A 139,664-nucleotide genomic window follows, 5' to 3' on the forward strand; every position below is an offset into this window, starting at 1 on the left:
TGTGGTCGTATGAGTAACTGTGAGTGACCTGTGTGTGTGTGTGTGTGTGTGTGTGTGTGTGTGTGTGTGTGTAATGGGAAATGCAGGTGGTGTGATGTGAGAGGCAGTTGCAATCCCCCTGCAGACCATTTAAAATCTAATGAAGTGAACACAGGACGCAGACTGTGACGCTCCACCCTGCTGCACAGCCTCCCTGCTGCCACCCAAAACGAATAAACACAAAAACTTCTGGCCCGACTGCGCCGAGCGGAAACACACGGACACACCAAGCAAAAAAAGAAACAGACAAATTTCACGCAAGGCCGCCAGTTAATGTACGTGAGTGTGTGACGGAGAAGAAGTGAGAGGCTGCTCTCTGAAGATTGAGGTTAATTATACAGCGAAAAACTGCCAAATGACCCCCCCCCCCGCGAGGAGTGTGTGTGAGCATGTGTGTTTGTATTTAACACCCCCACGGCTCAGAGCGTTAGCAGAGGGCAAAGGCAGCTCCAGGGCAGCTTTTACTCATTATTTTCCACTTAAGAAAAAGGCACAGAAATGGTGATTATCAGTTGTTAAGAAAAAAAAAAAAGTTTAACCTGCATATTTCTGTTTTGCAGCTGGTAACTCACAAGTAACAGTGATATGCAATTTGAGAAATGTGCTCCAGCGAAGTCTGCAGCTTGATATCTCCCACTACGGTAATACTGAAACCAGTCTGTCTGTGTCCTTTGTCTGTACTCCCAGCACAGCGTCTGTAACAGCAGGCAGCTCGTGTGTGACAAAGAAACAGTGTAAAGTGTAAAATGGTGGATGCAAGTCGGCCCCATGTTTCTGTCCCCTCTGTGATTCGATGCAGGAAGGAGTCTTTTCATATGAATTTCTGAAAAAAATAAACAACTTTTAAAGCAAAAAACATGTGTTGAGAGCTTAAGTTACAGTTTTATATCAACGTCCAGAGTCATTACTATTAAACAAGAGAGGTTTTGTGTTTTAAAACCCTGAGGGGAAAGGTTTGGGTCGTTGTTACTCCGATTTACACACCAACACTTGGAGAAGAGTCAATGGAGAAAAGAAGATTTGAATAGAAAAAATATAAATCTGTGTTGTGAATGGGGGTTTTTGCAAGGAACATTATCCTAAATTCTCTTTTCCCTTGGAACACTCGCCTACTTGGCTCTAATTACACACAATCACAGACAGCGCCGCTACCTGCAGAGGACAAAAACAAATACCTGTCACATCATCCCACACAGCGAGCCGAGGAACAATAAACCACAACAATGGACGGTTTAAAACTTCGACCATGTGGAGGTGAGGTTTTGGCAGCCTGATCCAAGTCCTCAGCTACAGTAATGTGGAAAGCAAGCGGGGGGGGGGGGGGGGGGGGGGGGGGGGGGGGGGGGGCGTCAGGGAGCCACTGGGGAGGAGTTGAAAAAGCAGAAATGGTTCCCTGGCTCCTGCTCGGCTGCGGCCCGATGGATTCTCCATACTGCTGCAGCTGTAGCCGGTTTGGGCTGGGCCTCATCCAGGAAGGTGGGTGGGAAAAAGGATCTCCAGCGCTGGACTCCGGTGTCCAGGGGCCGGGGCTCGATCAGTCCACCGATGGTCCATCTCTATTCAGTCTCCTGAGCCTCGAGAAGGAGTGAGGGAGAGGTTTGATTCTGTCGGTATATGAAATCATGTACTCGTCAATTACAAGTCAAAGCTTTCTGTCAGAGCAGACCCGCTGTAGCCACAGGTTGACTCAGAAAACCACTTGAATGCACCAGGAGACAGATTTCAGCCATGGATTGATTAGATTTAATGATTAGGACTCCAGTGGACAATTCCCCCCCCCCCCTCCCACTCCCACTCCAGTGTTGCATTCCTGAAACAGTGTCCTCAACACAGAGACCGCAGACAACGGACTCTACATTCAGACAAATCCCAGAGCCAGAAAAACACATGATCCAGGCGAGAGTCTCAATCACATCCTTTCTGTTTGAACGCCTATTAGAACTAGTTCAAGTAAAATACTCCCTTCTAAAACATGTCTCGACACATGAATACAAAAGAACAGGCATTAATGAAAACAGGAAAAATATATAAACACATACACATTAATGTTTGCTTTAATAATAATAATAAAAAAGGTAAAAGGAACAGTCCGGTAAATGGAATCCAACAGAACCGCGGAATAGGGAAGCGCTAATGCCAGGGCCTGCTCAGCTGTGGATGCTAGTCGGGCGGCCTCGAGGAATCACAGGAGCGGTCGGAATCGAACACAGGAACGATGAGATGGGTTTTATTTATTTTGCGTTACTGGCCGGGGCGAGGGGACGTGCAGCAGTTGGAAGATAGACATGGAAGCTGCAGAGCGACGGAGCGATGGGAGAGATACGAGGAGAGAAATGAATGGAGCGATAAGTAGGGGGAGCAGGAGGGGCTCAGGTCCAGTTCGGGGTTGGGGGGGGGGGGGGGTTGCGTTCTGCCTCAGCGGCGTCTCTGTGGTGTTTGGCAGTGAGGCTCGAGGCTGCGATGGGACGAGGTGGGTGCTGTGGCTGCGGGTGCAGGACTCCGGCAGTCCTCGGCCTGAGCCTCCCTCCCTCCCACTGCAAGGTATTCATTTGCGCTTGCATGTGTGTGTCTGTGTGTGTTTATTTTGATGTCCCCTCCCGTGTCGGCATGTGGTAACAGACGGGCCAAACCCACCTCATGTGAGCGAGGCTGACACACAAAACGCACACATACACACTGGCCGAAACACACATGCACAAGAAACACAGGTGTGTCAATGCGTTCAAAAAAAACATGCACAGGCAGATACAAACGCACTACATTGCGCACACACAAACACACACATAAACACACAGTGGCATGATCCAAACCCAGTCTGAGGGGTATACTGGTATGAGTAGCAGTCTGAGTTTGAGTCTTCATGTCTGTGCCTCGATATGATTGCTCATGCCTGTGCAGCTCGTGAAAGTTTATTCTGTATACTCGGCCTGGTCCCCTCTCTCAAGTTAGTCCTCTATGGGTCAGCTCCAAGCCGGACCGGGACCCCTGCCCCCCCCCGGCGAGGGGGATCGGGTCGTAGTTCCAGTAAGGCAACAGCAGGGGGTCGATCGCCCAGTGTGAGGGCGTCACGTAGACGTCTATCTCCGCTGTCGCCTTGATAACCGTGGCTACGGCCAGCCAAAGTCTTGGCCAGGGGCGGGGCTAGAGGCTGGGGCGCTGGAGGGTGGTGTCATAGGAGCGCACCACCTGGGATTGGGACACCACACCGTGCTCCTCCTGAGAGAAGGCGTAGCCGTCTGCAGGGAGGAAGAAGAAGAAGAAACGTGTCAAACTATGAGAATCTGAACTTTCTGCAATTTACTTCAAAAAGAATCAATGGTAAATTTGTTTAATACTGTTTGATATATTTCTGACGTGATAATTGTTTCAGCAGGAGAATGTACATAGGTTTTTATTTCTCGGCTCAGGTGCTAGGTGTTTGTGTTCTTGGCCCAACATTCGGCATATTTCAATACCCAATGCCAATTATTCTAATTTAGTTTTCTGGCTACTGGAGAAACTGGGAATAAATTAGTTTTCTCTCATGCTAAAATATGGTAAAAAGTCTGTATTCATATTGCTAATAGCCAGATACAGCTGTAGGCAAATACAAAATGGGGAGGACTGGGATTGGGCCGCCGACCTCCTGGTTAGAGGATGACCCGCTCTACCACCTGAGCCACAGCTACCCACTTGTCACTCCATGTTTGGCACAGATATTAAACATCAGTATAAATTAGTTTTTTTAAATGTTTCCTTAGAACACAAACATCAAACACAATCAGATTTTGCAAATATCCACGAAATAAAGGGAAACACTTCCTTTTCTTTGTAATGAGATTGAATAAAGAAAGAAAGATTTCTAACAATAATTGACCTGGAAAATGCGTACATGTGCCTTAAAGCCTGTGTTGAAGCAGGACATTGATGGTGTTATCGTAAATGTGTCGGGGAAGAAGAAACTCACGTGACACAGTCTGCTGCACCGAGTTTGAACTTCCTACAGTTGAAGGTGTTTTCCTAAAGACTCTTTTCAGCAGATGGGCTCGTTCGTTTAGACTGAGGAGGAAAGAGGAAGAGCAGTTACATCACAGTGTCGACACGTAGCCACTGTCTTACAGGGAATGTCAGAGAGAATCTCCTCTACTCAACGCTACAGCACAAAACCATCACAGGCTACTGGAAAATAGGTTTTAAAAATCAGGTTCCTGGACTTTGAATTTCTGAAGCTAATGAGTAGGGAGATGATCCTTCAAGGGTCTTGGAGGAAAACGCTGCAGTACACAGGGAAGAAGTAAAGAACCTCCGTCAAGGATCCACACACAGGAGAAACACACAGATCAGTAAGTCAGCAACATAAGTGGACTTAAGACCAGGGAGTTGGTAGGAGGTGGATTTGACTCTGACTGCTTCTGACATTCAATTTGAGCCAACAGTAATTCATAAACTGCCTGCAGGGCAACAGGACTTCCACAGTAAACTGCTCCTCACTCCCCACTCCTCTCCTCTTAATTCGCCCCATTCCGAGAAGAAGACTGGATCCTCTGTTCTGAGACCACACGCCGTCACGGCTCCTCTCCTCCCGTGACCAAAAATAACTAAGCCTTCTCCAGGTTTTGCACACAAATGCACGTATGCACCTATTAAGTTCTTATATACTTCTCTCCAGTCTCCTCCATTATAGTTGTTAGATAAAGGCCTTGGATGGGAATCTAACGCTTGTGTCTTTTATTGCCACGTCAGGGAGTCGTTATCTTTTGGCAATTTCATTTGTAAAAACACATTTTCTATCTTATCTGGCATTAACCAGCGGTGAATTCACACAAGAGGGGGTTTCCTGGCACTAACGCCGCAGTGATGATGATCAATGGAGTAGTTATGGGGAGGGGGAAAAAAAGTCGGCCCTCCTGAGTTTCAAATTTGAAGCGAGCAGTTAGGAAATTCTCAACACTGTACGTGACTGTTGGGAACCTTCAGTGGAGTGTGAAAAAAACAGGCGGCTCTGAAGTTTGTTCAAGCGCTCTTTGGCCAAAAAAAATGATGTCTGTTAGAAAGATGACAGCGCCGAGAAAATGATAAAAGACTTGAACGGTGGTTGGACAAACAAATGAAAGGCTCACGCATGAGTACGACTCAAGTTCTCCACCAGTGATGTTTCATTCGGACGACCTCCCGATTTAAAATGGTCCAAGGATGTGCACCGTTTGAACTCTTCCCCCGAGACGCTGCTGTACGCTACCTTTCCTCCTCCTTTCCCGAGAAGACTCCATCCAGGACCTCCCCAGGAACTACAAACACAGATGTGCTTCTTTTCCATTTTGCTCAATTTCCTCCCTGCCCACCCTTACTTTACCTCTCCTGATTCTAAATGGAGAAGGGCCCAGCGACCCCGGATTTAGACGCAGGGTCAGTCGGGACATCGGGCCTGAGTGAGGAGGAGGAGGAGGAGCACTGTGGTCGCCCACTCATCCCTCGTGAACCTGACAACATACCTCAGACCTCTCCAGCGACTTCCATGGACCAAAACTGCTCAGAGAAAAAACCTTGTCCTGGTCGACTCACGTCTGACTCATGGTTACAGTGAGAAACACTATCAACTCTTTAAAAGACTCAATAGAAAACCACTGTGAAAAATAATGTATCTACATATAAGCTGCATTTTTAGTTATTATTTATAAGCTGTTAAGATGGTACTAATTTAAACTTTAACTTTATATGCTCTTGGGTCATTTGAATCCATATGCTACAGAGCACTGGTCGCCAAGTTTATTAATATTGATCATATCTTATGTCCAGATTGCACCACGTTAGACACTGTGCTTCCCTGAGCCCTCAACAATACACATGCCAAGTGTGGTGCCAATAAAATGAACATTTCTCGAGATGTGTCTTCCACATACAGACTCACAGAAATTTCTGGAAATAGAAGTTGAAGAACCTTCAAAGTAAAATGTCACCAAATCGGACCAAAAAAAGGAGCACGGAATGGAAATACTCAAGTACCTCATCCCTGCCCTTCAAAACTTGAAAAAAAAGTAGTAATTTACCTTCGTTGCAGGGAAACCTACAAACACACTGTATCTACAACCTGCATAGACAAAACTAAACAATCCAATTGTTTCTAACACATCCCTAGTGACACCACACAGACATACACACCGAGCTACAGTAAACACACCAGCTCTGTACAGCAGTTCAAATTGATCCACCTATGAAGCCATCCAGACAGAGAGGAAACAGGAGAAACAGAATGGACATGAGAGCAGAAACAGAGAGTCACTCCACAGCAGCTTGTAGTGAAGCACACAGGTCGTCTGAGGTGACAGACGCAGGAGCTACCTCTGTGAGCTTGTGACAGCTCGGGCTCTACGGGACCTCAGCCTTGGCTTTGGCCCTACGGACGGTGCCACACAGGAACCAGGGAAACCGTTTATTTCATATACACACACAAACATATTACCTATGTACAGTGTTTGGATAAAAATGTATGGGAACTTCTTAAAAACTGTATGTAGCCATTCTACTTTAAAGGAAGGGTTGGTAGACTGCTTTTGAAACCAATTATATTGTATTGGGTAAAATCCTCTTCACGCCCCGATGACCATGAATATATAAAGTCTGATTATGGGGGGGGGGGTCTCTTTCTCCCCTTCTACCAACCCTATAGCTTTAATAACACAAAATCTGCTTTAAAAGAAGTTCTGATGACAACAAAACTGGATGTGAATGCAAGTGTGCTCCCATGATGCTTTGCAAAGTGTGACATATACCTGCGGCCGCTGGCGTCCCTCAGTACAGCTGCCCCCGGGTCGACGGCCCGAGCCTCCAACTCCTGCACCTCCTCCAGGAGAGACTTCCTCACGGTGCGACGTGTGCTGTGAAGCAGAAACCAGCTCGTCGGACTCACGAAGGAAAGTCTGAGTGTTTCAGTTTTGCAGACGCGGGTGATTCATAATGTTAAGTGTGCGTAAGTGTTGACACAGACTCGGTATGAGTTATGTAAATGTTCGGTTGACTTAAAAAGCCTCTGTATGGATTTCCCACGTATTTATGTTCGACGCGTTCTACTTACGCAGTCCAGGCGAAGTCTTTGAGTAAACAGGCAGCCGGCACCAGGATCAGGCCGAGCCAGAAGTGCCAGCACTGCATCACCCTGCCAGCCTGCAATGACAACACACAGCCTCCATTTACTTCTCTCCGGTATTAATTCAATTTAGTATTAAGTCATTTTTCTCCGCCGCGAGCACAGAGGAACACGCGGTGAGACATTTGAGAGCACACAGAGCATAAAGAATCAGAGTTAGCCAAACCTGAATACCTCTGATGTTCGCCAAACACATTTAACAGCCGTCTCACACCCTGCGTCTGAGCCACAAACTGGATTTAACACAATATTCCCACAGCTGAAACACAACGATTCCCCGATGCCGAAAGATAAAAACTCCAGCAAGTATCCCCACATCACCCCTACCTGTCTCTGCAGCTGCTCTCCCCGACCTTTGACCCTCAGCCTCCAGGGATTAATCACCCATCTAACCACCGTCTCAATTTGTCCGCCTGTCTCCCCCCCCCGCCTCAGTCCCACACGTCTCTTTCTCCTGTGGTTCCCTTCCAATCTCGCTCTTTCACAACTTCTCTGCATTATTACCGGCTCCATCTTCACTTGCTTGTCCTCGCCTGATCCTGTAAATCCCTCAGTTTTTTCCCTTTATGACCCAATATCTCCCATTTGGTTATCTGCACCGAGCTCTGCGGTGTTTCACAAGCTCTGATGTCTTCGTCTCTGGGTGTGAGCCTTTAAGTCAATAGTCGCAAAGTACTATATGCGCCATGACGTCCTTCACTGCAGGTTTATCGGCCGTAACCTTTGCTTCCTGTGTCTTGCGATCGGATCCAGAGATACAGAGATAATTTGGCTCCCAGCGGGAAGAGGCGACAAGGAAAATGAGTCGGAAAAGCGTCAGGAAGATATCACCCAAAGCAGCTGGAGTCACCAGATGATCCGAGCGAGCGCACTCACGCAAGCACTCGCTGTGTTAGTGACAACAGAGGAGGCAAAAGTACACACATTCTTTACTCAAGTAGAAGTACAGAGGCTTCTACTACTTAGTAAAAGTACTGATTCAAGCGGTTTACTCAAGTACAAGTATAAAAGTACAGCCTGTTTAAAGTCAAAAGCTCATGTCGCGTTGATATAATTTGAACTATTTAACTTAAATCACCAAATCAACTAATTTCCTTGCAAGTGAAAGGGTTGATTTTTGTTAAAATGTAGGGAGTGAAAGTAAAAGTCGTAAAAAAAAGGAAATAATGAATATATCACATGCTCTTCATACTTAGGGAAGATGGAGTCAAGCTAAATAAATTTCTCTGTTCTGCTTTTACATCCACAGAAACAGATTGTCGGTCTCCGCCAAGTTACAGTCGACACAAATCACACATAGCTGGACACACACAGGGCATTAATTCCGACGTGTACAAATTTACACACAGTTTTTTCTAAGAACTCCGCAGCTATTTTCCATTATCCGGTCCCCCGTGGACAGATGGAAATAAAGATAGCAGGAGTGGGGAGAAAGGAGAGAGGTAATGGGGTAGTTAAGGGGGACGATGGAGGGCTGTGGGGGATGGTGGCCGAGTGTCTCTGACCATTCCCCAGTTAGACCGAGCAGCTGCAGAGATATTTGACCGCATTCCTGATTTCTGACACAAATTGAATTAATGGGCTGGGGTGAGTTGAGACGGTCCGGTTCCCATTCCCCTGCCCACTCAGGGGGGCACCTCACCTCACCCCTGCCTTTATCCCCCCGAACTCTAAAATGAGTCTTGATTGAAAATCTCTCAATCAAGGGGTCTCCACGAGCGTTCCTCACCCCCCCCACTGGACCCTCATCATCATCATCAGCAGCAGCAGCAGCCCACCCTCTTGAGTCAACACCTCCGCAGAGGGCAGTAAAAGACCGGGGGGCTCGGGTGACATGCAGCAGGTGCGGGACGCCTGGTGAGAGGGGCAGGAGGCGCATAAATCTCCCTCCGGGGTTCCATCAGTGCCGACGTGGAACACCCAAGAGGTGAGTCTCACAGGCGCCATGTAGTGGACACCAAGAACGAGGGAGGGGCAGGTGATGGAGGCTGCGGAAAAGAGACGTGGAGCGGTAGGGCTATTTTAACCCCTGTCACCCCCCCCCCCCCCATTGCTGAAATGAGTGACACATGTCTGCTAGAGGGAGGACTTGCCTGGCCCAGCATGTCGGGGGCGATGGGGATGGAGGGCCAGATGGCTGAGTAGACGCCGAAGAAGACCATCCAGAGCGCCATGCTTCCCCACACTGCCAGGTGGGAGAACTGCAGCGGAGAGAGAGAGAGAGAGAGAGAGAGAGAGAGGGATGCAAGAGAAGAGGGGGAGAGATTAAGACACAGAAGAGAGAGACAGCGTGAGGTCAAATAGTTCACATACAGCTCGTCCGAATATAGACAACCTTTCCCTCCCTCCTTCCCCTGTCTTCATCCCGCTGTCTGCGATGTGCTGTAAGTGGACACTGTGTGAATTCCAGTGGGTCCCTGCTTCATTACTGCCAGGCTGTCGTGTGGACAGCTGAACGGACAAAGGTGTCGGAGCCCTTCTGTCCATCCTGACAATCTATCTCTCTCTCTCTCGCCCCCCCCCCCCCCCCCCGACAGCAGCGGTGAGCAAAACCCTGTCAAAGGCCGAGCTACTGTCGCTTTCAGCTCGACACACATCTGACTTGATTTTGATACACAAAGTGTGAACCGAATGTTTTGGTCAGATTCTTCCACCATGATCTCTATAAACAGATTCTGGGCCGAGGGACAAGATTTAGGGGGGGGTTTTGTTTAACTTTGGTGTCCCACATGTAAACAGAGGGGAGAGAGGCTGAAGACATTGAGCTAAATTTATCCTCTGTATTCGTGTGCAGATAGCTGTTAATAAGGATTAGACAAAATGTTGTTGGGACAGAAAACATCCAAAAAAGTAAAGATTGTGTTTGTTGTGGAGATTATTTATAAATTATTCGTACTGTTAACAGGGGGTACGGTGTCTTTTAATCATAATATTATATTATTTGACATCTTTAATTCAAACTTTTGAGAATAACCACATCTAAATAATCTTGAATATAATATTGTTCGATAGGAAACAGTGCTTGTGTGCTCTTAATCAAATCTGTTTCAATCATAAATCTTTGATATTTATCTTCAGCGTTTTCTGATGAGCTTTTCTCCTTTGCTGCGCTTTTGCTGAGCAGGAACAATATCAAATAACTCTTTACAAAGTTAATCTATTTTATACGTAAAAACCTTCACTTTACAACCTTTGTTATTTCATAAATATTTGGAAATGTTTAAAGTTTGATAATCAGTGGATACAGTTGCATATTGCACAGCAGGGCAATGGAAAAATAGCTGTGTGGAAGAAGAGCTGCATGTAACTACAGGATGAGAAACCTCAGACCTCTGCCGCAACATCAAGGTGAACCACATCTCTCGTGACGATAAAGCATTTAGACCACGCTACATGAATCCTCACCATGAGGCTCCTCCTCTTTATTTATCAACAGCTGAGTGAAATGCACCACGTGTTGTGTGGCTTATTAGAGTGTGTTAATGTTCCTTACCTTGGTCCAAGCTGTGGTCTCCATTCCAGCTTTCAGACACACTGTAACAACCACATACTACACACAAACAGACAAACACACACACAAGGGAGGGAGGGAAGAAAAAAAAAACAGAGAAACAAGATTAGTACACTGGCGACTGTGGTGATAATAAACATTTATGTCTGGTGAAATAATCAGGACCCCCACAGCCACTGTTAGCCTACACACACACACACACACACACAACAAATAAACCCCACTGACATTCACATGACACTGCAGGGAGTAAACTGATAGCGAGACAGCGAGATGGAGAAGTGAACGGAGAGGGGAGATAGATGAGGAGGAGAGGAGACAGACTGGCTAGACAGGACTGGACTTAGTGGAGACTGCGAACGGCTCGGAGGAAGCTGCACAACGCTGGTGTGTACACAAACACTGTGCGCATTCAAAAATATAAACACAACTGTGGGCCAAAAGACACAGGAGTTAAAATATAACACACAAGTAAGCTGCTTACCGTATAGACCATGTTCCCGACAAACAGGTAGTCGTTTCCCTGCCCGTTGGGGAAGGGCGAGTCTGTGTGGGGAAAACGCACAAGCAAACAAAATAAGCGTCTCACAATCCACAATTATAATACGTTATTACTGCGATGAGTTACTCACCGTGCTCTAACATTTTGAGCGGAAACCAAAAGAGGATAATTGAATGAATCAGTGCGTTGATGCAGTGTCCCCAGAACACCTGAAGGACAAGAGAGAAAAACAAGTCAGAACACATTTATACCCCAAACACACACACAAACACACACACACACAAAAACCTGCAAAACACACAACCTCAACTTTTTGCTACTAAAAGTTCCCTCCTGTACTGCACACACACACACACACACACACACACTTGCACACACACACACACCAAAATGAAAGACTTCCTTATTCTGGCCCTATGAATCTCATTAGTGGTCGCCATGGAAACACCCCAGTCTCCACGCCACTTGTTTACTCGCCGGCGTCAACAAACAAACAGCCGGCATCACTCGTCAGCCCGGCACACGAGCCGCGACGTGTGACGGGTCGGACGCAGAGTGCGAAGATGACAGATTTAAATTTAACTGTCAGACGCAGCACTCGGCTTGTTTGTTTGTGTGCGTCGGTGAACGCAGACAGTAAAACGTGTGTGTGACTGTACCTTGGTGTTGAAGCCCTCGGCATTCTGGGTGATGCGGTAGAGCTGCGGGAATCGGAGCATGTTCTGCTGGCTGCACGGCCGGTCAAATATCCCCAACGTGAACGGAGGCAATGCAGTAAATAACTGGATCACACACACAAACACACACATTAGTGACACATAATACACAGACACGTCTACTTCTACTAACTGGACAACGCTCATATCGCACTACATCTAAATCTACGACTACTACTACTTCAATCATGGTTTACAAATGGACGAACTTTGAGAAAATTGGGTCTGGACAGTTTGTCTTTGACGTGTGAGGAACACAGCAGGACCTTGTTCGGGTCAGACACGTTCACAGCAATAGTAAAATGTCTGGAACATTCATGTTAGGGCTGCACATCACATGTTTTTGTTTACAGCACATCAACACATCGGCAAATTCTTGGAATCTTTGTAAGCATCTTCTACGTGTATGGCTCGTCTTTTGAGATATTTGTATTCCTACAGTTGTGGGTACGCCTTGTTCAAAACGCTTTAATCAACATGTCAACTCGCTCGCTGTGAATTTTCCAGACAGACATTCTCCTGTGTTATTCTCACATTGGCTCACTTTGATATTTTCCGGACACTTTACTAGAAAAAGATCCTGAAAATATCCAGAGCAACTGACTCTGGTATTTGCGTTGTCACATTCAGGCCCTCTGGAAACATTTCAGTGCATGTCTGAAAGCAGCCATAGAGACACACTCTCTCAGACACACACGTGTATAAATGTCTGCGTAGAGAGCAGTGATAAGAAAGTAGAGTGAGATTGATCAGGAGATAGGTGGAGAGCAAGAGAGAGGGGAGATGAATGTCAAGCAGGCGGGGGGGGGATATAGTGGAGAAATGGAGAAGAGTGAAAGAGAGAGGTAGTTCGAGAGGGAGTAGAGATGTAAAACTCACCACATTGTAGAGGCCTATACACCAGCGCTCAAACAGGATCTGCCCCGAGAAGCCGTTCACAAAGGCGAACCAGAGCTGGGACACAAAGAGAGGGATGAGAGGGGGATGAGGGGAACAATAACGGAGGGTAAATCTGCCTTTAGGGATACAATGATAGTGGAAACAGTCCCGAGAGATGGACAAATGTATGCCGCTGGTATATATACACATGTAGTAGCGCACTTCAAGCATTGCAGTGCATGAAGAATCCATAAATCCTGCACACTGCTCATCGCCTGATCTCATTTGATTTAGTAGATTCAGGCTACATCCATTTTCCGTAGCAGAGCTGATGCGTTTTCAAATGATGAAGCATCAGCTCTGCTACGGAAAATGGATGTAGCGTCCAGTTTGAAAACTCTGCTGGCCTCGCTTTAGATTGAAACAGAGATGTTTTAAAACGATGACACTCACAACCCCTGACCGTGTTGGTCATGACAGAACCTTTGCTGATTCGTCACGCTCCTATCACATGACCCCCTTCTAGATTAAAAGTGCCAAAACGCTTGTCCGCACAAAAATCGTTTTGTTTTGAATGAGACCACAGAAGGATGGATGTTGCCTCAATCAGTAGATGATTCTGAGAGATGAGATTCTGGTGCCTGCTGGGAAGTTTTAACAATTTCTGACTTAAACATGTGTGATTCTAGGACAAACTGAGATCAGATTTCCTGTTGAATGATGTTGCTCAAACTCATAACAGGAATATCATGTCATCCTCGTGAGGAAACCTCTGGAATAAAAGCAGCAAACATCCCCACAGCCTCAGGGAGCAGCGGCGTTGACAGGAATCGTTTGAGGCAGAGAGAGAGACGATGGTCCGATATGTTTGAAAAAAGTCCTTCCAGCGAATCATGATTTGGCAACGACTTATCGATTTTACAATATAAAAATATGCTGGTTGCACTTCCTGTGGCTCCATTAAAACCACGGAGCGTGACGTTTTAAAAGCATTCCTCACGCAGCTTGCGGCTGCCTCTGAGACCACAGTCTGACTCTACAGAGCTGAATTTACCCAAAACACAATGCCTAAATGTGACTGTGGCCCAGGGGAAACCTTCATTAACACCTTGTTTACACACACACACACACACACATACAGACACACACACACATATACAGAGCTGTGGAGCAGACACAGGCTGATCTGAGGGACGATAGAGAAAATGTTTGGGGCCACTGGTGGGAGTTGTGGCATTCCTGGGGCATACAGTGGAGCCTACAGCCTGGGGTGAGGTCAGATACACAAAATAACACTCTCTCACACACAGAGACACACACACACACCCATCCCCCTTATTCTGTCTCCTCTAAGTGGACAGAGACAGTCTCTAACCTTTGGCCTAGAGTGCTCTGCAGGGAGCCAATCATGTGAGATAATCACGGAAAGACACACACATACACACACTGGGGTGATGTGAGTGGGACAGTGGGCAACAGGCTGCAGCTCCCATGAGGACCTGCACCTGCTGGCATCCTTAATGTCAGACAGAGGGTGAGGGGAGGGTGGAGCACAGCTGACAAATACCCCCCATTACAGACAGACAGGCAGGCAAAACACACACACACACACTCACATGTCGACCCTTGGTGCCAAGGTCTCATCGTTGCTGATCTACAACACACGTTTTTTTTCTGTGCAGTGTATGTGTGTGTGTGTGTGTGTGTGTGTGTGTGTGTGTGTGTGTGTGTGTGAGAGAGTAAGAGACAGAAAGCAGACACCAGAAGGGCACCTCGTCCATCACTGTCCGCCACGTCGACAAACAGCTGCAAAACATCTCAGTTAATGTAACTGTGTGTGTAAGCCTGTGTGTGTGTTTGTGTGTGTGTGCAAGTGTGTGTGAAACAAAGAGCATGTGGTGGCAGAACTCTCACCTCTATAATGTAGAGGACCACGTTCTTATAGAAACAGTAGAGGATGCACTTGGTGACACGGTTGTAGCTCCACGCCCCGTGGACCAATAGCAGCTTCTCAAGGTAGCAGAACTGCCAATCAGAGAGGGAGAGAGAAACACTTAAATATCGGCAGAGACACAAAGGGGATTAAAGCAATGATAAGAGACAGAAAATGGCAGGAAGAATGTGACAGGGAGAGAAGGAGAGAGCTGAGGGGAGAGGACGCTCACTGATAGAGATAAGCTGTGCAAGATGCCCGGAGGTGAAGAGATAAAGCAAAACAGTGAAAGTGACAGAAATCATCTGCGTGAGAGACAGACCGAGAGAAGACAAGACTCCTGAACCCTCAGGTTGTTTCAGCCTAATCACATCTCCATTGAGTCGCCATAATGAGCTATGTAGATAAGAGACAGACAACAATCATCTATCTATTACAGATTGGTCAAAGACTCCCATCACAGTTTTAAAGTGCCGTCTTCAAATTGCTTGTTTTTCGTCTGAGCAAAGACATTCAATTAACAATTATATAAAAGAGAGAAAAGGAGTAAATCCATTAGAGGTAATGTTTTCCTCTGTTCACTGATAAGTGACCTGAACCATGGACTGTAAATAAAGATGGACGAGGCGTCTCCACTTGCTCACAGTTTGTATCGACAACATGATATGTGAGTGGCCCCTGTAAACAAACTCTCCTTTCAGTTGTCCCCCTGAAGGAAGGTCAAAGGTCGGGATTAACTGAGCAGTGAGCAGGTGATGATTCATGATTCTCTCCGCTCATGGCTCCCGCGATTCGTCTGCAAGCCCACCTGTGCTATGGAGTAGTCGGAGGAGTTGGTGGCCTGCATGCCCTCGTTGCCGCTGATGCCCACTCCAACGTGAGCCGTCTGGATCATGCCCACGTCGTTGGCGCCGTCCCCTATCGCCAGCGTGATGGCCTTCACGTGTTTCTTCACCATGTCCACGATCTCTGACTTCTGCAGCGGAGACACTCTGAGGAGAGAGCAAAGAGAAATGCGATTGGAGATGGTTGGTTCAGGTTTAATTCATGGAGCTGTCGGGTCTAGGGGGTAGAGGGGGAAGATGGCAAGCAAATAACAGTCATAAAGGAAAGAAAGAATTAAGTCGAGGAAGTTAAGAATGAGAAGGAGTTGACAGAGAGAGACAGATAAAGGGCCGGCCCAGCTCTGTTTACTGCTCTTCACCTGGTATTAGGAAACAATGATTCACTGTTCTGCTCAAGAGACTGAGAAGCTCACGTTTGATGTGTTTATGGATGTGTGTGTGCTTGCCTGTATATGTGTGCGCGTGTGTGTGTGCGTGTGTGTGTCGGGGGAGCTTCCAGTGGTACTCCACCCTCTTGACCCGTGTCACTGATCCTCTGTCTATAACCGGTTCTGTCTCTGCGCCAACAATGGAGGAGCGAGGGAGGCTCGATTACAGATGCTTCCCCTCAGGGCCGCTGAGAGTTGATGGCGAGGCGCTTTCTGAAGCACTATGGGTATTTTTTCTTTACACTTAATGGAGTCATGTGTTGAAGCTCTGAAATGACACCCTCCAGCCCATGCTGCCCCCTCCCCTTCTCCCCGTGGTGGTTCTCTGCTTGGATTAACTCCCTGTTCCTTGGCTCCGTTTGCCACAGATGGAAGTTGTGATGTGTTTTTGATTTGTGTGCTGGAGATATGAATTTTAAAAATCTGAAAAAGAAAATGTTTGAAAGTGTCAACCATCATGTTTCTTGTTTTTAGTTCTGATGCTATAAAAGCCGAGTGGACTGGCTCAGAACGCCTTGATCACCGTGTTCAATAATTGGCTTCATTTCTGGATAGTGGGAGGAAGTGAAGACCCATTGTTTTTTATGAAGTCTGTGGTTCAAACCCCTATTAGGTCAACGCCTCTCTGTGGTGTTCTCATGTCCAACCAGTGCCAGTGTGTAAGTGTTCTCCAGGATCTTCGTCCAAACACATGCGGGTTAATTTAATTGTCACCTCTAAATTGCCCGTGGGTGTGAATCTGAGCCCGTATGGCAGCTTTATGACAGACTGGGGACCTGTCCACTGAGTACTCCGCCTCTCGCCTGATGTCAGTTGAGATTAGGAACAATCACCCTTTACTGGTCGAGATCTTCGGAGGAGGTTGTGAGAGGAAGACTCCGACCGCACTCCGTGTTTACATTCTTAAATGCTGCATTCTTGACCCGGGGACTACGACTGAATTTGCCTCCATCTCTGTTTTCACAACACGCTCTGCATGAGGAGGCGTTCTCCTCCGCCAGGTCACTGTCATTCACATGCACAGAGCTCAAGTGAGCATTGCCCTCACAACCTGTGGTGAAAACCAATACTGCGCGTCGACAAAGGGAGAAAACCGACACTGGAACAGGGATTTAACCTGTACAACAAAGCAAAGTTAGATTTCAGAACATGAAACTGTGAAGTCTAATGAACAGTGTGAGAGACAAATGTTCCTTTTTGACTTTAATATAAGTTTGAGTTTTACATGATGTCTGGTTTTTCTCCTCAAACTCGGCTACTGTTTTAACCGTCACCTGCCTGGTAAGTACGTGAGTAGATATACTCAACATTGTGTCAGACAGATTTATAGATCAAATCCAGATATCAAACATTTATACTTTATTTCACTAAATATAGTTTTGAAGAGACGTGCAGTAAGAACATGATGGTAACTTGAGCATCTATGCTTGAGGATCCACTTAAAGTCGTGCCAATACTTCAAAGAGTTCAAGAGGGACTTTCACAATGACTGTTTCTGTGTTTCTGTGTGTGTGTGTGTGTGTGTGTGTGTGTTTCTGTGTGTGTGTGTGTGTGTGTGTGTGTGTGTGTGTGTGTGTGTGTGTGTCAGGTGCAGCTCCACTATGTTCGTCAGTGCTCTGATAATGATGTTACAATATTAAATTATGTGCGGCCACAAGAGGCATCACATGCAAACAGAACACAATATGCTGCTTTGATAAAGATATGACAAAATCAAATCATGAGCAGCTGCAAAGCCCCTCACATGCACGCACTCTGCTGGAGGCTACAGGTCACAGCGATGGCTGTTCTTCTATGAATATGGATGTAGGATCATGTACCGGTCAAGCTTAAATCACAGAGCTGGGTGGTCCGCTTCATTCATACACTGGCGTGGTGCAAAAACACACATTTACACGCACACACACACGCACAATCCGCCCCCTCCTCCGCACACACACCACAGGATATTTCCAGGGGTAAAACCTCAGAACCTTGGCCTCTGAAGTCATCGCTGAAGGATGGGATCAACCTCTGCTCTTTGTATTTTCCTGTTTCTGCGTCTGAAGTGTGCGCGAGTGCGTCTGCCTGCGCGTCTCCCGGCCTCCCACCACAAATCTCCCTTTATCTTCCCGCTCTACTTTTCCTCTAAACACGGCTAACGGAGTCTGCGACTGTGTAAAGTGCCATCGGGGAGATGAAAGCCCCGCGGTGCTCTCCACGGTGGAACTGAGCAGAAAATAAGCAGCCGCTAAGTCCTCCTGTAAACAAACGCGGACTGAAGTCAGGAACCCATGCGTACGAGTGCACTCAGCGCCTCCGCCCCTGAATCACACACACATCCATCATACGCATAGAGCAGATACAGAGAGATTATCACAGAGACACCTCTACTTAAAAGTCAAACCTCCAGCTCATTATGTAGTAACGCAGTACAGCGCCCTACACACACACACACACACATTATCCAGGAGTCCCCTGGCTCGGGTTCTCTCAGCGGTCGCAGGATGAATCTAAAGCATTCTGTTGATAACTAGGGAACAAACCAACACAAGAGTAGCTGCACGAAAAGAAAAAAAAAAGTTTGTTTTCCCCAAACTTCGCTGTAAATTCATCTCCGAGTCATTAAGCAATGTTCCTGATAAATCCAGAAATCTCTGTCTGCATATCTCGGAGTCAGTTCTTTGATTTTCTCTGGTGACCTCCAAACATGGTGGGATTGTTGCTGCAATGTTGACAGTGACAGTTGTAATGACCCAACCCTCCATTTGTTTTTAGGCTGCACTGGTTACAATAAAACTGTGACATCATCGTTGACGTCACGGTACACAGCTTTTTATCAAAACTCCACATCGTCTCACAGCTTCACGCTTCGGTACCAGAAGTTTGCGCTTTTGCACGTGGTCTAAAATTTGTATTTTCTTCACATGCTCTATGCTCATTTTGGTCTGCATGAAACATAAAAAGGAAGGGATGTTTGGTACCAAGCTCTCGCTGGGCTAGGGAGAGATAGAGTAGCGGAGGTAAAGGGGAGCACGGGGATGCAGTGAAGGAGCGAGGAACAGAGGAGAGGAAGCTGGAGGCTGTTTGTGAGGCCTGTGAGACCCGAGTCCGGATATGGGCTGGATACGCAAGAGAGTCAATTACTTCCCTCCTGGCTGCGCACACACACACACACACACACACACACACACACACACACACACACACACACACACACACACACACACACACACACACACACACACACACACACACACACACACACACACACACACACACACACACACACACACACACACACACACACACACACACACACACACACACACACTTCCATTGATACAAAGTGCACTCTGTTCATACCATGTTTACTGCATGTTCCCTTTTTTGGTCTTGTTCCACTCAGCACCAGCTGTGATGTTTAATAAAAGACTTTCCACGCGTCTTTTGTCTGTGCGCGTGCGTGTGTGTGTGTGTTTTTGTGCCCATTCCTGGGGTACCAGCAGTAAGTGAGTCATGACTTTGACATTTCCATGCAGTTGAGCATGTTGCATTTCTCCTGCTGTGCAGCGGGACGGACTTTTATCATCCTCATTCATTTGCAGATGGTGGGCAACCGACAACATATACAAACACAGGCAGGTATGCAGGCCTGTGCACGGACACACACACACACACACACACACACTTTCTCTCCATCTGTGCCGAGGTCCAGTTGAGCTTTGTGTATTTGTTCTTATAACAGCTGCTTCCAGTTGCTGATTTGCTTCCTTTCATTAAAATGAGCAGTTTAAGGATTTAAATCCAGTGACTCACACTCTCACCAGCACCGCGTCCTGTCAACACTTACTCTGGACTTGCACATAGGTGTTTTGGCATTTAATGGCATTCATTACACGTTGTCCAATGTGTCGTTGCAACACAAACCTGTATCTTTAGCTCATGGAGGCCATTTGTGGTTAAACCACAGTCACGTATGTGTTGTAATAGAAGAACAGGCAATGAGATAATGTGCAGGAATGTGTCATCTTTTTGAACACAGGTGTTACAAAAATCTAAAGATCTATAAGTCTCTATCTACCTATATCACCCACCTCTATATGTATCTCCATACATCCATCCATCTATCTACAACTCTATTCATCTATCTCCAGCTATCCATCCATATGTATCTATCCCTCCATCTCTATCTCTCCATCTATAAAAAAGTGGGGAATGTACATATCCAAGCCTGGTAAAACAAGCCACTAAAATCAAGGATTTACCTCACAGAGATTATCAACATGTCTTAAAAAATATTATTGGGAGTTTTTAAATTTCATTGGGTGGATCTCTCTAGTTATTTACATGTCGGGGTTTCCCACAGCAGCACAATGACGCTGTGCATCTGTACGGATGTCTCCATACACAGAGCTTTTCCTCTGACTGATTAAATCTCCAGACTTTGTCTAGACGTCTTTCAGACTGATTTGTTTTAGTTCTTTGGATGACAGGACGACAGGACGTCAATGAATTTTCATCACGGACAATTAGGACAAATTGTCCTTACCTTTTAGATTAATGTTGATATACAATTGTCCTTACCGGCAGCAGATGACGGCCTTGCAGGACAAAGCCAAGTCGAGGAAAGCCTGGCGGAGCTCGAAGGACAGCGCGTACTTCAGCGTCTGACCGTCGATGATCAGCGCCAGCTCGTTCTCCTTCCTCAGAGAATCGCCCAGCGACGAACAGTGGGCCGTCAGCGTGGCACGAGTGGCCTGGGACAAAGACACGGGGAGAAAAGTTTTACTCATAAGAAAGATTGATCAGATATGTCCCCCCTTTCAGTTCCAAGACAAGTGGACCTTTTATCAACATACTTTTACTGCCTCCATCTCCTCCATCTCTCACACATTTGGATGTACAGCAGGATGAAACACTATCGGCCTCCAAAGAAAACCAAACCTCTGAACCTGCCAACCACGTTCCTGTAAATCCTAATCTGCCCTCTGACCAATCATAACTCCACATCTCACCCTGAAAGCGATTCTTTGTCTTATGCAATAAGACAGCTGCCCTGGTTTCATGTTTTTTGGGGGGGGGAAATCGTGGTGTTGAAAATATGACACACAGACCAATTTGTTTAAAAGTCAAAACCGCCGGCGATAAATGGAAGACATATGGTCCCGGCTGCACAGGCTCTGTTCATGTGAGGAAAGAATTTGCTTCCGTGTACATTAAAACGATTAGACACGCCAATAGAAAGCTCACAGTTGTTTCTAGACGTCATGACAACACGACGCTGCAGGGTTGGGCCGGCACGTTGAGAAGGACAAATACAGATCGGGGAGAAAAGAAAAATGAGTTGGATGAATGTATTGTTCATTTATAACCGCAAATTGTAATTGTGTGTGTGTGTGTGTGTGTGTGTGTGAGTGTAGTGGATGTCGGCTTCCCTGCAAGGCAGAAGTTTGTGGCAGTTTTGATGGAGCTCTCGATAATAGAGGAACAGAGATTAATAGAGAAAATAAACGTCCCATGGAGATGTAATGAATTCCATGTGGAGGAGCAGGCACAGCACAAGCTACCAGTCACACACACACACACACACTGATTTAAAGACTGATTTCCACAAGATCCCAATGTTACAGAGCATGTATATAATAGAATAAGAATATATGTTTCGAGTTGTGTAGACAAAGAGTTACAGTTGTTCAGCCATTCTGATTGTTAACCAACAGCAATTCAAAAACTTTTAAAAAGAAACAATAGTTAAATTTCAATTAAGAACCATCTTCACAATAAGACGCATTAGAGCCACTCAGAGGAGAATATCAGAAGATCCGACCTGCGTTAAAATGAGGAACGTGGTGAATCTTGTAAAGTTATACATCAGTATAGATTTCACAAATACTTAAGAATAATGTGGTTCTGAGGGGTCAAAATATTATGTGTAAGGACTCTCTGGAAGAAACCGTCTATTCTGAGGAAATAACCACAAAATACTTGGAGGACATTCGTGTGGTAGTGGTCGACTGTGAGGTTACGGTTGCTAGCATCTATGCAATATTCAAAAGGGGATTCATAGTTTCTCCAGAAATAATGAGATTGGGGTTCCTATAATATTATGACTTTACTCTAGAAATGTCAGATTTAATTTCCTCTTCATAGTCCGTCATGTTACAACATGTCATAACAAAGAAAACTAACTAAAGAGATATTAAAACCTAGTTCTGCCCTACAGCTCCAGACCTGACACAGTGTTTACTAACAGCTCTTTACATTAGGAGCATCACCAGGCGCGTTCAGGGTAAAGTCTGTTAAAATCACTCCAACACTAAACAGATGGAGCGAGACATCTTTATCCATTAGGGAAAATCCAGTACAGTCGCTGACAGCTCACTTAGACTCTTATCTCGGGACGCTTTTGTTAGTTTAACATGTGGAATTCAGCTTATACACATAATAAACAAGGAATGATGCAAAGTGAAATAACCCATAGAAGGAATTGTTTATGGAAACATGGACAATAATAACAGAGCAATCAGCCACAGAAGACTAAACTCCAGACCGAAAAGTGCACAAACATTTGGACGTTTGGTGCCGTTAAGAATCTACATAATCTCTCTCAGTGGGTTATTGTCGGCCATGAGGCCTGAGAGAGTCCAGTGACCCACAGGGAGATGAACCCTGTGTCAAACCATCAGCGCCTGTGTGTAAGAGACATCACAGCGATCGGACACAAACACACTCACATGTAGAGGCCATGTATGTGAGAGAACCCCATCATCAACAGAGTCGCTCTACTTCTTGCCAAATAGCGACGCACACATGCCTCCTCTTACCCCCCCCAAAAAATCCCTGCTCTTGTTTTCTCAGCCTGAGGCTGTGTGTTTTTCTTTGTGCGCCGGAATTCCTGTTTGCATTCACCTTTTTCCCCCAAACAGGGGAAAGGAAAACAAAAACATAATGAAGGGATTAGAGCAGATTACAGGTTGTCAGAGTTCTGAAACACAAAGGGGCTGTGTGCGTGTGTGAGAGTGAAGTGCATGTGTTTTTATAGTGGAGTAAAACACGGGTGACAGACGCATGCATGGGTTGTTAGTGAGTTTGTGCGTGTGCGTGTGTACATGGCGTGCGAGTGTGAGAGATGAGAACCTTTTTATTTTTTCTCTGCTTGTTTTCGCCCCATCACAGAGGAATGGACACAAACGCCTCAGCAGCATAAAGCAAAGTAAACAACTCATAAGTGAAAAATTACAGTATAAAAACACTGGAGACTACAATGGCACTTAGAGCACAAACCTCTGCAAGAGTCCCCTTACATTGCAAAAGTTTTTCCATCAAGATTAATGAATTGTTTCAAAGGAAATTGGGGGAAATATTTAAAAGAATTGCACTTTCACATCATTAAAGACCGACTCAGCTGCTTGTTGCCTCTAAAGCTCGTCTTTGTTCCTCATAATAACATATTCAACAGATTTGTTGTGAAAGAAATCCCCCTCACGGCCTAAAAATGGATTAAATGTAACTCTACACCTTCATGATTGATTTCTAACCCTGCTCCTCATCTCCCCACCCTCACAGCTCACTATTGGTTGAGGAGCCTTTTCCAGCTGCTGAGCCCCGCCCACGAGGTGACAGGATTGGCCTCTGAGTTTTGTGACATCACCATCTCTGACTGCCTGAATCTGGGGGGTTTTCAGACCGCCATTTGTTTACTGATACACAAACGTGAGAGTCGGAGTTCACCACAACTCCATGTGACTGGGATTCGCTGCTCGAAGTTTTCCTTCACCTTCTTTCTCCCACAGACTGGAAGTGAACAGGAAGGTTTGTCACTAATACATCTGTGTCTTTGTGACCGGGCCCTTAAAGTGGAAACACTCAGCCAGGATGGCGACTGCTTATTGATCAAGTATGACCTCTATCATATAAAAAGGTATGAAGGGGATTCTGGATCCACTCTTTTGTCCGGATCCCAAATATACATCCATCCTTTGACCAAGTTTTGTGGATATCTATTCAGTAGTTTTTGCTTAATCCTGCTGACAAGCTAACAAGCCATTTTATATTTACATCACAGTGACTTGTCACAGCAGGTCTAGTCAAAGCTTCAGTGGCTGAGATAACCAGGGATAATGACCAGGCTGAGTCGGCAGGGAAGCTACAGGAGATTTAAAAAGGTAACTACGGTACAAACACTGGTTAGCTCTTAAAGCTAAACAGTCGGCCGCACACACAACACGGCAAGACCAGACCCAACCGAGTCCCTCTGACAAAAGAACATTGCTTAACATGAAAAGAAACAGCTGGGTCCACTATGATCTGTTAACACTTTCTGAAAGAGAACAAACACGAGGGCAAAGAAAAACGCTTCCCCGTGTGGTTTCCCTCGTTCTCACGCCTAAAATTACCTGCTATTTCTGGAGACCTCGGAGGAAAAGAAGGAAAGAAAAGCCTAATTCTTTGATTGCAGCGTTTCATTATGACAGATCACATTAGCAAGCGTTTTTTAAGCTCCAAAATAAATGTTTATTTTTCATGTGCATCTGAGCTCGGAGAGGGCGGATACACACCCACACACACACACTCTCACACACACACACTAAACCATGTCCACAGACCCTGCTGCACGGAATTTTATCAGGTTTATATTTGGATCACAGAATGGGCAGGGCATGCAGGCGGTTTGAGATATCACAGGTCACCTTCTCCGATTGCACACTTCACCATAAAATGCATGAGAACAAACACACTTATCTCTCTCCTGTATATATAAATATATATATATATGAACACAGAAAGGATGGGAAACTGTTGAGCCGCTCCAGGCCACCCTGTCCCTTCAGAGAGACCAGGATCACTGGAGCGATTATAACAAGAATAAAAAAAATAAACCAAAAAAAGGACTGAGTAAGATGAATGAGAGAATGTAGAAAGAGAGAAAGAGAACGACGGACAGGGAGTGGGACGAGACTGAAAGAACGAGGGAGTCCTGCTGAGGGAAGAGAAGGTGGAGAGAGACGGGCTCGTATCTGAGGTGCAGATTCTGTCACCAGTGAGATTTAATACACCGTTTAATTATCAGACTGTGCATCTGTGCAAACACCCACATCCTCTGCTGCCTGAGCCAGACACACACACACGCACATGCACACGCACACACGCACACACACACACAGCTGACAAAAACATACAGACACACACATGTGGTGTTAAACAGTGGGTGGGGGCCCGTGTACCAAAAAAACTGTTAGGAAATGAAAAATGCCAGAATAATGGAGCATGCATGCTGAGGCACAACATATGTGTGTGTGTGTGTGTGTGTTTGTGCAGATGATTAATGAGCAGAAGAGAGATGTTGTTGGTTTAAGAGTTGTACTGCGGGCAGCATGACAGACAGAGAGGGATTGTGGGAAAGTTAAGCGCAATGTATATACAGAGCTATCAAGCCGATCCCGTGCCAGTGCATCTTGGGTAAACGGCGAGCGTCGGATCGTATGCCTCAGGTTGTCAGTCTGTGTGTGGCTTCGTGTGCTCTGGAGGCGACAGATGGCACTTGTCACAGCTTCAGCGCTCACAAACCGTTTACCCAGGAGGCATTGCTCATAGGGTTTGTTTAGATGCAGGGGAGCAGCAAAGGGAGATCGTGTTACCGCTCACTCATCGCCCCCACATGGCTCAGCTAAAATCATCCCCCCCCTTCCCTTTCTCCATCCAGATTGTTCATCTCTAGCATGAAGTACAATAAACATCCCTCCTCTGCTTTATTCACAAACACACTCCTTAACGACCACAAAGATAAACACCATATTTGTGTTGTTCCTGCTCTCCCTTCAACAGACACACACATTTTTCCTGTCACACACCACAGCCGCTGTGTAGTCGCTTCCTGTGTGCGGACGGGGTGCTGACAGATGTGGAGGCCGCGGTGTGAAGGAGACACGGAGCGCGGTCTCTGCGTCTTCCTCCAGGACGGCGAGATCAACCCCACGGATCAGCACTCGCGCCGCTAACAGCGCAGGGACGGTGAGATGTAAGTGGGACACTTTACTTTTGAGGTGAGATTCAGTTTTCTCTCACGCCGCAGGTTGAACTTGCACACGGGTCACAGAGGATAAAGGAGTTGAGCCGGTGAGAGTTATTTTAAGTGCGAGATAAGTGAAGCGGAGAAGAAAGTGTCGCTTTCATCCACAGTGGCAAGCAGAACTGACCAGAGGTCTGTGAAGCCGACCTGATCGACACCATGACTGGGACACACATGAGCAGGATGCATGCATCTCAAAGAGAGAGCACGTGTTTTCTCCTAAATTCACATATATCACAAAGTAAATCTAGATTCGTGAATATGATGAACCTTATTTCAATAGATGAGAATATCAGTTATCTGATCGGACAAATGCCTGAGAACGTGCAGGAAGCCATCACTGTGTTTTGTGTTTCTCCTCTTTTCTAGCTGAATCTAGTTGCAGCTGTTATGTGATCTTGTTTATCTGTCTCGTGTTTGTTGTTTAATATTCACACCCACTTGAAAGTGGGTGGCACTAAAGCAGACAGCACATCATGAACTTGTCACATGAAAAAACGACCACTCGTGATCCATATTTGAATGTCAACCCGAGACTGTCAGATAAAAAATTCTTCTTCACCAACAGAGCTTTCAGGGTGGGGGGGGGGGCTGCATGTTTCAAGTTAAATCCAAGTCTTTTTAGGAGAATAATGAATCAAAATTCGAGACCTGTGTCAAGTTTGACAAGAATTAATTACACTTCCCTATAATTAGAGCAAAGTGGTCTCGCAGCGAGTAATGTTACGCCGTGTCATCTCTCAAACTACAGACAGAGACAGTGTTCATGCTCCTTCCCACAGCTGAGACGAGGGAACTGGGATAAAACTGACTGGGATGATTGTGAACTCAGTTATCAGTCCTGGTACTAGTCTTGTTTGAACTTTCATTACAGCGAATATCTCTATTGTTTAGGGGAAATTACAACACACAGAGACATTACAAACTACACAAAACAATTCTTAAAGCATGACGGATGAAGTAATTACGACCTTACTAAACATATTTAAGACTTCAAAAATGAAGACTAAGAAACCCAAAAAGTTATTCATTCCAAAAAGGGGGGGGGGGGTTTCCTTTGTGTTTGTGGTTCTCAACAGAAAAGTCAGAGTCAGCTAAAGGACAGAATCACAACATCCCCCCCCCCCCCCCCCGTCGAACATTATATTTATGACTGTGTGCAATTTTGGTGCAGATCCAAATAAAAATATGGTTATAGTTAATTTAAATGTAGTTTTATGAAGGGGATAGTTGGGCCTAGCCAAATGCATGTGCTACCCGAGAGCCACTCTACTTGCCCTTCGCTTGTATTTAATTTTAGATTACACATAAAGATAAGACCCGTAGATATGAGCTGTAGAATTAGTCTTGTATATGTGGCTTCAGAAAAAGATTTAGACCTCATGATAAAAGCTATTTATGTGCGTGTGTGCACATGTGCTATTGGACTCACTTGTAAGAACTAAACAAACGCAGGAGGGGCTGACAGAAAAGTTTTTAATGTAATCTACTTTTACGGTTTCCTCTGAGCCAGACTGTATCGACCAGACAGCAATTACACTTTGAACTATTTACTTCTTCAGTCCGACATGTGATCAGAACCTTCCAAACCGTGTTATCAATGATCCACTTACGGTGCTAACTGTATTGGTTCTCAGCCACATGGGCTCATTACATAGGCTATTCTCAGAACCTTATTACCCTCCCCCCTGTCCGACTCAATCCACTCCGCATCTAAATGGCTTCGCATGCCGTCTGGCTTCTGACCAGCGGGTCTGGGAGCTTTCAGACACCACGGTGAAACACATAAAAGAAACGGTAAAACTTTAACTATAAGTTGGCGTAGTGCGAGACGGCGTGATGATCATCAGTTGTGCAGTTAAATTTAAAATCATGACCGACATTAAAATCCGTTTACACATGATGCAGGGTTAACTACACAGAGGTCTCTGATGTCATGTTGACGACGTTTCATAAAAAACACTCAAACTCTCCGATCACCCCAACATCTGCAGAACGACTCGCATGAAGCAGGAGCATGATGGATGTAAACATGGACGTCTCCACAGCAGGGAGTAACGCACACCTCGGGCCAACAAACATGCACACACACGCACCAATAAACAAAACACACAAGCACACACACAGTTCCTACGCTTAAAGTTTATGAGCCATAATCTCGCCCCGTCTCACGTATAAACAAACTCTGTAAAAGTGAAGAGTGTGTGTATGTGTGTGTGTGTGTGTGTGTGTGTGTGTGTGTGTGTTTACACGTGTATGTGAACACACATGTGGGAGTCTGGGACTGCGTGTGAGACACAGAGACACATGACAGCAATCAAGGCGTTTAGGTAAAGTCACACATGAAACCTGAACGTAGAGAACACATAACTGGGGCATAAATCGAATCTGGAGATAAAGAATGTCTCAGATCTCCGTCTAACAGGAACATAAATACACTTAACGCGCTCAGTCTGTACATTATGTGAGCGTTTAGCTCGGCCGAGGTTAGGCCGGGAGCCACAGGGAGTGTGAGAACACTGAGAGCCGGGTACTGTATGTGGATGTATGTGAAAGACAGAGAGAGAGAGGGGAGGGGGGCAGGAGAAGTGACAGTTCACTGCTTGTCTCTTTTCATCCCTTTCTCCAACGGGACACCAGAGACTTTAATTACCTGCAGATGTACGCACACAATGAGCCCCACCCACCAATCTGCCGGGGGGACCACACCTTAGTTCCCACGGTAACCCTCCTAAGACCCCCCCCACACCCCACCACCCAACACACACAAACAAACTCTCCCTCCCTCCCCGCACCTTTACTGTAAACACTCAAACACACACCGAAGAGAGATATGGTACAGAGTGTACAGAGACGTGATGGAGGCAGGGGAGCGGGAGGAAGAGGAGGGGTCTACTCACATCCAGAGAGTCCTCATTGACGATGACGAGGGACATGCCGTGTGTCACCAGGCGACAGGAGTAACCTGAGGAACAGACGCAGTTAGTGGAAGGAGGAGAACGGGGGGGGTCGGGGGGCGGGGGTGGGATTAGATTGGTTCAAACCCCAAAACACAGGTGAAAAACGACCTCACGATAAACTAAAAAACACAAATCAGGATGTTTTTTCACTTAAAAAATGAAGACAGCTAAATTTCCTGCCAACCGCTTATTTTTCTTCTTCTGTTGTTTGATTCACCTCAGTTATAAATCACCCTAGTGAAGTTGTGTATGGATGTTGGACATACAACCGGCTCCTCTGAGTAAATTGTGGCTCCTGATTTAGATCGGCCACTGATACACAGGAGCCCGACACGTGTCTTCACATAAGATTTTGTTTTTCAATCATCTGACACCAGAATCCTCGAGGTCTGCCAGCGGAAAATCTAAAGTCTCCGCCGCCACAGGGACACTGGGACACTGGGACACTGGGGCACATTTCACTCAGAGATCGAGGACATGTCTGGCATTTGACGGCGCACACAATGGCCCCTATTCTTCTGGTTCTAACTGAATTAACTCCACGTAGCTTCCTCTGCTGCTGGACGTCAGGCTGCGGCTCCCTCACCATCTCTGGATTCCCCTCAATCACTGTCCTCGTGATGTAAACCTCATACATTTGCCTGCAGTGTTGCTTTCAGACGGGTTTTCCCCTCACCTATGTTGATGGCCGTCTCCTGCTTGTCTCCCGTGAGGACCCAGATCTTGATGTCGGCCTTCATGAGAGTGGCGATGGTCTCTGGCACGCCAGCCTGGAGACGGTCCTCGATGGCCGTGGCGCCCAGCAGCATTAAGTTCTGTTGGTTGGCGTGACAGAGAGAATTTGGGATTCAAACTCACAACAACAACTAAATGTGGCACAAACGGTACAAACGCCTTTAGATGAATAAGTAAAATTAACTTGAAATAACGTTAAATCAAATCATATTCCGGCTTCAGATCACCAGACTCTTTCTCTGCACAACACATCATCCATATCTAATTTAAAGATGAGAGAGATGGGAGTGGGCGAGCGAGGGAGTTCAGCTCAGCCGGTGAGGGAGCTCATTTTGGTGCCGCTGTACCAACTCTGTGTCTTCGTGCCAAGAAGTAACCCATTACCTTTCCCCCCTCGCTTTAATTTGTTCAGCATTTAAATGCACATGTACCCTCATTAGACACACTCAGGCGCGCACACACACACAGTCGCGCAGACACACAACTTAACACTACTGTGTTGTTGACTCCAGTTTTATGGGGCTTTTGGCAGGCTGGCACAGGTAATTACCCTTGTGGTCTCCCAGTCGGAGCTCCCCCCCTCCTCCTCCTGCTGCTTCCTCTTTTTCTTTTACCCTTCATTTACTTTTCTCACCTCCCCTCTTTCCTCCAGATCTTCAGTTTTCCCAGCAATAAGTTTCATTCTCTACCGAATAACTCAGAAATCTGTGTTATCACTACATCAGTGTTGTCTTTGACCAACCAACATACAATTTCCAAAGTGGTTGAATTTGATGTTTTTATTTTGATGAATGAAAATAGATAATTTAAAAGCATGAATAAGCTTCTGAGTATGTATTGGAAGTTAAGCACTTAAGGAATAATGAAGTGACACCATAGTTGTAGAAGTGAAGGACAAGATGGACACACTCTGCCCCCTGCTGGCAAATATGTGTGTATACAGAAGAGTTTTATGTTCTTTCATCTCTCTACTCCAATTTCATATTAATCCATCAATTCTCCAATTCACTTTTAAATCTGCTGCAGAAGGAAATCGAATAAAAATGAAACGGCACAACAGAGAAAACCTCTCAGCCAATCAGAGGCATAAAAAAAGGGGGACATATTGAAGGAAAAGAATCCTGACGTTAGCAGAAGAAAGAAAAGATTTGTTTTCACGAAATAATCAACAAGGGGAACTTGTTCTCTCCTTCTCCAATATCACTGTCTCTACGACATCCCTTTGAATATCATGTTGATAGAGATAATCTCAGATTGTTTTACTCCCCCTCACAATCCACCATACAAGGTTAAACGACTTTTTTGGGACTGGATAGATACCCATCACCAGAGTGAAACAGAAGGTGCGTTTACCTTTTCCAGAAGTTCATAACACTCCTCGAGTTTCTGAGCGCGGTCCTTGAGCACGGTGCTGACCCGGTTGTATTCCTTCAGCCACTCCTGGTAGGCGCCTTCCTCCAGGTCCACGTAGGCGAAACACAGAGTGCGCAGGCCTGAATGGATCAGCAGGAGAGAGAGAGACAATCAATCAGTGTGGTAACAGGAAAAGATTGTGTTATTTAGTGGGAGTGAGCTGCCCAATGTTTTTTTATTTATTTGGAAAGTTAAGAGAGAATGGAGGAAACAAGGAGACAATGGTGATGTCATTTTTTATTTAAACATTAAACTGAAGTGAGCTCAAGTAAAGTAAAATCTTAGAGATATTTGTATTCTATTCTAAAAAAGACATAGGCTAAAATATTATGATGTAGGCATCTAGTCAAAAGGAGACTCTTCAACTCTCTCCTCCACTCCTCTTACCTTCAGTGGCAAACGTGTCCAGATGAGCAATGGATAATTCTTTGTACTGGGACGCCTCGGTCAGACGTTCAAAAATGACATTATCCTGCAAGAAAAACACAACACGACCGACTTGAGAACTGAAACACAGACGCCACGTGAATGATAGTGCGGAGACTCGATAGTGACGTAGACATACAGCTCCTTTGCAGTAGAGCCGGAGCTTCCCGTCGGGGGTCCTGACCACCACAGACATGCGTTTGCGATTACTGTGAAGGAGAGAGTGGGATCAGATTTAAAAACGTACTGCAGCCTGGTATTTAGAGAATCTACTGACTGAGGGGGACATTTAAGAGAGAATCACCTGGAGAACTCCAGGACGTTCAGCAGCTCATAGCTCATCTCCTTTCCTCTCTGAAATACAAACCAAATTTGTTATTTTTACCCCCTTTAGAGAAAAGGCCTCTTTTACTGTAATAAAGTACAAATACACTCTTACAGCTTCGATGATGACGGAATGCGGCGTCCTTGCGGAGAACACGAAGCCGAGTCCTTTGGCTCCTTTGACCAGAGCTCCCTCATCTGGAGACGAGGCCTGGTAGATGATCTGGTCGTCCTCCCTCTCTGGGACCACCGTGTGACACACCGCCATCATCGTCAGGAACTCGCAGATCTGAGGTGACGTGGGCTGAACACACAAACAGAGCAGACACAGTTATTAACACCAGACTCAGTTGATTTATTTGGCAGAATCCACTTCGAATACAAGAGCTGTGAGAAACTCCTCGGAGACACCTACGTGGTCTTTCTCAATGTTCTGGACGAGGGCCGGATCATCAAACTCTGTCGAGTTATTGCCGTTGGACGGCAGATTGCTGAGAGAAAGAAAATGTACAAGAAGAGTTAGTTACTGTGTAGAAAAACAATCATTTATATTATTAAAATAAAAATAATATAAACAAAGCCTTGTGTAATTGTCTCAATGACGGTTTCATTGAAATGTTTGTTTATGTTTCCATCTTGAATTCAAGGTAATTTTTTCGATCGAGCTTTGAAAAGTGAATAAGAATGATGGGATCTTATTTTGATAAGAACGGTAACTGGGTCACAGAGTGATGGACAGGGGCATTGTGGGTCAGGGTCGGCGTGGAGACAAAGAATGGAGGCACAGAATAACTTCTTTACATGTAAAAAACACTTATGAAATAAATTCACATGTGGTCTAAGAGGCCTTGTCTTGTTTTTTATTGCATTGTTTATCATGTTAAGGGACTTAATATGGACAACGTGATACTTTCACCATTTTCATTCGATTTATTTTCTACTGAAAAATTCGTAAAATGTTGTCAAATCGGGAACAAGTCAGGGACAAAAATAAATCTGAAGGAACGTGGCCATTATTTGACTGGATCTGTGTAGTTACACTATTGTTCTAACCAAAGCATGCAGGCTGTCTCTAAAAGAGTCTAAAATGAAGGAAAGGAATAGAAGAAAAAGGAGAAGACGGAGGTGACTTACCTGAAGTCCTCCATGGAGCGATCACAGTCGAGATCGGGAAAGTGGCTGCAGTGATGATTGAGGTTGTGGTGAAGAAGGAATCAGTTGAGAATAAGCAGAGGAGTGGATTCGTTCATTTGTGAGAGCATGCAGCAGTTGGATCAGCTGATTTAACAACAGGTCGTTTTTTTTTTACAATTTAATCCGTGACTATGACTGTGATTAGAGATTGAAGGAAGTTCAGTACAGCACAGGAAAACATGTTCTTACAGATAAAGCTGATAGGTGAGAATGTAGTTTAATAAAAGAGGCGACTGACCCGTATGTTATTCCTGCAATCGTACACTTCTTGAAGTGCATGACGTTACAGGTCAGAGTTCCCGTCTTGTCGGAAAACAGATACTTCACCTGAAAAACACAGACGGGATGAAATCAAACACAGCACATATGGACCGGTCTGGATTAAGTGAGAGTAATGTAATGATAATTGTTCTAGAAAATCATATAATCTTATATAAATACAGTATATATTCACATGACTATACTCTTTTACATTTGCATTGTACCTTGCTTATTATTCATTTAGCCACGATATATCCCATTTTATCAGATTAACCACACTTTGTATGATTGATTGATGATTTATTATTATTAATATTATCATGTCCTTTTGAAACTGACCTGGCCAAGTTCCTCGTTAAGATTGGATGTCCGAGCCACGGCCGGTGTGTCTGTCTCTGCGTAGTACATCTCCATGTCCTGAGGAAAAACACAAGAAGGAAAACCGTGAATGTTTGATTGCTAGTTAAAATATTCGATCACATGTCATTGACAGTGGTTCGTACCCAGTTGATGAAGAGAGCCTGTGTGAACTTGACCACCTCCAGGGTGACCAGCAGGCTGATGGGGATCAGGTTGTTGTACAGGATGATGAACGTCAGCAGGTTGTATGCGAAGTTCGTGGAGATGTCACCTGCGCAAACGCACATTAACCTCTCATTTACTGACCTGTAATCTGAGTGTTAATCCAGATTCTCTATTACTGTGAGGAGATGGGAAGTGAAGTGTGTTGGTGTGTGTTCTCACCGGCCCGGGACAGGTACCAGCAGGCCTCCTCGGTGTGTTCCCTGTTCCAGATGGCAGCGCCCACCGAACTGACCAGAGCCATGACCAGCAGGATTCCAAACAGAACCAGGATCTGCATGTTGGTCACTCGCTCCACATTAGAGCGCTTCAGTGGCGCCTTGGTGGAATTCTGGAAGGTCAGTGAGTACAACCAGTGAGAAACACAAAAGGTTCATATCGGCCAACTTTTATTGGTCAACCAAAAAATTGATCAGGCTCTAGTTATAAGAATGTCTCTAGAGAGAAAAGATAACTCTTTTGTTTGTGAATACAAACATGGAATACTACCAAGTTTTTTTCTTTAAGTGTTTTAGCAAAAGAATGCATTAGCTTCCCAACAGTGGAAGTGAAGATAAAACGAAACTTGCTCCCAGTAATAACAGACGATTAAAAGCTCTGAACTAATCCGAAAAAGTTCACAAAGAAAAAAAAGGTTCTATGACTAAAGAAGAACACACAGGCAGTTTACTGAGTTCAGACAAGACACTGGGGTTTTACCTGCATCAGTTTGGAGTCGTGGCCGGTGTAGACAATGATTCCCACAACCCACTGGGTGTTCCTGAGCTGGGCGCCACGCAGCAGCACCTGGTCTGGGCCCAGGGGAACGGGACTGAGGACACAAAGAGAAATGATGAGCAGGAGCCTTTATGAATGAATGCAGATACAGGGTGGCCTGCATTGTTCTGGTGCTTTATGAATAAAGCATCTGCTCAGAAGGAAATAAGTGTATTTACTATAGTTAAAAGTATATTTAATTTTCTCTTTAAGTCAATTGTCAAGCTTTTTTGCCTCCATTGTTTTGGTAATTGTATTTATGATGTGCAATGAGTTTAATCCTACTTTCTGAGCTAAAACTGTCACATACAAAGACACTATTTAGATTCTGTATTTATCACTTGGACAATTTGTGATTCTCCATCCATTTCTGCGAAGGGAAACAACTGTATCCGTGTGTGTGTGTGTGTCTCACTTGTGGTTCTCCAGCCGCAGCGTGCCAGTGAAGTCGTACAGGTGTCGGTTGGGTCCTTCACACTCCAAACGACCGGTCAGCGTGACCAAATCCTCCAGCGTCTGAAAGCTGGCTGTGAGCGAGAGGCCCTGGAGAACCATTACACATGAAAGGTCAAGGAACGTTCACTTTCAAACTCAATGATCAGAAAGAGAAAAAGTTGCAGATGACTGAAACAGAATACAAGAGTCACTATCAGATCTTACATGTGACACAATTCACTGCATTAATATGTATTAGAGGTTTCTAAAACAAACTTTCTAATTAAAACTTAATTACAGGCTCCTCTTCAGGTGGTTTAGTCGCTCCCTTGACAGTTATTGAGGTGTATTAATATTTAAGTTTACAGTGTTTACACAGTATTGATATCAGGCAGGAGAAGAAGTTCCTCACTGACTCCAGGCTGAGTCCATGCAGTGTGAATCTGAATGGTGACCTACCTGTCTGATCTTCAGGTTTGTTTCTCCGTCCAGGTTTGAGGTCTCAGTGTAACACATGGCCTGTGGCTCACTGGGGTGGGGGGGCAGAGGGGAGTGTTATACAACAATATGTTCCTCAGCAAGGTTCCTCATTATTGTATTTACATGTTATGTGCCAAATAATCAGGCAACTATTTAAAAACAACAGAAAATCAACCGATACATAATCATAGACTTGTAGAATACGTATGTCTAAAAATGTGGGGGGTGGAGCCATTACAGCGAGGTCCCGTCGATATGTGCACTTGACCAATCACAGGTCGGTATAAGCTTTCAATCGTGACATTTAACCCCGTTTTTAAAAACATCAAATAACGAACTGAACCTAAACGTAACAAAAATGTCCATGTTAATAACAATGATTAGTTGCAGCCTTAAAGTGTTCTGTAACACACAACAACTTTTAAGAGGATGTAAACGTGAACACACATTAACAGACACACAAACACACAGAGTCTGACCTGGAGGACACTATGACCATGTCAGCTGGAAGGTGCTGGCCATTGGTCACCTTCACTATGTCTCCAACTGCCACCTTGTGGCCAGGAGGCAGCGGTGCAACAGCAGGAGATCATTTTAAAGAAAGGAGGGAGAAAGGGAAAGAGAAAGAGGGGAGTTATAGATGGAGGGTGAGGGGGGAATAAGAGGTGGAAAGAGAGAAGGGGGAGGGTGGGGCAAAAATAGCAAGTTAGTTAGTGACCAGCCAAGAGGCAGCCAATAGAGAGACGTGAGATAAAGTGACAGCGAGCACAGCAGTGCAGAGCTTCAACTATTTTCACGAGACTGTAACAGAGGCATAACAGAGAGAGATGTCACAGGCATGTGGATTAGAGAGAGAAGAGGAGGAGGAGAGCAGAAGAGAAATGAGGAAATCACAGCTCAACTTAATGTAATCTGAAACCCATTCTGAATAAAAGCAAATCTGAGAAAAAGTAAAAAATGTAAGCTTTAAGGCCAAAGCTCCACGTTACATACATTGAGCTACTCTATATGATAACATAAGTAATTTGAGGAATGGGAAAACATGGAGTTGTTATTTTCAGGACAAACGCACAAGCTCAGACACAGCCGGTGTGCTACATCCGAGCAGCCTAAAAACTAATCAACCCGGTTCTTCAGGCTGCTCCGTCTCCCGAGAGCTGCAGCCTTGGTTTTGTTTTCCCAGAACACACCAGGGGAGAGAAGCCTGACTAACAGCATCAAGGGTAATGTTCACTGCAGCTTTATTGACGGGGAAGCAGGCTCTTCCCATAAGCACTATTCTACTCACTCTCCACCATGTAATTAAACATGCGTATGAAGCACAATAGGTTTTGTTCAGTTGCTCTGAAAAAGGAAGGAGGTGATCACTACTTCTCTTCAACATGAACTATGTTCGTGATGCATGGAGCAAATCTCTTCACCTGCCCTGACCCTGGAGAAAAATGGGTCTAATTCCCTGTTGCCTCCTGTTGTCACCTACATAACAAGGACTCAGGTCTGATCTGAATTGATGCGTTGGATCAGAGACTGTTCACAGCTGGACTCAGTTAATGAGCACATTCAAGGAAAAGCTCCCACTCAATGTTTGAGAAGGAACCTTACACTCAGAGTGTATTTTCCTCCGAGTCTTTTACTTTGGCAGACTGCGCAATTGGAAGAGTTTCATTTTATTATGAAGGAGCCAAAGTAGACAGATGCTGAGCCAACAGAGACGAGAGAGTGACAGTGTGGACACAAAGAGCAGAGAACATGTGATCACTGCACACCAGGTGAGATTTAAAGAGAAACACACACTCTGAGGTGTGTGAGTTAATCCTGAGTTTTAAACAGTGCTGCATGTTTGGCTGCAAAATATTTCACATTTAATAAAACTGTCTTACTGATGTATCGTGTTACATATTTATGCTTTTGAAGCATTTCATAATTCCCATTGAAATTATCATTTTAATGTCTCTGCTTTAGCAATTCTAGATATTATATCAAAACGTATTTCAAAGAATAAATAATGCAAAAAAGATCTTCATTTAAGTTTATTTTCGTAATCTAAGGGGCTATATATTTGGTTGTAATTGTGTTTTCTTTGTATTTATAGTTATTTATAATTAAGTTTAGGTTTAAACTGTAAGATATCAAACATTCATGAGGGTTTGTTAGAAATCATGGTCGAATCTTTTCATTTCCAGTTTCTCAGTTTCCAGGCAGTACTTACAGATCTCTGGTGCCACCGATAAAACGGAGCCTCCAATCTAGGGAGTCATGTACATTTACTGTTTTGAGAAATTGCTTGGAGAGTTCTGACTGGAAATGTGTTCCCTGATCTGTTTGGATTGAACGAGGAAGACTGAATGTGGAGAAGACATTTTCACCATGGAGCCAGAATTTATTTCCAAGTCAATACATCGGTATCGGAACCTTTTTTACTCCCTAATATCTGTATGTGCCCCTGAAAATCCACCGGTCAGGCTCTAACGTACACCATCTTTTGTCCTTAACATATTTTTGAACTCGCTCGTTGTACAGGGGCAGGGGGGTGAGAGAGAGAGAGAGAGAGAGAGAGAGAGAGAGAGAGAGAGAGAGAGCAGAGGGGTGATGAGTGAGAGAACTACATGGAGGAAGTCGGTGCTGTTAGCGATACCTGTTTCCAGATGACCGTCTGCCAGGCTCCGCTCCGCAGCACTGAGAGACAAGGACAACACAGCCATCAGTCAGTCAGCCTATAGAGCCGCTCTCATGCAGTATTCATAGCAGCTAAACTTTTGTCTGGGGCCGTGTGGCCCGCCCTACAGTGAGTGACAGGCAAGAGCCATTCACTCAGGCGTGAAAGGAAAACAAAAAACCCACAAATAGATACAAGCACACTCATGGAAAAGTGCAGACAGCTGATGGACACACACACACACACGATACCTGTTGTATTCTTATTGTTGACCGTGTTGTCTGCTTTGTGTCTTTTCTGTGAAGATGAAGAAGAAGGTGCGTTAGCTTTCAGGAGAACCATCTCTCTCCTTCCTACTCTAAACAGACTGACCGAACTCGTGGCTGCTGCAGATACTCACATAGTCCTCTATGATCTCCTTGATCCCGGCCACAGTGAGGATGAAGATGAGCGGGACCAGTGTGGTGTAGCGACCGGTCGGTGATACATCAGGGATTTGCTGATGAGAGGAAAGAGAGGAAGCAGTCGGAAATCACTGGTGATCATCACAGGGACGGCATGGTCGTAACATTAAGCAGATACATGGGAGCTTTTCTGAATAACTGCTCCAGCTTGCACAGCGACATGATGATGATGATAACACAGCTATTGAGACAGATGTCGTGTTTAACACCCTAACCTCACCCAAATCCAACAAGGATGAGCCATGTTAGCACAATGAGTACTAGTGTGACTTTCTTAAGAAAAAGAAAAAACACACTTCTCCTTCATCCGTGAAAAAGAGAAATATTAAACACCGATCAGCACTTTGTGAGATTTAGCGTCTCACAACTTTCTTGTGATTTTAACTCAAAACTCCTCATGTTTCTAACAGCTGTCGTAAGACATGAACTCCAGAAAATGACCAGACGTTTTACGAAACTCTGCCTCCGTAAATTAGAAGTACGCAGCAGGCGATCGTTCGGGTCAGACAAACATAAACATTTCCAAAACCCTCAGACGAGGGGTGGCACCTGGGTAAGACATGACGCATAAATTGCACTGCCAAAGGCAAAGTGTTTTTGTTAACCGCGGATCGAAAAACATGTCTGCCTTCATACTAAAAGCTCTCGAATTTCTGTGTCTTTCCGAGCAGACATCTTTGTCAGCATCTTGTAGGTGCACGACGCCTCTCTTGCAACCTGAGATATTTGTATTCTTACGGTTTTCGAAGGTTACATTTCAGGAAGTTGTCAGAATTTCAAGTGCATGTCTGGGAGCAGCTTTTGGAATATACTTGCTGTGAGGGAAAATGATCAATACCTGCAACATGCATTATTCAATTGAGCAAGCGAGTGAATGAGTAATATCGATTAACTGCATATTGATGTATTGATGTATCAATGCTATCACAAGTCTGCAAAGTGACCCCTTTGTAAAGTCATCGTATCTTATGAGAATGGGGATTTGAATTTTACTCGTATTCTATTCCTTTTTGCCAAATCTGAACTTTTTTCATCTGGAGAAAATCTCTGAAAAATCTATAACACAGCATTGCAGAAATAGCTGGGTGTGTGGGACAGCTGGGATGTTTTGAAAAACTCTGAAGCCTGTGTGGGCCACAGCATCAAACTGAGGACCAACCAGCAGCTGAACCCACTGTTGTTAGTGTTGTGTGCGTGATGGTTTACCTGCATGAGTGCGATGAACAGGAAGAAGGCATTGGCCGCCCGTCTGATCTGCTCATAGAGGAACCGGGGCAGAAAGGTGAGAACCCCATACTTGGTGGTGCTGCAGGAGAAGACAGGACGAGAGGAGACTTTACATCATGTTTAAATTCAGACAGAGGCAGAGCCAGAAAGTGCATTAGTAAAAGCTGGACTTCATGAGTAAATTGTGTGGTAACGATTTTTTATAACCTAATATGCTCAAGCAGCATTAACTTAAAGGCTGAATAACAGCTGACTACCATTGGGTTTTAATATCGCAGCACTTGGAAATCTATTAGAAACACTCAATTATGCTCGGAGAGGGCAAATAAAGCCATTAAGGGCTGCAGACACATCAAAAGACTATAAATAGACCCAGACTTTGTATCCAAAAAACTAAATTTAGACCCAAATTCCCAGAAAATAGGTGCAAAGAAACTTGGCAACTTCCACCTGTCCGTCCGTCAACTGTATTGATGAGACAACCGTATTGATTGGTGTTTGTTATAGCCAGGAGCTACCGTAAGAGCTTTTAGAGGGGCCAAAAATAAAAATGTCAACCTTGAAGTCAAGGCCTGCCGGTGTGGCTTGAGTGAAAAGTTTCTGTAATGGCTTTAGTTTAATGGATAGTGTGTGTTTGTGAGTGAGTGAGTGTACCAAAGTGCATGCACTGAATGGCAAAACACACAATTCCATCACAGTTCCCTGATGCTATGCATACGAAAGAGTCAGTGATACTATCCCCATGATCAGGAAGATAAGGCTGCCTTAATCTAATCAAGGATAAGTTATACCAGATTCCACACGTAACAACGACACACACACGTTTCCAGTGGATCAGGGGGGAAAAAAACAAGTCAAAAACATCTGGCTGTTATTCTTCATACTATAGATGTCCAGCCTGCCAGTGGTGTGAACAGCTGTTCGCTGCAGGGGTGAGACTCCTGCTGCTCCTATCTGAGTGTTTTATCTCACGTAGAAAAAGATCATACATTTAAAGGCCAAAAGAAAACACTGAGCTGGAGTCAGCGAGGAGTTAACCCCTTCAGTGGAGGAAGGTAGATTTACTGGGAATGGAAGTGTTGAGAAATTCTCCAAAATGTATTTTCCTGAGAACGACGTGTGAGACACTTTGCTGCGTCTGTGCACAGGAGAGCATTACTGCCTCGTGTTGTATAAAATCAAGTCTACACGGTGAAATATTAAAGCGAGGGGCCGGGGGGGATTGAGTTGAGTATAGAGATAAAAGCTACAAGGCTTTAGTCTCAGAAAATCAATAAGGCTATTGAACCTTTAAAACATAAACCGAAGAGTTACAGGAACACAGGGACATCAGAGGGAACACCTCTCGGGCGCTACGCTCCAATCAGCACGCAGCGGGGCTGGCACTCCAGTCCATGCATGATCCAATCAGATGAGACAGGGGATACCTGCATTAATCTTATTTGTGGAGCTGAAAAGGGCTCTTTTGAAAGTGAAATCGAATTACTGGACATTAATGGCAGGACCACTTAAGGTCAGCCGTCTAATAACGAGGCTTTCACTCTCAGACCAGGAGGCCGGTGCTTCTACAGAACTGGCGTCAGTTGGAACAAGTAACAAGGTTAAGACAAAAGAAATTAGGTCTTAATCATACGCATGTAGTTTGAATGACTGTAACTTAATATCTATGACCACAGTCAAGCAAACAACAGCTGGACTGCTTCAGAGTTGAAGTAGAGTAACCAAGCACAACAAGTGGAATAATAATACTGTTATGAAGTGGGTTTAAAGACGTGTCGCCCACTTCTTCCTGCCTGAGCAGCTCACACAACAGAAGGTCATGACTACGAGAATCACACGTCCTAAAATTAAGACTCAGTCCTGAGAAATCTCAGCCGTCATAATCTTCTCAAACACAGATTCATACACCTTTGCTCTAATCGCCTACAACCCTTTAAGTTGATGAGAGATGAGTAGTAAAGTGACGATAAGCTAGGCCTCAACCTTTGGCACGGCTCAAGAGCTGCAAATGACCATTTAATAGGTGAGTTATTAAATGTCCTTATCAAGGAATTCCCCCCTTAAAACCGGTGCAATTGCAGAAGGGAAACAACATTTCTAAGCTAGCTTGATTAAACCGAAAAGAAAGCGTAACCTTTAGGAGGATGAGAGGAAAATAAAAACACACACACAACCTCAGTGGTCCAAAGTCTACATGCGGCACATGGTTAACTGATTGTACCGTCCTTCAACCCGGCACCTCTGGGTTAAAGATCCACGCTGTTTAAGAGCCCTTGAGCAAGACAGTTAATCCCTATAAGCCCGGAGAAGGCTGCAGGTGGATAAAGTAAGTTGTGTGAAGGATGAGCCGATCCAACACAGAGTAAACACTTAGGTTTCCATCAATCTGGTGATGCTTTTACTTTTTACTGTGGTTTTGGTGAAGTGCTGATTCGAAGAGCTCCATGGAGGAGGAGGCACCCACCTGACATGGTTGTCGCAGAACTTGGTGGTCTGGGGCCGGTTGAGCAGCACCGTCCGCGCCGTGGCGTCTACGGGATCCGCCTGGGACGTGGTGCCGGACATCTCATCATCTGCCTTCCGGTAACCGGCGGACGAGCAAGCGGGTCCTGCACCGTTGGATTGATGGGAGAGAGGCGAGGCTGAGTGAGTGAGTGAGTGAGTGAGAGACACACACAGAGAGAGAGGGGGGGGGGGAGAGAGAGAGAGAGGGAGGAGAGAGATAGAGAGAAAGAGACATAGACAGGAGACGTGGTTTACAGTTCAAAAGGCGACCAATAAGTACCAGAGGCTGCAGTGATCCGCTGCGGGCTCGAGCCTGTGACGTCTCCCGTTATAAACACCCCCCTCCTCCCCGGGTCTCTCGCTATTATCATGCAGGTACCGTCAATGCACACGAACGCCCACGGGACCCCCCGCGTATAATGGATGTGCTGAGGGATGCACAATGGCGAACAAACACACTCCGGGTCGCAGTGTTTTATCAGCACATGTGCAGCGCGCGGAGCCGGCTGTCGTTACGCGGCAAATCATCCATTATGGAGAAAGAAAAGTGACAGAGGGGTGGTGGGGGGGGCGCAACACGCTTCTCCTTATCCCGCAGACTCCCCCTCCCCGCCCGCCTCGCTTTGTCATCCCCAACGGTCTCCGAAGCGTCGCGATCCCCCCCGCGTGTCTCCCGCGCCCCCGAACCCGTGTGCGCCCCCTCAGGACCCGGAGCTCGATTCGTCCCGACCGGCGGAGTGAGCGCGGTTCAACGGCTCCGGAGTTTACTCAGCTGCGACTACAACCAGACCTGGGCGAGGACAGACGCGTCGGCGGCTCCTCTCTCCTCCTTCGTCCTTGCCGAAGAGGAAGCTCCCGGCTCTGCTGACAGACACAGGCCCGCCGAGCCCCGCGTCATGTGGACACCTGCCGCTGCGGGACAGCCTCCATTCTTTTGTTATTTACTCCGGCACGATCCTGTTCCTCCCTCACCGCCGCCGACCCAGACAACGCGAGGAAGCCATATGGAGCGGGGCTGCTTCGGTGCGGCGGAGAGGCAGAGACGGGGCTGCGTTTTTAAAGGGCCAGAAGCCTGGTGTCGCCTTCAGCTTGTGGTGGTGAGAGCGCACGAGGTCTCGGATGACTTCCCCGAGGCAGAGGCCATTCATCAGGAGATCACCACACGTCACTGCCTCTGGCACCGTGATGCATGTGCCACAGAGCAGTGACCACCGCAGGTTCCTGCTCTCCACAGGTGCAAATAGTGCACGTGCAGTATTACCTCAAAAGCATTTGGCACAGGTAAGCTACTCCCCAAAAGCCTTTTTACACAATGCATTTGAGTGTAATCTAAATCTAATATTCTCTTGATAAATGTTTATGCACACAAACGGCTCAGATGACATCCCGGGGGATCACTTCATGCCACTGCCTCCCAATGAGATGCATGTGCAGCAGTGCATTGACCACCACTGGTTTCTGTTCTCCACAGCATGCAAAAAGTGCAGGTGCAGCTCAGCATCTCCAGCGATACAACAACAGATTATCTAAAAGGCACTCATCGTAAGACACAGGCCAAATTCCCCTTAGCATTATTATATGAATCTTATTAATATCCTTCAATCAATAATATTCTCTTGAGAATGTTTACGCACATTAGTGGCTCGGATGACATCCAGGGGTTAAGAGAGGCCATCCGTCAGGAGATCACTTCAACCCGCCACATCCCAATCACACTTCGCATAACATCACTAGAATATTCCGTCAGTCGCTCATTTTCTCTTGAGAATGTTTACACAATTACTGCATGAGATATTTTGAACTGGCAGCACTGTGCGGGCCGGAGGACCTGCGAAACGGCTCTGTGTTGTGTGCGTTTTGTGCGGGAGGGCTAGGTTTCGCACAGGAAATGAATAAGGGTCACTTCCTGCGTCCGTCATGCATTAGGGCCCATGCCATCAAGTGTAGACCACATGGTGAACATTTTATGTAAATCTAATTAAAGTTGTGAAACAAGGCGTACCTCCGGAGTACAGACTCAGATCTGTTCAGGTCAAAAACACTCTTGTTTCTCTTCAGATCGAATAAATCTCTCGCCTTTCCAAACAGTCTAAGACATTGAAGGAATCTATAACCACAGACACTCTGACATTAAAGCAAACTGACAAAGTTTGAAGTTAATCTCAAGAAAGCTCCAGGAGGAGTTTGTTAAAATACATGTTACATGTAAAAAGGCCAAAATGGCCACCAAAAATACCAAAATGGCCGACTGCCTGTTATTTATCGTCCGGTCACGATACATGTGCGTATCGAATTTCGTGAAGATCGGTTAAACCAGACGCAAAGCTGCGTTTTACGATCTCGACATCATTTTTGCCCATACCACCCAGCCCTATAGTTTGACAACCTGTGTGTTTGCTTGTGTGTGTGTGAGTCTGTGAGTGAAAACAACAACAGACTTAATGCATCAATAATTTAGAAAAGAATAAGCACTGGCGGCGCTCGGCAGATTGGATTTCCTCGGCCCTGAAACTCAGTTTCTGCAGCACTAGAATCCCACAAGAGAAGGGTCAGTCTCTCTTTCTCCCCTCGTCAATCAATTAGGCTAATATCGTTATTTTCCACTCATACATGTCGTTCTGAGGGAGGCGAGGAATCGTAAAAAGCGGCCCAGACACCAGGCAGTCAGTCAGGCTTATGTGCTATCATCACTAATGACACATTAGATATCCACTTTTCCAACGGGGGAGACATAAAGCGCATGTGTTTACAGGAAACAGCAACAATTACTGCATCTTTTTTTTTTACTGAGGGTATCTGGGTGTTATTTTCAAGTGGAGGCTTTTTTATATTGATATTTAGTAGAGGTAAACCTCTAGTTTTTGTATTGCAATTCACAGTGCATCATTCTATCTCTGCACAAGAAACCTGCTCTGATTTAAGGGGCTTTAACTCCAGCCTTTGGTATTCGACACCATGACTGCAAAGTGTCTGCACAAGCCGGAGAGCAAAGGTCACAGTCTACCCAGACAAAATGATAATGGGCAAACACCCTCTATCTTATCTCTGTATGTATAACCAGGCTTTTACCTGTTTACCAAAAAGTCTCTCGCATCACAAACCCCTCACAGGGTCAATCAAGATATGAAGTGTCATCGCTTCTTAGGGAAATGATTAAGGATGATGCAAGAAGCAAACGGCAATGCACCTTAACGATAATGTCATCATGTCCGCTGTCCCCTTAATGCACCTTTCCCTCCTCTTCATCTAGTTTCTGTGCTTGTATAAAACTATTACCGGTATCTCTAATCCCCCTGCCCATATCTCCACTATTTAACCCCCCGTACGAATGATCAATAACGTTTCCCTCAGCAGCCCCACGTAGCCTTTGATTCATGCAGTCACCTCCGTACACACTGATGAGTCAGCAGAAAAGCCCCTCAGCAGAGCACAACTGGGTCAATTGCACTTGAAGCACCCGGGCTATAGCGAAACAGGTACCATAGGTCTGATGGTCTGATAACCTGCAGCCGGAGAAGGTAAGATTAGACCGATCCTTCCTCGAGAAACCGCCTGATCTCGTGCTCTGCTGGTAGGACACCGCCTGCCACCCACTTGGCTTCTTTAGAGACGTGTCCTCCTTTCTTAAAAAACAGCCCTGTGTATATATTTGTCAAAGAAGCAGCTGACTCACTAAGGAGCAGCATGTTTGTCTGTCGTCGTAACGGTAGAACAGATTAGACGCAATTAAAAGGCGACCAAAATGAAACCTTGAATATAATCGGGGATTCCTCTGAGTTTGAACATTGTTGGAAACATTTTTGGATAATGTTAGTACACAAGTCAGCAAAATATAACATTAGAAGAAGGTCACACTCCTCACAAATGGATGGAGGGTGACCTTTGTGTTCTGGGCAGAACCCAACATGCTCTGGCCTGGCGCCAAAGTTTCGCAGTTAAAAAGCAGCCTCCTGAATAATGGATCGAGGCCGGCTGCATAATTCATCTTTCTTTCCAGTATGGCAGAGCATATTTCACCAAACACCGGGTCCTGGTCCCGTGCCCGGGCCTTCGCTCAGGAAACGACTCGCATATCAACCACCGCCACTAGTGTCTCTCCCTCAGCGGCTGTGTCGGTCACACAACTGCCAGAACTGTGTTTGAAATGGCTTCGGAGACGCTTACACATTTAATAGAATCAAGTCGCGCTGAGATCTTCCAAACACGCATTATCCCAGAGATGAGCCAGAAAAGAAAATAGCCACTGATTGAAACAGCAGTTGCATGAGAGAAGCTACAATTGCCTCCAGCTGATGAAGCACTGAGCCACACTGAGGACAGCTACCCCGACAGTGTCCGTGAAGCTGTCCTACCAATTTAGATGCAACTGCACTGAGATGAATGCACATGGCAAATCAGAGTACATGAATATTTTATCCCTTCAAGTTTTGTGACTCCGTCTTGGCAAAGGTTTTGGAGTTATTGGCCCTTTAACGGTGACACCTCAGGTTTTAATCCTCTCAACAGCAACGGCTCCTGCCAAAGGGTTCTCGAGCTAAACACTGAACCACAACCACCTCAGTTACCTCAATTAAATCAAAAACAAAACAATACAAAATGAAACATTTTCCCATGTCTTCCATTTGTCTAGCCCACAATCCAGCTGTGTGGTCAAGAAAGCATTACCGACAGATCTCCGTCTGACCGAGCGACCTGTGCGTCCCATGGCTGTCCTAGTTTCCGAGGCGGCCTGCAGGCCCTATCTGCGGGTCCTGGTTGACCTGGTGCCGGGCGTTCCCACCGGGTCCATTTTCCACCGAAACAGAGCAGGACGTAAGGCAAGAAAGCCTCTTAGGAGTCCGGCTGAACGAGCATGATAATCCCCTCTGTGTCTGCTCTGCAACTTCACCTGCTGCTAATCCATAACCAGATTATCCTACAGGTGGGACCGCAACACGAAACATACATAACACTAATGTATGCATATGCACGTATATATATATACACACACACTCGAAGACTGACAATAAATTATGGACACCGACTGTCTCTCTCACACACACAGATTAAATATCATGCAATGCAAGGCCCCGACATGCAGCTACTCCTCTGCCCCTGCTCCAAACCCAGCTCATGTTATCATACATGCATGCAGCAGTGCTCATTTACATGTCTATTCAGGCATGTGTTGTTTAACTGAAACATGCAAATGTGCTGCATAAAGACCCCCGACATATGTGGTCAGCCCATTATCTACAAGCACGTGCAGTGAGAGGGTTGATCTCTGCTCAGCGTCCATCACTCCAGGCCCAGAGGAGCTACAGATTCTTCAGGGTCCAGAGCTGCACGGCTACGTCTTAACCTTTTCAGACGAGAACCAGAGGCCTTCAGTGACTAGACAGTGTAGCTCTTGAGGGCCGGGGGTCGGGAGACAGCTGCTCCGAACTGCTGCGCACGGCATGGCCACATGCACCTTGGGACTCAAACTGGGCGTCATCCAGTCTAATTCGAGCGAAACTCACTTTTGTCCAGCCTGTCTGTGAGGCGGGCGCACATGTCAGCGCCGGCGCCCTGGCCTGGGTCCTGCAGTTCAGAAGCCTCCTGCCTAATGGTGGTCAACACTAACTGCTCTGTGGGCACCGGAGAGGCCACGGCGGGAGGAAACAACACACACAAGACAACAAGTAAATAAACACACATACCGCACACATCCACGTGTCAATAAATGCACTGTCAAGGTGTCTGTTTGCCTGTCCCTGCGAGCAATGATAAGCAAGATGAGATTCATGCCTGCAGGTGAAACACGGAGGTCTGACAGTTAGACAGAGAAATGGACTGGACCAAAAAGCTGGTAGCTTACCCAAGAGTGTCCCCCTGTGGCCAACTCATGTAACTACCTGACAACTGCATATTATTAGGGGTCTCTATCTCCCAAATGGCATCTTCAGTTGTTTGGCAGCCATGACAACGACTCATTATCTTCCCCCAACAGACGATATGGTTGACAGTTGGCTGAGCCACATGGCGCCTATAAACTAGACCCAACGACACTATGACAGGACCACTCCTTCAATTTAAATCTATATCATTTAGGCTATGCAATAGGCAAAACCTATAAAATATCTTAATCAGAGTTTATTTTGCTTCATACTGTGACTTCACTTCGCAGTATAATGAGCAATTGCAACCAATGAAAGAAGTGTTTTAGCGTTTGAGAGTAGAACCCACTATTTAGGTCTTCTTAAATACAAACAATTGAAAGGATTCCTCTGTGTGGACGCATTGGGAGTAAATGTGACAGATTGGGAGCTGCAGACGTCATCGGCAGGGATGTGGCGACTCACTAATTGGAGCAAAGACTCAAGAGGTCAGGCGTCAAGAGATTACAGTGAAGGCAACATGGAGACTGGGAGGGAACACATGTACATACCAGACACTGTAACACCCCCCCCCCCCCCCCCCCCATAACCATTCTGTGCTTTAAATATGGCACTTGTGAACACCTCTATACAACTAATAGACTCAATTAAACAAGGAAAACAAAAAATTCACCCATGAGTGTTACTGAAAAACTAGTAAATGTCATACTTGCTTTTTTTCTTATAAGAATCATATAAGACGTGTAAAAGTACTAATAACAGCAGTGTGACTCATCGTGAGTCCACCGGCTGAACAACAAATATGAACTTATTTTATTCATCGAACTAACGAAACAATTGAAATGCAAACACTAAATCTCAGGTTTTGAATTAGAAGGAGCTGAGAGAAGAATAATCTCACATAATCTGCCCGTCTCTCATAAAACGTGAATTAACAAAGCAAATAATTCAATAAAATTAGACACATTGTTGCAGGCCAACACATTCCCTCACATCCCTCCATTAGTTCCAAAGTTACCATTTTTTATATACCATTCTGGATGTTCTGAAGAGCTTTGTACATCATTTTCTAAATACATTATTTTAATTTCAATAGCTTTAGCTGAGAGATTAATGGGTTTGACTGATCTCTAAAGCGACTTCTACTGGTGATTCCAGTCTCATTTTTTGTCAAATTAAAACTGAATGAAGTACTTTCTCAAACTTCAACAAAGTGGGTCAGATATGGAACAGTTATTATTAGTTATATAAAATGTACAATGCTTTATTACCTAATTAATCCTTTACTTACTGTAACAGAGCTGTTGAAGCTAAATACAAACATAAAGGTTAAAGGCTAATGTGTCTGTCACTATATATTGAAAATGCTGTTCCTAAACAGCTTTTAACCTTTGACCTTTCTTCTGATAAACCTTCGCGGCCTCAGTGTGAAACCATCCAGCTGTTTTATTTTCTCAATCAACAGTTGAAAGTATCTGGGAACCTCTGGAGAGCGTGGCCCAGTTGGCTCATCTCTGATCGCAGTTTGACCTGCTTTCTATTTCTGGAAGCTGCAGGAGGCATGCAGCCCCCCCCCCCACACACACACAGACACACAACAGCAATGCAGCCATACAATATGTGCCCGTCACTATTAAACGCCGAAGAGCTGACTCTTCTAGGACAGTCTCATCTGATTGTGTGGAATCCACTGACTGCAGTCTGCTGTTTTTTAACTTCAAATCCCTTTTCCAACTATGAGGTTAAAGCCACTTCCTCCAAAGAAAAGATGTTGCAGCTGGAGTCAACACTGCGGAGGCTGCCATGGGCATTTGTCCCCACAACACAGCTACGTGCAGACAGGCTCATGTGTGCAGCAGCTCTTCCTCTGGATGTGAGCTGAGGTGACACTCAGATGTGTAGGGCTCAAGGTAAGGAGCGCTCTTTAGACGGTCACGTGGTTCTTAAGTCGGGGAGCTAATAGGCTGTTCTTGGGCTGATCTATGGCAGCTTGTGTTGCACGTTTGAAAAGCAAAACAACTTGTGTAATAGTCGCGGATATTTGGAAATGGAATGAGCTTATAGATGTATTCTGAAACCCCTTGTAAAAGATCCCATGAGGCGACGGTGCAATTCGAGACACAAGAGGCTGTTGCATTATTATGTAACACCACACCATAATGATGCTCATTCCGGTACATTATATAAATGGTGATTAGGTCATTCTCATTCATCCTGTCGAGCATTAACATGCTGTTATCTTCCATCCAGACACCTGCAGTCTGCTCGTCCCTGCATCGCCAACTGAGACCGCAGGGTAAACACCGGCACAGACGAGCTAACTCCCCCCCCACATGCATGCCGCAGTCCCGGGCAGCTCCCGTTCCATCACATCCCCCAGTTAATATGCCGAGCACATAGTGAGATACGCACGGTTCTGTGCAGGCCGCTCTGTCAGGCCGGATTCCACCAGGGAGACCGACACGACTTTACTTTGACAGCTCGCGGCTCAAGCAGGGAAACTCCGACACATGAAATAAAGGTCGTGTCTGTTTACCTCCCTCGCTGTGGATCTTCTTGGCTCTCCGGTTGAAATACATCTTGCTGCTGGAGGACGAGTGTCGGTGAGGCTGGGGCGAGGAGGCCGGAGCGGAGTCATGCTCATGGCTCCCCCACAGAGCAGGAGACCGCCACCGCTGCTGCTGCTATCGCTGCCGCTGATGCTCCGGACCCGGGATGAGGCCGCTCCTCCTCCGCCTCCTGCTGTTGCTGCTTCTCACGGGTCATTATTTCTCGGCTGGAGGTGATGTGCTGGAGGACGGAGTCAGTCACCGCTGAGACAGGAGGAGGGAGAAGGGGGCGACTTCCGGCTTTCAAAACAAAGCGCGTCGAAATAGAGACGAGGTGGATCTACTCACTCTCCTGTGTATCTAATAACTGCAAATTCAATTTGGACTTGTTTACTTTGTGTTTCAGAGTTCAGATATGTATTTTGTATTAAATTCTCAACTGCGAGGACAGTTTTTTTATTCTCTCAGGACTGTTCATGGTACAAAGCATGAAGATGTCCACCTCTGTTTTAGGAAATTGTGTGGGTTTTACACTCCAAATATTAAATCGATTAAATTACTAATTCATTTGTGATTAATTACCGATGTAAATTGTTACATGCGGCCCTACATGAAACAGGAAAGCTTTATTTTGAAAGGGGACTGTACAATCTCTTCTGACTTTACCAATCAGATGCCCATCGCTTCAGCAGAGGAGCGCGCATCGGATGATGGGATGCGTGCGCGCACCCGGGCTTTGGACGCATGTTCTCCAGGCTTTTAAACATTTAGAGCTAAAGGACGAATACTGTTCTTTATTACTAGTTATATGAAAGATATCCGCTGACCTTATTTGCTTTCGGGGAATCTGATTTAAGCTCAGGCTAGCTGATTATTTTACATTTACTAATGTGCAAAACTAACATACATAACTGTCACTGTTCAGTAACCACAAGTGAAAATCTTAGCTATTCTATATAAATATAATTTAATATAATATAATATAATAATATAATAAACTGACACAGTATGGTCATTCTTTCCATGTGTTCTTACATTTTACCCCGAATATGGCTTCATACTAAAGTGTGTTGTCCTCTGTGACTCACAACCTTTCACACACACAAACACACGAACCACATGTACTGCCATAACAAAGCTGCATTTTATTCCATTGTTAAGGAGCAGAGAAGAAAACCCCATGTCTTCATTTTTATTACATAGTAACATATTCATCATAACTGTTTTATTTACTCTCACACATCTTAACAATACATATTTCAAAAGTTGATTTCCATTTTATTAAATAGGAACAGAATAAATATTCACTTCTGCACGGAGTGGCCACAACCTTCTCCTTGTCTCCGAGTGGACACATCCACTTTACAGAAGCCTTTTCAGAACCAGGTTTATTGGAACACGTGACCTTTCCTTCAGTGCACATCCGCCCGAACACACACATACAATTACCCATACACACTTATCCCACTCTCGCACCCTCTTCCAAACTGCACCAGTCCTGCAGTGTTGTTAGTGACAGTAGCTCCTGTTATTAATGATGACCCTGGTGGGAACACACTGATTAGGGTGTTCAGCTAAATAATCCACCGGTGCTACACTAGAAATGTCAACATCTGTGTATGACGCTATGGAAAAACAAGCCATGAATAGCATATAGGGATATTGTAACATTAACACTGCCTTATTAAAGTATTGTTATGGTACTGGAGTTGATAGACCCAATTAGGAAGAGATGTGTTGTTTACTGATTCTCATTAGCAGTGAATGTCGCTAGGGATCAGTAATGCAGCAGATGCTCTGAATTTTCTCATGAACATTTTTTAGATAAAAACCATTAAAAACTCCAGAAATGTTGACCCAGTTTTTTCTTTACTCAGTGTGTGTTGACTTACTGCTCAATGCAACTTCATGAAACAGGTTTCAATGTGTTTGTCAGAAACAGAAACCAAGACCAAACATGATTTCAGGGTTTACAAGATTTTAAGTGGAGATGATAACCAGGCATTGCAATGTAAACAACAGCTATAAGCAAAACAATAACTGTCTCTGTATTGCGCAACTCAGACTAAATTACAACTCAGAATTCCTGATTATCACTTGCCTTTCATATGAATTGAGCTGCTCATATGGGTAATGTTAATGTTATTAACGGATAAATTCTGTTCTGGATTTCTATGGGCCAGGTGTGTAGAGAGAGCGTAAACAAATAATATCAGATGTGCAGAATAAAACCCATTTCAAAATTAGATACATTGCTCATACACAACAATTAATCAAACATTTCTTAACCAACTGTAAAGGGATTTTAAGATTTTAAAATTTTAAAATGGACGTCGAAGCTTTATAATGGTTAATGTTTAAAAAACTAAAGGTTTCCTGTTTCCATTCTAAACAGATGGTATGTGAGGAGCATCTTGCTTCAAACCCCTAACATACAAGCACTGGTGAGTTATTTACAGCTTATACTGAATAAATCATCTCTAGAAGTGACCTTTGTAGTCCAGATATGACAAGGACATCACATGTATCAGACATTGAAGATTTAAAGTGAGTCAGCAGCAGCTACTGGAGCCCCTTAAGCATTAATGCCATCCATTGACATGGGCCTCTGATGCTTGGTGACAGATCAGCGAAACAAGTCACAGGAAGAAGAAGCTAAAACAATAAGTTGCTGAAAACAAGGAGTCTAAAAAAATAAACTTTTGTTAATTCTCTGCATTTATAGTTACTTCTTTTCCGCACTTTTGGTTTAACCTTCTTCAACTTCGACACAATGGATTTTTTTAAAGAAACTAAACCATGAAAGCGCTATGTACATGCAAAGCCAACTTGGGTCTGCTCAGTTCAGCCAGCCAGGAACATGACAGTTGTGTTTGAGAGCAAATAGTTCAGTCATGATGGACTGCAAGTATCGGCTGCCTGCAGATGGGGCAGGTGTTGTTTTCAGAGAGCCAGCGGTCAATGCAGTGGATGTGGAATTCATGAGAGCAGGGCAGACGGCGCAGCTTGTTGCCCTGGGCATACTCATTGATGCACACACTGCATGCACGACCCATCTCTCCCTCCAGGCTGGCCTGACCATAGGTGCGTGTGGAGAGATTGTCAATCTGCTCTTTGGTCAGGCCCCTTGGGTGTTCGTCATCCTCTTCATCATTGAGTAAGAAGAAATGTGCCAGCCGCAGGATGGGTAGAGTACCGTTTTCTACCAGGTTGTTGGTGTCTCTGCTGGTGGGCCGTCCTTCTGTGGTGCTCACTACTGCACCTCCGAGTCTGGCCTGCCCACCCTGATCCTCCTCACCTCCAACCAGCCCCACCCTCTCCTGGTCGACACCACCAGTGCCCACTGGGCCAACTGCACTCTCATTTGCATGCAGACGACTGGATGGGCTGGTGTTAGTATTTGTGCCAATAGCATCTGTGTGACTGGGTGGAACAGTTTCAGAATCAGCCTCAGTCTCCATTAGTGAGCTCAGTTCCCCAAATCCAGTCATAATCTGGCGCAAGATGGAACGCAGTGCAGTGGAGTTGGGTTCCCCCAAGCCTGTCTCACTAATGCGCCTCAGTGGAATCCGGATAGTGCTCACATAGGTGCGGATTCCAGCACGCTCAGAGCGTGAGATGGTGCGTCTAAATCCACCACTATCACTTTCAAATGTGACAGTATTCTCAGCAACCCGTGCACGTGACCGTGTTCGGCTGGCGATGCTGTCCCGATCACGGTTCTCACCGGGTCGAATCCTTCTCACCTGCAGGTCCAACATGATGGTTGGGTGCCGTCGCACCGCTGAATTCCCTGCTCCTGGAACGTGAGACTCACTCTCGCGCTCTCCTGTCTCTACAGCTGGCTCCGTAAGAGCTGCAGGTTCTGCAACAGCCTCTCCTGTCTCCATGGAAACAGAGCTTGTGCCACTGCCTGGCTCAACAGTGCTGATGCTAGAGCCACTGACGCCACTGCTGGATGGTGGAGTGGTGCTAACAGGTATTCTGTGCAAGGGTGAGCGGCTTCTCCTAGACAAGCGAGATGAAACCCCGCCCCCCCCTGCAGCTCTACGTGCACGACCACGCGATCGAGTCCTACTGCCACGAGATTCGTGACCCACTGCTGGGGCCTGAGACCCAGAGTGGGGTGATACACGGGGGCAGTCTACAGAAACGGACATATCATCATGCCCCTGCTCTCCTTCGGCATTGAGGGCTTGATGTTGCAAAGGTGCAGTCTGATCAAGAGGAGGATTGGGAACAGTGGGAGGTGGTGATAAAGAGTGCAAAGTGGAACCTCTCCTTTGAGCAGCAGCTAATGGGGGCTCTGGTGCAGGAAGTGCTGGGGGGCTCACAGAAAGAGTGCTAACACTGCTGCGTGTACGCCGTGTCTGCATCCTCCTACTGAGGGCTGGGCGTGGGGAAGGGTATGGAGCTGGCCTTGACATGGCAGAGGGGCGAGGGCTGGAGAAGGAGGAAGCAGTGTGTATAGAGGCTGAAGTTGTATTTGGGGCAGTCACTGGCAGCTCTGCAGCATCTGCAGCGTCATTATGCTCCCCTGGCTCCGGCTGATCATGGTTGATGTTGATCTCCAGGCTAAAGCGGAATTCTCCACTATTGGGGTTGGTCCGACTGACGGCACGCCATGTCTGGTTCCCACTCTGTCCACTACGAGTAGCATTACCAGTACGTCTAAAAGTGTTGAGCCACTCCAGTAATGAGTCACCATTAGAGGTTTCTGCTCCAGGCTCTGTGCCTCCTGTAAAAAATAGATGGTTTAAGACTGTACACCGACATGCATTCAATAAAAAAATCTATTCTCCTGTATGATAAATCTAATAAATACATTACTGTTGCTTCTTGTCCATTTACAACACCAACAGTTTTAGTTTAGTGGTTTTATGCCTAATGCAAAGCAACTGCTTTCACTATATTTATTACCAGAATTCACAGATGAAAAAGCTGTGTTAGCATTGCCAGCATTTGTTTTCTATCTCTTCTCCTGCCCGGTCCCTTTTAAGCTATGGTATTATGGGAGGTATCTTCATTAATCAATAGAAATTCATCCAAAGCCATACAATACAACTTGTGAAAGCCGGAATCCGTCCTTCTCCTTACCTGGCGCTCGTCTCCCTCCAGCCCCTCTCTCCTCTCCTTCACCACTACTGCTCTGCTGTTCTCCAGAATCAGCAGGCTGCGGGAGCTGCTCAGTGCGGGGCTGAGATGAGACCCGCTCTTTTGCGCCGTCAAGACGCTGCCGCAGCTCCTCAGCAGTCACCTCCCCTGCAAAACATATGGATATGCAGGATGTTATGTGTCGTCAACAGCAGTGGGATAAAAAGAAACCTCTCCGCTATAGTGACTTAAGATTATCAGGAGATTATTAACAAATACAAATATACCTTGTATACTTCATACACTTAATATATGTAGTCAGGCTAGGCAGGTAATCCCAATCAGTATGTTAACATGCTCATGATGTATTCCTTCTCACCAGGAGTGCCGAGCAGGTTGCTGTCTCTCATTAAGCGATACTCCTCTTCACTCAATTCATTGATGAAGTGATAGTAAGCCTCCTCCCGTCGAAGACGTTCTGCCTGCCTCCGTCGTTCGTCTCCCCCACCAGGAGGGTCCATCACCGTGGAAAGTGCTGGTAGACAGATGAGTGGAGGTGTAAGTCAAGGGTGGAATGTCATCTTCACATTTGGGCCTTTAAGGGCTGGATTTACACATTGAGCCTCTGCAGCTCAAGAGAACATGCTAATAGGACATCTTAATATGTTGCACAATAGGTAAACAAGCTACTGGCTATCTGATGGTCTTGTTGCAAAGATAAAGAACAAACGTCTTGCCCTGCAGTGGATCGTGCAGATATTGTGTTATATTAGATACTAGGCCATCAATGCATTTCAAGTTAGGGCTGCAGTAACTAGTCTCGAACCACAGACGACAGTCAAGTGAACGACATCCATTTTCTATCGAAATACTCCCAACAACCAGAGACAGAGTGAGGCTACAGGAATCTTGCTAAGGCTGCGAACGATTAGCACGAATATCAGCAGCTTAAATTCCTCTGACTTAACATGTTGATAAATGCTCGATTCATTCACTAAGAGGCAACAGCAATCCTGCTAACAACGCAGTCTCCATGTGAGCTAAAACTAGCCAAGTTCAGCGGTAGCAGCGGAAGGCCATGTTGAAGGCAGGGGCATAATGCAATAAAACTGGCGTTGTCATCCTGGTTAGCCACCAATCACCGGCCTAGCGCGAATGACGGACACGCCGAGCAGCCAATCAGAGCCCGACAGAGGCGGGACACGACGAGCTAAACGGAGGTCTCCTCCATGTAAACGCAGGGCAAAGGAGGAAAGACAAAGAATGTTGTCAGCCGTAATATAGAACAGATAGTGGCGGTGATAGAGCCTGTCGATGACAATGTCCGCTGTCGCACTAACACAACGAGAAGCTTCGAGGAGCTCACAAAGACGCGAGGTGTCATTTTGAATGCGCATCGCTTTACTTGCTAACTAAGCGCTAACATTAGCCCGTCGACACCAATGTTAGCGGCATTAGCTCAGCCGTCAGCGAGCTGCGAGTCACAATAACTCCTCATATATAAACGTGACGCACAGTTTAATAAAGCCCCCACTGTGCGCGGACGTCAACAGGCAACCCCGCCACAGTTTTACATGAGTTGACAAGGACATTAAAAGGAATTTAGTACCTGACAAAGCAGCTGTAATATGGACGGTTTGCTTTCCTCTCCCTTCTCTCTCAAACCAAGATGGGACCAGTGGTGCTGCACCACAAACCGTCCGTAATGGACAACCTCCCGGACCACAACCGTTCCTAGGTGTTGCAAAACTCATCGCTTTGTTGTTCAAAAATTCACATCAACAAAATGATTCAGTCGTTTTTAAAATTAGACTTTTACAGTCCACAGTGGGGGGATGATCAACTAAAACATAATATATCTTTATGGACAGTCTTTATCAATTTAAACACGGTTACAAAGGGTATTTCTTTAAAGAATAACAGCTACATAAACGCTAATTTCGTTTTGCACTCAAACTTAATATTTGATCACGTCATAATATATGGAAATAATCATAAATCGGTGTATTATACAGACGTTATAGAACATTTATCTGGGCAGCTCTGTATACTGTATGTAATGTATATACCAACATATATAAAAGCAAAGCCTAGCTAATGCCAAAACGTTTTTGATGGAGGTTGTGTCAAGTATTTCACGTATTCAGGTCTCATTCCTGCCACTGCTTTGTTCACCGCTCCCTCAAAAGCTCATGCCTGTTGTTTGTTGTCGCACACACTCACTTTCATTTTCACCTGAAACAGCTTTTGCATCATCTCGATGACATGACCAGTCTACCATTTAATATTTCCTGCATTTAAGAATTTAATAAAAATGTAATTATCTTTTTAGTATTTCTATTTGGTATGACTTATTGATTGATAATTTACTTATTTTACACAGATACATATCTTATCAAGATGATTTTTAAATATTTTTATTATCAAATTTAAGCAAATAATAATTTATGATATCAATATTTATGCTACACTGAGGTAATAGACATAAATTGTAAGCACGGAGCCCCTGAAGCCCCAAAATATTATATTTTGTAATCTTGCAAAATATTTTAAAAAATATATGTTTTGTGTTGTAATGACTCAAACGCACACACAGCCACCATATTTGTGCCATAGCATGGAGAAAAAGCTATTCCAGTTTTATTTACGCCTGGGAATATCACACAAAGAAATGCCTGTTGCTCTTGCACAGAGGATTGTCAGGAATCATTTGCTGCGCGTACTGACGGAAAAACAGGCTCAAGCGACGGGAGGACCGTGTTTCAATCATAATACCTGAGAAATAAACAAACTCTTAAAAGCTATGAACGCAACTTGATGCTGTCTACAACGCATCGGCCACGTATGTCTTTACTACGCAGATATTAACTGTGTGTGTGCAAGTTGTTTATGTTGTGCGCGAAAGATTTGGCACTTCTGGGGCTCCGTAGTACTTCAGGCGCTCCGTAGTAAAGTTGTAAATAAAACAGGCCCCTTTACTTCCACCATTTGTCTGTTAATCTTTAAACATATGCACACGGAGGACGTCTCTGGTTTAGTAGAAGTGTGATAATCCACGTGGTTTATCAGTCTGCTCTCAGTGTGTGGATCTCTTTCTCTGCTGCAGGGGCTTCTGCTTCGCGACGTTTTCACGACAGTGCCGTGCGCCAATCCGCCGTCGTTACGGGACTGAAGTGCGTCTCTTCGGAGCAGATACCGGCTGAGAGAAGCTCCGCAGCCAGAGAAAGGAACTCAATTTCGGGCTCGCTCTCCACCGGGACCCTCACCGCCCACCGCCGGAACACCACACTCGACCCGGGAGCTCGATGTGGACGCTGGGCTGAGGAAAGGGCCAAGCTGGGGGGGGAAAAGGCAAATAGCCGAATTACCAAAACGAGCTCGTCGGAGTAGCCCAGTCGCCTCCCGAGGCGACGCTCGACGGAAAAAGGAAGCGGCGGAGACTCACACGGAGCCCGGAGCAGGGGTGAAAGATGGACTATGACTTCAAAGTGAGGCTGACCGGAGAGAGAGAGCGAGTCGAGGACCTGTTCGAGTACGAGGGATGCAAAGTGGGCAGAGGCACCTACGGCCATGTTTACAAAGCGAAGAGAAAAGATGGGTGAGTTGATGACCGACGAGGCCTCCACCCACTGAACCAGCCTCTCTCCCCCAAATACAGTGTGATTACTGCATTAATGCCCCCCCTCCCTTCGAGGCCACCAGGCGTGTTGTTAGACGTTAACGTGGAGGAATAACAAGGCGAAGGAGCATTTCCTGCTCTTTCAGGATGATGCAGTTTTAAATAGTACTGACATGTGGCTCATCGGGGAGGTTGTGGCTTCCCTCGTTTGCATTTGTTATAAAACTTGTGTTGCAGGCACATTTTGTTGTTTGCATGATCTCCTTCAATACGGGTTACAGGTTGTATAGGGGATGTGGTGAGTGTGAGGAGACAGCAGGTGCACGTGTCAGCACTTGTTGACGGTCTCACTGCTCCTTTTCTCCAAGAGGTGCTTTCCTGTACTTTGCATGAGCCGGATATGTCCACACCAACTTGTGTCATCCTCCATTTGGACATTTGTGAATGTGTCAAAAGAGATTTATATTGTGCTTGTGCTTGATGCATGGGAGAAAAGCTAGATTAAGTTGTGTATGCAAATAAATAACACATTTTTAGTGGGATACTTTTTTTTGTCTTCATGGGATGACATGATGACATTAAATAAGATACAAGGAAAGATGGAGAAGTAAAATGCAGCAAAGCTCCACGATTTGTCCTCGACTGAATGCTTTGGTTCAGTCACAGCCAGCTCCTCAATCCTGGACCACCAGACTGTCACCTAATCCTTCAATTTATTTCTCCTTTTTCTACTTCTCTAATGAAACCCTTGTGACATCCGTAACTGTGTCCGGACCCAAGTTGAAGGCAGCTCGAGCTACCAGGCCCATTACCACAGCCCCAGAACAAACTGGCAGCCGGAACCACACACAAAAGTGTTTAAAGATGTTTGTGTTCACTTGAGGAGGCTGCTGTTTATGAGACTCTGCAAGCTAATTTGTGTTGCAGCAGTCGGACGAGGCCTGAGGATGCACATAGCATGGGTTTATGGGATGATTTAGGCCAGAGGGAGGGAGGGGTTGTAACCGATTCATTCAAGTGAGAGTTGGTCCCAATGCGCTGTGTCCCTTGCCAGCTGCCAGACAGGGCCTGTTTCCTCTCCCCCTTCTATTGTTTTGATTCTCAGAGGTGAGCTTGATTACACAAATCTGGAGGTAATGCAGCTCGGGCTCTTCTCCGAGGCCCCGTGCCAGCTGCCAAGCGCCCCCCCTTCATGTTTCTGTGCAGACCCCCTTCGGGAGGCCCGCAGTCTGGTTTGGTGTTGATGTTGCTCTGCCTCTGTGTTTGTAGGAAGGATGATAAGGACTACGCCCTCAAGCAGATTGAAGGCACTGGCATCTCAATGTCAGCCTGCAGAGAGATTGCAGTAAGAACTGCTCGGCTTACACTCTCAATTTTATTTGGTCTCTGTTTAACACCTTTATGCAACATCTCTGGCTTTGATTAAGTCAGCAACAACATCAGTTGGAAAAGCTACAAATAACCACAGAAGAACATTTTGAATCAGACCTGAACGTAATGCACACAGAGATTAGACAATGCAGAATACATGGACAGCTCATTCTCAGTTTGTCAACATAGATTAAACTTAAAAAGGATTTAAAAATAAGTATTTGTTGCAGAGCCATTTCCTTGAATTGCATTTTAATGTTCCTGTGTTTAATGCTTTGTGTACATTTTTCAGTGCGGTAGATTCTCACCATGAGTTTGTGTATTGCAGCTGCTGCGGGAGCTGAAGCACCCTAATGTCATCTCCCTGCAGAAGGTTTTCCTGTCACATGCAGACCGTAAAGTATGGCTGCTCTTTGACTACGCTGAACATGATCTCTGGGTAAAATACACACACACACACACACACACACACACACACACACACACACACACACACACACACACACACACACACAACACACACTGAAGCTTCATGACATGACTTATGGAACATATTGTGGTTTATTAGTTTACATCTTCACACATGCAGATGCAGCATATCCCTATGTGCAAACTTAGTTTAGGTTATACATGTGCCTTCTATCAAAATTACTGATGCAGATATTCACATTCACCATCAGCCAGTTGTACGAATACAAACTCAAAATGCTGTTAATTATGCACTGCTAAGTCTCATTTGACCACACCAAGGAGTGGTCAACATTTGCTAGTCCAAAGCTCTGCCGTTTTGCAGTTGGCAGCTACAACTGGCAGCTTATCAGCACTGAGTTAAAATGCCATGTTCTGCCGCAGCGCTGCAACACTCGCATTCCCCTCGTAAAGAAGTGAAAAGGCACGCCACAAACGTCAGCCTTACTCATACCGCCTGCAGCTTTAATTTTGCATTTGCGACCATACAAATATAGAAAAGGGACACAAAATGATGCATGTCACCCCTCATGTACAAACACAGCTCAATCATTTTTCTTTTGTCTCCCCGTAGCACATCATTAAGTTTCACAGAGCATCCAAGGCCAATAAGAAGCCACTTCAGCTGCCTAGAGGAATGGTGAAGTCTCTTCTCTACCAGATCTTGGATGGCATCCATTACCTCCACGCCAATTGGGTCCTCCACAGAGACCTTGTAAGAGGATTGTGCAGGGGGGAGAGGGGGGAGAGGGAACAGTACAAGAGGAGGTTTGGAGGGGGGAAGAGAAAATATTTATAAAAATAGATTTATTGCATTAAGTTGGCTTGGATTAGATTTCAGCAGTGTATTGATTATTATCTGTACATTAAATCTACAATATTCTATGATCTAGTTGATATATTGATTGATTATTTTTTGCAAAAACATTTATTTTGTCCTAGTTGAAGTTTTTCTTCTATTATTGCAATTCGTTCTTTCAAATTAAGAGTTTAAAAAGTCTGTCAAAGTATTGTCAGTGACCTATATCTTTTTTTTAACAGCTACCAAATAATGTTCCGTTTGCATCACTGACTCTCAGTGGTGATGTGGAAATGGTTGTGGTATTATTTCAGATTATACCACTAGGGGGCAGCAACATAGTTTTAATTCCACACCACATGCAGGACAAAGCTGTATCAACCTAAACTGATTTGCTGTCTTTGTATATAGAACAATTTGGATTCGAGTAGAATGTTTAAAATTTCCCATGTGTCGTTTTCTCCCCCAGAAACCAGCAAACATTTTAGTGATGGGGGAAGGGCCGGAGAGGGGTAGAGTAAAGATTGGTACGTATAATGGCTCCCTTTTAAAAGAAAAAGTATATTTATTGTTTATGTGTGTTTCTTTTCTAACTAATGTGTTTTGTCTTTTTAGCGGACATGGGGTTTGCCCGTCTCTTTAATTCACCGCTAAAGCCTTTAGCCGATCTCGACCCTGTGGTGGTCACCTTCTGGTACAGAGCACCTGAACTACTGCTGGGGGCTCGGCACTATACCAAAGCCATCGGTGAGACTTTCACAGTCTGTGTGATCATGTGCAGTTCAACTCTGCTGACTTCCCCGAAAGCTTAACTGAGAGTGTGTGCTGTTATTTCAGACATCTGGGCGATTGGATGCATCTTTGCAGAGCTGCTGACGTCTGAACCCATATTCCACTGTCGCCAGGAGGACATCAAGACCAGTAACCCATACCATCATGACCAACTGGACCGCATCTTTAACGTCATGGGCTTCCCTGCTGGTGAGACTCCACGGCTTGTTTATTATTTTCTTAAATAAATACAATCTTAGACTGATTAGTTAATAAGTTAGGGAAAGAAAGCCCCTTTCTTAACCCTGTACGTATATCAATGGTGCTACTCTGTTCCTTTTTCAGTACAAAATGCTGTAGAAGAATGAGCATTTCTTATTCCTAATATAGGCCTACTACTACATTTGCTCCATCTCTTTTGCTTTAGGCAGTAATAACATCAATCCACTGACATGAAGGATGAAGCTAAGTCACAACTACAGAAACTCTAACTTGCAGGGTTGCATTTGGGCCTATATTTTCCAGTTCAGTTAAGCTGCATCTCTCTGCGAATCTTCTTTTCCCCTGCTGCTCTATTTGTGGAATTCACCAGTCTGATGAAAATAAGGAAGGAAGGAAGGAATCAAACCTTGAATTAGCATTAGGCATAATTTACAATCCCTCTGCATGTGTGACAGTGATGCTGGTTCTACTGTATTAAAACTTGCAGATGAGTAAGTTCCATTTTCAGTCTTACAGACACACAAAAACACACACACACACACAATATATGTATATAACCTTTTTTTTCTCTGTGAGTCAAAAGCTCAATGTTTTTAATCTCTTCATGAAGGAAGGGAGGATGTGACATGGTATAATGATGTAATCCTGCCTTTCCCTTCATTTGACAGATAAAGACTGGGAGGACATCAAAAAGATGCCAGAACACTCTACGCTGATGAAAGACTTTAGGAGGAACACGTGAGTCTGCAGAGCACCGCCACTGTCCCAGTTTTCTTCAAAACTCAGAGACAAGAGTCCCAGCAAAGTGCTGTGTCTGCTGGCAAAAATATTAAATATTTTTCTCAGTCATGTGATAAACCTGCATGAGGTAATTGTACCGAAGGCTTCATATTCATATCATGTGCTCCCTCTTATCACAGATATACAAACTGCAGCCTTATAAAGTACATGGAGAAACATAAAGTCAAACCAGACAGCAAAGCATTCCACTTGGTGAGTTTAAACTCCTTGATAAAGAGCTGTTACATGTTCTATCATATCATTATCTTTAATCCTGTCAGTGGTTTCTTGTTTGATGCTAACTTTGTGTGCATTTCATTAAAGCTTCAGAAGCTATTGACAATGGACCCCATCCGTAGAATCACATCTGAGCAGGCCATGCAGGATCCTTACTTTCTGGAGGAGCCCCTGCCCACATCTGAGTGAGTCATATCACACACAACCCCACAAGTGTCCAGTATATTTATCTCTACTCAGACGCCACCACTCACCTGTATGTTCTGGATATTTTATTTCTGCTCTGAGCGCGTCTGACCTGCTGCGTTCTCTCTGCCTGAAAACAGCTTTAGTTAATTAGCTCTAAGTCATGGGAATTAATGTTTGAAGCTGATGAGCCTCTTTGCTTTTCTTCTCCAGTGTGTTTGCAGGCTGCCAGATTCCCTACCCCAAGAGAGAGTTCCTGACAGAAGAGGAGCCAGAGGACAAGGCAGACAAAGTAAGAAATCGTTCTAGTTTCTAAATAAAGCAACACGGGGACCTTATTTCATGATTATATAAAGAAAGCTAATATAAGGCCTCACAAAGGGGCAGTAGATACACAATGTAATGATGTAACTTTCACCACAGCACTGACGATGCAAAAACTATGTAGGAAATGATCAAATCTTTTCGACTTGTAGAAAAACCAGCAGCAGCAACAGGGAAACAACCACACGAATGGGGCGGGGCACACTGGCAACCCTGACAACAGCCACGCCCAGGGTCCGCCTCTGAAGAAAGTGCGAGTTGTCCCGCCCACCACTACCTCAGGTGGACACATCATGACCTCAGACTACCAGGTAGCTCCCTTTCTTTCTGTTTCTCTTTCTCTTTCTCACACGTACTGTTTTCCAGAGAAAATAATATGTATGGAAATTGTTGAAAAATAGGCCACTAATGTTAAGGGTGAGGTAAACATTTAGTTTAGATCATTGATAGGATTTAATGAATATGTCTTTGTGTTTTCATCATCCTCGCAGCGCTCCAATCAACATGCTGCCTACCAGAACCCTGGACCAAGCACAACACTGCCCCAAAGCAGCATGGGATACTCCACTACCTCCCAACAACCCCCGCAGTACTCCCACCAGACCCATCGCTACTGAAACCCCCCCCCCCCCTCACCCGACACAGGCATACATTCACACATATATAACACATGCCCAGCCCTAACCACGCCCACCTGAACGAATGTACTGAGGGATGTTTGGGGTCAAAGGCAACAAACCCCCCCCCCCCCCCGACCCCACAGAGGGTACCTTCTCTGCAGCAGTCTGTTAGGCCAGAACAACGACAATGTTCACTTCTTCGAGATGACCCAACATAACCCTATAATTATAAACATTGGGACACAAGGCGGGAGGATGAGAGGAATGATGCTGTGGCTGATTTCCTCCTGTAGTTCAAACCAGCCAAGAGAAGATGGCTCAGTCAGAGCGGCACTTGATATTTTTTTGTGTCATCTTCTCCCCTCCTTGTCTTCACTTGTCCCCACACCTCCACCAACGTCCTGCCCCAGCCAGTTACCCTCTTCCTGTTGAAGCTTGGATTAGACTGAAAGCTGCTATGTGACTGCCAGCGTTGACAGATTCTCTGTCCTCCTGTCGGTCTGTTTGTCTGTCTGTCTGTTCATTTTGTGTGTTCGTGAGCAGCCCTATGAGGGCCTCAGCTGAGGAATGAACTGAGCTGCTGTGAAGCATGCGAGGAGGACGTTGAGCCCCCATAGCTGTGGCATTGAGGGTTTTTGTTCAGAAAGGACAAAAAAAAGGTGACAATTTGATTTTAGTAGTTTATAATTTAATCGGTTTTTATGGTTTTGTTTTCGTGGCAAAGCAGCTCGTGCCGTCTGAGCGCTTAGCTGCTGTATGCTGTGAGCAAGCCTTACATCGTGATGACAACCAACCAATCGCATGGAGGATGGCAGATGGAACATGCATTGTACTGTATTGTATTGAAATATTTTACATGAAGCAAGTATCCTGACAATAAAAGTGGAAACATTGATATTGGTGATATGTTGGAAGTGTGTATGCATAAGACACAAATGTGTGATGCTAATTTACGCAACTGTTCAAGTTTTACACCTCCAATGTAGTTTCACCAGTAACAGTTTTTTGGTAACTCACCTAGAGTTACTATTTCTTTAGAGTTAAGACAAACCACATCATCCATCCATTCTCTATACTGCTTGTCCTTTGAGTGTTGTGGGTAATAAGCTGGAGCTGGAGAGGTGTGGTACACCCTGGACAGGTAATCATCATCTTGCAGGGCCATCATACAGCCACACCCATTCACACAAGCATTCACACTCGCATTCACACCTATTGACATTTTAGAGTCTGAAATGAATCCAACCCCAGTCTGCATGTGGACTGTGGGAGGAAGCCAGAGTACCATGAGAAAACCCACTTAAACACAGGGAGAACATGCAAACTCCACAAAGAAGGACTGGGATTTGAACCAGGAACCTTTTTTGCTTCCAGGGGACAGTGCTTATATATTTAAATTACATAAATATGTAATACAGATAACATAATGAAATTTGCGATGTGTGAAACAAGGGAACATTTTGAAAGATCTCTTGTCAAATTGACTTGATTAGGAAAATTGTCGATTAACTAACAGCCTCATCAAAACTTTTAGTCAAATCTATTATCCCTCCATCGAATTTACACAATCGTGACCTGGGAGCAAAGGTTGTGTTTCTCTGACTTAACTGAGCCACTTTGTTACATTGTCACACACGTGTGTGCTTTGGAATTCATGTCTTAATCAATTATAAATGTCAAAGTGACAGCTTTATAACGTATGCAGGCCTTCACTTTGCACCTTGTCCAGGAATAGAACTGCATTTCCGATTAATGAAACTCCCTTTCCTAATGCACCAAACCTCCTCAGTCTGCAGTCCAAACACTACTCCCCTCTCTTCAGTGACAGTCATCATCTCCCCCACACCGTTTTTGTGTCAACAAACACACCTGGGGGAGTAAAGCGTAGATCTATGTTTAGCAAATCCTCTCATTGAGCCTCTTCCTGCAGGATGCTGGCCCAGCTCTTTCAGTCTGTTACACAATACCCCCCCAGCTCCTCAGCATCTCTGCCCTGTAGCATGTTTAAACGTTAACATCAAATGTTTCTGCCATTTCACTTTGTCTAAATCATCATTCTGTGCACAAAAATCCCTACAGGCCTGAAAATCTAAATTATTTACAACCCTTATAATATAAAATCAAGCTTTTCAGCGACGCCCAAGTGTAGCCCCGCCCCCTCCGTTCACAGCATCACTTCGGGTCCAGGGAGCCTCCCTGTCATTCATTTTCTGTAGAGAAACACCATTGGTTGGAGCAAACGCCCATCAACTGTTAAATCCCCTGCTTTGAGGCGTGATTGGTTGAAAGCGGGCCAGTGGGCGGGCAGTGGTCCTCCACGGGTTTCTCCCCGGAGTGTCCAGACGGGCTGAGGGACACAGGATGGCAGCTAACGGGAGAATCTAACGGGACATGCGGACCGGCTGATTTCGGATCAGATTCCCAGTGCTGGTGAGGGTTCTCGTGATACTTTTACACACTAACAGCACATTTAATCACATTCGGTTCAATTCGCGCGGTTATTTCTGCCGGTTTCAGCCTCGTTTGTCCCAACTTAGTGGTCGACCCCTGGGCATTAGCTAGCTAACCGAGTGGTCAGCCGGAGCGGACCCCCGGTGGAGGGAGGATAATACCCGGCCTCTGGGTCGCTGAGCCCGGCCTGAAGCTGGGGGTATTTTCTCCTCTGGTTCGGGACTTTAAAGGGTTTTCTGGGGGGGGATGTTGGCGGTTGTGCCAGTGTTTTTTTAATCAGCTGTTGGACGCACACACTGGAAAACGGTTGGTCGGGTTTCGGATGAAAACTGGCAGAAAATCCCGGAACCCGACCTAGAGGAACAGATGTGGGTCAATCCATCGTGACTGGACGCGGCGGTGCGGAACACTGATTGATCGAGGTTGCCATTAGTTCACGCATGTGTGTGTGAATCATGGGGAGATGGGCAGCGTGCGATCATGTGTGTGTATGTGTATTTGTGGATAAATGTCACATGTTATAAACCACGAAACCACATAGCAGCACATGTTAATAACCTCGAAGTGAAATGCACTCGATAATGTTATTTCCAATTCAACCTGAAATCTCATTAAAGTGCTCAATATTGAAATATGGCAAATTAGTAATAGACACTAACGCTATAATGACAGCTTACCCTATATCCGAAGACCTCCCCTCTATATGTAGCTGCAGCTGTTCACTGGGATTTAATACGTGTGTAGCACATTTTTATCAATGAATACCAACATATATACATGTTTAATGTGTAATATACGTGCAACAAGCACAATTGTGACCAAAAATAAGCAATCAATTCCTGCAATTGCTAACCTGAAACCTACAAAGGCTGGTTTTATTGTTTGATTGATCACCACATTCTAAATCCATGTATTGATTTATTGATCCATGAGTCAGCTATTAATCCGCTTGTGTCACCGTGAGGAGAACAGCAACATTAGGTCATGTCTGCATTAAAGAATCCAGTATTTGAGATACAACAATCCTGTTTTTAATATATACTTCATTTTAGGAGACCCACAGTTCACAAAATATTACACTTGCTTGTACGAGGTTAATCATACTAGAATATTTATGGTGAATAAAAAAGGGATAGGGCAGAAAACATTGAATATTTATGGTGACATCTTGAATAGCTATGCTAAAAATAGGAAAGAAATAAAGGAAATTAATAAAAAAGTTAGTATGAAGGTGCATTTACTTAGATTTAGACACATACATGTACAGTTTATATAAAACAACTATAAACAGACACCACTCCTCGGTAGGAACAAGAAGAGTTATAATAAGAGAGAATAATGCTAGCGAATTAATGGGCTGGATGAAGATAAATATCAATATACTGTACGTCGCAATGTGGTTAGTCTGCCAAATCCCATATTAAGTAATTAAATGATGGTCAAATCGAATTATTCTTGATTCTAATCAAAGTTTGCTCTGTATCATTAGCTTTGATAATAGTGTGTAATTATAGAAAAGATGGTGAAGCTTAAAGCCAAGCTTCCAGGTATTTTCTATGCACGTTATGATCCACTATCAACTCTGCACTTTTACCCAGAGTGCATCTCAGGTACAGTACCATCAGTGTTTTACGACAGGGTAAAACAAGGAGACGTTCCGGGACAGGCACACTGTCACAGCAGAATAATTTTCCCCCCCTACATCATTTGGGGCAGTGTGACCTGACGTAATCCACGATGCATTATTCATAACCTCAGAACAAGCAAAACAGCCTGCAACACAAGAAGCTGTACTGGGCTCATAAATTTGTAATGACTCCCCCTTTCAGTTCTTAATGGAGTTCTCACGTCTGTAGTAAAGGCCTCTCCTGCGCCCCGTGTGTCTCTGAGAGAGGAGACGTGGGGCATCCTGTCGGAGTCACGGGGGGGAAGTGGGTTTTCACTCTGAACTTCAACCCTCGGAGGATCACAGATGTTTCTTTGCTGCTGAATAGGCTGTTTAGATGCAGCTAATGGGACGCTTGAGAGGCTACCTGGTGTGTTTGCGCATGTTTGTTGGCCTGCATGTGCGTGATGGGTTGTAATAATTCATCCGAACACAAAAGACCAATGAGCACAAGCTAATGTCCTCTCTGGTGTTGTGGGTGAGATGTTTGAGGTTTACCTTTTCTTTCCCACTCCTGGGTTGCTTACTCACTTTTTCCTGCTTTCATTACAAGAGTATAGGGGGCCTTAAAGAAGGTCGAGGAGGAGGAGGAGGAGGAGGAGGAGGAAGAGGGGGAGGATGCATGGGAGAGCCAGTGCTGTTGCCTTGTGAACGCAGCTCTATTGTCCCGGGAACCTTTCAGTGGCTTCCCCGAGGTCGCTGCTCTGACCCCTCCCCCATCCGACACACTCTTTTTTTTCCCCCTCACACACACTCACACACACACACAAACACACACTCACACATAAACACAAACACCCACACTCTGTCGACCTCTCAATGTTACACACCACCCATTCTCGCTCTCCCTCACACTTTCTCATTCACTGTCTCTTTTTTTGTCACACGCTCTTATCCCATGCACCCTTCCTTTCCCCTCTCCGTGCTCTCCCCTCGTTTCTCACAAGCAGGCCTCCTCCGCCTCCCTCGCCAGCGGCCCCCCACCCCACCCCTCCCCAAAGCCCCTCATTATTTTCGCCTCATTGATGTGATTGTCATTCCAGCCAGACAGTGAAAGCAGAAACACGCAATCTTCTCATTTGCATCATCTCCCTCCAGTGCAACAAGGAGGGCAGTATTTCCAAAATGTTTATGTAGAGTTCAGACCCCTTAAATCCCCAAGCCGCTCTTTTGCTCCATAGCCAGACATTATCCACTGTGTTCAGTCTCGTCTGAGGCAGCGCAATATGGCGTAATTTCACCCTTTTGTTTCCCCTCGGTGGCGTGAGGCTGTCGGGGTTTGCAGGGGGTAGCTAGCTGAAAAAACAGGGTCGGATGAGGCCTCTGCAGGAGGTGGTCATTGGCCTAGTCGGTCAGAAGTATTTTTATACTATTGAAACCTAATCTTTAATTAGATAAAGATTTACAAAGACTAAAATATATATATTATGTAATTTTATTGGTTAATAAGAATTTTAAAACCGTTTTTTCTTGTGCACATTAATTTGCTCCTACAAAGCCCAAACAAAATGACTTGTGTTTCTAGTACCTGTCGACTATTATTAGCCCTCTGTCAGAATGCCAGAGCCTGTGTCTTTCCAACCTGCTTTTCTATGAAGTGATCTTTCTATTTTTTTTGGCATAGCTGCACAGTAAAAGCCCTGGAACTGCTAATAAGCATAAAATAATTTGATTGGCGAGTCTGAGAATAACAATGGAAAGTTTCATTTTTGGAAAAGGGCGTGCGTGTGTCTCTGTGTGTGTGTGTGTGTGTGTGTGTGTGTGTGTGTGTGTGTGTGTGTGTGTGTGTGTGTGTGTGTGTGTGTGTGTGTGTGTGTGTGTGTTGTGTGTGCATGGATCCATCTGTCTCGCTGTTTTGTCCTCCTGGCTGCTTCTTGAGCCGTAGCCTCATTGTTCTGGCCAAGTGTTTGCACAGGAAGGAGAGATGTGACACTGGGGAGGACCAGGAAACAGTCCAGACTGAGACCACAAAAACAGGAAGCAGGAAGAAGAGCCGATAAGATGGCGGCTTCACCAAACCCTGGGGTTTCTCTTTCTTCTTGAAGGGCATTATCTGTAGACCTTTGAACTACAGAAGGGTCGGAGGGTGGGATGGAAGCTAATCAGAGTTTAATTTCCGAGACTGATGTTCAAAGTTTCTGCGATTAAGGGCTTAGATGAAAACATTTCTGCTCTTAATTCTTTCAAATGACTGTAGCCCATAACCAACAGTGTTGTTTGGGCGTTGAACACATCCATGAATCTCTGTTTGTGTCAGGTTTCCAGCTGGGCAAGTGACAAGCTGGCCTGGGATTAGCTGGCACGCTGGATTCTCCTATCCCTAATGCTTTAATCTCTCTGCTGGTCACCACAAGTCTTCTGGCTTTGGACACTGTTGATCATCACTGTTGGTTCTCTGTCCTCAGGCTCACCCTTCATAATGTTTTGCCACGCTTTTGTTTTTCTAAACATACACCTTACAGTAAAGATAAATCCAATACGACAACACTACTGCAGAGAGTGTCCCTAAAAATGAACTTGCGAGATATAGATTTGCAAATAATTATATGAATTTAGAGGTGATATTTTTTTGCAGGGCTTTTACAATTGGTTAATGTTTGTCTTCGACTCACGTCTGAACTAGAGTCGGTTGATTCTGACTAAACTAGATCTTGTAATAGTTTCTATCTCTTTGGGAACGGATATAACAATATGTCGAGCATGGTACTGTAACTTATGATTTGGGGGTTGGTGATGTGGTTTCTGGGTAAAAAACCTTGTGCATGACTAAGCAACTAACTTTTATTGTTTATTTTAGTCAGGCAACTCAATTTATGCCTGTATTTAACTGGTGTTGAAACTATTTCTCAACTATTCAATCACCATCAATATAATAAGGGACTATTTTATTATTCAGATATTGATAAGATTATTTATTTTACTTTTTTATCTAAAATGTCAAAAGAAAATTCTCAAGCTTAACTTTTTTTTAATTCTTTGATGAAAAATGTAGTATCTTTGTGTCTTAGACTGTTGTGAAGACAAAATTAATTTACTCGATATTTATCATATCAGTCATCAATGAACTGATGAAACATTTAGCAGTTTTATTAATGATGAAAGATAAATTATTTGCAGCCTTAATACACAATATCTAGCCTCTTATCACAATTTATTCTTTATATGTATTTCCAAACTGATGATGGAGTCTTGCTCATGGACACTTCAGCAGAGCGGATGCTTGTGAACACATTGTTTCTCCTTCACACACAATCTCTCTCTAACATTTGGATCCGTGTCTCAAACAGTCTGTGCTTGTTTCCCAGTTTGTGCCAGTGTGCAGCCTCATCATGCCGCTGGTCAAGAGGAACATCGAGCCCCGTCACCTCTGCCGAGGGGAGCTCCCCGTGGGCATCGGCAGCGAGCTGGAGTGTGTGATGAACAACACGCTCTCCTCCATCATCCGTCAGCTCAGCAGCCTGAGTAAGGCCACACACACACACACACACACACACACACACACACACACACACACACACACACACACACACACACACACACACACACACACAATGTCGCCCTTACAAGAAGACGCTGCTAACATCTAAAGAAAACACAGAAAGAGGTTTCTGTGTGAACAGAAAAACAGAAACTTAACCTCCCCGGGCTGTAACCCCTCTGACTTCAGCGTGACGACTGTCCACGCTGTGTGTAGCCTCTTTGTAATAGGACAAGATCACATGCTTGCATCATTAATCCTAAAGCTGAGATTGATTTGGGCGTTGTCGTGGTTACAGGGCCTGGGGTCACTGGGCTAGCAGGCGGCTTACAGCAGCCCCTCACTGGAGCGTGGAGGGTTGACATGTAATCCTTTTAGATACTGTAGCTCCGCAGAAAATGAAATTATCTGGACAGCTGTGTGCATGTGACAGTGCAGATCAACTCAGTGTGTCAGTGTGTGGAGAACTGTTCTACAATTAATGTTACATTCACTGCAGATCTATTAGACTGAGCCGTTACTCCACCAAGGGCATCTATCCTCACAGCCCGGTTTCATATTCTGTCAACACGGTGCTCTGTGTTGTCATGGGACAGGTGCCCTTCGCCCATTTATCCTCAATGACTCTCATTTTCCCTCTATTCTTCATTTAGGAGTTCCTTCTATTTCATAAAAGCGTAAAATCAAACCAGTCCTTCACGCTGTTAACCCTCTACTCTTTGGCCCTGACACACTGGTTTGCTGTCCGTCTCTCATTGTGTCAAGTTCCTGTGTTGGGAGTGGGCCCTTCAACAGCAGCTGTGTGGGTTAGATATAAATACTTGCACAGGGCTGGCGGGGCTCAATTGACAGACATCACACACCGTGCATGTGTGTGTGTGCACGAGCAGCATAAGAATCCTCAAGAGAGGTCAGAGTTTGTGGGGCCCTGCATGCCGGATCTGTGATTCTTCCTTCCTCTCAATATTTTCCCCGCTGCCCATCCTGTCAGCGGGGGGGACAGAAATAGCCTGTAGCATGTGTTTGTATGTTTTGGCTATAGCATCTTTTTTTACACACAGTTTTCCAAAACGTAAACAAAGTTTTAAGATAGCTGGTGAAGTTTCTCCTTTCATTGATCATCCATTTCCAATAATTTAGAGTCTTGTAGTAAAAGGTTTTCTTCTCTTCTTTAACATGGGCTGAGATTGCTGGAGCTTGGAGAAGCTCCCATAGTCCTGGACTAACGGGCGTTTCACAGTCACAGATTTGACTGTGGGTTACTTCCTCCCGCTGCTGAGGCCTCCCTTTACTGAACCCTCTTCCACAGCAGGGTTTCTTTTAAGGGTTCAGAACATGTGTGTCCACAGGGACTGAACCAAAACAACTCATGTTTGTCATCCAGTCAAAATGTCAAATGGACCGTCCTACAGAAACAGCATCTTCTTTGAGATTGTAGTCTTAGAATTGGTGGAGTAAGAAATCAAATATTTTACTTAAGTTAAAATACAAATAAATAGTCAAAGTACTTCATTTTAAATATACTGTTAGAATTAAAAGTTGAAGTTCTTTCTGAGTCAAACCTATTCCCTATTGCAACAGTCAGGTACAACATAACCTCTGCGGCAAGAGGTAATGTTTTCACCAATTCCCCAGAGAATAATTCATGGATCTTGAAAATTTAAATCAGGCGTATTTAGTACAGTATTTAAGAAAATGTACTTACATACATCCCAACACCTAGCCTCGGTTTCACATCGTGTTGTCTTATGTGCCTTGACCAGCACCAGCCTTATCACATGTATAGAACCCTAGAGTCAATCATATCTCTTAATTAGAAATAAAAATAAACACTGCAGCAAGAAATAGTGTGTGTTCTTTTTTGTAAACTAGTGTCACTGACCAGCTACACAAGAATAATATAACAATGATACTTGCTTACTGGCAACATCCACAGCTAAGTATTGTCTAATTTCCTGCCTTTTACAGCTGCTCACATAGGCACAGTAGAATTTGAACAATCAATAGTCAGATCATATTAAATTATTCATGAGGAATGTTTCTTTATGGAAACGTATGAGGCATCAATTCCTGCACAGATCCTTAAGACTCTGGTTTCACATTGTGTCACGTTACCAGGTTATCGACTGAATGTCCTCAGTGTCTGGGGACCTCACTTGGCCCCAGTTAATGATTTCTCCTTCTTTCCCTCTAATTTCCCGTCCCTTTCTCCCTCTCTGCAGGCAGACATGCGGAGGACATATTTGGCGAGCTGTTCAATGAGGCCAACACCTTCTACCTGCGTGCCAACTCTCTCCAGGACCGCATTGACCGGCTGGCCGTCAAGGTCACGCAGCTGGACTCCACTGTGGAGGAAGGTGGGTCAGGGATTAGAGGGACAAGATGCAGCGAGTCTTTACTCATTGTTGAAGTGTCAGCCTTATGTTTTCTGTATTTTTTAACTAAAATGCATGAAAGAGATTTCCAGTCATAACGTGACTGAACGCTGTCACAGGGATAGTTTATCTTTGTAACCCTGCAAATGTTGCGTTTCTTTTTTCCTTTTATTTCTCTCTTTTTTCCTAAAGCCCATTCACTCATTTCTTTTTCTCTTCCGTTTTTTTTCTGTCAGTTTCCCTGCAAGATATCAACATGCGAAAAGCCTTCAAGAGCTCTACCATTCAGGACCAACAGGTGGTGTCCAAGAGCAGCGTGCCCATTCCTGTCAGAGAAATGTACAACCTGAGTGACAAGCCTCCGCCGCTCAGCATCCTTTCTAAATACAGGTTGGTGCTGTCCGTCTGTTGTCCTCCGCACCCCCTCAGCGGGGTCAGACTTTGCTGCAGGTTGCAAGACTATGTAGTAATTATGATGAGAAAACATCATACAGCATAAAACGTTTGGTCAGAGATTTTCCATCAATATCTGAGCTTTTTTATTTTCTCCCTTTTAAGCAGAGTAAATAAATAGAGCATAATGTGTTTCTGCTAAATCCAGCTTTATGATGTGGAAGCTACCACAAATGTTTGATATGTAGGACACAAAACCTCTTCCTCGCTAACTTATCAAATTCAAACCATATGATTTTTGTCCAAATTGGTCAATTATACGTTCAAATAAAAATATTTTACCTTGAACGGTCCTAAAAAGCACAAAATTCTTGTTCTGTACAAAAGTAACTCTTTAAAATTAACTCCTCAAAAGTCCACAAAAAATCTGACAAGTTTAATTGATCAGTCCATAACGGCCCTTATTGATGCTCAGAGAAATATTGTCATACACTATAAGGAAGTAACAAAAATGTGATATTATAATAATATATAATTCTGGTACTGCATCACAGTTTAATACTTTGGCTGCTTCTGAATCTGTGTGGCATCAAAAAGGTCTGAAAAAGTCCTAAATTTAACTTGATGCAGAATCCTCTTTAGAAGTTCTCTATTTCCACTAGTGTCTGACCTACATTCACAGTCTTGGTCACTGCGTTCATGCAGTTGTATTTTCCAGTACTTTGGGTGCATTACATATTTAGCATGACTGGCTCCAGTGGGAATCGAGCTCCTAGCCCTGACAACACTGCTCAATTATCTCTCTCTTCACTTTTTCTATCTCTCCCCCTCTCCACTTTTTCAGCTTGTCGTTTTCACTCTGTGCATAAGAGCACCAGATTCCCACTCATGGTTTCACCCCTGTTCTTCCATCAGCCTCCTTCACTTTTCTTCAATATTCACAGCTTCACATTGTGCCCGACCCAGTATTCGCACATTCACAAAATACCACCAAACCTGCTCTTCTGCTTAAACAGGGACAACGCGATGACTTTATTTCATACAGATTTCTTTATACTTACTTTTGTATTCCTCTTTAACATTTTGGGTGTCTCTTTCTGTAGGGATGACGGCAAGGACGCACTTAAGTTCTACACTGATCCCTCGTACTTCTTTGAGCTGTGGAAGGAAAATATGCTGCAGGACACAGAGGACAAGAGGAAAGAGAGAAGGAAGCAGAAGGTACAGTTCTGTCACAAGCATCTCCACATGATCGTATGGTTCAATGTGCCAAGATGACAGTTTAGAGGGGTCTTCAGGTTGTAAAAAATGCCGGAATTTCCGGTGCAATTAATTTAAACTCACATAATGAACATAAAACGGCCTTTAGTTTAACAAAGTCTCCTACAAATCTCTCTTTGTTTTTTTCTTCCAGGAGCAGCGTCGTTGTGTGGATGGGACTTTACAGAGGGAGGTGAAGAAGGTTCGCAAGGCGAGGAACCGTCGACAGGAGTGGAACATGATGGCTCTGGACAAGGAGCTGAGGCCCGACCATCGACACACCATACACAGAGACAGGGGGGCTTCTTCTGAGGGCTCCATGTCTCCAGAGAACAGGTGAGTGGACACACACAGTCCATTGTGCTTCTTCATTTTCTTCTCGACTGGAAACAAGCTCTTCAAGTTCTTCATCCCTTCTCTTATCAGGGGCCATGGTGCCGATCTGCACCACTATCCGAACGCCATGAACCACGCTGGCCACGCCCACACCTACTCCGGCCCGCCGCCCAGCATCCTGGCCGCTCAGATGGCCGCTGGACACGCCGCTCGTGGAGGAGGCGAACATGACACCAGGGGCAGGACGATGATGGCCTACCAGGGCGGGACACTGGGCCGTGTTCACCACCACCAGGTCCCGCTGCCTCCTCCGCCCAGCGAGGCTATGAACGGCGGCTCCATGTCTCTCCCACCTGTGGACTACAGGTAAACATATGAGACAAACCAGCTTGTAATGCAAGACTTTTAATATTAATACATATTATTATTAATATGGTTTTTTATTGATTTTTTTAGGTAATTTTTTGCGAAAGGGCACAACTGGCTTCACTTCCATCATCTGAATAATTGCTGGCTCTTATATTCCCAATATATTAAGACGGCCTGATTTATTGCCAGAAACGCAAATGTGATGAAGAAAACTGTAAATCAGTTTGTGCTGAATTTGTGCTCCTTGAAATTGTTTTGTATGAAACCATAAATACATTAAAAAGTGCAATGGTTCAATAGTAAAATAAATTAAATAATAAATAGTTAAATTGCAGTATAAAGTACATAATGTTTAAAAATACAAATGAGAAAAAATCAGACAACTCCTAAAAAAGTGATTGACTTAATCCAGTAGACAGAAGTTGAGCCGCTTCTCACAGTACAGTGGTATTAAATGATGTTTTCACTTTGAGATAATGCTGCCACCTAGTGGATTAGTGTCTCTAGGCTTTACTCTAGAACCCTGTAGCCTTTACTTATGACACAGCATCAATAATATCAAGTACAGACTGTGACTGTTTTCTAACCCGTCTGTTTCTGCTCTGTCGCTCTGTCCTTCCTTCAGTATTGATGGATATGCAAACACCGGCCCTCCGCCCCCTCCCCCAGCTCCTCTCATCCCGTCTGCCCAGACTGCCTTTGCCTCACCTCCTGGAGGTCCCATGTCTCCGGGCTCAATGGCTGTCGGCAGCTACATTCTGCCTCAACCACCTATGTCTGGCATCCAGTTGGCTCCACCTCCTGGTCCTCCTGGTCCTCCACCCCCTCCTCTTCCGGCTGGTGCCTCTCACTTCACAGCCCGCAAGAAAACCTCCTCTGTGCCCGCTGAGGCCGCAGGGATCACTGATGCCCGCAGCGACCTGCTGGCTGCTATACGTATGGGTAAGAGCCAAGGCGTGTGTGCGTGTGCTTGTGTGTGTGTGTGTGTGTGTGTGTGTGTGTGTGCCATTTTAATGGCTCTTCTTTAGAACAACATACATTTGTAAAACCTTTCTGCAGAGGATTTTATAAAAACAATGATATCCATAGAATTGTTTTACAATATTGAATCCAATATTGAAGCTTGTGTGACGCTTAAATAACAGAAAAAAAGGTAAAGATCCGGCTTCAGTCAGTGGATCTGAATATATTGACCTTTCTACCTGTTGTAAATGCACTTTAGACGATATACATTATTAAGAAAAAGCTGAATTCTAAAAGCTGAATAAGTTTAAAACATGGATTTCCATTTCCTCTGCAGGCATCCATCTGAAGAAGGGGCAGGAGCAGCAGGAGCAGCAGGCGAAGAGGGAGCCGGTCGGAAACGACGTGGCCACCATCCTGTCGCGCCGCATCGCCGTGGAATACTCCGACTCCGAGGACGACTCCGAGCTGGAGGAGAACGACTGGTCCGATTAACACACGCGGACAAAATATGGGATAATAACCACTGAAGATACACACACACAACGAGAAGAAGACACACAACCAGTCGATCTCGCACTCACTTGAAGGAATGCCCACTGTACAACGCCCACGGGTTATCACACATTTTGTCGCTGAAAACACACAAACACACACACACGCACATACTACTACACCTACACACAATCACATGCTGTAGGTTGATATAAGCTGAAAGGTCCAAAACTGGAAATCTGGGAGTGTATTCAAGTTGCATAAACACTGTAAAGAGACTAGTGATAGACTTTAATGCTGACCACTAACATTCAGCCTGCTGATTATATTTCAAAGCATTGTGAATACACCCCAGTGGATGTCTCTCTGCCTGTCGTAACACTTTAGACACCGCGTGAAGGTGCTAATCTCTCATGTATAGTCGGAGCTCGAGAGAGTTATAGGAGAATTAGAAACTTTCCTCTTGAGCTAACCAATGTACTTGTCTTTTTTTAATGTTTTTACTCAAACACTTGCGTATGCCATAGATCAGGGGGCGAGTTTTTAACATGTAGATGGAAATAACTGGAGGCAGAGGAGTAACGGACGAGCTGAGTGGCAGCTTCAGTCAGAGGAAGATGGAGGAGCGTCTGAAGTGATGTGGGGAAGATGCACGACAGAGAATTAGGGCCAGTTAGAGGGGGGGGGGGGGTGGACTGCATAAAATCCTAAATTAAGAATATAAAGTCGGAATATGACGAGATTAAAGTCCTGTTGCCTGCGTTAAAATGAGAAATTTGGAGCATCTTGTTAAGTTGTGCTGTAATATAAAGTTCAAAAATAACAAATGACTTCTGTGGGCTCATCAGCAGAACATCATCATGTGAATCATGACTCTGAAAAGATTGTGTAAGAAACACAAGAAAGATCCAAGCTGTACATTACTGAAAACTGTCAAGATATTCAAAGGGGTTTCATAGTTTCTCAATGAGATTCAAATATTGTGGATCGAGAAGTAGTGAAAGTGAAAAAGTGAATTTGAGTTATATCTTTTCTTTCCTTCAACATGGCCCTAATTCTCCGCTGTAAAGATGAATGAGAGGGCGATATGTAAAAAGTCTTATTGATCATAAATATGAAAACTGAGCCGTCTGCGTCTGCAATCGCTCACTGCTGTGTGGGAGGGGGGGTATGGGTGAGGGCGACGGTGGGGGGGGGGATGTAATGTATATGCTAGTGTGAGCTGTGTAACCTTTGACCCAGAGAAACAAATAAAATGCTGAATGAAGGATCCCGGTCGGCGGCCATGTTTCTTTTCTGTTCCGCTGTCGACGCGTACCTGGCTTCAAGACTTCAGTTCCCATGGTAACAGTACAACTAAGAATGGAGTTGCCAGGGAAACAGAAGAGTGTGAATAAGGGAGCGGGGGGTGGGGGGGGGGGGGTCGAACAAATGAGTCGAGGCAGGAGTTTTATGCACAGCACATGTTTGTTTTTAATACAAAATTAACAAGATCCCTCAATTGAGTTAACTAACCAAAGCAATTAAAAAGTACAACTAACACCTTGGAAAAATAGACACCACAGTTCACACTCAGACACACACACACACACACACGTTTGTACGATATCTCCGTTAAGTTAGTGCATGTTGATTATCATCATTAATACGTTTCCTTTTGCAGATACTTAGTAATTTGTTGTGCCATTTTCATCCAAAAAATAAAGTGCATTTCACATTGAAAACTACGCATACGTCTACACAAGATGCTGTTACTGTGGTGCCCCCCCCCCCCCCCCCGTAGCTCTAACCCCCCCACCCCTAAACACACACGCACGCGCACACACACACATTCACAGGCCCTTGAGTGTTTTGATAATTAGCTCTAGATTCGTCACCATCGGAGAGACACCTCCCCCTCAGTGGAACAGCCCATCGCTGGCTACACACGTTCTCAAACCCCCGGTTGCAACGTACATGTCTGTGCCCGGTTACACTGTGAAACCATTCAGTAGATGAGATGTGTGTGTACAGAGAAGTTTTACATCCATCATCACAGTCCTTCGCCACTCGTGGATACAAAGCCCTTGTCCACTCGCGTTCAAAAAAGAAAATTATAATCTCGACAACATTGTTTGGCTGCACCAGATGGAAAAACATTCACTGATCAGAGAGGGTCGTGTACCATCTCTCTTCTCCTCCCTTCGTGTGTGTTGCCAAAAATCTGTTCCATCGTCCTTTAACCGGTGCAAACTGAAGCGAGGAAACCGAACAGAATTCATTCTACATTTTTTTAAATGGTGCGACCCAACTCATCCCCCTGGTCTGACTGGCTTTGGTAGCACCATGCACGTTGGTATAAAGTCATAAAGCCCCCCCCCCCCTTCTCTCTCTTATGCATGCGTTATATACAGAAACAAATGACTCAGTTTGATTATAACTACATTCAGAAAAAAAGGCTTTACAGCGCCGTTGGTATCGTACAACATCATCAGAATCTGAAAGAGCACAGGCCCCCGACTGAAGTGGGAAAAAAATAGAACTTCTCAATGAATATAACAAAATAGACTCTTTATTTTTTCTCTCCAAAGGTAAAAGGAATAAAGAGTTTGTGATGGTTTGTGATTGTGCCAGTCTGACCTGTTGGGAAACTGCAAGGTTCAGTCTGACACGGTGCACAAGTTCACAGACACGGGCCGCGTTCCAATGCTCAGACATGCTGCCTGTCAGCCGTCCCTGCTCACTCCCCCCCCCCCCCCCCAAACCTGATCCAAGGACAGAAGGACGAAGACAGGGGGCGCTCCTCGGATCGGTGAGAGGGGACGCGAGGGTGCAAAGAAGCAGCATCATCTTTGCATTTGGAAGTGGCCCTTTTTAGCTCATAGAATCATTCAGAGGTCACTTAACGGACACCTGCCTCCACCAGACAGGATTGGTTCTTTTTAAAGTAGGGTAGGATATCGGTGAAGCAGAGGAAGGGAGAAAACTGGGTCTCAGTCCCTTTTTTCACTTTGGCTTGAAGAACTGGAGCGTCCACATCCAAGTCCCAAGTCCCATCGCTGTCCCAAAAAAAGACAAGAAAGAAGCTCTACACACACACACACACACGCACCCGTACACACACACACACATATTCACACAGACACACACACACACACATAAAATGAGGCCACTTCTCTCAGAATGGACAGGAAGACTGGCAGCGTTATCCTCCGAGGTCAGGGAGAGGGAGGAGGGGGGTTAATGGGAATTTGTATTCTTCAGGCCCCCCACTCCTCCACCACCACCACCACACACCCAACAAACACAAGACACAAGGAGACAGATCATAGTCTGAGGAGCTGCTGGATCACAAACACACACACACACACATACACACCCCGAGAGGCCATGCAGCTCACACCAAATGCACGTCAACACAGTCCCAGGCCACACACTGAGGCCCTAGGTTGGGCCACTCTGGACGACAGAGGCCACAAAAACAAACAACCACGCAATAGAATCCTTCCCAGTGGGACAAAATGATCACAGCCTGATTCTGGGGGGACACTGAATGAGGCAGTGGTGTCTCTGAGACTAATGAGTTGTGTGATCTCGTCCACTTTTTGTGTTGGGAGTGGTTCTTCCCATCATCCCGCCCGACCCCTCCCTTGTTTGAAGATGTATTGCCGGAGAATCACCGGAGCCTGGTCCTCCCCATCCGAGCGGCCTTCGTGGTGTGAAGAAGTCATGGTGGATGTTATTGCTGTCTGAGTATTGCTTCACATCTAAAAAAAGAACAACAACCATTCACGATGGGCGAGTTATTGCTGGCATGGGTGGAGAAAGGATGGGGGGGGGGGGGCTGCAGGCGACTTTTGAGCAACTGGAATCTAACTCAGAGCAGCTGTGGGGGGGGGGGGGGGGGGAGAGGTGGTGATTTAGGCTAATTACATTACCTCTGTATTAAAAAACAAATCTGTTCCATTCAGCAAGAAACACCAAGAATTCCAGATTTTGCAAACAACAATCAATGTTAGCAGATTATTGGGGTCGTGGTGACACGTGACCTCCAGTGGCTGGTGTCAGCAGGAAAGGGGGGGGGGATCTCTGTAGCATGCAAAGTAGACTAAAGTAGAGTAGAATAAATTGCATTTAATTCAGATTTATGCCACGTGAGCTTTTGATTTCATCAATGTCATGTCCATGCTTTAGGGGCACTGAATTTGACATCTGTGATATCATTTAAAATTTGCTTACAGGTCAATATCACTGTCAATTCAGAAGGTGAAGGAGGAGGGGCCAGAGGTGGTTACATGACCCAACAGGCCTCTATACTAAGAAAAATGGAGGAGAGGGGGTTAATGGGGGTGGGGGTCTCCTGGGGCTTTGTCTTGATGCTCCCAGACGCGAGCGCTGCAGCTAAACAAAAAATGCATACGCGTACAATCCAGAGATAGGGGGAATGGGAGAGAGGAGGAGGAGGAGGAGGAGGAGAGGCGGGTTGGTTTCTTTCTCGGCGGCGGTGGAGGACGCGGGGCGAGGATCAGAGAGAGAGCGCCGGGTCTATTTTTAGCTCTCCGCCGCTGTTTGGCTTTCGACACACGTCCAGAGTGCAGCAGCAGCAGGAGCAGCAGGAGGAGCACGGAGCCGGGATGCTGCTCCAGACAGACGGGCCTCACAGTGGAGGTGCCTGCGTGTCCTCTCCTCTCATCCGCCTCCCTCCCTCTCGTGGCTTTGTTCATCTCCCGTGCGCTTTTACGCATGCACAGGGGCGCAAACTAATAATGAATCCGCCCCTCCCTGCCCCCCTACGAAGAGCAGCACGTGTCAGCCAGAGGTCTGGTGCTGTAAACTGTATGCACATGCTATGGATGGAACATGTGATGCACTCAGCGCGCTCTGCAGAACAGATGAAGGGCGTGGCACGGGCCGGAAGGGAGGGGCCGGGAGGCAGGCCTACAGGGGGAAGACAGTGAGATACGTTGCCCTATGATGATTGGAAGAGAAGAGAAAGTCCATCCATCCATCAATCCCTCCAGGCAGGCTGTGGGTCAGTGAACAACCTGCCTCAGCCGGTGACACCTCCATCAGGAGCCGGAGCCACTGCCCTGGGCCTCCCCCCCTGACGCTGCCCTCTGTGAAACTGGACAGACCCAGTGAGGAGCAGAGCTGACCCAGGGCGCCTCTCTCTTCCCACCTGGGTCTGCTTCGTCACACGTCACTGGGGGTCCTTGCACGGTGGGCCACACTGGCGGGCACACAGCCACAGCACACCAGCCACAGTGCCTTCTGGATCTCCTGGTTCCTGAAGGCGTAGATGACCGGGTTGATGACGGAGTTGTAGGTGGCAGGCACCAGCGTGGCATAGGTGTAGAGTGGAGGATAGGTGTAATCCGCGATGAGGGAGTAGACAGTGAACGGCATCCAGCAGGCGGCAAAGGTGCCCAGGATGATGGCCAGCGTCGACACGCCCTTCCGTGTTGTGACGTAGTGCGGTGTGGCGGCCAGGAAGTGGTGCTGGAGGGCGATCTGGTGAGCGTGGCGCATCACGATCTTGCAGATCTGGACGTACAGTTGCAGCATGAGGCCGAAAAGCAGCAGGAAGGAGATGGAGAGCACGGCGATGTTGTTCTTGGTCAGCGGCCGCACCACGCTGCACGTAGACTCCTCCGCCAGGCAGTTGACCCCTGTGACCGGCAGCAGGCCCAGACACAGGGAGAGGCCCCACAGCAGCACCAGCATGGTGTAGGTGAAGGCCGCCGTCCGCTCCGAGTTGTAGGTGAGGGCGTAGTACAGCGACAGGTAGCGGTCAATCGTGATGGCCAGCAGGCTGAAGACAGAGGCCGAGAAGGAGGCCACCACCAGGCCTACGGTCAGCAGCTGGGCAGAGTCAGATTGAAGCAGGTAGGCACAGGTGAAGTGTAGCACCAGGCCCAGGCCGGCAAGCAGATCGGCGAATGCCAAGCTGCCAATCAGCAGGAACATGGGGGCTCTGAGTGCCGGGTTCTGCCAGATCACCAGCACCACCAGGGCGTTCTCACAGGCTATGAGGGTCCCTGAGGAGCACAGCACGATGTCCCAGGGGTTGATCAGCAGGGGCAGCTGGCTGGGCGAGAGGGAGTCCTCCGGTGGAAACGTCCCCAGGTTGGTACTGTTGTCCATCGGTCCCCCGCCTCCGCTGGCCATTGCTGTGGGGTCAGGGGTCAACCAGCTGGGGGTGACCGGTGGCTCTTCACTCATGGTGCCCCCCGTCTGAATATGACACAAACAGAGAAAGAGTGAGGCTTTGCAAGGACCCTCCAAAAATGTGGAGCTTCACACAATATCAGAAACCCATGAATAAATCATTTTGTGCGTGTGTCTTTTTCGTTTGTATTTTTAGCTCTTACACTTAAATGCAATGAAAACTAAAAACAGCGAGAGGCCGCTCGTCTCGACCTCTGTGCACGACACTGGATGTGTTCGTGGCTAGACACCTGTGTTACTCATTCCACAACACAAAAATGTCCAAGGTTATATTCTCAGTCTGGTGTGTGGGCCTCGGAACACACATTAAGCAGGAAAACAAACACAAACCTTAACGCTGCACTTTTATAACTGGGAATTAAAACCTTGAGCTACACTAACAAATAACACTCTGCGTCCAAATGGCTTTAAATAAGAAAACTCTGCACAGCAATGGCATGTGAATGTGCAGTGGTTCCACGCAGTTACCAGTATGCATCTTCCTCTGGAGCTATTATTATTATTAATATTATTAGAGCAGCAGAGGCCTGCAGCCTATAGGTTAGACCACACGTGAAGAGCTGTTTATTAATGTATATGCAGCTCTGCATAATTTCACTAAGCTGTCAGAGGGCAACAGCGGCAGATACCGCGCCAGTCTTGGATTCACAGCCTCCCCCAGTAAAGCCATGCATGCACCTCACACTGCTGGCCATATGGTGCACCTCGCACCGGAGGAAAAAACACAGAGGCTGCTGTTGCACGTCAGAGAGAAAGGGTGCAGGAGAGGGGAAAAGAAAAAGAACAGGATGCAATGTTCCCTTCATGCATGCAAAGGATGCTCCGCCACCTCCACCCAGCCTACCTTGATTCTGCGAGCGGAGACCTTCCGTCTAGATGGAAGCGCGATGGCAGCCTGGCGTCTCCATGTCAGTGATGAGGATGGTTGCAGCGCCGGCGGACAGAGACAGCAGCAGCAGCCCTGGGAGGAGGAGGAGGAGGAGGAGGAGGGGAGGAGAGGCAGGAGGGGAGGGGTGATGATGGGATGCTGGTCCTCTCTGCCTGAAAGCAGGGATGGTGGATGGAGAAGAAGAAGAATTCGAAGAAGAGGAGGAGGAGGAGGAGGAGGAAAGAAAGGAGTTAACGGCACATCGCCTTGGACTGCGGCTGTGCAGGAGCGCAGGGAGCGGAGCGGCGGCGGAAGAGAGGGAAAGCAGGAGGTGGAGGAGGAGGAGGAGGGCAAGAGGTGTGAGTGTGGATGGGAGAAGTGGAGGAGGAGGAGGGGGTGGTGATGAAGGAGGAGTCCCAAATGAGCCAGAGTCTCAGAGACCGGCTGAACTCCATTTAGAAAAAAGGAGCCAAATGTCTGATACCTGCCGGCTCCGCGACGCACAGACTGGTTTTTACGCACCTGCAGACTCTTTCCCAGTTGAGGCACCAGCAGAGCTGCGTGCTGCAACATTCAAGCAATAAAGTTGATTCAGTGTCTCCTGCAGGATGCACTCAGTCTGCAGAGCTCTGGGAGTTTCAGTGCTTTCTTTCTTTTTGAGGAGCCTGGCTCCAGTTCCACAGGGACTCGCTCCCCCCGCGACGCCCTGCTATTCTGGTCCCGTCTGAGCTATTAACAGCAGCCCTGATGTGTGTCACCATCCTCCCATCCCTCCCTCCTTCTCCCCTGTCCTCCATCTTCTCTGCCTCATCTCTCCATCCTTGCGGCGCCGCCTGCAAACACGCCTCAGCCAGGTCAGTGGGTGAGCTACTGATGTGCGCATATCTGACCACGCTGAGCTGATACCTGTGTGCCTTTGTGTGTTTCTTTTCCACCTTTTTGAATGTTAATGGATTATAAATAGCTCCTGTTGCTGTAAGGAATGGTAGGTTGACACCACTAGGGGGCGACTCTAAGATGGTATGAGTCATCAGTGCGCACCTGAGGGACAGAGGAGATCACAGCCAGCTTCAATCTTACCGCCTTTATTTCTTTTTCTTTAAAACAGAAAATGATCGCTTCACAACAGGCCTCTTTAAGCAAACCCTCACGTTAAACTCGGCAACACCTACAAAACGGTATCAAAAGTGCACCATAGTGTTAATACATCTTCTCAAGGTCTAACATGTTCCAATGATAATATTATCTTTTAATATTTATACAAATACCATTCTGTACACTGTGGAAATACACAACCCCGCGTTCTCCGCAAGTGGGACACTCACCACCCCCCCCCCACATGTCCTCCTTTCCATCCACGATCAAAAGCATGATCCACTCGCAGTAAATCCCAGTGCACAAGAAGAGTGTGGGGGGTGAAGACACCAGGCCAATATTACATCATATGAATTATTAAATACCCATTCAACCCCACACCAAAGGCAAAAACTAATACGCCACTCATACCAACCCACATCTGTACAACCCTCATTCAACGTCTACGTTCAACGTTTTAAAACAATCTTGACAGTTTTCATTCATTATCGTCTCATTGTCTCTGCAGCAGCAGCGGCAGCAGCAGCAGCAGCAGCAGCGTCCAGCCAAGGTGAAAGGTATGATGGGAGAGGAGGGACACGGGGGGGGGGGGGTCAGGAGGGACAGCTGGTACAGAGGCAGACCTTCCACGGCTGAGCTGCGGCACAGAGTGCTGAAAAAAGCACAGGTATGGATTACAGCTGTGCCAGCAGTGATGACACCGTATGGGATGCTGTGGTGATTTTATGGTCGGCTGCGCCGCGCCAAGAGGGAACCGAGCATCTCTCCTGGTGTCCGTGGTGAAACACTCGATGTCCACATTTAGTCCCTGGACTGGTAAAAGAGGATGTAGCCCGACTCAGAGTTCTTGGAGATTTCAGAAGTGAGACCGTAGAATTCTTCTATGGCCTGGGCGTCGATTTTCTACCAGATATAGATGGTGACATGAAGCACAGTTAGATTTAATTAGTATAATACAATCAGACACGTGCTTGTAGGGTCTAATTCAAAGTATGACAAAACAGAAAAACACACTCACCTCTACAATATCATCATCAAACAGCAGCCAGAAGTCATGACTTTTCACAATTGCAATGTAGTGACCCCGGTTCGGACCACTGAAAAGAAATAAAACAGAGTATTAACTCTATGGGATCAAATTTAGCCTTAAAGGTTCAACACATCCATGACCCACCCTCTCTTGTTTTAAGTGATTAGATTCCTTCTCAGGATCATGTGTGTTTCGGTCACATTTTATTCAACGGAAAGATCTGATCAGAAAGATGCTGACGTCATTAGAAAACTTGTATCACTATAGATACTGTGAAGATTAAAATACTGCCATCTGAAAACATAACACCACACCCATTAAATATGAGTATAATTACACCGTTGTGAAACCCATTGGTTCTCCCACATAAACATCTGTCTTAGTGAGGGGAACTTGCCTCGTGACTACTTTTTTTCTATGTGAAGTTTGGAGACATTGTGTAACTCCAACACAACAAAACTCATTTTAATAATTTCGCTTTACTAAGAAGCCTTTTTGTGAAAGTTATTTGGGGGAAATTGGGCTATATTATTTGACAAGATTCAGCAAATTCAAACAGGAAGAGAAGAGAGGAAATGGGAATGAGATGCAACAGATCGCTGGCCTGACTCACGCACGTTGTTGTTGTTACTTTCTCAGCAGCATAAACCACTTTTCAACTAGGACACACATAATATGAAAATGTATAATATCAAGAAAAGGGGATAATAACGTTGAGGCTTTTCTCAGACATTAACATATTTCTACTGGAGCAATTTGACTTTAATACTAATTATGAAAAGCATAATATTGTGAATTGTGATCTTGGAGTGGGATAAATTCAGTATTTTGGTTTGAGTATACTTGATCATGCCCTGTAATATGTCTGTGTAAATTATTGTCGGTTGAAGTAGATAAATAAAATGGTTGTATCACTCAAGGACGATCAGTGGTGCTTTCACTAACGCCCACTCACTCTGGCTCATACCAGGCGAGATGATGAGGGTCGTGTTTTCTGCTGCGAGTTGTGATTTTGAATCTATCGCAAATTATTCCTTTATTCTGCTGCGGAAAGGTTCGACTGCATTTTATCATTTGAACAATGATTTCTCGGTGTCTCCCTGCGTGTTGACCTACACACCTCCCACAATGCACCACCACGGCCACCAGGTCATAGAGCCTCTCGGGATTGGTGGCGTCCCCGGACGTGTTGAAGAGGCGGAGCTCCAGGGGGAAGACAACGCGATAGGACAGCTTGGTGTAGCGCTGCAGCTGCTCCATGTACTTAAAGCGCTTCAGGTGCAGAGCCAAGATCATTGGCAGCTTCTTAACACGCATCCTACAAATCACAAATTACAGCATCACACACGGGATCTGAATATACTGAAAGAACAATTGAAATTCATAGACAGAGACTGAACCTGGTCACTGACCTCTTGTGGGCTTCCTGCTTGCTTCTACATTCTTCACAGTAGTATTTGTACTCACTGCACAGTGTCTCTGTGTTACTGAAACCTCTGAAGACAAATAAAGAGAAAGCCTTGTCAGTTCACATCTGCAAATTAATGTCACTCTTTCAAAAACACTGGATTCTCCTTATGCAGGCTGGTGAAGGACAGAGCAGAGTAATTTCACCTCATGTGTTTATTAGTGATGCAAACTAAACATTTCACTCAAGTAGATCGTTACTGAGGAAGGCAGTGGCCTTAAGCCAACAGTATCTGGCATGGGTCCAATATCAAACTTAAACAAAATACATGAAAATAATTGAAACTTTACAACTATGTGGTTAAATTCAGCCAAAAACTACGTTGTGGGTTCAGAATGTGTAAGTTCCCAGTGCTTGGTGATGTGATGCTAATATTTAGTACATTTTTGGTTACTGTTGTCTTAAAAACATATGAGAGTGTTTTATTTATTTTGTCAGACCAACTGTCCGAAACCCAAAGAAACTCAGTTTACTATAATGTAAGAAGAGGAAGCTGCTCCTTCCCTCACGGATGAGTTGCAGGAACCAGCATGTTTGACATTTTAACTTGAAATGACTGTTTGTTGCTTTTTCATACAGTTGCAGATTAACTTTCTGTCAATCAACAACAGTACAAACTCTGCTCCCTCAGCTCTTGCTGCAGGTGTGCATCTGTGTGGCTGCTGTACCTGAGACAGTGGGTGATGGAGGTATTCTGTTCTACATCCACTGAAAGGTCCAGAAAGTCCTCATCTTTGCTGCTTATCTGGAAAGAAAAGACAACATCAGAATAAACCAAAACCAAATACTAGAAATACATGAAACTACAAGCTGTGGCCATATGCCATTAAATACTCTGCTGTAAGCCGTTCCATTGTGTTTACTCAAAATACTGCAAACAAGCACACACTGGCATAATTTATAGCTCAAACACGAACTTGTGCCAACAATCTTCATCCATGTGAGTTTACTTATCAGTGACACAAGCAGCAGGATGGTTCAACGTGAATAAAAACTTTAAACAAGGCGATGGTGACATACATTAGAAGATGTTTGATGTAATCTCACTCAAAGTTGAGATGTAGAATAGCAGTGAGGCATCCTACCGTTTCGCAGGTGAGGCAGCGTGTCTCGTTGGTCAGAGTGCCTTGGAAGATCTCGTGGACCCAGGTGGGAGCGGGCGTGGCATTGCTGTTGTTGTTCTGGGAATCCAACGTGCCATTGGCTACGCGGCCATTGGTCTTGTCCTGCTTCCTCTCCTCTTGCAGCAGGTCAGCAATGGTGTTGAGTAAGTAGTTCAGGAATTCGTGGGCATCCTGTTGCATGTAGTTGTCAAACAACTCTGAAGGAGAAAATACATTTAGAGAGAGACTTTAGTTTATTCAGCTGATTTATGCTTTCAGCAGGTACTTCAGGGACTTATGGCAATCATGTTCTCTACAAACTCCCAACCAACCAGGAGAACAAAGCGAGTGAAGATATTCAAATCGGTTGTTTGTGTGATGAATCAACACTAATCTTCCTGAGTTTATCCGTTCCCTCTCACCATTCTCCTTGCGTAGTCGTGTGATGAACTTCTTGGGCGGGATGACGCCCACTTTCCTCTTCTGGTTGGCAATACTGTGGAAAAGGTCAGCCAGGCAGGTGAGCAGGTTCTCCTTCCTCCGTGGCTGGCTGCGGTACGCCAAAATCTTTTCCCGGAACGGCCGGCAGAAGTACAGCGCCTGCAGCACCGAGTTGCAGTAGCAGGTGTTTCCAAACTATAATTAAAATGTGGAACAAAGTAGAATTTAAGTATGACACAATGGAAACGTGTCCCTGAGATTGACCTTCCTCCATCATGAGTCCTGTTCGTCATTTTTTGACTACTCTGGATTCCTACGGATATTTCTCTATACATCCGGCTGAATGTTGATCTATGGTTTTATTGACTCACCCTATTTTCCCATATATGTACACAGAGTGACCTCTGAAGGTTTTTTATGGCCTGAACACATTACAACCATTGATGTGACATGAATTCTAAGTGCTAAGTCTATATTTTGTACACAATTTGTGTATGTTTACTTATATTGATATAAACTATGAAATTCTGATTTGCTAATACATCATATGGTTTGTGGGAATTTAAAATGGCAAATCTGGTCTTTATCAGAAGTCTGAGGAAGATCCTTGTGCTCGAAACTACACCGGCACAAATAAATCCTTTAACTGGAGCTTTTGCTGAGCAGATTTTCTCTTATTCAAACATTTCTGGTGGAACTGTATACAACAAGACACTGGATATGCACAGGGTAGCATTTGCTTACATTGACCAGGCCGAAGTAGTGCTCGTTGACCGGAAACTGCTCAGATCCAATCTCTTTCTCCAGAGCAGAGGCATTGGCGCCCTGCATTAACACAGAGACAAAAACATTATACATTATATTCAGTAAATCCATACACACTGTAAGTTCAGCCGTTACATTGAACAGGACAATGGTATTTATACAAGTAAAGTGTCAAATCAGATTGGCAGCAGCTTGAGATTTTCAAGGTCACTTGTTGCTGAGATAAAGCAAAAAAACTAATGGGTGCTTGAAGCTTTCTGAAACAACATCATTTCCTCATACTGACTCCATTCCGGGCTTTTAGAGCTAGAAGCCAACATGCATTAGATTCAGCTGACAGTGAAGCTGGGCTGCCACTGGCCGCAGCTGGCTCTCATCCAAGCAAAGATTATTTTTTTAAATGCACAGAAAAAAAAGCCCGAGTCCAAGTAGAACTGCTTCTGATGCGGATGTTTTTTTGGATGTGGTGCAGGTCAGTGAGACTGTTGAAATGCAGCCCCCCCCGGTGAGTGTTGACGGGACGTGCAGACAGCAACAAACTGTGCAGAGAGCGGACGCGGACATGGAGCGGCTCCACAACTGCGTAGCTAATGATAAACCATGTCGTCATTGCCCTGCGTTAATCATATCTGGTGGATCGTCCAGAGGCCCGAGCGCTAAATTGCCCTCTCTCTTTACAGAGGCTGCAGATGAATCGACCCGGAGCCGCCATCCATCATCCAGCTGTGTGCCAGTTGTTGCCAGGGCTGTAACGCCTGTTTTAGCTTGGGCTACATTCACGCTAGCTAGTTAGCAGCGAGCCCCAGCAGCAGGTGCGCTGTCATTGAGCTTAAAGGGAACTGCGATGAATAACACGAGCGGCTAACTAAGCGAGCTAGCGGTCAGAAAACCCCGCAGGGGAAGCGAGTGAGCTGCTGTTCGCGAGAAAGAGACGGTGGGCGGCTGCGTGCTTTGCTTTGCCAGGGACGGGAAACTGCTGGGCTAGCACCGCCGCCGCGAAGTGACCGCTTTCATTGACGATTCCGCGGCTCAAAGGGGTCATTAGCGGCATAGACGCGGTTCCCCGGTCGGCCTGTGGTGTGAGGGGTGTCGGTGCGAAGTTGCCGTGCACTCACCATCGTACAAAAAGAGGCAAATTTGGAGACTGTCATTAGGATTTCCATTCGGCTAGCGCCATCTTCCTCCACACCCGCTGCGCGCTGACAAGACTGGGCTGGCTCGGCGCTTGAGAGCAGGAACAGTCCGACAGCCCGAGGAAAAAACACGAGAGCGTTAACTGCCACTTACTTCCGGCTTAGCTTCGTCCACGCACAAGCGGAGTGTTCCGTTTACGCCCCACAAGCGTCCTCACAACCCTTGTTGGTAATTTATTTGGACAATCTCAATTGTTCAAATTCAGACATGAGCAAAATCATCCTCCTTATGGGGTAAAATATCACTTATGCGGCAGTAAATGGGGAAATTCCAACCTTTCAATTATTTTGTTCGTCCCTTGAAGGTTCAGTGTTGAGAGTTTAGTGACATCTAGTGGTGAAGTGGCATGCTGCAGCTGAATACCCCTGAGTAACAAACATGAGAGAGAACCTGTGGGAGCCTTCAGTTGTCATAAAAAAACTCAAACATTTCTTCAGTCTGGGCTATTGTTAAAAACATGGCTGCTTCTAATGTAAATATAAAGTATTTAAACATAAAGGTACAATTTAGATGATCACCATTATTTTGCATTCCATTTCTGCCAATAGATCCCTTTCACCTAAATCGTACACACTGGACTATTAAGAAAATACACTGTGACAAAGCAAAGAAATGTTGCATGTAGTTTGTGTATGTTTCCAACAAAATAAATAAACACATAGTTCATCCATGATCTTTGATGAGTTATTAATTTGAGTTACATAAGTTAAACGTTAGCTAGCATGCCCATGTTAGGTTTGTTTTTCTGGGTTTGCATGATGCACAAAGTGAAAACGTTTGTGGTCATCAAAAATCAAACAAAAAACACGGATTTGTTTTCCCTAATAAACAAGAAACTGCACCGATTTGGTGTTGTTTTTCCTTGTATCTACTAAACAATGATAAACGGAGAGTTCAACGCAGCGACGTCCCTGTCAACATCTGATCTACGCAGTTGACGCATATCTCAGTTTCTCTGTGCTCCGGTGTTATCGATTAATAAACTGACTCTGGATCTACTGCCTGTTTCAAATTTTGTTTTTCTAGGTCTTACTGTCATTTTGTTCAGGCAATATCGCGGACTGCCTGGGCAGTATTTTACTAGGCGGAGTTTGGGGGCCTCATCTCTCTCTTTCCGCCGTACCCGCCATCTTGTAGCGACCGGGGGTAAGATCTCCTCTTCAATAAATAACAATTTCGGCGCTATTATCTCATCATACCTACATAATAACATTAAAATACGCACCACACATGTATCCTGACATGTCACAGTGAGGATTTATGGTGAGAAATCTTTTCTCGGAGGGATATTGTTCGTGTAAAGTCAGCAGGAGCAGCAGGAGCAGCGGCGTGGCTCTCCATGTGGGATCCGCTAGCTCAGAAACAATCAGCATTGAAACTGTATATTCCTCTAAATCCTTGATTCCACCACTTAACTCCAACCTAACCGACATTTCTATTTAATGCTCGGTCTAATATAACTACATCACTGCGTAAATGTCACCTACTTAGTTAATCTAGTCCCATAGTTGACCATAAATCCGCTCATAGGCTGTTGAATTAGCTGCCTGGTTGCATAGCGTCAAGTAAAACGGATCAAGTTCCACGTATATTAACTTGATCATATAAGGTGTTTAAATCTATTCTGACTGTTGTCGTTTACTTGGATCAGCTGTTTCATGCACAATGAGCTCAGCTTATGTAGCAACAAGGTGTGGACAGGGTATAGGCCTTTATGTATTGTCACTGCAGTCAAACACCCTTTACCCTTTCTAGTGAATTTTAGTGATCCTTCTTTTTGGGACACTAAATACTACTGACGTGACACATCTCCTTTCTTGTGATGCAGTTAGATTAAAACAAAGTACATTCAAGGACTGAAATCATTTCCAATTATTTAAAAGTAAAATTCTTCCTATAACTCATCATGGCTGACCCTGATTTTCTGTCTCTCAGTAATCAGGCATCATGACGAACACCAGAGGCAAGAGGAGGGGGACCAGGTACATGTTCAGCAGGCCATTCCGCAAGCACGGTGAGTCCATGTTATTAAGTGCATTTGTTTTCATTGTTGATTGTTTCTTACAACCAGGACCACGGCAAAATAACATGAATTAATTTGCATGTTCCCCACAGGCCCAATCCCCCTGTCCACTTACATGCGTATCTACAAGAAGGGTGACATCGTTGACATCAAGGTAAGACAGTGGGGAAAGTGAAATGCTCCAAGGTCCTTGCCCTTAGGATTTAGATGAATAGTTAACATTGCTGTTTGTAATGCATTGTTACATGTGATTCTTTCCAGGGCACAGGCACCATTCAGAAGGGAATGCCCCACAAGTGTTACCATGGCAAGACAGGACGTGTCTACAACGTAACCCAACATGCTGTCGGCATCATTGTCAACAAGCAGGTCAAGTAAGTCGGAAGTTGCAATTATTGTCCGATATATCTGAACGTGTATGCTCGTGTAACTTTGAACTGGCTCACACCAAAAAAAATCAGCACTTGCAAATCAAAACCGGATTACATTTAGTAATTCAAACAGTTTTCCTATTTGTTGAAGCCACACATTTGTTTTGTCATCAATATGAAATTGACCAGCATACAACAACCCAAAACTAAGGGAACCTACTCTATTATGTTTGAGTCTATACTAACCCCATGATGCCTTTTTAGACCAGATGCAACATGTGATATCTATGTGCTTCTCTCTAGATCTGTACGTGATGAGTATCACTTGTACGTTTGATCTTCTGCACAAATTTAGTTAACAATTACCAGCAGATGTTGGCAACTTCTGAGCAACATTCAACTGAGTTCAACAATCATTAAGATGAAAACCACAATGCAAATACAACTGCAAACCAGACTTTTTTTTAGAGGACATCTTGGGTATTGATTATAAAGAGCCACTGTTCAAAGTTGCATTGAATGTCTGTTGAATAAATGTCATTTCTTTTTGTGTATTTGCTCTTAAACGTCATTTATAGGAAAAATAACATAACCCCATCTTCACTTTGCCACCTGGATTCTTAATGTCCTCAGTGGTCATTCACATGGGGGAAATTATTTCATCCTTAAGCACCCCAGTCTAACTTTTGTTTGACCTGGGGCTGTACTGAGGGGACAGCCGAGTAAAGCAGATCTTTCAACACTTCTGCTGTTTAGTTTGGTGCAAATAAAAATTTAAAAGTTGAATGGGTTGGATATGAATATGTTTATCCTCTGGGCTTTCACAGGGGCAGGATCCTGGCCAAGAGGATCAATGTGCGCATTGAGCATGTGAAGCACTCAAAGAGCAGGGACAGTTTCCTGCAGCGCGTCAAAGAGAACGAGAGCAGGAAGATGGAGGCCAAGCAGAAGGGCAGCTGGGTGGAACTGAAGCGTCAGGTATGTCTTGGTGAAATCACACTGGTGAATTCAGATTTTAAATTAATAGAAGTAATGCAGTTGTCAGTGCAACTTGATTCAATTGTATTTAATTAGAGTTTTTTTTCTTTCTTTTTCTAATTCAATGACCTAAACTTCCCTCTTTGTCTCTACAGCCCGCTCCTCCTCGTGATGCTCACTTCGTCAGCACCAAGAAGAACGTGCCACAGCTGCTGGAGCCCATCCCCTTCGAGTTCATGGCTTAAAGTGCTCACAAGAATAAAAATATTTGTACACTCAACTGCTCGTCATGGTGTTGTCTGTTCACACTTGTGAATGTATGTTTGTGTGTCATGATTAACTTTTTACTCTGCCTGATGGCTTAAAATGAAATCAGAAGTAGATCACTTAAGTGGGCTACGACTCTGCCGTCCCCTTATGGATACAACGTTTCAATAAGCTAGATCAGAATTTTTTTGGGGGGGCCATATGCACTAAATTGCAAAAACATAAATATTCACAAAGAAAATATTTTTTGAGAAATAAACAAATTTTGTAAAACAAAGTATCTTGCAATGTCTAAGGTAAATTTATTTCTGGAGGCTCCTGATCCAGTTCTGCACTAAGATTTAATAAGTTCTCTGACCCATATTGTCGATATAGATGTGTCATCCTAACTATTGTAGAGGAAAACTTCAATCCACCTGCCTCATTTTTAGGGTTCTGGTGTTCTCCATGCTGCCTCACTTATGACATCACAGGGTCATATGAATAGAACAACCAATAATGTTTTTCTGTTATTTTGCCAATTGCACTTAGAGCTCTGAGAATGTCATTTCTGTTTCGTGAAATGAGCCAAAGCAATTGAGAAAAACTGTAAACTTACTGTGTGATTGGTGATCAGATGTGTGAAACTCAACCTTGATAACTGAAGTTCTAGTTGCACCTGAAAATTAAGCCAATGATCCAAGATATCCTTATTACAGTATATACCATGATGTTTTTCATGGTATTATGTGCCTGTACGATTTTGACAGAGTGAACTATTGTGCAGGTGATGATGTAAACAATGAAATTATGCCAACATGTTCTCCAGAGAACAACCACTTGACTGAGAAGCGACAGTCAGTTTTCACCAGCAATATATATTCAATTGGTAATTGGGCTAACTGAAGGCAATTGTACCTAACCGTTGCAAAGGTGTGCTAAATCATTTGAAATTTGTGAAAGCTGTTGGAAATTGTACTTGTCATTGCAAGGATGTGCTAATACAATTGCAATTTGATTAAAGGAATGAGATATTCCAATCTGTTGTGAACAAGTGCCCAGTGGTTTGGAGGTTTGCACGTGTTGTTTTGAGAATGTCATTTCTGTTTCGTGAAATGAGCCAAAGCAATGGAGAAAAACTGTAACGGAGAAAACGTGTTAGTTGAGAGTCAAACATCAGCTGTGACCTGGGGTTGATAATTATTCTGTACCACTAACGAAGGCCTCACAAAAGTGTGTTGTATCTAAATGAGTGTTACTGATTACACTGGTGTGTTTTATTACCTCAACTTATTAAGGACAAATGTTGGAGCACTTTTGAAACCTCACATTATCACTAAAATAAACACAAGTATGTTTGTGTTATTATTCAGGCTGACTGACTGATTTGTGCTGCTATATCTGATAAAGTAAATAGTTCACAGCGATTAATGGTATATAAACTCCAGAACAGCAGCGTTGAGATCAGATACAAGAACTGGAAACAGTTGAGTCATGACAACAGACAGGCAAAATCAGGGCCGGCCCTGGCAATGTTGGCGCCCTAGGTGAGATTTCAAATTAGCACACGCAAGCTTTCATGCATCCCCAATAACTTTTGGACTGTATACAGATGCACACACAGGCAGACAAATTTGTAAGCTATAAAAAACAATAAAAATATATAATAAAAAATATAAAAAGAGTCCTGTACTGATTCTGTGTCATGTCGACACAAATAAACATTAATGATGTCCACAATTGGGCTGATTCTTACCTCTATATTGTTCTTTCTTCTCCTCCTCTACTTTGTGGTGCTTTCTGAATTGTGCACCTGATAATTTAATCTGTTTTTGATTCATCTTTGACTCTAACCTCAGGTGTACGTCAGGGACACACCTGAGGCGGAAGCGCACAGTCTGTGCGATCCACCGCCTGACTGTTCACACAGGGAGCCATCCAGGAGGAGGTTGTAGATGCTGGCTTGCCTGTCGACAGAGCCACGGTGGTTTGTTTGCATGTCAAGCTCAGTTGGTCACGCCAGTGAAAGGAGTCGTAAAAGAAAAAATAAATACAATTTAGTCCAATTCTAGTAGTGGATGCCACAACCAGTAATAGTTGTACTGTGTTAGTGCAGTAGGTGGCAGTGTGCACCAGGTTCTGTGCTGAACTCAGAATTGTCAGAATTGAAAATACTGTTTCTCTTGTAACACAGATAGTGTCATTTTGTAAAGTTAAAAAACTTAACTCATTGACATATAGAAGATAATTTGCTCTTGTTTGTATTAAAAGGATGTTGAAGTGGCTATTTGTTCCCCCCAAAAATGTCTGTCAAAATAAACTTAACAAATAGCCACTGTGGCTCAACAATATGAAAGCAAAAATAACATCTAGTAATCCCAATATATCAACTAATGATGCTCCTCAACACCTGGCCCTAATTGTGCAAAATGTAAACACAATTACAAAATAAACTAAACTTGAACGTGGGCATCCAGAGGGGGACAGAGAGACAGCTCACCTTCAAAGTAAAAGTTCCGGAGGCCGGAGGTTTGATTTGGCAGTTAGTAATGAGTGACCCTTACTCCTTGTGCTAGTTGATGGGAACAATATGTCATTTATTTGATCACCGAATATAAACTAGAAGGTTTTGCATACATTTTCTGAATTATATTAAATTAATCAGAAGCCAAGGTTAGAAACTACTGGGTTATTCTCTAACAATCGGTTTTAAACCAAACGTTTTTATCATTTATGTGAATATGAAGACCATACCACAATAAAGTTAAGGGTTAATTAAAGTAGCTATTAATTATAACCATTAACATTATTAATAATAATAAGAGGAAGATTCGATGTATAAAAATAACCCTTTGTTTATACATATATATATATTTGTGTGTGTTTGCCTGCCATGGTGTTGCAGCACTGTGTGTGTGTGTGTGTGTGTGTGTGTGTGTGTGTGTGTGTGTGTGTGTGTGTGTGTGTGTGTAGAGCACTTGGTGTGTGCTGTTTAATCAGTGGAGGCTGAATGGCTGGCTGGTTATGTGACAAATAGGTTATCTCATCCCACCTCAGTACTTTACCCAATATTTACACGAATTAGGACCAGTTTACAGAGATAGGGGCCAGCAGCTGACAGGATGAAGTGTCTGTGTGTGTGAGTGTGTGTGTGTGAGAGAGAGAGAGAGAGAGAGAGAGAGAGAGAGAGAGAGAGAGAGAGAGAGAGAGAGAGAGAGAGGAGGCCCTTAATGAATTAGTCCAAGGATTATGTCTAATTTTTTATGGGTGAGTCACTTGGTTTTTCTTTATTAAGAAAAGTCGAGGATGAGAAAAATAAAAAAAGAGAAGAAAAATAAATGAGGGGAAATGCACTATAACAATCCTGGAATGGATCATTGCCGATCAATCGGCAGAGGTCGTCTTTCAACACCTTCATAACCCTGCAGGCCTGAGGTCAGGGAATTCAGACGCGGGTCTTATCAGGGCAGAGTAATAAGTATCCAACAACCCGAGGAGATAAAACCAGGAAAAACAGATAGAAAAATAAAATGCAATCCATCAATGAGTGGGATGGCAGCCAAAGCCCTTGGTATTGATCGGTTAGGTCTGGATTTAGCTCTCAGTATTTAGATAAGGGACATTTTTATCTATACATTTTTGTATATTCCCACAGCTTTTATCACTGTTTAATATATTAACTCAGCCGCACAGGGGATTTGTGCTTTGTTGCTTTTCAAAATAAATCATTTCACAATTTAAACACAAAAGTTGAAAACCAATCCTTCTTTAGCTGCGTGGCCTCATTTGATCAGATTTTAAGAATAAATCCTGTCCATGCATCTACAGTAGGTCCTTTGTGTGTGCGTTCTCACAGATACACCGGAGTGTCATGTGTGGCACTGACTCATGGGAGTTACTGATTGAAGGAAGAAAAAGTCAACAGAGAAAGAGAGAGAGAGAGAGAGAGAGAATGCGAGCAGAGAGGGAGGAGGGCAGAGAGACGGGGCCTGTGGATAAAAGCTGTGGAGCACTATGAACTCCTTAATCACACACGTTTGACAGACACAGATTGAGTCTGTCAGCTCAGCCAGCAGCTCGGAGCAGCTGTATCGACTCGGGGCGTTACATATTAACCACACACGCACACACACCCACACACGCACGCACACACACTCACACACACAGGGTAGAAAATTGGATACGGATACAGACTTCTAGCACCAGAGGTATCGAGCATGATATGAAATTTTACATTTATTACCCATCATAATGCACGTACGATTAAGGGCACCTCCATCCAAATAATACAAATACATTTTCCCTCACTTATCTCTGGAGTTACAGTCACATGCCGTGGTTTCTTGTGACACTCGTTTGACATCTGTTGCTGAGATTTACAATCGAGATTAATGGGATTCTATTCGTGTGTTGAAATCTCTCGACAGGAAAGTGACCCTCCAGAAAAAGTGGTCTGTGTTCACTGTGGTCTGAATGACAATAAACAGTGTCGTCAGTGGATTAATTGGGAGACTAACTTTGAATTAGCTATTGCTGTTATTTCAATTTGATTCATTGTTCTTTATCTAGTGAGACACTAAAGTAAAAGTAGTGGTTAGGAAGCAGATTAAAGGATCCTACATTGTAGTCCGATGTTTTTGTTTGGATGGTTCAGAATACTGTGGACGTTGCATTTATTGTATGAAATCTGTCTGATAAAGCTGAAGAATTATGTAATAATATTTCCATGCAATGTAAATAACCCTGTTACCATTTAATATAAAAGTCCAGCATCAAAACCATTCTCACAAAATATATTTTTTAAATAAAGTACTGAAAATGATCAGAGTAAAAGTGTGATAGTATCATGTATTATACAATAATTTATTACAATGGATGTGTTAATGTATTATCAGAATTTCAGTGTAATTTTGGGGTGTTTCTGACCTTGAATGTTTATAGTATTTTCTTAGATCACTGTGTTTTTTTTTAATACAAAATCGTAATCTGCTATAAATAATAATGAAATGAAATGAAATTGAAATTCTCAAGGTAACAACAAAAGTTAGAGAATCTGCTTAAATACTGTAAGCACTTGAAATTAAAGTAATTTCCATTGTACGGGGGTGAAGTCCCAGGGCAAGGGTAAGAAAAAACACATCTTCCTTATCTCCCTCATGCTCGCCACAAGAAAAAGGACCTTCATTGGTCATGACAATAATATTTGTGACTGTGGTGCAAGTGTGCAAAGGTGTGACAGTGTGTGTTGACATGATGTGTGTGTATGTGTGTGTGTGTGTGTGTGTGTGTGTGTGTGTGTGTGTGTGTATGTGTGTGTGTTTGGGATAGGCCTGAGGCTTTGACAAAGGCACAAGGAAATCCCACCTCAGGCCAAACAGAGTGCAGGCTGTATCTCTGTGTGTGTGAGGTGTGGTGATAGAGTCTGTTCGGTTATCAGAGACGGGGGAGGCATGGTCATATATGTGGATATTGGGCCAACTGTATTGATCTCGGCCCTGACAGCAGAAGAGGTGGAGGAGGTGGAGGAGGAGGTGAGGGCGACCGGAAGAGAAGAGGAGGGGGCTGATAACAGAGTCAACTGACCCAGGCATGTTCACCTGAAGCATGGGAGGGCAGCGAGTTAACGCCCAACAGGCTCTCAATAGGCCTCATCCACAAAAGTCAGTCAAAGGTTTCATGTGAGAGCATGGCATGGGGCACAGGGGTCATCTCCAGCGTTTGCACAAGCAGATAATGTCACCGGATTGTTAGTGCACTCTGCATTTGTCTTTCAGGCCTTTGAATTTCTCTTTTTGTATTTAAAGCATGACTAGTTAATCTATTTGATTTTAGAAATAAAATTAAAAAACAAAACAAATGCATCTTGGCTAACTTTAATATTCCCAATACAGGGCAACATTTTTTGGACCAGAATGGGCCAACATCCCACACATGGTTTTCTGTTGTTTGTGCCATATTCACTATTTACCACATGAGCGGTTTTAGGTTCCCATCCAGATCGCACCTTTCCATGGAGAACAGCATGTTTAGCATATTAAGGCCCTCATTTGTTTTGGGATATTTGGTATTGGCTTTTATACACGTAGGCAACATAATGCTTACTCCATTTTTCTTCAGGCCACAAAAAGGCTGAAAATGAAGTGGCCCACATTCATGTGCTATCTAGGATGGGTGTTCCTGCCACAGGCTTATTTGGACTAGTTTAGGAAGAAGCATAAGGTGACTAATAGTTACCAATGTAGGCCAAAGTTAGCAAACTTTATATAAAAACAGCTATAAAACAAACACTGTTAATTCAGTCTGTTTGTTTTGTTGACTCAATCTCCTCTAGTTATTGTGCAGCTGCCACAAAGTATTTTAGCAGTTTGTCATAAGCTTGAACAATTGAATTTCTGCTTCAGTAGCATTAGCATCTACTGTCCTATTATCTGCTTTGGAAAGCAGATTTATTTATAACCTGGAAGCTTATGTTGACTAGAACAGTGATTAGTTTAGGCTAAAGTTAGCAACCTTCAAATAGATACAGACACTGCTAATGAGATTGGTGTCTTTTGTAGACTTAATGTCCTCTAGTTGTCTAACTGTCAGCATGCACACTTCTACTCTCTATCTTTAAAGAAACTTAGACATATCTCAGATAAATGGGTTATAATTGTACAGGATGATTGTGTAAACTTTTCTAAACAGTGGCTACAGGTGTCATACACTAAATAAAATGCTAAGCTAATGTAACAGTAGCACAAGTGGAGAATGTTTCCTTGGTTTTCTATATAAACTGCATACAAAGATGGATGACTTGTCCCCAGAAGTGAAGCATCTCGATCACCACCTGGTGGGCGGCTGCTGTATAGATCCCAAGTCCTGCCTCCTCCATGTTGGGACATGGGCCGAACTAACAAGTCAAAGAACACATCGAATAAATTTCACTCAAAAAATGCTTCCTGTGACATCACTGTTGTTCCAAGTTATTTCATAAAAATAAGTCGAAAAGTCACGGCTCCATCCCTCGATATCTATTGCGTAGACTCAAGATGCGCATGTGTCATAGTTAATTTCTGGAATATTTTGGCTTCATTTCTGGATTCCGATGTGTTAACCATCTTCATACACAGTCTATAATGTAGAAATATATATGAGCCATTAACTGGTTGTATCTAATAAGACCAATAAAGCTGTAGGATCTTGTTAATCTCTATGTTGAACTAATTTATTGCCTATGACTTTACTTTCCACTTGTAAGACTCCATATTCTTGCTGTGAGAGGTTGATTTAGTTTCAGCTCCGTGGGTCACAAAGGGCCTCAGTGGAAACTAACTTCTGACAACAATAAATCTCACCTATCAGAGAGCAATATTGGAAGGTTGATAAGATTAGGATTAGAGCAGTAAATTCAATGTGTGTGTGTGTGTGATTGATGGAGACACACAGTCGCCACACTCCTCGCCCCCGCAGGCAGATCGCCTGACACACTGCGAGGAGCCTGTGTGACATATTTAAAGCCCCATCAATAAACACAAGTTAAGGAGTCATGCCCGTTTATAATGTTTGGATATCAATGGGATCACTATCAAAGTCAGTGGCTTAAAACATTTTCTAGCAACTGTTGGATCACCTGCACAGCTGAGGGTCTGCTGAGCACAGCCCATGAAACAGTACATGTTCTTTCTAAGCGTGTAAATGTTTTTATAAATGTTTTTTTTCCATTTTTCAGTTCCAGTGAGGTAGGACACCCCTCTTCCTTCCTCCCAATTGGTACATCCCAATAAGGTAAATAGAGCACAGGTGAGCTGCAGGTTGTAGGTCAGTAAGTTTCCTGCCCCTTTACAACTAGTTTTTCGTGAGTGACCACAACACCACATCTGACATATCTTATTAAAGATGGGGGAGAAGTTGCAAACTCAAAAAAGCTACGTTTGCTCATTTTTCGATTGTGATGCTAAATTCACCAAGTCGTGGAAGCTTGAGGCTCATCTTTGCAAACACACAGGATTGGTAAGTGGCTCTGAAGTGGAAGGAGCCAAACAGAATAATCGACCATGAACCCAGAGGCAGATTAAAACAGGGAGTGTTTGTGTAAATGTTGATTTCTGTATCGAATGTTTCCCTGACTTCAGAAACCGTTCTCCTGTGAGAACTGTGACAAGAGCTTTTGCACTCGCTATCAACTCACCAGACATGAGCTCGGCCACAGTGGAGAGAAACCACACAAGTAAGACACGGTTTGAAAGTAATTGGCAAAGTAAAATATTGTGTTTTGTGTTTCTCGAGCTGCTTTTGCCTGTTCTGACCTGTTGTGTTTCCTGCTGTGGTCTCCAGGTGTGCGGCTGCCGGGTGCTCGGAGGCCTTTGTCACAATCACCAGAATGAAGAACCACATGGCTCGGGTTCACCAGCACCAGGACAAGCTATACAAAGTATAATCCTCTTCAAAAATGTTTACCTCTGAAGTATGTTTGCATTTTCCTGTCACTTCTCTTGTCTTTCAGTGTGACCGTCAGGGCTGTGGAAAAGATTTCAACAAGAGGAACCAGCTTAAATCCCACAAGGGCGAGCACGATCAGCTCCTGCCCTTTCAGTGAGCAGCCAAACGTCTGACACAAGAATAACAATCTCATCTGTCCTTGGGAACATCTCTAATCTGATCATGTATCTTTTGATCTAGTTGCACTTTCAGTGGCTGCACAAGAGAATTTGCCTCTCACGGAAAACTGAAGCATCACAAGAAAATTCATGAAGGTTTGTTGGTAACAGAAAGCTTCCATTTCTTTTTTATTAAAGACGTGCTCGAGCCCTGACTTTCTTTGCTGCAGGTTACCCCTGTGAGGCGGACGCGTGTCCTTTCCAAGGAAAGACGTGGACCGAATATGTGAGGCACCGAAAAGAACACAAAGGTATGAGGCTCATACAGGGAAGTGATTGTTTTGTTGCATTCCACATCTTGCTACTAATGCTGCAGAGTCACATGACAAACATTCTTTTGGGACTTCTGTGTTCTCAGTCAAGCTGCAGTGTGACAAGTGCAAGAGGCAGTTCAACAACGCCTGGTTCCTGCACCAGCACGATCTGCGCACCCACTCTGGAACTGGGAGGAGGCTGCCCTGCCCCAGAGAGGGCTGCAAGAGAAACTTCACTCGTCGTTTCCACTTGGAGAGTCACGTCCTGGGTGACCATGAGGGAAAGAAGCCATTCAGCTGTGCCTACGCCGGCTGTGGGAAGAGCTTCGCCATGAAGGCAAGTCTGCACTTAAGTCATTTCCCCCAAATCAAACCACTTCCTGCTTGATGTAGCCACTGAATGCTTAGGTTGTACTTGTAAAAGTTTGTATTGCCATGTGCTGCATCCTTGCTGAAACCAGGGGTAAAAAAAGTGCAGTTGAATGAAACTAAATTTCAATAATACAAATTAGGGTTTGTTCTCAGTTGCATATTCCTGTGACTAGATAATCTAGCTCTTGTTCTACAACCATTTTTATCTGGAGCTGTTTTCTACAGAGGAGAGTAAACTCTGTAATCTGTGCAGATGAACAGATGCGGTTTAATTTTCAGTAACACTTATAACTAGTCTCTTTTGCATACGCATAGAAAAATGGATCAACTAAAATAATGTATCTGGTTAGACACCGCTAGAGGTTACATTTTCTAACACTTGATCCATTGAATTGCTTTTGCTAGAGTCGCTGTTAACTGGTCTCATTGTTTATCAGGAGAGCCTGTGGCGACACGGAGTGGTGCATGACCCAGCAAAGAAAAAGCTGAAGGTAACGTCCTTGTGAACTTTTTCTTTTTTAGGCTATTTGACTTTTCTCCCTTTTTATCTTGTCCTTAAACATTTTAATGTTCTTCCTCCCGATACAGAACGTGCATCCTAAAAAGAACCAGCAGGTCGGACCGGCAGCTGCAGCCAATCAGGCGGATGCCAACGAGCTCGCTGCTAAGCTGAGGAACACAACTTTACAGGATAACAAATCTTGAGGCTGTATATTATCTTTATAAATATCCACTTGGATGCCTTTGTGAATGTTGCAACAATTTTCAGTTGATTACTTTATTATTTATGCAAATATAAAAATAAAGCCTCGTTAATACAGCATTATACTAATGCTTGTCTCCAAGTGACTGAGTGAGCGTTGGTAATAAACAGCCCCCTGCTCTTTTCAACCACACATCTGCCTTCTAATGGTCGACTCACACTGATGGAAGAGCAACAATAAATCCTTTAAAGGAAATGTTTATTAACAAACTCACATTCACACATGTATAAAACTCCAGCTGATGGGGCAGCTGGTTGCCATGGTGATGAGGCCTAAGGGTAGTTGAGCCCCCCCCTCCCCCCCCAGGGTGAGGCAGGTTTTCTAATAAGGCCCGAGGCTTATTCAGCTGGATACAGCGCTGGTGTTGCAGAACATCTTGATTAACGTGATTATAGGTCATTATCCTCGATGACAGAGGATCACAGGCTACCTATTACATTTTTCTTCATATTCTATCTCTACCTGCAACGATGCATCCACCTGAATACAGCCCTGGATTCTACAACTGCTTGGTGAGATGAATACAGCACAGATCGCCTGTTAACAGTTGAAGTACCGCGCTCACCGCGGGAGTGAAGACAACATGACCATATGAACACAGCAGTGTGTGTGTGAGTGCAGTCTGTCGCGTGACGTGGCACGATCTGGATCAGGTCCCACCTGGTCAGGACAGGCTTCGTCCCGCTGGGTCTACTACAGTTCTGGATGCTTTTGGTCCTGGATTAAGCCCGGTATGGAGCGATATACAGTAGCGTGTACCAGTTCACTTTGGCCAAGGTCGTTCCCAATATAGAACATTCTGGGGTGGAATCTGCGTGGTGCGCAGCCTGCTTATGTTCTGGCCCGGCTATACCAGGCTGCCGGGCCAGGAGACCACGGTAAGCGCCACCCGGCTGCGCTGCTCCTTCAGCATGGGCACCAGTGCAGAGTGGCTCATTCCTGCTGTCGAAAGGCCATTGACTGCCACAATCATATCGCCGCATCTAGGATGACACAGAGACAAGTCAGAACGGCAACACTATGACAGAGGCTTGAAAATACACTTAAAGGATGATTCTGTATAAATATTTGCTTCCATCTTTTCCAATGAAAAGAGTGGAACACACTAGAGCTGAAACAATTGGTCAATTAATTCACTAATTCACTGACAAATGGTGAAAAGAGCAATAAAAAATATCTGATACTAATCTGACAATTGTTGAGTCATTCAACTTAAACTAAATCAGTTCCTTCATCACAGCAAAAGCTAATATCTAATGGTTTTGATAGTTATAGTAAACAGATTATCTGAGTTTTACTCTGTAAAACTACAAAAAGAAGGAACCTGCAGACAACACTTTAGGCTCTGGGGAATTGTGATGGATACGCTTCACATTCTATTACATTTTACATATCTAACAATTCTTAAATTAATTAAGAAAATAGTTGTGTCATGCTTTTGATTTCAATAGTGTTGTATAAGAACAACAATGGACTTATGGCACTGAGGAATATGAGGCTCTACAGACCGTTATTTGTTGACATTTGTTTTTCAGTAGAAAACAACCTTGAAAATAAACTTTTAATGCCGGGACCAAGAAGTTAGAGGAGAACCCTGGGGTAGAGCATCCTGACAGAGTTTAACCTCAGTTCTGTGAAGGGAAATGAAACTGAAGGTCTATGGAACTTGTTCTGAGACTTCCAGATTAATAATTAAAAGTTGACCATTTACAAAAAAAATTCAAATCCTTTTTGTCTGCTCTTTAACTAGAGAAGATTTACTCACTTTTTTTAAACCTACAATAATAAACCTACCTTTTTTAAGTAAAAAATAAACTGGATAAAGATGTGATCAGACAGAATGAACATTGATTTATTGGTAGTTGCCTGCCGTTTGACAATAGATAAGATGCTGATAACGGCAAAAGGCCACGTCTGTGATGTTTGGTATGAAAAGGGAAGAGGGGAGAAAAACAGAGTACAGTAAATACTGCGGTCGATCGTATCTCTTATTAGTCACCAACTGTAAATCACAGTTTATCCGCCTGGTGTTATCACTGCTGACACAAAGCCACAGACAATCATGTGAGAGACGACTGGCCGCTCACTTGAGGCGCCCGTCGTAGTACGCAGGCGTGCCGAGGACGATGGTCTTGATGAAGAACGCCTGGTTGCCGTGAGTCTCCTCGTAGCCGCCAACAATACTGAAGCCCCAGCTGCCGGGGTGACTCCTCCGCAGGACGATCTCATGACTACTGTGCAGGTAGCTGCATGAAAAGACGAGAGAGTGAAAGTGATGGAAAACGTTCTGTGACTTTTCTTAATTTGTTTTCAAACCTCCTTTGAGACAAATATAGAAAGAATAACTTTTTGCAAAAAGAAACTCAATATTTTTGGATACCTCCAAATACTCTAATGCGGCTATATAATAAAATTAAAGACGTTCCAAACCAGACATATTGCTATTTAGTTAGTGGTCACAAATACAAATGAAGTGAGAATATTTGCAACAACCAATGACAAATAAAAGCCCACAGTAACCTATAGTAAATTACAGTATGCCAGACAAATCAGGAATAATCCAGAACAGGATTTTCAGAACATCTTTGTTCACAGTGCTCGGCTTTAAGAAGAAACATCTGGTTAATTATGTGAATCCTTTAATGTCCAGAGCTGTGGGATTTGGGGATCTTTGACTCCCGTGTGTTTACCTGGGCAGGCCCAGCCACATGACCCACGACGGGGACCAGTTGGCGTCAAAGTCACTGTCATGGGAGTGAGGCAGCAGCTCGTCTCGCTCGTGCTCTTCCAGCATGCTGACCTCCAGCACCCGCAGCTGGACCGAGGGCGAGGCGGCGCTGGCCTTCAAGGTGCCCACTGCCTCGCTGTGACTCAGATACGTTAGGTCCTGCCCGTTGATACTGAGCAGGACGTCACCTGTTGGAGCAAGGAGCCTCTCGCTGTTATCAATGAACTGCGTGGTGAGTAATGGGACCTTGCAAAATACTCCCTGACGCAGCCGGAGTGCTCACCTCGTTTGATTCGTCCGTCCCTCGACAGGCAGCCGTGTGGTTGGACGCTGGTCACAAAGATCGGCAGCTCCCCGCTCTTACTGCCCCTCCCCCCTGCGACAGTCATGCCCAGCGACTCGAGAGGTTCCTTCTTCACAGTGATGTGTTTCTCCTTGCAGGTCACACACTGGGAGAGGTCCTGGGAGTGTAAACACACAGAGGTGACACGCACACAAATTAGGCTTAATGCAACAGAGAAGCTGTCAACTCATAGTCAAGTATGGAGGAATGTGCTTCCGCTCTGAGAGTTCACATTTTACTGATTTTTAGGCAAGAAAAGCAGCATTTTTAACTGATTTACAAATTATTTGGGGCTTTTCATTCTGTTAGACTGATGAGGAAAAATAAATACACAATTCAACCCATTTCTACCAACACACACACACACACACACAAATCAAAGTCCTCTCCTCACTCTGTGGGTGCTGGTGCGAGACAGGTTCGTGGGCACAGGACTCGGGGTGTAGCTGTGGTTAGGCAGGAAGTGATCAAGGCAGTAAAGGTCTCTGGTGGAGCTTGATTTTGGCGGCGGGGGTGGAGTTGGTTTGTTGGGTCGGCCGATGAGCAGGTGGACTCGCTCTCCACTGGCCTGCGGAGTCAGAGGTATCAGAGTCAGTGTTTAAGGATCAAATCAGATTTATTTTGGCTTATTCCTTCACTCAAATGTCATTGTGTTTAAAGGAAATCGAGCATGAATGAACCTGTATAATCTGTGCGGCCTGCTCGGGGGTGCCGTGGCGTAGGTCCTGCTCGTTGACTGCCAACACGCGGTCATTACTCCGCAGTCGGCCGTCCTTCGCTGCCAGGCCTCCGTCCAACAGGTCCAGCACAAACACGCCCGACTCATCCGTCCGCCGCACCAGCTTGATTCCGAGCTGCTCTGTCGAGTCCCTCTTGCTCAGGGTGATTCTCAGCGTGGCGGGGCTGGACGGCGCGCCCTCTGGGGTGGAGCAGGGCGCGTTGGGCACGGCCGGGGTCGAGGAGGATGAGGAGGGAGGCGCCCGGGAGGCACAGCGACGCTCCCGGAGCACGGTCAGCTGCAGGGTGGTGCAGGGGCGAGCCAGTGTCGACCGGGCAAAACTGTGCGGCACGTTGCTGATGTCCACATTGTTCACCTTAAAAAAGAGACGTTTGACGATATGAAATACATCAACTGAATCCTAATTTAAAAGGCTTTACTGGGTGATGCCACACTTATACATTCATCTTGGTTGATTTCTGCACATTTGATATCGTCATACTTTTGTATTTCTTATTATTATTTGTATGTATATGCATATATCAGTGTGTGGGTGTATAGATATAACAACTGAAGAGTAAAAGTCTAATGTGAACTCTTCTTTTTGCTCTGTTTTGGTCTGCACCATCTTCTGAGAGACAAGGGACCTCAAACGTCTCTCACCTGTAGAATCTGATCCCCGGCCAGCAGCCTCCCGTCTCGTGCGATGACCCCGTCCCTGTACACCTCCTGGATCACGATGTTGATGAGCGGCGTTTCATTTCCCCCGACCACGCTGATGCCCAGCTCGACGTACGGGTTGGCCCGGTGGACTTCTATGGCAGTTATCTCTCCTTCAGGAAGTGAGGGCAGCTTCACGCAGCCTAATGGACGCGCAAATCACATTACACGGCTACATTTCAGACTTTAATCTCCACGACTGCGTCTCAATGTTCCCTGAATGTGATCATCCTGCCGTCTAAGATTGCAGCACTTACACTCGTATGGGGAAGATAAGCAGCAATATTTCATATCTCAGATCTCTAACATGCAGGCTGCCTTGGGAAGATGCTCAGTAAAACAGAGGAAGTGCCGTCTTACCCTCTTCGGCGGAGAGAGGCGGGGACTCGGGGCAGTCCCAACCGGAGGAAGTGGAGCTGACGGAGCGAAGGAGGTGGATGCAGGGATTGCTGAGGGGCCGCTTCACCCTGGGGACCACGCACTCCAGCCCGACCACACCTGGAGACATGGAGAGATTAAGAGATTAATGCTGTGCTTTATCAATCGAAACTGTGTTGACTTCATTGACAGGTTTAATCTCTTCACGTAGAGGACGGAACTGGGGACGGACTCACTGTCTTCCTCTGTGCTCTCCTCGAAGGCAGGGTTGTCCAGGCCGGCATCGTCCGTCCACACGGGCCCAGTGCTGCAGGCGTCATTGGGTCCATCGGGTGGCGAGGGCGTGCGGTCTCTCAGGTCTGTCTGCGGGGAGCACGGCGACCTGGGGGGGCTGGTCACCATCGCTCGCTCGTCCCCGCTCTCGCATCTCGGGCCGTCCACGATGGTCTGCTGACACCGCGTCCCGGGACACCTTTCACCAAGCAACAGGTGTCAGTTTGTTAGTCCATCTGACGTGTAAAGAAAATCAGGTTCAGCATCAGTTAAATTAATGTGACGGAATTGATCCATAGCAGGGAACTTCTCTTTTTTTGGTGCACAATGCAGGTAATTCAGTAATACACACTGATCTGTCTCCGATTAGAGACCAGAGAACATTTCTGCATGGCATCCTTTATAGATTCTTTAGATGTGAGGAAGCACCACAGAATAAATAAGCATTTATGAGAGGATGTCTGTAAGGGCATGAATATTTATGTGCATATGTGACCATCTGTCTGTTATGTGAATTGCAGCGGCTCTGACATTTTTCTCCCCTGAAACAGCAAATGAAAAAAGGTCAAAACCAAAGATTTAAACACGATGCGAACAGAACAAGAATTAACACCATGGGCTCGTCTGCCTGAGGCCACAGTGACACTGACCTTTGTCCACCAGGATCTACTCAGTTCATCCTTGAGTTCAAGTGAACATTGTGCCAAATTTGGAAGGATTCCCTAGAGGTGCTACAGAGATATATTGTGTTCACAAGGCAAAATAAAGTATTTGTAACGTCCCAGCAAATTGTGTTAAAGACCTTTGACTACCAAAGTCTAAACAGTTCATCCTTGAGTCTGAACCTTTGAGCCAAATTTAAGGAAATTCCCTCAAGGTGCTCTTGACATACCGTGTTCACAACAATGGGATGGAAGGAGGAAACACACCTCATGCCACTGCTGGCGGATGCCAATGCAAAGATCCAGCAATTTATCCGATTTGAGAGGATAGGAAGGATCTTTCTACCAAAACCAAAATAAATCTGGTGGAGGTGGGTGTATCTATCCTGTCCCATAAATAGAAACTCTAAACTGAAGAGCAATTAAAAATAAACACAGACAGTTAGACTCAGGGGATCAATGTGGTCTCAATCCTGAATAGACTGTGAAGTATTTACTCTAAGTGGCAGCCATACGCTGTTTGAATTATTTAAATATCTCTGTTCTCCCTTTCCTTTCCCATGATTCTCTTCTCTTGCAACTATCAAAACAGCGAACACAACCAGAGACCATGTGACCTGCCGTGATTTGTCACTGTGGGTTTCTTTTCTAAATTACTGATCTTTCACATCTATATTTGACCCACGGATGTCTCCATCAAGAGGACGAATAACATTGAGTGGAAAAAAGAGAAAAACTTTTTAAACAAATGCTCGGCCCCTGGACAACTTTAGCTCACACAGAGGCTTAAACTCAACGTCTATGGTTCAGAAACTGTGAAAGTTCACCAGCTCTCACACAGACACACACTTCGATAATACGATCAACCGACCCACCTCTCGTCTTCTAATCCTATGTCCAGTGTCCCATCCTTAATCTTTACCATAAACAATGTTGTCTCACAGCCACAGCAGACTCTTGGCTCCTGTTACTAACCTAAACCCTGAGCCCACAAGGGCGACTGAGGTCTAATCTTTGCTAAAGAATGTCACGTTAGTCCTCACAGTGACCTGGTTAGAACTGTCTTAAACCACGTCTCCTCTCCTTCCCAGCAACAAGATGTGTGCATGAATGCTGGCGATAAAGTTTAAATGGGCTGTAGCTAGGAAATACAGACCCTTGTTTCCGATGGATTTACTTTAAGACAAATAAAGGACTGATCTCTGTAACTTACATATTTTCAAACGCGGATACACTTAAAGGGCATCTGTGAAACTTTTGAAAGACCGCAAATTGATTTTTGATGTTGACTTTAAAAGCATTGAATTAAATTCCATAAGATATTTTGCTGCTATGGCCTAAATTGGTTGCGTGCAGCTTTTTCCAGATGAAAAGTGTTGAAGAATCTCGTCAGAGGCTAAGAATTATCGCATTGTCGGGAAAACTATCATATCAGATTCACAGCTAAGAAAACAACAATATACAACCAATAAATAAATTGCTTATCTATGCGCAATACTTCCAACAACTATTTGACAGCGCTAACAAATCTAGCCACATGAAAAAAAAAAACATTGGTTCAAGCTCCACCTCTGAATCGCTGCCGGTGTCGCGAACACCCTTCGCCAGTCTGCCAAAAATGATTGGCTGCAGAGACGTCACGTGAAAAGAGATACGGAAAGAAACAACAGACAATTTGAACAAATTCACGTATATTAACACAACAAGCATGCGTATACAAAAACACTTTATTTTACGCAACGGATGATAATACTGTTGCATTTTGGCCTTATTGATCGTACAGAAGAAGGACAGGAATCATTATCTAGTAATTATCACTTTTTACACAGAAGCTTTGACACTTACACGATATTTTCAACGTTAGCGACAGTAAAACGTAAAACAGCTGACTCAGAAAAGCTTTTAACAGCTTGTAAGCATTATCTTGTTAGTGTGAGCTTGTTAGGGGAAATCTCCTCGACTTAGCTGAGGTGTTAGGAAGTCACCGGATAACGAGTCAATAAGTTAATGTCAGAACACCAGCGGGCGGCTCCTTAGCAACAGACACCATCTTTAGAAATTCAGTCATAGTGGCGCTCGGATCAGTCAATTATTACAAACTCATTCCAACTCAACTTAAATGATGTTTTTACACATTTAAAGCAACTTTGAACTGAAATACCGTGTATTGTTAAATCTTACAAACACAGATTATTTATCCTCCTCAACTTCGATCCCACTATTCATTTAACTACAAAGCGTTTTGGGGGATTTCTCCTTGACAAAGTTGATGCATAGACAAATACAAACACACACACACAGACACACACACTGCTCCATGTTCTGTACAGGACAACAGAGGTAGCTAGGAAGAGAAAGTAGGTAAAGACAGACGCAGCGAAAAGAGGGAAAACTAGAGAGCGAAACGCCTTCTTGTTCACCCAAGTCCCGCTGACCTCTCCTCCATGTGTCGGACTCACCACAGGCCCGGGTTGCCCTTGGCCGTCTCACAGAAGAAATGGTTGAAAAGGTCTCTGGTGTTGAAGTTGCTCAGCATGATCGCAGAATGAGAACATGGAGCTCCTGGTCCGTCAACCCATGACTGTGGTAGGGAACCACTAATCCCTCGTCACATGACCTACAGCCCAATAATCCCCTCAGGGTCTCACAGCACCTGGTCCAAATGGGCCCAAAGCCAAAGCGGGTGGACGGCGGGAAACCTTTAAGGTTAAGGCCAGTGGGAATTGAACTGATCTGGACTGAGATTAATGATATCTCCAAATGGTCCTGCCAGAAACAATGAGGAGTGGCTGGTATGGTTTTTTAAGGTTAACGGTTATTATCATTATTTATTAAAACAAAACACAAAAGCATTTTTGTATGTAAGTTCAAAACCAGAGTGGATGAAGCAAAATAGCAAGATTTCACTCCTATAAATAGATAAATGGTAAATTGATGGAGTTTTTGCTGAAAAAGATTACTATAATGATTAGCATCGTAGTAACTAAGTGGCCGGTATCTGTGCTAATCATCTTATGAGTACAATAAAGCTGGATTACCTGTATAAATCTTAGGAAATCCTGCAAGTCAGGCATGCATTGTGTGTGATCTGTGAGTGGGTGTGGGTGTGTTCATGCTCTTATGCAAGGCTCAATCTATTATGTCTGTGTCTGAGCTTTATTACCTGTGCTTTAGGTGTGCCTCCAGGTCACAGCGTGGCATGCTGAGGGAGCAGACTGGGGTCAAAGGGCAGGACACAGACAGCTTGTCCAGTAGCTTGTGAACCAGTATGCTTGATCTGCGGCACGCCTGGAGCTGAAGCCGTGTCCTGTCCAGAGGACAGAAGTCCCTCTCCTGGAGGAAGCTGCGCAGGCAGCGGGCGCAGAAGGTGTGTCCACATGGCGTATCCAGTGGCTGCACCAGCGGCTGCAGGCAGATGTGGCACACCAGGTCGTCGTCCACCTCCAGGCGGTAGTTGTAGAGGTGGTTCTCCCTGTTGCGGTGGACCTGGCCACACTCGGAGCACAGATCTTCAAGTGCTGGCTCCACCGGCTCGGCTAGACCCACTTCGCAGCCCGGGCTGCCCATCTCTGTTCCCTCAGCACAACTCAGCTTTGGCACAAATGACTCCAGTGGTGCTGCAGTGTTGGGAAGGGGCACACACTCCTATCCCATAAGCTTCATCAGAGGATGAACAGGTTGCAGAGAGGACAGATGCCCCCCAGTGGCTGATGGCACATCACCCTGTGGGTCAGAGGGCAAAGCAAGAGGGTTAAACAGCTGTTTCAGAAAAACAACAAGTGTCTGATATATTTATTCATGTGGCAAATGCTTTGTGCACGTGGGCCAAAGTGTCGTCATGAGATCGAGAGTGGTACAGTCTGTGTGTGTGTGTTTGTGTTTGTGTGTGTGCATGTGTGTCAGCGAGTGTGCTGAGATTATGTATTGCTGCTCCTGTCCACTAATCTGGCAGTATAATCTCTCTTTTGCTATCGCCTGCTGCAATCTTCCAATTCCACAGAGAGGGAATTATCTGGGATTGAGGCAGAGTGAGGGCACAGATCAGAGGAAGTGAGAGGGGGAACGCAACAGAGAGGGAAAGTGGCGCCAGACAGAGGAAGCAAGAAGAGAAGAAAGAGACAGAGTGGGGAAGAAGGGGAAGTGACAGGAGGAAGGGAGGGAAGGAAATGCATGGGATGTGAAAATCTGAAAGAGCCATAAGACAAGAAAAGAGGACGAGACAGGGAGAGGATGGGAGGCAGCACAAAGGCAGTGAAGTAGACGAAAGAGAAGGAAATTCTTTAAACATTCCCCTCAGCGAACTTGATATTTTTGGCTCGGGCCATGTGCAGTAGATGCACTCAGTCTCCTCTGCAACACAGAGAGAGAACATGCCTGAAGCAAAGTCTTGAAATAAAGCACTCCAGTGAGCAGAGCGAGCCCCCACAGCTAATGCACCCGGTGTACGCTGATCCTTTCCACAGCGGTTCACATCCACAGCCATCCGCGTCCTCAGCCCCCCCTCGACCAGCCGAGCCCCCCCCACCCCTCTCCCCGTACCGCGGCACGCAGCAGGCCAGCCAAGCCACACTGACTACCTGCCTCTGTTCCAGTGAGGGTCTGCTCCTGTCTCCATGACGACCCGGAGCCTGTGCTGCTCAGTGGGGCTTGACATTCAGAGTGGAGCTGGAGTCGGATGCAGAGGAGACACAAAACAGATGCACTTCTTCTCTCAGCAGGATGCTCTCCTCCTCCCCGGTGCAGCCTCATGAGCGCTTGTCAGGCGGCCCAGGCGATGATGAGAGGCCCCTCGGTTTCCTTCTCGCTGCTTCTTGCGTCTCGTCTCTCCGTCACTAGCCCATTCCCCGTGACACCCTGCCTCTCCTGTCTCCTCGGCTATACCGGACCTGTACTCACTGATTTCAGCCTCCTTTAAGTACGTGCTCCTGTCTGTGTGTGACTGGCTGCTTCTGTCTCCATCCCGCAGCTGGACATGAATTAATCATGAGGACACAAGGCTTCTCTGTTCCTATAACAAAGCTGTGACATCACCACATCTCACACACAGACTTGTGGACAAGTATAAATCTACACAACCAGAGCCAACACACATGCATGATGCACAAGAGCTTTTGGAGGTACCTTATCCCGCGAATGGTCTTTATCAATAAGTAAAGTCTTCAGGTTTTCACTGTGGCAGCAGTTTAGAGTGTCAGCCATGAAAAGCACTTAAATCTATTTTAAACACAGATGGACTCTGAGGCAACAGATTCCTTCAGCCAAGTCATATGAACAGAGGGAAATGCTTGAGGCAAATCTTTCTTTTTAATCTCACTGTGCATGTTTACGTGTGAGGGGCCAAGGCCACACTGTTATTGTCATTGCACTGCTTTCAATATTAATAAATAACAGTGCAGGCCCTGCACCTGTGCCCGCTCCTTCTATTTTCATTTTTCAGCCGTGGCAATCTAATCTTACAACCAGCTCGTGCACTACCTCACATGCAGGAATGACATTTTCAGATAAGACGAGATGATGTTTAAGGCCACAGATTTCAAATCTGAGGTCCTCTCGGCTTAGCCTACATTCTCATAAAACCCCATCTCATCCTCTCTTATCTTAGACCCCCCCACACACACAAAAAGGCTGTTAGCCATTTGGCAAAACCAGGCCTGCTGTTGTTCTGTTGCTGCTTCCAGACATGCAATAACAACACAAAACTGACACTCATTTGATTGTAGAGGTGCAAACACTCTTCCCCAGCCCTGAATCACCTTGGCAAGGCAGCAGCTGCACTGTCATGAGCTGTGAGCAAACCGGGGCGTCGGACACGTTTGAGGAGAGCAGAGCCTTTTGAATCATTGTCCCCATCTGTCTGACTCCATCCCTCCCTCCAGCCGAGGAGCAGCGAGGACACAAGAAGCGACAATGGTGAGATCAGTGCTCGGGCAGCCGCTCACCGACACATGCACCCGGTGGATGTTGTGCAGATGTGATGTTACCTGATCACCGCCGCTCCTCCGCGCCGCGCGCTCCGTCCCAGCGACGGGGGGACGATTATTAGCCGCGGGACCACGATCACGCATCCACCGCAACGGACCGTTCCACAAAACCCGCACGAAAACGCCCCCGTGCCTTTGGCCGCGCCGGCCCCGCCCACTGGTGGCCCGTCAACGGAGAGGGGCGGGGTCTGCGGCCGTCACTCCAGAGCAAACTCGCTGGTGGCTTCCACACAGCCTGTTCAAAAACACTGCCACTGGTTTAGATCATAGACAGTATATGGTTTACATGCACGTCTGGATATGTTGCATTTGGACCCCACACGTTTACATTAGGAGTTATATACTTTTGTAAAAGTTAAGCTATCTTAGAATCAAGGCATATGTTTTCACTGCGATAAACTATTATATAATTAAGGGGAGAAAAATCATCATGATTTGAACTTTATTTAACTTTAGTTTTTACCATTTTTGCCATTGATTTCGTGAGGTGCTTTGTTACCTTGTTTAGATAAGTGGGACACAAATAAAGTTATTATAAAATTAATGTTATGATGACGATACATAATCCTCTATTAGTCCCACTAATGGGGAAATGGCTATATTCATTCTGCATCAGTGTAAATAGACACTCAGTAAAAAGTCATCAATTGCCAAAATAAAGATCCGATAAGTATACATGGAAATAAATAAATAAAGATAATGATAGATTATATCAGTAAAACACATTGTCTGTTGTGCACACACGTTTTTAAGTTGTGACTCGTGGCTCTAGGTTTTGGGATAGTAAATAAATAATCTGGTAATGGGTTGTAGCTCAGTTGGAGGTTATTAGTATAATGCCCAATGAATTTCTCACTTACAAATGTCTAACTATTTATCTTTTGTTATTGGTAACCATACAGATAACATATATCTATAAAATGCCTTCAGCATCTGCAGCATTAACATTGATAGTAGTGCATGTAGTGAATATTTTTTTAAGCACATACAGCTAAAATCTTGATGTATGTTAAGTGTTTTATTTTTTGTGAAGCAATCAGGCATTACCAAGGACAGCCCGAAACAACGGGTCCTCGTTGGAAGGACCCCGCAGAGAAGTAAACACAGCAGATGTTGAGTTAATTGAGTCGCAGTCATCGATTTCTAGATGAATTAACTTTGTTGCAACGTGTAACTTGTTGGCATCGCGATGGCGGAAGACAACGAGCTGGAGCAGTGAGTGTTATCGTCCGTCTGCGTGTCGCCAGTGAACGTGTGTGTCCGCGGCTTGCCCACATTTCCCCACAGTGTGTGTTTGAATCCCAAACCCTGACACCCGTCCATCATACGGAGGAGGAGGAGGGGGCGGGGTATTTGGGATCGACAGCTGTTGTTTATGTCGTGTTGAAAGATGGAGATAGAGAGAGAGTGTGTGTGTAGCGGCTGTAAGTGGATCCTGCTAATAAAACAGATAGTGTTAGCTGCCGGGGCTGGGTGGTGAAAGGTGCGTCTCCTCCGCTGAGACTCTGCTGATTCAGCCGCTCGGGTCAAACCGGGACACCGCCGCTGTCTGTCCCCCTCCATCCACTCACTAATGATTCACTTTCCTCCTCCGCGGCGGACCGCATCACTTTGTTTTTCTCTCGCGTAATTAGATTATTCTCCTCTGAGGCTTCGTGCCATGTTTGTCCTCCACTTCGCCCTCCGCCCCCCTCCTGAGCCTTGTCTCTGTTTCTCCACCCAGGCGTGCGATCGACGAGCTCCTGAGGGAGACGGACCGGGCTCGGGTGAGAGCAGAGACCATGGGCCCCGCAGGATGGTGAGCACCGTTCGTGACATCCCATCTGTTTCAGCCCTCGTGCATCTGTCATTTCTTGACATGGAGCTGCTACTTATCGGCTTAGCTGTACTGCAGTGGTGGTGGTGTGTGGGGGGGGGGGGGGGGGGGGGGGGGCTAATGTTGTTCTCTCAGTGTGCAGCTTGTTTGTGATGTGTATGGATCCCCGGGATGAAAACAAGAGCAGCTACTATCCTCCAGGTCCACAGCAATGTGTTTTCAATACGTAAAATTGGACAAATCTAACACGGCCACAAAAGTATTAATGACAAACAATGAGATAAGACAAAACAACAACTCGAAGCGCTCCATGATCCAGACTTCACTGTAATATTTTCACTTTAGAGAATTGAAATCATCATTTAATTAATAATTTCTCACTCCACACCCCCAATGGCAAATCAATGTCGACTGGATAGCTCCTCTCCATTGAAGTCTTTTTAAGATAAAACCAGTATATGTACAACTCAGGAGGTGGAATGGGTTGTTTCTTACTTAATTAAATTCAGTCATTTTATTAAATATTATATAATGTATCTGAATAATTACAATTCACCATCGTTTGACTGTACCACATAACCTGATTTTAGCTCTCATTATAAAATATTTCTAATGTTACTAAATGGTTCTACATGAGCGCAAAAAAACATTATCGTCAGTTTTTCACTATTTAAGTTTGTGGGATCCCTGGCCATTTTCCAAAACATTCTTGTAATGATTCAGATTTTTAACAAGTATGTTCACAATCTTTTATATACAAGTCTTGATATTGAGCTTTATTTAAGAAAGAATTCTCCTTAAGATCAACATTAGTTTTTATGGAGGAAATCAATAGTGTCCTCAATGACTTATTAAAGATACTAATAGTTTGATGCTTTCTTGCTGCTAATGATCACATCCCTCGTCATCAAGATAAAACAAACACATGTCCCACTGTTACATCTGGGTTAAAAACGTCGTTCCCTCCTCTGTCAGGTTGAAGTGTCCCCTGCGGAGCACCAACAAACGCTTCCTCCTCAACACCCTGCGCTCCACCGGCCTGCAGCTGCGCTCCAGTGAGCCCAGGGCCAGTCACTCTGCCACAAGATCGCCCACGAGGAGCAAGAGTCAGGACAGAGGCCTCGACCGCAGCAGGTCACCTCCCAGAGATCGAAAGAGCAATGGAGCCCACACAAGACAGAAAAAGCATCACAGAAGAACTAAAGACAAAACAGAGGACAGAGACAAAGAGAGGAGTCACAGACACAGAGACAAAAGGGACAGGAAACATGGGAACGACAGACAGAATAAACATAGACTTCGTGAGTGAAGCATCTCTGCTTATAGAGGAGGAACACGGCTCTACCAGAGACCACTTCCTGTCCAGGGAGGACAGAGGTGGGCACTCCTGAAACTGTTCTCAGATCAGAACGCACACCCGCCGATTCCTGTTCATCAGGCTGTTAAAAGGAGGCAGAACAGACACTGAATTCGACTTTTCTAACTTTGTTTTCCCCACAGAGAGACAAGCTGGACAATCGTCTTCTACATTTGATAATTAATTGTTTAACATTTGAGGTTACCAACATATTTTAGGTTTAGTTGATTCCTTGACATCGCTCACGCATCCAGTAGTTGAGATTTTTTTTCCCCCCCAACTTTCCTACAGATGTTTGAGTAAATAAACTATGAAAGGGTCGTTACAGCTCAGGACATGAGAGCATTTGATTTTTTTTGTCCATGTCCTCCCCTCTCAAATGATTCATGGTTTGTTGTAATTCTGTTTCACCTACAGTAAAGGAGGATTGATTTCAATCATAATGTGATTACCATTCTCCTGTCATCATTCACTTGCCTTAATGTTTACATAAGCCGCACGACTGTCGCCACTGGGTAAGCACGTTTTATCAGGTGCCTAACTTTCTGACATGTTGACACCGGCTATCAGAAATGCTTTTGTTTGTCAAAGGAGAATTTTTATTTTTTTCCTGACACTCCTGCTGGTGCCTACGTCCTCAGATCCAACATGAGTAGGTTAATTATAATTTGAATAGGCTGTAAAAGAAATAATAGCAAAAATGACTATGACAATAATAATCGTCTCGCTAAACCAAAAAATGTCAATTTTTTTAATGGGGTCATGGGGCCTTTTGAAAACATGGATTTGCTCAATTGTTAAAAATGAAATGCTGTTTTTATCTGTCCTATCCATGTGGTCAAGGTTAGGCTTCCTTCTTTTTATTGTTCCTCATCCTCGTCATTTTATAAACGTCTTTATGCTCACATTTTACCCACATGTCTATTATAGCAAAGTGAAGCTGCGTTACTCTCCGCCTAAAGCCATTATGCAGAAACATTCTGTCTGTAAAGGGGACTAAAATGAATTTAACACCCCTCATGCTTCATAAATCACGTTGTCCTTCTCCACTGTAGTGGGGGAATAGCCTGGGTTAACCGTTTCCTTCCTCTTTGCAACAATGATCAAATATAAACACCATTAAGCCATAGTGCAGGCGGGGGGGTGATTTATATGGAATTGGTTTACTTGAACTTTATTGCGTCTCTGAGTGCCCCATTAAGATACAGTGGAAAATGCAGCACTTGCTTTTGAAGAACTCGGTGCAAATAGTGTGTAGATAAAACACTATCAAGTTAAAAGCCTCATCGAGCTGCAGCTTACACGAGAAATACCTAAATTACACCGATCTTATAGCAGAGGCCCAGGATGTTGCATAAAGGCGCAGGTGAGCTGGAGACACGCTCAGTGCACTCGCTTGTTAATTGAGTTCTGTTGCTCTCTCCAACCTAATTGGTTTCACCACGAGAGCTGCTGTTAAATGGGGCGAGCACACACCCACACACACACGGACACACATCTGCTAATGGCCGGCAAACATGGTGAGAGTGCAAGGGGGAGTACAGCGACCGCTTGTCAAGGGCCCATCGTGCAGGGGACACTCGCTAAATGGTGTTAAATGATGCATTTGCAGAAGTGTCATGGGAACATTTTAAAAGTCACGAAGGTGTAGACAAAGAGGAGGAGGAGGAGGAGGAGGGAGTGAGGTGATGTTTGAGCGTTTTCACCACAGTTTCCAAGACAGCTGTCTCTCCCTGCAGGTCTCTTATCTCGCAGGTCAACCAATGTTTGCGCCCATCCATATCGATTTATCTGCTGCAGTGTGCAGACAGGAGATGCATCCATATAAATTGTCGATGGGTGCATGTGTTTGAGGGCAAACCCTACATGAGAAACGGTCGTGCACCCTAAGACTAAAAAGGGACACCCCTGACCAGGTTATTTACGCATGGGTGTAGGGTGCCACAGCTCGAGGGGGCAAACACATGGGTGCAGGTTGTGGTATTTACAGAGGGACATTGATTTACGCGCTCACGTGCGTTCTGTTCAATTCAGTGAAGAAGGAAAAAAAAAAAGAAGAAGCTACACAATATCCTGGAAACTGAGAGTCTCGAGCCAGGTCTGTCGTTGTGAGCAAACAGTGAAACCAATGGCCTGTGCGCTGCAGAGTCACATGGTGGCACAGTGACACACCTGTGTGGAGCCGCGAGGGGCCACGCAGTTGCGCCAGAGGCAGGTGAGAGCAGAGGAAGGTCCACGCAAGTCGAGGCAGGGCGCAGCAGCTCCGGTACATGTGCGCGCAGACGGCCCCAGAGCCCCATGTCCTCGGCAGCCATGAATCGGGAAGATCACTACTACCCCTCGCAGGTTTTTAAAGACTCCTGCGTCTACCAGAGACAGCAGGGCGAGGACTACAGCCACAGCCCGCCGCCCTGCCTCTACATGAGCAGGCAGGTCCACTCCATCTACACGCAGCCGGCCATGGGGGCCCTGGAGCAGGCCGGGCTCTCTGACATCGCCTCCTCCTACAACCTGCCCGGCCTGCGAGAGGACCCGGGGGTGCCACAGCTCCACCACCCGCAGGGGCTCCAGCAGCAGACCCTCCAGCCCGCCGCAGGATATGGAGACGCGGTGGAGCAGAGCAGATATCACCTCCCTTTCCCCTGGATGAAAACTACAAAATCCCACTCACACACCTGGAAGGGACAGTGGGCAGGTAAACCCCTCAAGCCAAAACACATCACTATTTAATATGTATTAAAAATAACTATAAAATCCATAATTTAAACCAACTGAACCTCAACAGGGGATTTCTCAGAGCAGACCTCTCTTATGGTGTAATCGCTCATGTACAACTCATTTCAATTCAAGATCCATGTAGAGTTTTTTGTTTCCAACATTACTCTGTAGTCCTAGCACTCACAACTGAGTTTACACTGAGTCTCTGTGACGCCTGAATAATGACATCATGCTCCCAACAATATGATCATGGGTGGTTCAGTTTACCTTGTCAGTCAATTTGTAGGAGGCCCGGAAAGCCAGTGCTGTTTTTATTTGTTATTATTATTTATCAGGTCTTATCATCGCAAACAATGTGTGTTTCGTCTTTACACAATTCTATATCACAGACACACAAGATGGAAACTATGAGACTATAATAAGATGTTAAAACGCCCAAATCTGCCACATCCATGTTTGATAAATTACTTTAAAAGACATGTGGAGATTTGATATTAACAGTGATTTTAGACTTTGCAGCTCAAATGACGTAAATGAATCGTTTAACCTTATAAAGGAATCCGGAAATTTGAATGGCTTTATAAAGGTTTGCAGCAAGTGCGATCTGGGGGAAAGTACGTGCTTGTTTGGTTTCCCGGCTAAAAGTTTCCTGGAAGTTTTTTTATTTTAGACAAAATTCGCAGTAAAATCTAAAAAACATTTATTATGTTTTTGTAAATTTATACACAGGGCATTTTAACACCGAGTCTTCAAAGCCAATCACACCTCTCCTCTGACACATTTTCCTGCTTTTACGCAGAGATTTGTGATAAAATAATCTATGACTATTAGAGCATATTGTGGACATAATGTGTGTATTGTTTTACTTGATTAATTCCGATAATTTTTATCAATAAACGGCAAGCAATTGTGATATAAAAAAAGTTTTCTGCCAAAATTGCTGTTGTGGGAAAACAAATGAGCCAATACTTTTTTTCTGCCATGAACTGTCAATGGCTAAAGACGATTTCTATATATTCATAAAACAAGTTCAAATTATATTGTTAGTGTCCAACAATATATTAATCACAATAATGTAAATGTTTGGACTAAAGTTTCAATCGACACAAAATACATTTATGGATTTTGTACCCATATAATTAACACTGCGCTGACTAATTATGTGAAATAAATGAAATATCTGATTGATCACTGATTTTAGGTGAAACATTTCTAAAGGTAATCGGGGGGAAATAATTGCACAATACTTATCTTGGATAAGGCTGAGTAGATTAATTTCTATTTAGGTAAGAGTTCAAGATGAGACTTTGGTGCTTTTGGTTAAATTGGCAAATAAATAAGTCAAGTGACCAAAAGACATCAAATACACTTTGTCCACAGTTACAGCTATAATATAACCAAAGCAGCACAAACAAATAATCTCAACAAGCTTTGCCCTAACAAATTTAAATAAAAGTGAACTTTGTGACTTAAAAACAAATTTCCCCTAAAATCAAAAACACCTGCTCATAACATCTGCTGCTTCCAAGTTCCAGCTCGGACTGATGACGTATATTTAGAGCCAATCAAATTTCCTTATAACATTATAAGTGAATAAATGTTTATTCTAGTGGCTATCATAAGGCAAATATACACTTTGGTTTCTGTAGGAGCCTGGCGCGCATGCACATCCAGTAAGTCTTAAGGCACGTGGGTCATTACAATACAAAATGCGATAGGTTAAATTATCACAAACCAATTTAAATTATTATCCAATCAAACGTGATAATAAACCTTTACAGTCTAATTCGTAAACACTGTGTCTGTCACCATAGGTGCGTACGTGATGGCTGAGACTGAGGAGAACAAGCGCACCAGGACCGCCTACACGCGCGCTCAGCTGCTGGAGCTGGAGAAGGAGTTCCTGTTCAACCGCTACATCTCCAGGCCGCGGCGCGTGGAGCTGGCGCTGACGCTCGGCCTCACCGAGCGTCACATCAAGATCTGGTTCCAGAACCGGCGCATGAAGTGGAAGAAGGAGGAGGACCGCAGGAAGGTCAGGGTCGCGGACCCGGACCAGGACTCCTCCATCACCTCCGGAGACCAGGGGGAGGCCGCGGGAGGCGTCTCCTCCACAAACGGACCTCACGCCGCCTCGCCACCCGTCTCCCCGCTGCGCGTGCACTCTCTGTCCGCTGCTGGGTCCCGAGAGACCGCGTAGGGCACTTACTATGTAAAGGACGACCCAGAGATACTGCAGGGACATTGTTATCCAAGAAAATATGGAAAACCCAAAATGCACAATTTGAGAGGACTGGTAAAACTCATGTTCCCCTTCTGCTGATCTTGTAGATCTCCCCCGGGTACCACTGCAGCCCCTCACTGGACGTCACACTGGGATGTTTCCTATCTGGACTGAAGGGACATTGCTTTAATCAACTTCTCCATGCACCCCCCCCCCCCCCCCCCCCCTGTTTAGAAGCAGCAACATGGATTCAGTTGCACAAACTTGTTTCTCACCTCAGAGATGTGAGAGGCCTGTATAGTCACCATCACACTAATGAATGTAAATACACATTATATGACTGTCAGGAGGAGGCTAAATATTTACAATGATCGCATGTGTATATAAGCCTATAGTGTAAATTCTAAAACTATAATCGATGATCCACATATTTTATTGTTTAAAAGATTCATTTCACAGTATGAATAGGCTGTCGCACGTCAATTTAGAATAAAACGAATATCACGACATGTGTATCTGATAAACTTGCACAGGTTAGATTCAATATAAACTCCAGTAGTTCATGGTAACCCCAAAATCTATATTTGAGAGGATTGTTATTAAGCCTGTGTCGTTCACAAGGCAGCTAACACTGGACGATGTTTACTAATGTCTTAACTCTATGGGATCTTCTTCAAGGACCACTGTAAGCCCCATGGATGTGATTGGATGTTGCTCATCTGGACTGACGGGACATTGCTTTATCTTATATCTTAATGCATATGTCACCACACCCCCTCATTCTGTTTAGAGGCAGCAACATGGATACAGAATCCTCTTTCTCACCTCAGAGACGTGAGAGGCCTGTATTGTCAAGATCATGCTTAAGAATGTTAATATACATAACACGACTGTCAGGTAGAATAAAGTGTCAAACTAGAATCAGTGATCCACATCTTTTAATGTATTTATGATTGGCACATAAGCATTTGGAGTAAATCTAAAAGCATGTGTAGGTTTGATGGTACAACCAGGCTTTGAGGGTCATGGTGGGTCATGGAGGCCTTGAAGTCGCAGGGGGCTGATCTTCTTCACCTCCTTGATGAGTGCTCCTCACGAGACTTCCTGCTCAGGGTGCCCCTCTGGAGGTCCCTGCCCGAGGACATTGATACACCTGAGGAGGCCCTCTTTACCCGGACACATGTTACGACTCTTGTCTGTTAATATGATGTCCATCTGCTCCATTACGCACATATGTAATTTATATGCACTAACTTTGGGGTTGAAATACAAAATAAGACAAGCAGTTATTAAAGAGTAGCTGTGTCTGTGTCGCCTGACTCTTGCAGATCAACGATGAACTCACTAAACGCAGCCTCCAAAGCAGACAAGCTCACTAAGGGACGACTGGACACACTCTGCACCAGCTTTGAGGGGACATTTCTCCACCATGTTACCAAAAATATTCACAAAATCCTCATAAGACAGAGTGTCCACTGTGTGGATGTCCATGTCCTTGTGGAGCATCAGTACAGTCTTCAGGGACTTTATGACCCACTTAGCAACAAGCAGGACCGGTTCTTCTGCAGCTCTAGGTTTATAATTAGACCACAAAATACCATAACAGCACAACACACAAACGCCAATATGCCATACACATAATTGTGCGAGATCATTATTGCAATCTAGTGCAACTCTAGTGTGCTCAAAGTGCAAACAGTAAAGCACCCATGACGCAATATAGGCCTTTTGTGGATCCATATCGTGAGTCATGGCATCACATATAACTATTTGATATAAACTAAATGATACCTGTCCAAATCTCTCCTGTTCACCAACTTTCTCTTGTGCATCAAACGTACATGCATGAAATATATACGCAGGAAAATGTAATGAAATGAAAGATTTGAGATGTTGATCACACACATATTGGTCTGTAGTTGCTGCCAGAGCCAACTCAATGAGCAATGGTGACACCTGGTGGATGAAATCTGAAATAGAAGTTAGCCCATGGAGCTTAAAAGAATTCAGGACCTTAATTTTTTTATTTCTTCCAATATAAACATTTAATATTTGCTCATTTTTTGCTCAGATTGATTTGCGGATTAAAATACTTAAATGTGAAAATGTGTTCGGTTTTGCATTTAGTCGTGATTTTTGTTTATGCTCTTAAACTATGATTTATAATTCTGATAATGCTAAATTAAAGTATTATTGTTTTAATCCATGTATACTTATAAATGTAAATATGCCTTTATAACACGTTTACTGTGAGAATGTTAAATGGTAACGGTGACCACTTAAAGCCTTTCCAGTACAGTTTTTTCATTAACACACACATTCATACAGGGCATCCAGTTGCAGCACTTTCTCCATCTCACAGTTATACAAAATCTTGCCCAAGGACACTTCGGTATGCAGAATAGGGGTGGCCGGGTTCCAACCCCCAACCCTCTGGTTAGTGGATGACCCGCTCTACCTCCTTTATTGTCTACAAAAGTACACAGGGCGATGGATGAATAGCTCACATACATTTGGAATAAAACAAGTATCACCACCATGTAAATGTTTGATAGTAATGACTGGAGCAGGAGAGATTCCGAAGTGAATCAGGGTCAGAGCTTGTTTTGTGCATCATGGCACACAAGGCCTTGGAGACGCAGGCGGCAGATCTTCTTCACCTCCTCGATGCCGTGCGCCCTCTCCACCGTGCGCTCGTGCTGACAGCGCTCGGACAGCTGCCGTAAAATGTTCTTCTTGTCGTTCATCCGGGCGCAGATGACGAACGGGAACCCGAACCGCTCTTTGTAGTGCTCGTTGAGCCGGGCCATGCTCGAGGCCTCAGAGGACTCCAGCGCGTCCAGGCCGGCTCCTGCCTGCTCCTCAAGCGACTCTTTAGTCAGGGTGCCGCTCTGGAGGTCCCGGCCCGCGAGGTCAGGGTGACACCTAAGGATGCCCTCTTTACCTGGACACACATGTGACTGATTATTGCTCTGGATTGTTCATATAATGTCTATCTATGCCATTACGCACAAAATAGAAGCCATTTGTATGCAAACATGTCACTCAAAGGAGCCACCAAATACGCAATCATGACATAATATTACCAAACTGTGGATGTGTGTCTCACCTGACTCTGGCAGAGCATCCATGAACTCATTGAATGCAGCCTCCAAAGCCGAAAAGCTCGCAAAGGGACGACTGGACCACACTGCAGCGGCTATGATGGGACATTTCTCCACCACGTTACAAAAAATATTCCCAAAATCCTCATAAGACAGAGCGTTCACTGTGCCGATGTCCATGTCCACGTGGGTCCCCAGTTGTTGCAGAGACAGTCTTTGAACTCCACGAGGTCAATACACTGGTGGACACAGAACCAGGCCCTGGACGCCTGGCTTAGGTTAATCATTTATTTGTCATTTCATGTGATGTTGAGGGGAGGAGTTTGCTATAGAGCTCAAATGCAAGGGCCAAACAGTTACCGCTGGACATAGTGCGATCGAATGACAGAGGAATTGAAAAACAACAGTGAATGTGTTCTTTAATTTTATATTTTGTTTCGTGTCCCATCCAGTAATGTACAGGGGGGTGGATTTATGACATATTTGTGCGACAGTGTGGGTGGACAGATTTTCTGCTCAGAGAAAAAGCAGCAACTTCTCACCTTCAGATGAAGATATATTTCCAAACAGGAGGGGGCTGCAAACCTGGCAGTGGAAGATTCGATTTGTGTGTGTTTTTTGTGATATCTGCAAAACACACAATAAGAATAATTACTTCACATGGGAAACCAGTAATTTAACACAGCAACATGGATTAAACGTTACGCCACGATTGGACCACAAGGGGGCAGTGCATGCAGGTGATATAGTATCAGGGCAGCCCTTGACAAATAGCAGGTGACCGGGCTGGACCGTCAGAGGAATGAAGCATCTCCTCCTCTCAGGGGACAGATCGAGGCTGCACAGAAACATGTCACTGAGCAAACAGCCACTGACAGAACCGAGGTGGAGCACCGTCACTCAGCTCAGGGGCTCCGGGGCTAAGCTAACAGCCTGCTAACTACCCCACGAGCTTCTAAACTAAGTACAATATGAACAATCAGCTTCTAAATGCAATATATATATATATATAGTAATATATATATATAGTAATATAAGATAAGATCCAGCGTCATAGTGCAATGAAACGTCACATCAGGTGTCAGTGAAGATAACTTACTTATTCCCCGACGCACTCTGATCAAACAGATATTGAACACTATTGCAGAACGGACCTGTCAGACTTGTTCACCTCTATCCAGGTAGCTATACGCATGCGCACGAGGTTCCAGCGGAACACAAGCAGCGTTGCCTCATGGGAAATATGGAAGAATCGCACCACAGATTCAAAATGATCGTATTATGATACTTTTTTTTTATGCCGCCTATTTATAACAGTTTATAAACCTGACCACACGACTGGAAAGGCCATCGGTTAGTGTAAATAAATATATAACCTTAGTGACCTTAGGGTTGACCTTAAGGTTCCATCTCCACCTCTGATTCCCTGTCTTTGACCTCCACATCCTCCATCAGTGACCCAGGCGCTGATGGGCCAGTCCCTTGTAACGTTTTTTGAGACTTTATGATATCCTCATCCACAGGTTGGTCTGGAGCCTGCACGGCGATGTTATGTTCAAGAACCCTAATAGTTTTACCTCCGCCATCTTCACTGCTTTGACTCACTGGTCCTTTCCCGATGTTCTTACAAATTGGGGCCAAACACTCAATTGGTATTTTTTCGATTTTGCGTGATTTTTTAAATCAAGTTATTTCAGCCAGCATCTGTACATTGCAACAACGACCCCAGGCCTTATAGTATCACAGCCTGTGAGAGGTTTCAGCCACAGTAAAACTGGGGCCTCTTTCCCCTTCATGCCTGTACTTTTGGTGGCAAGGTTCATCCAACACAGACTCTGCCCTCCTCTTCGTCAAAATGTGAACCTTTCTTTTTAGCCACAAACACTTTAAAATGAGCGAACACGCAGGGGTGAACTTGAGCGGCGGGAGAATGTGATCCTAAACCACAAAGGGCAAGATGCCACTTCAGAATGTGAGGGCAAGTGATGTCGTATTCAGGGCATGTTGGGAAATGTAGTACATTGAGATAGCCAAGACCATTGATGGTAGCTAAGACTGAATACCACTCCTAATACAAAGTGTAGCCAAATGACCAAATGATCATACATTATGGGATTTTTAGTCATTATTGATCATACATCGTACCGAGGGCAAACTTATCGTACAAATACGATAATGATCAATTATCTGGTTACATTGAACACAAGTGATGAGCTCTGACGTTGACCGTGCTCCAGCAAGGAACTTTACACAACCTGTACTGCAGCCAGCCACCAGGTGTTGACAGAGAGACTTTGGGGATCAGTCATGTCGTCCATCTTCATATACATTAGATTACAGTAGTTCCCTAACCCAAGCAGAGGTCGCAAGATGACTGAGTGGATAAAAGAATGAAATACGAGAGGGCTGACAACAAGTTGACGGTTCACTCCTAATGTTCTGTCAAATGACTTAATTCAAACAGTAGATAGTCAAATCATTCGGGAAGGACAAACATGCATTGCAATCATTTTTCCTTTTTTTCTTATTTATTATGCAAAGTTCATTAAATTGCAGGTGTTAGGCTTAAACTTTTCATCAAAAAGAACAGAAAGCTTGATTTAAAAAATATGAATGTATACAAAATGGTATTTAAACTGCATGTAGCTGCTGATACAATAATAAGCGCACAACAAGGCCATTACAATATCTTACAAAATATCAAGACAAGGGGTTGTTTCCATGGATATAATATATAATACAATTTAATAGCAAAAGTTGATCGGTCACTCCATAAACCTGTGAAGTCATAGCTTACATGTCTCCATTTTTATCCAGAAAATATGTAGGATCCTTTTCTGAAAACTTTCTTTCAGATATAGCTGCACGATAAAACACTGTCGAATAAAACAAATACTGTATTTACATTCAGTTCTCATTATAGTTTGTTGAAATTGTAATGCAATGCACAATGACAATTTGCTCAGTTAATTTGAGAACATGTAGGAGTCTACTATATTTCATTAAAATACAAAAAAAAGCGCATTCTGCTGTAACTCGTTGGCTTATAAAGAGAGAAAGAACATTGTTGAACTGTTTTTGAAATACTTTCCATTCACTTAGAGGCTATCACTCTGTATCAGATGGCTTCAGAGGTTTCTCCTCAGCTGCCACGTTGTCGGAGTCGGCCATTTCTGCTTTGCTCTCTTGGGCTGCTTTGGTTTGACAGTAGTCATTCCTTGACTGCGTCTTGTTCTCCTCCTGCTTTGCCAAGGCAGAAATGTCCAATAGGGCCCGTGCGTTCTGGTAGTCGCTGGACTTCTGGTCGACGATGTTGTGGTAGAGCTTAGAGAGGAAGGAGGTCGGTTAGGAAGAGGAATAACTTAAAGTGACTTTCACTGTTCATTGGTGAATGGAAACGGCTTAAACTCTGCCTCAGGTAGATTATTTCTAAATATCTGTTGTTATCTCTTGCTCTGCAGACCCACCTTCTCCTCTCTGTCCGTCAGCTGATCACACACAAACGACACCAGTTTGGAGAAAGAAGGGCGGTCACAGGGATCCAGGGCCCAACACCTACACATCATCCCATACCTGCAAGATAAGTGGAAAGATTAAAAAGTCATTAAGATGTTAAGTTACCCATAATATCTAGAGGTCTGCTGGACTTCGGTTCAGATATACAAAAATAATACAAATATTACATTGCAAGTAAAACCTTTGCATCCAGAAATCCAGTACAATTCTCACTCATGTATTAATAAGTTTCCCTTAAATTAAATCAATATTATCAGTTTCTCATTAAAGTCATCAAAAGGACTGGTCTTGAAGAAGGCTGCATTACAATTTAATAAATGTAATTTTAACAAACTGGGATTTGCATTGAAAACAGGCTGGAATATTCCCACAACACTGCATAAACAATCCCTTTGAAATGTGGTAAAGTAGAAATATAAAATACTAATACTAAAGTAAAGTATAAAAGTTAATTTGTACAATCTACGATTTTCAAACCTCCACCAGCATCCAGTACCACTACTACTAACCCTTGTTGTTTTTTACCCTTTAATTTGTTATGCAAATGATTGAAATATCAGTTCTGTATTGTACAGTGTCAAGCACTGGGGACACCCACACAGACTCATTGGCGTAGTAAGGACACTCCATCTTGAATCCTCTCTCAATCATCGAATAGAACGTGTGATCCACCTTCATCCCGGGGTACGGAGTGACACCTGATACCATCAAACACAAGAGAGAGAGAGACTTCATGTTTCGTATTGCAGGGGAGGCGGTTTTAAACATTCAGCTCGCGGAGAGTATCTGTCTGTGAAAGCTACCGAGTGAGAAGATCTCCCAGAGCAAGATGCCGTAGGCCCAGACGTCACTCTTCATGGTGTACATCCCATGAAAGATGCTCTCTGGTGCCATCCACTTCACTGGTAAACGCACCTGAGGGACGACAGAGCCTTGTCACATGTCACATCGTGTGCAAGAAGTGCTAGATGATGATGTCGCTGCTTCACATACGTTTCCTCTCATGACGTAGTTGGAGTCGTTGTCGATGTCCCGGGCCAAACCAAAGTCACCGATCTTGATAAGACGGCCTTTTGTCACTAACATGTTGCGAGCCGCCAGGTCTCGGTGGATGCACTGCGGTTACACATGACCGGGTGTCAGTATATTCACTCACACCACAGATAACACATACAAGGACTAGTGGGGCTGCAACTACAATATTTAATCGTAAATTACTGATTCTTTTCTGTATTGATAGTTGGGTCTTAAATGTAAAAAATCGATTTGAAAATTGAATTTTCTCGAATCCCAAGTCGATGTCTTGAAATCACCAGTGCTGTTTGAGTAACAGGCTAAGGACCCCAGGTTATTCATTCAAGTAATACAAAAGCATAAACTTGGCATTTGGTATTTTTGCTTAAAAGCAGTTTGTCTCTTACATTCTTGGAGGAGAGGAAATCCATGCCCTTGGCCACTTGGTAGGCGAAGCTCAGCAGGTCATCAAAAGTCAGGGCTTGCAGCTCCTCGGTCTCATCATCGTTGTTTAAATACATCTCTGGGTTCGCACACATGGGAAAGAGATGATTCACGATCAACACAGATCAGACCAGGAGCAAAAAAACATGCACGCTCTCTTCTCATGATGTGTTTTCTGACCTTCGTAAACATCCATGTCACCTGAGCTGAGGGCGAGGAGGGCGATGTCCTCCTGCCCCCTGGTGGCAGCATGATACATGGGCACATAGGTGTCAACTGCTGTTTGCAGCTCACTGTGAAAATAAAAATTCTGATGTGATATTCTATAACATCAATAGGGACTTCCAGCAGATCCGCACCTAGATAGGAACTCTCTGTTCGATCTCTCTTGTGCTGAGTGTGTGTGGTTCCCACCTGGAGCTTTTGCGCGGCTGCAGGTTGTTGTACAAGCTGCTGAAGCGGTCCTTGTTGAAGGCGTCGGTCACAGACTTGTTGTAACGCTCGCTGTTGTTCTTCAGGTAGTTCAGCAGGTCTCCATAACAGCAGTACTGGAAAATCAGGTATATGGGTCCTATACAGGGAAACACAAACAATGATAATAATTATCATCAATAATGCAAAGATACTGTAAGCCAAGTTCACGCTTAGATCATGTGATATTGTGATAGAATTTGTTGTGTATGGTTCTAGGTATCAGTGGTAGTTTTTACCTAATTCTGTGCACGCCCCGAGCAGGTTCACAATGTTGCCGTGCTGACCGATGTGAGTCAGCATCTTCAGCTCGGACATCAGCGCCTCCTTCTCCACCGTCTGGTGTTTCTCTGCAGAGTCAGACATCACATCAGCCACCGACATGACCTCCGCAACATTCAACATTTCCCTTGTGGAGTAAGTGTGTGAAACGCTGACCTTTCAGCATCTTGACAGCCACCTGCTGGGACACCCCGGGCTTGTTGATGCCATAGGCTGTAGCTTGGACCACCGTGCCAAAAGCCCCAGAGCCCAGTTCACTACCTGCACATGACACAGAAACACCCTGTGTATGATTTTCATTTTTATCAGATTAGATTCATCCTTATAAGAATATATAAGTGCAGTTCTGAGGTATTTGGCTTTGCGTTGTTATTTATAAATTCCACCTACTCTTCTTATTACTTTTCACATTAAGTTTCTACATTTAGAAAAAAATAGGATGAGCTTTACAGAATAGTAAGCACTGTCAAATATGAGAGCACTTAAATTAAATTAAAATGCACCAAATTACACACACTCATAGATGTCAGTCCTCTATGTCTGACTCTTTTCGTCAAGCTCCATGAATTATTTCAATTATTTCAAATTTTCAAATTTCAAAAACATACCCTGCTTGCTGGAGGTAACAAGCAGCAGTGTTAACAGTTTGTCTCTTTGCAAAGTCCTGCCTTTGGTTTTAATTTAGATAATAATACATCTGTACTTTTACTTGAGTATGATTTTAAATACAATGCTCTTACTAGTAATGTGAGTATTTTTGTTGGTTTGGTACTTTTAATTGAGGATCTGAGGTGCTTCATGTCTGGTGTAATTCATACCCAGCTCCAGATTCTCCCTGGGAAACTCCCATTTCTGGTCGTACTGAAAGTCCTTGAAGTTGATGTAGATGTAATCGTTGTCGCTGGGTCCCACCATCTGGATCATCTGCAGCTGGGGCTGATACTTGGGTTTCTATGAGAAGCACGGAGGGGGTTGCACTTACGTCATCATGTGTTCCTGTGAGTACCAATGTGTGACATGCAATTTCTTTTCTCTTCTCTTTTTGTCCGCACTCACACTGTAAATTCAAGCTATTATTATTATTATTATTAACATTTACCTTCTTTTTCACAAAGTACAAGAGCACCACACTGACTACTGCCAGAGCCAGAAGCAGAAGGAAACTGCCGACTTTCAGCAGCAGCATGTCGTTGTTCTCTGGAGGCCGGCCACCTAAAAACATAGAAGTTTCTAATGACATCAGTGTCATGAAAAAAAAAAGGCAAATGAACAACTTATTCTGAAATTTAAACTAAATCTACCTGTGGAGGCCTGTGGTGAATGGGAATTGTATTGCGAGTCCGAGCACCAGGAGCCGACTGAGTTTGTGAGGCAGAACCTTACACATTGGTCAGTCGCTTGGTCTCTTCTCAGTGAGGTCTTGATTGTTTTGCTACAGGAGACGTCAGAGTCTGTTTGAATGGTGTCGTTGATCTTTTTCCAGGAACAATCGGCTTCACACCTGAAAGGAAGAAGTCAGAATCAAAGTGTGTCTGTCTGAGTTTCATTTATCTCACCAAAACTAAATCACTTTTCGAGACTTAATGAGAACTTTAGGGCTACTACAGTGAGAGTGATCATACCTGCTGCCGTTTGAAGGACAAACCATCCAGGAACAATTTGCCGGCACAAGACTCACAGCCTCCAGGTTGATATCATTAACTTCGCTGGGGCCGAAACTGAACTTCGGTGCGTCTGAAACAAAAATGTGTAGATTTATACATTTTGTGCCATTTAAAACTTCAGAACAAAAGATATTGAAATAATAATAAAAATTATTATTATTATTAAAGAAATAGCAAATAAATGTCTCCTACCGAAAACACACACTGATATGGTCTTTGTTTCTTTTTTTCCTCCGGCCTCCAAGTGTAACTTGTAAACTACAGGTTGGAGTGAACCGCAGAGCTGCACACTCCTGACAAAACAGTGTTGTAGTACATGGTAAATAGACTGTATTCATAAAGAGCTTTTCCAGTCTAATGGAACTCAAAGCAATACAAGTCATAATCACCATTAATACACCCATTCATGCAGTGTATATACGCTGCGTTCTCTAGCAAACACCATTGACATACGATTGGGTAAAGTATCTTGCCCAAGGACACACAGCCTGGAGGAGCTGGGGTTAAAACCAATGACTTTCTGATACTTGGACAACCCTCTCTTCCTCCCGGGACACAAGTCACACACTTTTTTAAAAAGATTTGTGCCTCTTCAATTCTGTACATCAAGAATATCAAGAGTATATCCTCATATCAAGTCCGCCAGCCGATTACTGTTGCCCATGATAAGACCTCTTAATTTCAAGTTGACATGACGACATGTTTGGACATCACTTCACCTGTGTTTCGTCACCCATTTGTCCCTTTGGCATTTCGTGATGGTTTTATCAGGAGCCTCCCAGAAGCAGCTCTGGAGCACAGGGTGGTAGGAAACCTCGGCTTGCAAGCAGGAGCTGGACGCCTTCAGCGCTGGAACGATCTTACGCTCATTCAACTGGACGGAGAGGAAACCTTCAGCTGAGAATACACAGAATAAAAATCAGGACAGAGACGGGTGGTAAACATGAGACTAAATATCAGAGAGAAGCGGAAGCGTTGAGAATTATTTATTGGTGACAGTCGGATCAGCTCTACTAACCCTGGACGTGGATGTAGACAGACTTCATTTTGTTGGTCGGACTCCTGCAGGTGTACATTCCACCGTCCTCCACACTGACTGACTCGATGAACAGGTAGGCCATCATACTTCTACTATGGGAGTCATTTTTGATGCAGCTCTGCAAACAAAACATACAAAAATGAAGCGTGAAAGAACAGTCATTTCCGATTTGTGTCTCGGTCTAAGGAGTATTAAAATATGATGGATTAGTTTTAAAACCAACTTAAAAGGGAGTGAATTCACAATTTTTCACATGTTAATTTAAGGAAAATCGAATTTGTCTTAGTGGAATATCACATCACCTTCTTCTTGACTGTAGAGGAGCATCCTAACGTTCCGGCGTTTAGTAGTTTGCCACCTTTCTCCCACTCAGGAAATGTACGTCTAGGCGTTTTTATCCGAGCTCGAAGGAGTAAAGACTGACCGGGACTCACTGTCACATTAGAAACCTCATTGTCCATTTGCTCGCGGTCTAGATCTAAAACACACAGTAAACGACACTGAGTCACATGATAGATTTGACATTTGATCATCTATTTGATTTGTTTGATACAATATATTAAATTACAAATAATCCCTGAACTGCATCCACTTTTCGTCCAATTTTTTCCAGGGAGTTGAAGACCCAAACTGAAAAATAAGCCTCATTCTGCATAGTTAATTATGTAATCCTATTTTGAAGTGTGCATTTAAATAATTTGTTTAAATATTAAATTACCATAGTCATAAAGTTGGGAGCACTCTTGTCCTTCTGCATTAGTGGCACAGCACATCATTCCTTCAGCAGGGTATCCAGAACTTGATATTTTGGTGTTTTCATTTGTCCCAACTTTGTTTCTGTTCAAAAACAAGGCGAAACATGATTATTCAGAAAATCTAATCTTACTATATTGAGATGGTTGTAGAATCATTCTGGATTAACATCTTACCCAGACCATTCGATTTCAGGCTTCGGAGAGCCCTCAGAATTGCAGGTGAAAGAGGGGGACGTTTGTCGGAGTTCGACATCCTGCAGCATCAGCTGTGGTTTTGATGGACGCCCTGCAACAAATTTCAAGCAATATGTTAGTTCTATTACCACTGAGGTATCTGCTGCAGTTGTGTATTTGCCATGTTAACTGTGCATTGCAGGGAGGACATAAAACTGTATGTTAAGCAAAATATTCATTGAAATGCACATTGGGTTGTCACTTAATTCAGGGGTTTGTGTAGATTTATACATTTTGTGCCATTTAAAACTTCAGAACAAAAGATATTGAAATAAT

At 44.7% G+C, this 139,664-nt stretch overlaps 14 protein-coding genes and 1 long non-coding RNA gene across 18 annotated transcripts in view; 8 read left to right on the forward strand and 7 right to left on the reverse strand.

Annotated features, from left to right (window-relative positions):
• LOC128426225 (protein shisa-2) overlaps positions 1–889 on the forward strand; it is a 7,212-nt gene extending 6,323 nt beyond the window's left edge. Inside the window, exon 2 of the mRNA XM_053413087.1 lies at positions 1–889. This exon is cut by the window's left edge and continues 1,257 nt beyond it. The gene's annotated coding sequence lies outside the window, so the exon portion shown is untranslated.
• Positions 890–2,470: 1,581 nt separating this feature from the next.
• atp8a2 (ATPase phospholipid transporting 8A2) lies at positions 2,471–44,282 on the reverse strand. Of its 2 annotated transcripts, XM_053413088.1 has the most exons (36): positions 44,080–44,282; positions 42,405–42,549; positions 39,920–40,019; positions 38,650–38,748; positions 38,501–38,546; positions 38,229–38,269; positions 36,073–36,146; positions 35,573–35,642; positions 35,094–35,221; positions 34,622–34,733; positions 34,085–34,253; positions 33,844–33,971; positions 33,680–33,757; positions 33,318–33,406; positions 33,020–33,064; positions 32,301–32,376; positions 32,001–32,189; positions 31,866–31,915; positions 31,701–31,770; positions 31,523–31,607; positions 31,076–31,215; positions 29,664–29,802; positions 28,928–28,992; positions 20,543–20,715; positions 15,512–15,695; positions 14,685–14,795; positions 12,771–12,845; positions 11,835–11,957; positions 11,306–11,384; positions 11,158–11,219; positions 10,656–10,712; positions 9,256–9,363; positions 7,091–7,179; positions 6,789–6,893; positions 3,986–4,077; positions 2,471–3,275 (listed from the first exon to the last, which is right to left on the reverse strand). In XM_053413088.1, exons 2-36 carry the CDS (start codon positions 42,503–42,505, stop codon positions 3,181–3,183), a joined length of 3,447 nt encoding a protein of 1,148 aa, XP_053269063.1. In that variant the 5' UTR covers positions 42,506–42,549; positions 44,080–44,282; the 3' UTR covers positions 2,471–3,180. The 2 variants fall into 2 exon arrangements, with proteins under 2 accessions (XP_053269063.1, XP_053269064.1); XM_053413089.1 differs by lacking the exons at positions 36,073–36,146; positions 39,920–40,019; positions 42,405–42,549; positions 44,080–44,282 and having other exon boundaries at positions 38,650–38,702.
• LOC128426230 (uncharacterized) lies at positions 43,208–53,551 on the forward strand. Its single transcript, XR_008333244.1, has 3 exons — positions 43,208–43,726; positions 47,076–50,213; positions 50,554–53,551. It is a non-coding gene; the product is annotated as an uncharacterized LOC128426230 (long non-coding RNA).
• rnf6 (ring finger protein (C3H2C3 type) 6) lies at positions 51,975–57,659 on the reverse strand. Its single transcript, XM_053413090.1, has 4 exons — positions 57,556–57,659; positions 56,326–56,481; positions 55,950–56,114; positions 51,975–55,590 (listed from the first exon to the last, which is right to left on the reverse strand). Exons 2-4 carry the CDS (start codon positions 56,465–56,467, stop codon positions 53,741–53,743), a joined length of 2,157 nt encoding a protein of 718 aa, XP_053269065.1. The 5' UTR covers positions 56,468–56,481; positions 57,556–57,659; the 3' UTR covers positions 51,975–53,740.
• A 1,421-nt stretch (positions 57,660–59,080) lies between these two features.
• cdk8 (cyclin-dependent kinase 8) lies at positions 59,081–66,238 on the forward strand. Its single transcript, XM_053413091.1, has 13 exons — positions 59,081–59,544; positions 60,835–60,910; positions 61,265–61,375; positions 61,979–62,119; positions 62,673–62,730; positions 62,819–62,950; positions 63,041–63,184; positions 63,865–63,934; positions 64,117–64,189; positions 64,301–64,398; positions 64,613–64,691; positions 64,876–65,034; positions 65,215–66,238. Exons 1-13 carry the CDS (start codon positions 59,417–59,419, stop codon positions 65,338–65,340), a joined length of 1,395 nt encoding a protein of 464 aa, XP_053269066.1. The 5' UTR covers positions 59,081–59,416; the 3' UTR covers positions 65,341–66,238.
• Positions 66,239–67,664: 1,426 nt separating this feature from the next.
• On the forward strand, positions 67,665–80,304 carry wasf3b (WASP family member 3b). Its single transcript, XM_053412373.1, has 9 exons — positions 67,665–67,773; positions 72,766–72,922; positions 75,161–75,295; positions 75,550–75,703; positions 76,810–76,927; positions 77,121–77,302; positions 77,393–77,668; positions 78,297–78,613; positions 78,972–80,304. The coding sequence occupies exons 2-9, from the start codon at positions 72,790–72,792 to the stop codon at positions 79,127–79,129; spliced, it is 1,473 nt and encodes a 490-aa protein (XP_053268348.1). The 5' UTR covers positions 67,665–67,773; positions 72,766–72,789; the 3' UTR covers positions 79,130–80,304.
• Positions 80,305–84,271: 3,967 nt separating this feature from the next.
• On the reverse strand, positions 84,272–85,333 carry gpr12 (G protein-coupled receptor 12). Its single transcript, XM_053412441.1, has one exon. It carries the CDS (start codon positions 85,328–85,330, stop codon positions 84,302–84,304), a length of 1,029 nt encoding a protein of 342 aa, XP_053268416.1. The 5' UTR covers positions 85,331–85,333; the 3' UTR covers positions 84,272–84,301.
• A 1,940-nt stretch (positions 85,334–87,273) lies between these two features.
• usp12a (ubiquitin specific peptidase 12a) lies at positions 87,274–93,564 on the reverse strand. Its single transcript, XM_053412439.1, has 9 exons — positions 93,222–93,564; positions 92,086–92,166; positions 91,323–91,536; positions 90,883–91,118; positions 90,466–90,542; positions 89,742–89,825; positions 89,450–89,647; positions 88,318–88,396; positions 87,274–88,202 (listed from the first exon to the last, which is right to left on the reverse strand). Exons 1-9 carry the CDS (start codon positions 93,267–93,269, stop codon positions 88,101–88,103), a joined length of 1,119 nt encoding a protein of 372 aa, XP_053268414.1. The 5' UTR covers positions 93,270–93,564; the 3' UTR covers positions 87,274–88,100.
• Positions 93,565–94,364: 800 nt separating this feature from the next.
• Positions 94,365–96,952, forward strand: rpl21 (ribosomal protein L21). Its single transcript, XM_053412440.1, has 6 exons — positions 94,365–94,446; positions 95,236–95,314; positions 95,416–95,477; positions 95,585–95,697; positions 96,522–96,672; positions 96,828–96,952. Exons 2-6 carry the CDS (start codon positions 95,248–95,250, stop codon positions 96,915–96,917), a joined length of 483 nt encoding a protein of 160 aa, XP_053268415.1. The 5' UTR covers positions 94,365–94,446; positions 95,236–95,247; the 3' UTR covers positions 96,918–96,952.
• A 7,776-nt stretch (positions 96,953–104,728) lies between these two features.
• On the forward strand, positions 104,729–106,999 carry gtf3ab (general transcription factor IIIA, b). Its single transcript, XM_053412442.1, has 9 exons — positions 104,729–104,910; positions 105,033–105,127; positions 105,235–105,331; positions 105,404–105,492; positions 105,580–105,653; positions 105,728–105,808; positions 105,916–106,148; positions 106,621–106,674; positions 106,772–106,999. The coding sequence occupies exons 1-9, from the start codon at positions 104,797–104,799 to the stop codon at positions 106,886–106,888; spliced, it is 954 nt and encodes a 317-aa protein (XP_053268417.1). The 5' UTR covers positions 104,729–104,796; the 3' UTR covers positions 106,889–106,999.
• A 119-nt stretch (positions 107,000–107,118) lies between these two features.
• Positions 107,119–118,865, reverse strand: lnx2a (ligand of numb-protein X 2a). The gene is made up of 11 exons (XM_053412640.1): positions 118,751–118,865; positions 115,933–116,492; positions 112,071–112,306; positions 111,817–111,954; positions 111,400–111,599; positions 110,699–111,112; positions 110,413–110,586; positions 109,959–110,136; positions 109,638–109,863; positions 109,035–109,193; positions 107,119–107,930 (listed from the first exon to the last, which is right to left on the reverse strand). Exons 2-11 carry the CDS (start codon positions 116,334–116,336, stop codon positions 107,795–107,797), a joined length of 2,265 nt encoding a protein of 754 aa, XP_053268615.1. The 5' UTR covers positions 116,337–116,492; positions 118,751–118,865; the 3' UTR covers positions 107,119–107,794.
• Positions 118,866–119,828: 963 nt separating this feature from the next.
• On the forward strand, positions 119,829–122,371 carry si:ch211-140b10.6 (protein POLR1D-like). Of its 2 annotated transcripts, XM_053412497.1 has the most exons (3): positions 119,829–119,965; positions 120,474–120,548; positions 121,542–122,371. In XM_053412497.1, exons 1-3 carry the CDS (start codon positions 119,940–119,942, stop codon positions 121,873–121,875), a joined length of 435 nt encoding a protein of 144 aa, XP_053268472.1. In that variant the 5' UTR covers positions 119,829–119,939; the 3' UTR covers positions 121,876–122,371. The 2 variants fall into 2 exon arrangements, with proteins under 2 accessions (XP_053268472.1, XP_053268473.1); XM_053412498.1 differs by lacking the exon at positions 120,474–120,548 and having other exon boundaries at positions 119,838–119,965.
• Positions 122,372–124,236: 1,865 nt separating this feature from the next.
• On the forward strand, positions 124,237–126,841 carry pdx1 (pancreatic and duodenal homeobox 1). The gene is made up of 2 exons (XM_053412721.1): positions 124,237–124,618; positions 126,456–126,841. Exons 1-2 carry the CDS (start codon positions 124,237–124,239, stop codon positions 126,839–126,841), a joined length of 768 nt encoding a protein of 255 aa, XP_053268696.1.
• A 2,417-nt stretch (positions 126,842–129,258) lies between these two features.
• urad (ureidoimidazoline (2-oxo-4-hydroxy-4-carboxy-5-) decarboxylase) lies at positions 129,259–131,163 on the reverse strand. 2 transcript variants are annotated; one of them, XM_053412722.1, is made up of 4 exons: positions 131,069–131,163; positions 130,512–130,596; positions 129,975–130,230; positions 129,259–129,809 (listed from the first exon to the last, which is right to left on the reverse strand). In XM_053412722.1, the coding sequence occupies exons 3-4, from the start codon at positions 130,147–130,149 to the stop codon at positions 129,460–129,462; spliced, it is 525 nt and encodes a 174-aa protein (XP_053268697.1). In that variant the 5' UTR covers positions 130,150–130,230; positions 130,512–130,596; positions 131,069–131,163; the 3' UTR covers positions 129,259–129,459. The 2 variants fall into 2 exon arrangements, with proteins under 2 accessions (XP_053268697.1, XP_053268698.1); XM_053412723.1 differs by having other exon boundaries at positions 129,975–130,238.
• A 1,315-nt stretch (positions 131,164–132,478) lies between these two features.
• The window catches only part of flt3 (fms related receptor tyrosine kinase 3), an 11,039-nt gene continuing 3,853 nt past the window's right edge, over positions 132,479–139,664 (reverse strand). The window contains exons 11-30 of the mRNA XM_053412714.1: positions 139,329–139,440; positions 139,118–139,236; positions 138,702–138,877; positions 138,379–138,517; positions 138,080–138,257; positions 137,553–137,653; positions 137,319–137,430; positions 136,998–137,197; positions 136,796–136,908; positions 136,515–136,647; positions 135,853–135,957; positions 135,654–135,764; positions 135,358–135,514; positions 135,124–135,236; positions 134,907–135,022; positions 134,479–134,601; positions 134,289–134,400; positions 134,084–134,183; positions 133,437–133,542; positions 132,479–133,293 (exon numbers count right to left, since the gene is read on the reverse strand). Coding sequence (XP_053268689.1) covers positions 133,078–133,293; positions 133,437–133,542; positions 134,084–134,183; positions 134,289–134,400; positions 134,479–134,601; positions 134,907–135,022; positions 135,124–135,236; positions 135,358–135,514; positions 135,654–135,764; positions 135,853–135,957; positions 136,515–136,647; positions 136,796–136,908; positions 136,998–137,197; positions 137,319–137,430; positions 137,553–137,653; positions 138,080–138,257; positions 138,379–138,517; positions 138,702–138,877; positions 139,118–139,236; positions 139,329–139,440 — 2,642 coding nt within the window. The 3' untranslated portion in view covers positions 132,479–133,077. The remainder of the gene's footprint in view (positions 133,294–133,436; positions 133,543–134,083; positions 134,184–134,288; positions 134,401–134,478; positions 134,602–134,906; positions 135,023–135,123; positions 135,237–135,357; positions 135,515–135,653; positions 135,765–135,852; positions 135,958–136,514; positions 136,648–136,795; positions 136,909–136,997; positions 137,198–137,318; positions 137,431–137,552; positions 137,654–138,079; positions 138,258–138,378; positions 138,518–138,701; positions 138,878–139,117; positions 139,237–139,328; positions 139,441–139,664) is intronic.

This window comes from Pleuronectes platessa, chromosome 20 (genome assembly GCF_947347685.1).
Source record: "Pleuronectes platessa chromosome 20, fPlePla1.1, whole genome shotgun sequence".
Classification (NCBI taxonomy): domain Eukaryota; kingdom Metazoa; phylum Chordata; class Actinopteri; order Pleuronectiformes; family Pleuronectidae; genus Pleuronectes; species Pleuronectes platessa.

Bases quoted from the DNA above. Each gene is read 5' to 3' on its own strand.
- lnx2a (XM_053412640.1), bottom strand. From the start codon at position 116,336: ATGGGCAGCCCGGGCTGCGAAGTGGGTCTAGCCGAGCCGGTGGAGCCA. The intron at 110,137-110,412 runs GTGAGGAGAGGA...TTACACTCCCAG, and splicing joins CTCGCACCAGCACCCACAGA to GACCTCTCCCAGTGTGTGAC. The intron at 109,194-109,637 runs GTAAACACACGG...CTTTTCATGCAG, and splicing joins ATGTGGCTGGGCCTGCCCAG to CTACCTGCACAGTAGTCATG.
- rnf6 (XM_053413090.1), bottom strand. From the start codon at position 56,467: ATGGACCCTCCTGGTGGGGGAGACGAACGACGGAGGCAGGCAGAACGT. The intron at 56,115-56,325 runs GTGAGAAGGAAT...TATGTTTTGCAG, and splicing joins CAACCTGCTCGGCACTCCTG to GGGAGGTGACTGCTGAGGAG. The intron at 55,591-55,949 runs GTAAGGAGAAGG...TATTTTTTACAG, and splicing joins TGGAGGGAGACGAGCGCCAG to GAGGCACAGAGCCTGGAGCA.
- si:ch211-140b10.6 (XM_053412497.1), top strand. From the start codon at position 119,940: ATGGCGGAAGACAACGAGCTGGAGCA. The intron at 119,966-120,473 runs GTGAGTGTTATC...TTCTCCACCCAG, and splicing joins GAAGACAACGAGCTGGAGCA to GCGTGCGATCGACGAGCTCC. The intron at 120,549-121,541 runs GTGAGCACCGTT...CTCCTCTGTCAG, and splicing joins ACCATGGGCCCCGCAGGATG to GTTGAAGTGTCCCCTGCGGA.
- atp8a2 (XM_053413088.1), bottom strand. From the start codon at position 42,505: ATGTCCGGCACCACGTCCCAGGCGGATCCCGTAGACGCCACGGCGCGG. The intron at 11,958-12,770 runs GTGAGTTTTACA...TGTGTGATCCAG, and splicing joins GTATAGGCCTCTACAATGTG to TTATTTACTGCATTGCCTCC. The intron at 10,713-11,157 runs GTAAGCAGCTTA...GTTTGTGTGTAG, and splicing joins TCGGGAACATGGTCTATACG to TATGTGGTTGTTACAGTGTG.
- usp12a (XM_053412439.1), bottom strand. From the start codon at position 93,269: ATGGAAATCCTAATGACAGTCTCCAAATTTGCCTCTTTTTGTACGATG. The intron at 92,167-93,221 runs GTGAGTGCACGG...GTGTTAATGCAG, and splicing joins TTGCCTCTTTTTGTACGATG to GGCGCCAATGCCTCTGCTCT. The intron at 91,537-92,085 runs GTAAGCAAATGC...TTTTAATTATAG, and splicing joins ACTACTTCGGCCTGGTCAAT to TTTGGAAACACCTGCTACTG.
- cdk8 (XM_053413091.1), top strand. From the start codon at position 59,417: ATGGACTATGACTTCAAAGTGAGGCTGACCGGAGAGAGAGAGCGAGTC. The intron at 59,545-60,834 runs GTGAGTTGATGA...CTGTGTTTGTAG, and splicing joins AAAGCGAAGAGAAAAGATGG to GAAGGATGATAAGGACTACG. The intron at 64,399-64,612 runs GTGAGTCATATC...TTTCTTCTCCAG, and splicing joins GAGCCCCTGCCCACATCTGA to TGTGTTTGCAGGCTGCCAGA.
- gtf3ab (XM_053412442.1), top strand. From the start codon at position 104,797: ATGGGGGAGAAGTTGCAAACTCAAAAAAGCTACGTTTGCTCATTTTTC. The intron at 105,809-105,915 runs GTATGAGGCTCA...CTGTGTTCTCAG, and splicing joins GCACCGAAAAGAACACAAAG to TCAAGCTGCAGTGTGACAAG. The intron at 106,675-106,771 runs GTAACGTCCTTG...CTCCCGATACAG, and splicing joins CAGCAAAGAAAAAGCTGAAG to AACGTGCATCCTAAAAAGAA.
- wasf3b (XM_053412373.1), top strand. From the start codon at position 72,790: ATGCCGCTGGTCAAGAGGAACATCGAGCCCCGTCACCTCTGCCGAGGG. The intron at 72,923-75,160 runs GTAAGGCCACAC...CCCTCTCTGCAG, and splicing joins CCGTCAGCTCAGCAGCCTGA to GCAGACATGCGGAGGACATA. The intron at 76,928-77,120 runs GTACAGTTCTGT...TTTTTCTTCCAG, and splicing joins AAGAGAGAAGGAAGCAGAAG to GAGCAGCGTCGTTGTGTGGA.
- rpl21 (XM_053412440.1), top strand. From the start codon at position 95,248: ATGACGAACACCAGAGGCAAGAGGAGGGGGACCAGGTACATGTTCAGC. The intron at 95,315-95,415 runs GTGAGTCCATGT...TGTTCCCCACAG, and splicing joins CAGGCCATTCCGCAAGCACG to GCCCAATCCCCCTGTCCACT. The intron at 96,673-96,827 runs GTATGTCTTGGT...TTGTCTCTACAG, and splicing joins GGGTGGAACTGAAGCGTCAG to CCCGCTCCTCCTCGTGATGC.
- gpr12 (XM_053412441.1), bottom strand. From the start codon at position 85,330: ATGAGTGAAGAGCCACCGGTCACCCCCAGCTGGTTGACCCCTGACCCC.
- urad (XM_053412722.1), bottom strand. From the start codon at position 130,149: ATGGACATCGGCACAGTGAACGCTCTGTCTTATGAGGATTTTGGGAAT. The intron at 129,810-129,974 runs GTGAGACACACA...ATGTGTGTCCAG, and splicing joins GGATGCTCTGCCAGAGTCAG to GTAAAGAGGGCATCCTTAGG.
- pdx1 (XM_053412721.1), top strand. From the start codon at position 124,237: ATGAATCGGGAAGATCACTACTACCCCTCGCAGGTTTTTAAAGACTCC. The intron at 124,619-126,455 runs GTAAACCCCTCA...CTGTCACCATAG, and splicing joins CTGGAAGGGACAGTGGGCAG to GTGCGTACGTGATGGCTGAG.